The following is a 144,179-nucleotide window of genomic DNA, read 5'->3' as shown; positions in this document are numbered from 1 at the left end:
CTTGAATATTACAATGGAACTAGTGTAAGATTTGGTAATGATGCATCCTATCTAATAAAAGGTAAAGGATCAAGAAGTTTGACAGAAAAGATCATGTGTGACAATGCTTACAATGTAGAAGGACTCAACTATAACTTGTTGAGTGTGTCACAATTGAATAGTTCAGGATGCAAAGTTGAATTTGTGAAGAAGAAAGAAAAGATCTATGACAGTGATGGAAAACTAATTGGAAATGGAGATCAAACTAGAGGTAATCTATTTTATCTTGACATAAATGATGCTACTTGTTGTGATGATGTGTGGCTATGACACTAGAGGTTATGTCATGTTAACTTTGATAACTTAGTCAGTGTCAGTAACATGAAAAGAGTCAGAGGTTTTTCTAAACTGAACAAACCTAATAATGTGATTTGAAAAAAATGTTAGTTAGGAAATATGACAAAATATAATTTTAAAAGTAAGACTCACTTCTCTAAAGAAATTCTAAAATTAGTTCATACTAATTTGTGTAGACCAATTGACGTGCAAAGCTACAAAGATGACAAGTAAATTATCCTATTTTTTGATGATTATTCTAGGATGATTATAGTTATGTTTCTAAAACAAAAATCTTATGCCTTTTAAATGATTAAGTGATACTTGGGAAGAGTTGAAAAGGAGACTGGAAAAAGCTTGAAATGTCTAAGATCTCACAAAGGTGGAGAATTTACATCTAACGAGTTTGAGATATTTTGTAATGATAGAGGAATCAAAAGACAAAATTTTTCACATAGGACCCCTCCACAAAATGGGATTGTTGAAAGGAGGAACATATTTGTAATGGATTGTGCTATAACTCTGATGATGGAGAAGAATACAACTTTGAAATACTAGAGAGAATCTGTAAGTACAATTGTCTATACATTGAACCAAGTACAATAGATCTTTAATGGACTTTGCTAGAACACTAATGATGGAGAAGAATGTTTCTTTGAAATATTGAATAGAATTTGTAAGTATAGCTATCTGTACCTTGAACTGAGTACAAAATCAAGAAAGGTACTAATTCAACACCTTTTGAACTATGGTATGGATACTCACCCAATGTAAAATATTTTAAGGTATTTGGAAGCAAGTGTTACATTCTTAAGGACAAAAGGAATGGTAAATTTGATGCTAAAAGTGAAGAAGGTATATTCCTAGGTTATTCCACCAGAAATAAAGCTTAGAAGTGTTTAAATACTAACACTAACAAAGTTGTGGAAAGTGCAAATGTGAAGTTTGATGAATATACATAGGTACATGAAGCTGAACCTATGAAGGAACCTAAAGAGTACAAATCTTTTTTATAATTTTATGAAGACATGTCTTCTAATGAAGGTGTTGTAAACCAAGTTGTTAAGAAACAACAAGTATCAGTGAGTGTCGAGTCACATACAATGGATGCCAAATTTCATTCTAGAACCGAGTTGTAGATAGAAGCCAAGGTACATTCTAATTATGAGATTAGTGTATATGAAAGGAATGCCAATTTACCTAATAGATAAGTACACAGTGATTCTAGAGTTGGCAGACCCATTGAAGAAAGAAGATCAAAACCAAGATTGTCAAAGTATGTTAGAAGACATCATCCTGCTGAACAAATTATTAAAAATAAAGAAGCTAGACCAATTAAAAGGAATAGGTTGAGAAGTGATACATGTTTTTTAATCATGAATGATTTTAAGTTAATCAAAGATGCATTAGAGAATGAAGAGTAGAGTAAAGCCATGAAAGAAGAGATTGATCATATTGAGAAAAACAAAACATGGACTCTAGTACCTAGACTAGAGAACAAGAATGTGATTGGAACCAAGTGGGTGTACAAAATCAAGTTAGATGAGAATGGTGAAGTCACAAGGAATAAGGAAAGATTAGTTTGCAAGGGGTATGCATAGGAAGAGGGAATTGACTATGGAGAGACATTTGTCCCAGTTGCAAGATTGAAGGAGTAAGAACTCTATTTTCTTACTTTGCATACAAGGTTTCAAAGTTTATTAGATGGATGTGAAGTCAACATTTCTAAATGGTATACTATAAGAGGAGGTTTACATAGAAAAATCTGAAGGATTTTTCGATCCAAACAAAAAGAACATGGTATGTAGACTACACAAAGCTTTATATGGTTTAAAGAAATCCCCAAGAGCATGGTATGAAAGGCTTCACAATTATCTTGTGAAGATTGGTTTTGAGAAGAATGATGATAATAACAATCTATATTTGACTAGCTGAAATTTTTGTTGATGATATCATATTTAGAGATCAAAATGCATTATGTAAGAGATTTCAAATGAAATGAAGAAATAATTTGAGATGTCTATGTTTGGAGAAATCAAGTTATTTTTTGGTTTGCAAGTATACCAGATGAAATATGTTATTTATATCACTTAGTCTAAGTATGTAAAGAAAATATTGAAAACTTTTTGTATGCACGATTCAAAACTAGTTAGCACTCCTATTGTGACAGGACACAAACTTTCAAAGACTGATGATTCTGCTGAAGTGAATCAAACATTGCATAGGACTATGATTGTAAAGTTGCAATATGTAGTACATAATAGACCTAACATTGCATTACTTGTTGAGATTTTTGCAAGATTTTTTGCAAATCCTAATGAGAATCATTTGATGGTTGTTAAGAGCATTATGAGATATCTAAAAGGAATAGAAGATTATGGTCTTTACTACAGATAAATTAATAAATTTGAGTTAAGAGCCTATACAAATGTTGATTGGGTTCGAAATATTGATGATAGAAAGAGTAAAAGTGGTGGAGAATTTTCTTAGGAAAGAGATTGGTCATATGGACTAGTAAGAAACAAAATTGTATATCTCAATCTACTACTGAAGCTGAATATGTGGCTACTGCAGTAAATTGTACAAATGTGGTATGGATCAAACAGCTAATCAAAGGCATGAAGGAAGAAATTACTACACCTGTGGTACTTTATTGTGATAATACAAGTGCTATAAACATATCAAAGAACTATGTGATGCACACAAAGAAAAAGCACATTACAATCAAGAATCATTTCTTGAGAGAGTTAGTTCAAGACAAAGAAGTGAGAATGAAATATGTGAATACAAAAGAATAGATAGCTGATATATTCACAAAAGATTTACTTAAGGATGCACATGAATATCTTAGAGGTAAACTAGGGGTGATAACCTTATCCAAAGCTACTTAAGAAGCATGAGTAGTGCCTTGCTTTAACTGAGTTGAATGTCATATTTTAAAAATTTGGTGTAGTGGATCTTACTTTAGGAGCTGGCTAAAGTAATGAAGGAGTTGAATCCAAAGATTTACAGTCACATTAAGGTGATAGAGGGAGAACCTGAATTGATTATATCTGCATGAAAAGATGACATGTTTTTGGCATTGTTGTCAAAGAGGGAGATATAAGAAAGAAAGAGAGAGAGAAACTCTAAAGAGAAAGTTATAAGGTTAAGAGAGATATAGAAAGGATGATATAAGTCGAAGGGAGAAGATACATTGAAGGAGATTAACAAAGCTTACATTACCCTATACAAAGGAAGAACATATACTGATAGAAGGATATTGAAAAAGCTTACATTACCCTATACAGAGGAAGGCCATATATTGATAGAAGGAGAAATTTCAAAGATATTAATTGTCTTTTTGGTATTGGTTTGCCATCAATGCCAAAGAGGGAGATTGTTGGAAAGAGATTGTTTGAAGTGTAGAACTTATCATGGAACAATCATTATTTTGTCAATGATGTCAAATTTGATACTTGCCGGTGAGACAATTTCATTTTGGTCTGAATGTTATCATTTGGTTGATTGATGAAGAGGATTTGAATATAGAAGATAACAAGAGAGCCTAGAGAAAGGTTGAGTCATTTTTTGTATAAAAGGAGCACTAAGACCAAGTAAGACATTGATACTATAGTGTATTGTTTACCTACTTAAAGTTTGTAATGAAAGATAACTCAAGAAAAGACTAGAAGAAGACCAAGTAAAGAAAAGTGCCTACCAAGCCTTGCCAAGCAAACAATGCAAGCTGAGTAGAAAATAGTAGAAGCTGAGTGAAAATCAATAGGTATCAAGAAAAGAAGACAAATAGTGGAAGCCAAGTGAAAGTTAGTATATATCGAGTAAAGTTTAGTTGGTGTTGAGCATCAATAAACTTTAGTGTTTATTGAGTGAACTAGTGTTGGCTAAGTAATAGAATACTATAAGTGTTGAGTGACAACAAAAAGTGTTAAATCAAAGATTTGATGAATCTAAGCTGACTAAATTGATTTCTTGAATTATGTGAAGCATGTGGAGGATGACTATGATGAACTGGTGGCACATAATTCAAGGTAAAACATTTCGAGGTGAATTCAAGGAAGATTGTAGAGAAAGTTTCTAGAGGAGCAAAAATGAAAAAGTGGGTAGATTCATTAAATCTTACCTAACCCTAAAATGGATGATTTTGGTTAAGCAGAAAAAGATCTAAATTATCTTTTTATAGAGATAGTTGGCTAGAAGCAAAGGTTGTCATGTGTGAGACCCTAAGGAAGACAAGAAGTCTAGGGTATTACTTCATTTAGTGGCAGAATATAAGAGATTACAGTTGGCATACAAAGCAAGAAGGCTTAAGAGGATGAATACTTGAAGGGTGAACAAGCTATCAGAGTTGAAGAGTATGAATACCAAGTAGAATGGAGGACTAAACTAGAGATCTATAATTTGCAAGTGAGTTGTAAGTTTTTATTATCTAGATCAAGTCCTGTTGTTACTTTCTAACAAGTATACCAGTGTGGATAAATCCTTTGGATTAAGGTTTACCTAACAGTCATTTGTAAATCGTTTAACTGGGTGACATTTTAATAGAATGTTCTAAAGTCCTCTAACAAGGCTCACTCCTAACAGGGTGATTGAAATCCTCTAACCAGGTCAGATTTAATAGTGTGTATTGTAGCCTTTGACATGGTTGGCCTTTCATAGGGCATCACTTTAGAAGAGTGAAATTGGGTAGCATGTTACTGGTGGTTTTTCCCAAATTGGGTTTCCATGTAAAATCCTTGTGTCAAAGTGTGTGAATGTGCTAATGGTATTTCATGCTTACATTTTTGCAAAGTTATTTTGATCTAGGATAGTGACCTACTAAGCTAAAATATTGTATTATCTAATGGATGCATGCATGTTATGGTTTTATGGATATGGATCTGTTAAGCACTGAAAATTTTTATTTGTATATTTGGACCTTGGATAACTAATTCACCCCCCTCTCATTTATTTTAAAGAATTCCAACACATCATGCCTTGTGCTAATCAGAGGGTTATTTTAAGCTTAAAAAGGGGTGACATAGTGTGACAAAAAGGACATAGTCTAAAACAACCCTATCTAAGCTTTGCATATGTTGTAGAGAAGACACATGGGTATCCAAATATATAATTTATTTTCCTGATGTTTTAGGAAATTTGGGAGAAAAATGCGAGAGGATGACCATCTATATCCATACAAGTTGAAGATAATTAAATATTTTTTAAGGATATCATCTAACCCAAAAAAGAGAGTTCAAGAGATAAATTTATAGAAAATTTATAACAATAATGTTCAACATTTACATCTCTTATCAGTTTTATATACAAAATCTGGCATCTACATATGCACATGTGACATCTCTTATCAGATTTTTGTACAAAATATTGCATATAAATATGCACATGTTACATGTCTTCTCTTTTTTATATACAAAATTTGGCATCTAAATATGCACATGTGACATCTCTTATTGGATTTTAATACAAAATATGGCATATAAATATGCACATGTTACATGTTTTCTCTTTTTTATATACAAAATTTGACATCTAAATATGTGCATGTGACATCTCTTATCAGATTTTTATACAATTACATGTCTTATCTTTTTTATATAAAAAATTTGGCATCTACATATGCACATCATTGTGAAGTTCCAATATTTTGCATAACACATGTACAAAATTTTCAAAATTATTTTACCATATGTAGAATGATTTAGCTATATAGCACACAATCAATCAAGGGAACCTTTTAGATCATCTCTAACCCTTGTTCTATCAAGTATTTCCTTGTGATCAGATTCATGTACTTTCCACAAATTCTTGTTAAGAGGCCTACCACGATACGGTATCAATTGAATATTTGTTGCAACAATAAGGTTAGAGTAATGAATAATATGATTGTGTCTCAAAATCCTCAAATAACCATGTGGTAGAATTCTTGATAGGGTACCTACATTTAATTGTAAAGATAATTTAAAGTCAAAATTGATACATTATACATGATAAATTGACTTAAAGAGATATTCATTAATATGGTAGGGGACAAAAACATACTACCTTCTAAGCCATGTGCCTGTCACAAAAATAGATCCTATTGGGTACTTAATATCCTCACCATCAATGATTGTAGCTATTAGTTTCTTTTTGGGCTGAATACACTGACATAGAAAGTAATGTGTTCTTTCATCATTATTATCATATACAATAACTGCATATACATGATCTACATTATATAGAATGATAAGTTAAGGGAAGAATTGAAAGTAATCCATTTTAACCAAGTATTAAATTGATAACTTAGTGCCTAGTTCAACCAGGTCAGATACATGCTCAAAATTTGTTGATGCTTCAACCTGGCTAAGTTGTACTATTGTAGGAAGTTGATATGAATCAATTGGATGCAAAGGTCTACAAGACCATTGGTCAACCCACTCTTTTGATTCACATTCATCCCATAAATGATGCATATATGAAGAGTAAAAGTATGCAAGATTTATAGTATGAATAGCTAGTGACGCTGCATTTGAACTTCAAAATGAATGCATCTCACTTGATCCTGCAAGTGTACAAAAATCCTACAAACTTTCAATACTATGTTCACATATCAACCAAAAATATCTAGAAACTATAGAGTTACTTGTATTACTTGGTCTCATCATAGAATTGCACCATTAGATAATTGTTTCAGCATTTTCTAATATTGTGCCACCTTTGTACTTTGATTTCTCTCTACTAAGGGCTACACACACATCACTTTTCACTAATTTGCAACTCTTTAATTATTTTCCATCTTTAACACCATATATAACTAACTTGTACTTTCCAAGAGAAACTAGTGTCTTACGAATTTCATGTGTGCTACCTAGATGTAGGCATCTATGCAACTTTTGCAAACCACCACATTGAGGGAAAAAACCTTTTAAGCACATGGCCTTATAATAAATGCACCCATCATCTTGTTTAAATAGTACACTTGCAATAAATTCTCTTGATGACTTAGGAGATAATTGTAGACCATATTCCTACAATATTTTGTTAGTATGCAAAGTACAACATATATAATGATAAGCATTGTAATGCATAGTAAACTCAACATGAATCCTACAACAACATGTAGTGCGTGTATGATTTATCTTAACATAGAACGGTTTTGTCATCTCAAAACACCTTTGGCTGATTTTAATTTGTGGAATTATTTGAAGAAACATTTAATAAAATTGTGTTTGAGTCATATCCAAAAAATGTTTTGCATGTGGCTCACGATTTGTTTTTCCAAATCAACTTTTGAAAACATCTTTTTGGTTTGGTGAAGCCATTGTGTTATCACACCAAAAGCTTTCTATTAATTTTCATAGTGCATCAACAATAATTTTATCCTTACATAGGAGTCTACCTTGGAATGACCAAAAAGAAGTCTCATTAGAATTCTCAATTTTTTGTTGCCTCACAAAGGCTTTGAGTAACTTTGTTCTACTTAGCCTTAATGATTTAATTATTTTTCTTACCATACAAGTTTTTTCAATTTTCTTTCCCATTATGGTTGATGTGAGGACCTGTCGACTTGTATTAGCATCTTTAGTATGTTCTTTTGAACTAGTGAATTGTTATGCATCAAAGATATTTCTAACAATGCTTCTTTCACTACTATTTTTAGATGTTCTTAACCCCAAAATTTTCATTTTCTCTCTAAGTTTCATATTTTTAACCATTTTTAATGAAAAATTGAGATCTTCCACTTTGATTTAAATTTTCAAAATAGTTATTCCAAATCTTTTGAAAAATTCTCCTACAATTTATTTTTGACATTTTATCATGCATTGGCTTCAAAATATTTTCATCAATGTTAATTAGAAACTTTGGTTTTCTACGAATTATTCTAGGAGATGTTGATGTACATGCATGCTATATATATTTTCATTACATTCATCATGTGCATTCATCATTTCAACTTAAGATGTCACATTAGGGGAATTAGGTGACGTAAGTGTATTTGTCATAATCATTTCAATTGGGATATGTTGAATATTTTCAATTATCAAACTAGGTGCATCTGTGACATCAATATCAATAGGTATATTTTCTTCACTTACATTGGAGACATTTGATGATGTACCTTCACATAATCTCCTCATACTCTCTCTTATTTTTTTCTTTTCCTGCCTCTTATTTTTCAATCACTCCTCTCTTGTTCTTTCCCATGATTGTAGATGCAAATTATCCTACAAACAATAAAATGAATAAAATAAATAATAAAATACAAAACTAAACAAATTTTCATGATTATTTTATGCTCAATCATAATATACTAACATAAAATAAGATGTTGGCACATGAAAAATATAAAATTTAGCATTTCCAAGCACAAAAAACCTTACACTTGCATACTTGGTATAGAAATACATGTAAAACAATAGTAGAATCTGGTGGACTGCATTGAAACAACATAATAACCATTGGCATGCTATTTTATTTATAGTTTTCAATAACCCAATTGAGTTATTGAGTTCTAACTTCATTATCCATATGGACTAATAACTTGATCAGGTTTTGTATAACCTGGTCGGGTTTTGTATTACTACCACACAAAGGTAGATTGAAGGAGGGAGGGAGTGATGGAGATAATGAGAGAGAGGGTGGGGATAGGATAAAGAGAGAGAAGGGAATACAAAGAGGGAGAGGGAATGTGTGTGTGTGTGTGTGAGAGAGAGAGAGAGAGAGAGAGAGAGAGAGAGAGAGAGAGAGAGAGAGAGAGAGAGAGAGAGAGAGAGAGAGAGAGAGAGAGGGAGTGGGGGTGAGAGAGAGAGAAGAGGATAGGAGAAAGAGAGAGAGAGAGAGATATTAGGGGATAGGATAAGAAATAATTAGAGAGAGAGAGAGAGAGGCAATGGAATGGAGAGATGATTAGGGGATGTGTGTGTGTGTGTGTGTGTGTGTGTGAGAGAGAGAGAGAGAGAGAGAGAGAGAGAGAGAGAGAGAGAGAGAGAGAGAGAGAGAGAGAGAGAGAGAGATTAGGGGATAGGATAAAGAGAAAGAATTAGAGAGAGAGAGATGATGGGATGGAGAAGGGATTAGGGGATGTGTGTGTGTGTGTTGTTGGAATATTCAAATATGGAAAGAGTACTTATGAGAGGGGGGGTGAATCATAACTATCATACTTTAGCCAATTGCATGCATGTAAGTATATCAAATAATCATGAAACCAGACACATGCATCAATAACACTTAACACTGGAATTTGGTAACCTAGAAACCTTCCAGGAATAAGAAGGTAAAACTGGGGTGGGGATGATACCCACAAAAAATTACTGCAGCAATATTGTTCAACCACTTCTGATGGTTTGCCCTGTTAAAGGCTTTACACTGTGTCAATAGTGACCTGGTTAGAGGCTTTCAAACACTTAACATGAAGTGTTACCCTGTTAAAGGATTTTAATCACCTAATAAAAAAGGTTCTTACAAAATAGCTGTAAAGCTAACCTATCACCATAGGATTTTTATTCTAATACAATTGCTAGAAAGTATTAGGTACAATAAACCTGACTTATTACAATCCTTGATTGCTGATTGCAGGCACTTGTTCTGCTTTCTCTAAACTGGATCCTTTTTGTGATCTGATAATCCTCACTTCTGAAAATAGACTTCCTTGCGAACCCTTGTATATCTTCTCATACCTCTTATCTCTCTTACATTTTACTAACTTATGTCTTCTTATATAGAAGTCTGATTTGCCTTTACCGCTCAATTCTCCCTCTTCAATTTTAGGGTTTCAAAATTGATTAGGTAGGATACAATGTATCTACCTCATATCTTGTTTTCTTCTTGAAACTTTGCCAGTTGTATCTTAAAAATGTTCTACATGGTGTTCTGTGCCACCAACTCATCATTCTTATCTTCCTTTTAATTCACAGATTTCTAGATAACAACCTTGTCGGCTTAGATCTGGCGAATATTCAATTTCCTAAATAATGCAACAACTCGGCATTATTGAGTTACTGGTGCTCGGCACCTCTGTGTTACTCGACACCTATACCAGCTCAGCACTTGAACTTACTCGGCACTTGAACTTACTCAACATCTGAACTTCACTCGGCATTTGAACTTCACTCGGCATCTGATGTGGAATATGATTAATTGTGTTGGCACTCAAGTGTCAAAAACATTATGATGTTAACAATCTCCCCCTTTGACATGAGTGACAAAAACACTTAACTGACCTTATAAGTGCATTTACTAATCTGATTGGTATGTACATATTGAAAACTTTGATCAAAATTTATGTCTTACAATCTTACAATATATACCTCAAAAATTTTGTAACTCCCCCTGAGTTGATTGTGCCTTATCTATATATTATTTTTATATCAATGCTCCTCCTTTGTATCTGTTCTCCCCTTATTAATCCATATAACTCCCCCCTTTACAATCTATATCTTCCCCTTTTTGACACTTATGTCAAAGAGTGTTTAAGGGTTAAGACCATATTTGGCCAAGAATGTGCTATTTACCTCCATAATAATTCTAAGAGCTGCATCCCAATTATTCAAAGCAATTTCTAGTGACTTATGCTGGATGGCAGTCTCGGCAGCAAGATGAACAAGTTCATCTAATGTAGAAAGATTTGGATCTTTCTCGAGTACATTTTCAGCATATACTTGCTCTTTATGGAGTATTTCTAAATGTGAGGTAATGGAGGATTGGAGTTGTATTACTTTGGCCTTGATATTGGCCTCATCTACTTTTAATACAACTATTTCTTTGTGAGTGTGAAGCAATTGAGCAAAATGCTTCTCACTTTGAGCTGGATCACTCGGTAGTTGCATGCTTGAAATGTTTAAATTTCTTTCCAAGCTCGGTATCTTTTGGCTAGTTTCTTGTGTGAAATATGAAAAATCACACAACTTTTTATATAGTGAGAATATATTCTCAAGTACCTTCTTCACCTTATCTATGAGCTTTGCCAATTCTACTTGTGAAAGTGCGATTTGTCTTGATATTTTTTCATTCACTTTCCCTTGAAATTTCTTTTCTGACCATTCCATAAGTTTTGCACTGGTTTCTAGGTCTTCATTTGTCACCTGGTCAACAATATTTGTTAATTGCTCTGTGATATGCTTTGACTCATCCAATGATTGCAAACTGAAGGCATCAATAAAGATGTCCTTGATCTCATAAAGTGTTTGCTTATTTTTATACTCTTTCTTGATTATTTCCTGCCTTTTCCTTCTATTTAGTGCATCCTGCACTTCATTGATTTGATCAATGGTTATTGATTTTGAGTCATAACTTGGTATGACTATCTCTTCATCTAATTCAGGATCTCCATAATGAAGTACCCTTGCAATTCTGGTAGTGCTGGATGATGGTACTAAAATTTGTAATGGCTTGTGTGAAGGAGTCCCGAGGTAGGCAAATTTATTGGTGTTTGTATTGCCTCCTGTTCTTTAGGGGTTTTTGCTATTTCCTCCTCTTTCTGTTTACCATGATCAATTATTGTTATCTGTGGAAGTCCACCTTGTATTTGTGTTGTAGGATCAGATGTAATGGTCTGTCCTGTTTGTTCCTTTCCTTGTTCTACAGCTGCACTTTGCTTTTGTCTTGCAGCATCAATTATACTAGTTGGTATATCAAATTGACTACTAGTAGTTGTGATAGAAGGTGGTTCTTGTGTATTCACCTTATCTTTAACTGTACTTTCTACTAGTTTCTATAACTCATCTGTACTGACCAATTCTGGTTCTATACATAATATTGCTTGTTGTGTTGATTGGTCAAGAATTCTTTTTAGATCTTCTGCAGTTAATGGATTGACATTCTGACCAGAAGTATCAGGAACATCAGTAATTGTTATTGTATCTGCAGGTGGAATGGATGCTTGTGGAGGGTTAGGGGGTGGCAATTGTTTGTCTTGCACACTCTGATCTAGTTGCTTCTCTTGTTCAGCTGTTGCCATTGTATCCTGTTTTTGTGTCTTTTCCTCCTTTCCATCTATCTTTTCTTCTTCTCTCTTCTCTTCTTCTCTCCTCTTTCCTTCTTCTTCTTTTCTCTTTTTCCTCTCTTCTATTGGTATGGCTACTTCTTCCTTGTATTCTTCCTCAAGAAAATCTTCAATCTTTTTATACAAATTCTTCCACGATTTTATTGTTCTTTGAACAATCTCTTCCATTCTGTTTTGAAGTATAAAGAATGCCCTGTATTTGGGTGTGAACCTGTTATTATGCCTTTTGACTGCTTTGCTAATTTGTTCTCTAGTCAAATATGGAAATACATTGGCTAGGGTTGATTCCCTCATCTCCTTTTCCATATTTAAGCAAAAATGCCATCTGTCTTCTATAATTTTTGACAGCTCCTTTGGCAATTGACCATCTAGTTCAAGTGGGGTGTACTTGAACTGCGCCATCATTCCATACACTGTTTCTTCTATCTTATTTTGTTCTTATTTATTAAATTTACTAAAATCAACTTTATTTAAATTATTCAAGTCACCACTTGCAATCCTTTTACATAGGATATCAACTGATGAATTTCTTACCTCTTTTGGTTGTTCTTCGTCATCAGTGTCAGGTTGAGCCACATACTTTCTTCTTTTCCTCGGCTCTTCTTGAGATTCCTTGACTTGTTTCTTCTTGGAAACTTCCTCTTTAGCCTTTTGAGTAGAGGCTCTTGTTGATGCTCGTGTTGTTGGCTTCTGAGGTGATGAAGTGGCAGCTTTCTTCGTTCTAGGCTTGGCTGAAGTCTGTTTTGTTGCCTTTCTCTTCTTTAGCTTGGCTTCAGTTGGTGCTTCCTTGGCTTCTTCTTCCTCTGCACCTTCCTCCTTGTCTTCTCCAAGACCTTGGGTTAGTTCTATTGGCCCTTGTTCCTGCTCATCTTCATCATCACTGTCATCTTCTTCTTCTTTTGCCTTAGCCTCAATTTCTTTGCCAAACTTCTTCTTGATCTTCTTGACTAATTTATCTTTCTTCTTCAATGTAGAAGCAGTTTTTAATTCCATGTTTATTTTTGATCTTACCACATCATAAGTGCCAAAATGTGGTGCATTTTATCAGCTTCTTCTGCAAGTAGAGCTATTATTGCTGCAGAGGCTTGATCAACATCAAGTTCATATCCTACTGGCCTAAGCCATCTTATTCTAGGTATAACTGCTTGTATGTAAGTATAATCTATATCAACTAAGAAACATATGTCATTTGTATGCTTTTCTACTAATGAAGCTGGTATCCTTGACCTTTGCTTCATGGATTTCTTGAAATCATCAAAATAACCTGTCATTTGGGCATCAAAATTTTCACCCATTTGTTCAATGTATCCATTAATTTTTTCAACAATTGTTTTATCTGGATTCCATTTTACTTTCCCTATAGAAGGAAATTCTTTCATTAGATAGAAGAACATACACATCAAAACTGATCCAAATTTGCATTGAGTTCCCTTGCTTTTCCTTATAGCTCCCAGATTTTCATTAATCTGTTGAAACATGAGCTCTGCTAGATCATAAGTGTGATCTCTTTTGATTATCTTGTATGCAACATCAACTGCTATACAAGGTACACTATTCAACCTGCTTGATTGATAGAATTTGTGTGAAATAATTCTCACAGCAAAATCTAGTAGGGGATCTGTGACTGTGTCGATAGTCATTCCTCTATTATTCCATTTGGCACCTGTATTTTTCTCTATTATTTCCCTTTTGTCACTTCGCAGGGTCTTTGGCCGATCTAGGGTTGGAATACCAATAACCCTATGAACAGTTTTCTTGGTAAATTTTACTGGCCCTGACTCTAACCAAAAAGCTCCATCGTGTATTCGGCTCAAAATTATCCGTACCCATTCTGTTTTAAAAACAGTCGAAAATGCTAGGGTTTTGGTCAATCCTTTTCTTTCTACTATTGAAAACTCATTTTTCAGTACTTTGTTTTCACACAGTTTATCATATGTATTATGAATTTCTAAGTCTCCTATGGCACCAATTTTGCAATTGTAACATCTGTGAACATCTTGTACCATAACAACCTTATCCGGAATAACTGATAATGCTCCTGGAGGATCATTCTTGTATGCTACTTATGCAATGGGCTTAAATTCAGGTTGTTTTACTTCGTTACTGACCAACTGAACTTCATGACTCTTTAAACCCTTGGTGGTTCCTGACCCAGATGCCATTGTTTGCCAAACTAGGGTTTATAATTTAAACAAGTTTATAAGTCCTACGTAGCTTGGCACTTAAGTAAAATACCTTAAATTGACGAAATTTGTCTTGAATCATTGTTGAATTCTTTTACGAATGGCTTCCGAGCTGTTCTTGATCTTCTTCGCTCCTTTTTCGGCTTTGCTTCTTGTTCGAATGGTGAGAAAATAATCAAAAATCAGATTTATGTACCCTTCAAAATAGAGTAATAAATGCTTAGTACGCTGCCAACTGTCTACTCGACTTATAAAGAAATTTTGACCTAACTCAGCTTCCATTATTTCCATTTTACTCGGCTTCTATTGGAGTTATCCAACTCAGCATCAATTTTCAGCTCGGTCGCTGTTGGGAGCTCGGCATCCAAAGGCAGTTCGACATCAACATTTAGTTTTATCTTAACATCTTGTTTCATGTGGATTTATACTTTGCTTAACTTCCTTTTCTTGGGACTGATGTATGATATAGCTTTGTATATCAGTCCTGTGTACTTCTTGTGCTTAGTTTGATGAAGTATGATCACTTAACCCATTGGGTGAGGTGATCCCTCCACTTGATGTGTTGCACCCTTCCTTCTTTTTCTAAGTCTTATTCATTTGCTCTCTTATCTTTTCAACATCAATTATTTGTTTTCCTTTGTTATCTTCAGTCTTGGGTGCCTTTGATCTTGTAGGACAGTTTCTGCTGATATGACCAGTTTTCAAACAACTGAAACATGTGGTTTGAATCAACCATCTTTTGTAGTTCCCTCTAAAATGTGTTCTTATGCAATTCTGTGGGATATGTCCATATTCTTGACAATAGTGATAGCTGTTTCTGGTGTTGTAATCCCAAAATTCATGGTTTGATGTCTTTGCTGGTTGATTTACTGTCCACATAGGTTTTGACCTGAATTCAAATGCCCTATGTCCATACTTTTTGCAATTATAATAGTGTTCATCAAATCTTTGAGTCCTTGTGACATTGGATCTGCAATTTTGTGTCATATGTCCTTGCATGTTGCACTTGTGACAGAAACTTTTGGGTATGTTTGATTGATTAAATCTTCTAGTCCTACACACATTAGCTGTATGTCCCTTCTTATTACAAAAATGACAAGTGGGTTTTGAATTCTTACCTTTATCACTTCTTTGTTTAGCACTCTTTGATGATTCTCCAACTTCAGTGCTGTTGTATCCTAGTCCTGATGTATCATGGGCAGATTTGGAGATTTCAGCAAATGTTCAAAATACTTGATTGCTTCACTTGATTTGTTGAGATTCTCTGCTACCTCTTTTTCTCTGTTCAATTCATTCTGCATTTGTTCATTTTGCATCTTCAAGGTAGAGATCTCAATATCCTTTACATTGAGTTCATGATGAAGATTCATCATTTGGGCAAGTGTATCCATCTGCATGTTTGAGATCCTTGTTAGTTCAGTACATTTTTCTTCGAGTCTGTTTGCAAGATTCCTTTTGTCATTTTCCATCATGACCTTATCATCAACTGCTCTTTTCTTTTGTTCAGTAATTTCAAATATCATTATAGCCTGTGATTCATGTTCCATCTTGAGAGTTCTTATCTCTTCTACTTGAATTTTAATTTTCTCCATCAGTTCTGCTATTGCTGCATCAAACTCTTTAGTGTCTCCACTGGAAAATATGTTGGTGGTATCAATCTCCTTGTAGTGTATATCATTTTTAGCTATGGCTAGATCCTTCCTCTTTTTTAATGAGTTTCTCAACTTGTTTATGAATTCCTCCAAGCTATGCAAAGCAAGTTGGACATCTATCACCTGATTTTCAATGATCTTTCCAAGTTTGAAAGCTTCCATCTTTAGATCTTTTCCTCCAAGCTGTTAGGCTTTTCCTAAAGAGAACCTGGAGTATGCTCTGATACCAATTGTTGGAATATTCAAATATGGAAAGAGTACTTATGAGTGGGGGGGGGGGGTGTGAATCATAAGTATCATACTTTAGCCAATTGCATGCATGTAAGTATATCAAATAATCATGAAACCAGACACATGCATCAATAACACTTAACACTGGAATTTGGTAACCCAGAAACCTTTTAGGAATAAGAAGGTAAAACTAGGGTGGGGATGATACCCACAAAAAATTACTGCAGCAATATTGTTCAACCATTTCTGATGGTTTGCGCTCTTAAAGGCCTGCCTTATTAAAGGCTTTACACTGTGTCAATAGTGACCTGGTTAGAGGCTTTCAAACACTTAACATGAAGTGTTACCCTGTTAAAGGATTTTAATCACCTAATAAAAAAGGTTCTTACAAAATAGCTGTAAAGCTAACCTATCACCATAGGATTTTTATTCTAATACAATTTCTAGAAAGTATTAGGTACAATAAACCTGACTGATTACAATCCTTGATTGCTGATTGCAGGCACTTGTTCTGCTTTCTTTGAACTGGATCCTTTTTGTGATCTGATAATCCTCACTTCTGAAAATAGACTTCCTTGCGAACCCTTGTATATCTTCTCATACCTCTTATCTCTCTTAAATTTTACTAACTTATGTCTTCTTATATAGAAGTCTGATTTGCCTTTACCGCTCAATTCTCCCTCTTCAATTTTAGGGTTTCAAAATTGATTAGGTAGGATACAGTGTATCTACCTCATATCTTATTTTCTTCTTGAAACTTCACCAGTTGTATCTTAAAAATGTTCTACATGGTGTTCTATGCCACCAACTCATCATTCTTATCTTCCTTTTAATTCACAGATTTCTAGATAACAACCTTGTTGGCTTAGATCTGGCGAATCTTTGATTTCCTAAATAATGCAGCAACTCGGCATTATTGAGTTACTGGTGCTCAGCACCTCTATGCTACTCGACAACTATACCATCTCACCACTTGAACTTACTCAGAACTTGAACTTACTCGGCATCTAAACTTCACTCGGCATCTGAACTTCACTCGGCATTTGAACTTCACTCGACATCTGATGTGGAATATGATTAAGTGTGTTGGCACTCAAGTGTCAAAAACATTATGATGTTAACATGTGTGTGTGTGTGTGTGTGTGTGTGTGTGTGTGTGTGTGTGTGTGTGTGTGTGTGTGTGTGAGAGAGAGAGAGAGAGAGAGAGAGAGAGAGAGAGAGAGAGAGAGAGAGAGAGAGAGAGAGCCCGATCTCTCTCTCTCTCTCTCAATCTAACCTTGTGTAGTAGTAATACAAAACTCGATTGAGTTTTGAATGCAATTTTTATTTTTATAACCCAATCGAGTTATTTGAATCCAAAAAAATCAATTGGGTTATGGCTTGGTGATAGCCTAGGGAAATGACCCAAAGGCTTAGGAGACTATTTTCCCTCCATTTTTTTTCCTTTAGACATTTTTTCATCTTCTAAGATAAATTCTCGTCTTTGTCTTCATCAGGTATGCTAATGGTGAAGTTGGTATCTCTAATTTAATCAACACCATAATATTACATGTCTTATTAGCTTTCTAACCATATAATTTCTTCATTTTTTTGGACAACATTAACATTGTAATTTAATTACTTTTACCAATGCCTTGACATTCCTCATAGACATATGTCTACCATTTTTTTAATAACTTTATATATACTTAACCAAATTAAAAAATAAATTACATATTACTATTCTAAACTTGATTATATACACATTTAAAAAATAAAAGTTTCCATTTTCAATTACTTTGATACAAGTTATGCTCAGCACATGAACAGGTACCAAAATTTCAGGATGTAGTCTATTCAATAATTCATAACAAAAAAAATACTCATCACAAAATTACAAAAAAATACACAACTTCTAGATATGATTCTTAACTATCATCCTACCCAAGGGATATGAAAAATACTAAATATAACTATCTCTTTTGTGTTGCACACAAAAATAGCTATGTTATGTTTTCTAAAAAAATCAGGAACTATTTTTTGTGTGCCCAGGGTTTGACCCACCTAATCTTATTCATTTTGTAAAAACTATAGTAGTTTAGAAAAAAGATTTAGAGTATTACAATTTATATGTTTTACACATCTTCTCATTTTTAGTGGATGACCCTCAAATGTCTCATCCAAGTTTAGGTTTACCTGATTTTAGAAAAAAAGGTGTCCACTTATACCCCCCTTTTTGTAGACCATCTTGGTGCACTCACTCAACTAGCCTAAACAAGAAGAATGAGCACCTGGAGGAAAAATTTGATAGAGTTTCTCACTTTTCCTGTGAGGGTTATGCATTCTGTTGCGACCACTCTTCAGTTGTTATAGACAAGAAAGGAGGGCACTACAGATGAAAAGGACATGGAGACTACTTGATCACTATATGGATTTCTGGTGGACGATTGGTTGCGCCTACTACTAGAGAACCCAAGGAAACAAAGAAAAGAGAGTTAGCTCCTACCACTGTGCTACTTTTTTGGTTTTTAATTATGATAGTTAGTTTTTGTTTAGCCCATGGGGCTTTTTATGTTGATACATAAAAAATACAAGTGATAATTGCATCCCACTATAAAACTTCATATAAATAAATTTCTTGTAAAAAATATATTCTTAACATTGACATAAATTAATTTTGATTTATTATTTACATAAATAATTACCATATCACCAAATAAGAATATTTCTCAAATATTAATATAATAATAATTAACCTGATAGGCTTATTCCTATGAGGATTGTGGTCAGATTGTTCTAATTTTTTGGCATTGTCAGACGCTTGAAAATGGATTTAACAAACTGTTAGATTTAGCCTTTGTCATGGAAAGTGCAGGCCATGTGGAGTTGACTGAGATCATTTCACTTATCTTTGATACATAGTGTACTATGACAGTTGTGGCAACACCGAAGAGTATAGAGAAATGGTTGATGCATGTTGGCTTCATGAAATCAAAGGTCTTCAATACATCTATCCTTTTAATTTCTTTTATTTCAGAAAAATTTCTAGGAAAATTAATTATTTAATGTTTACCAGTATGTAGAAATCCAAGTTTTGAGTAGCTTACCTATTAACAAATTATTGTTGAAAGAAAAGAATTACCATGGATTCATTTTCAACCAATAGGGCAAATGAATTGATAAAATCATATGCAAATGTTTTTTCTTGACTCGAGGAAATGTATTCTATTAAGAAAATTAAGCACATTTGAAACATAAAGAATTGCTAATCACACATTAGTATACCTATTTCAATTTCTCAAGTAGTTTAGACATAAATTTGTCCATTTTTATAACTTATGGTCAAATTAGTAAATTATTTTATTTTATATTTGAGATGGACTTAAATGAGATTAGATAACATATTAAAAAAGTGTCACGTAGTGGCATGTATTTCTTGTTATAGTTTAAAAATAATTTATAATATAATTTTAGTTTTGTTTGATCCAATAAAATTTGAGATATTAAAAATGATTAAAGAAAATTATTAAAAATATTAGACTAGTTAATTCATATAGTTGATAATAATAATTAAATTAAATTAAATTAAATTAGAAATCTTATTGTATATATCTGAATTAATTTTAATTATGATGTGTCAATTGAATTATAAAAAGTGAGAATGACTATTGGTAATTAACGAATTGACTAATATATTTCCTTTTAGAAATAGTATAGATATATTCATGTCTCACAAATATTATTATTAGATAGAAGTTAAAATATAGTGAACAATTCTAAGAAATTAGTGAATGTTGAGATAAAAAAAGTCATAATTTGTTTAATGATATTGTTAAAAAGTGACTATACATATCAAAATTTTGTATCGAAATATAGAATTATACATAGAATTATTTTCTAAACTTTAATTTAATGAAAAAAGACTTTGCGAACTTTTCTAGCGAACTGCGAATTTCCTCTGTGTTTGGCATTATCCTTTCCCGGCGACATCCAGTAGTGTCAGTCCACTTGGTGGACACATGGCATCATTCGTGTATCCCATCAATCCGGGTGATCCCCCTCCCACAAATGGAGTTAAAGACTGTAATATGACAGAGGCAGAGAGTAATGGCCAGAGCGCCAAGTCTGTACCAGGTAAGTTTTCCTCGATTGCTGATAAAATTAACCAGAATGATATTCCCTCCCCCAACGCCCGCAGCAGTGATCGACCTAGGTCATTCTCTAAGGTCGTGGCTCGATCTCTAGGTATGAACGTGAGGGCTAGGTTTGATTGTGCGAGTGTTCATGATGTTGGGATGACCGAAGCAAGTAAGATCCCCACTGCTCCCTTGAATACCTTTACTATTGCTCCCAATCAGGAAATGTTAGAGGAAATTGTGCAAGAGAAAGATAGGCTTAGAGACACTGCGATTTTTTTCTCTGCCGTTGATTTAGAAAAATGTCCTCCATGAAAGTTTATGGATGATTGGTTTCATAATTACTGGAATATTAAATTAGGGTTGCATATTTCCTTTTGTAGGCAATTGCAAAAAGGCTTATATGTTATTTTTTCCGTCAATCATGAGGCACAACAAGAGGTTGTTAAGAAGCAATACTGGAATGTTGGGTCGACATCTTTTAGGGCCATTGTCTGGTCACCTGAGGCAGCCCATGAAGAAGTTCTCGCTCTCTCAGCGCCTAGATGGGTGCTGGTTAAAAATGTTCTTCCCTTTCTGTGGCATTTTTTGTCACACTTGCTTGCTCCTATTGGGAAAATCATCCGTATGGATGAAACTGTGAGGCTCGTCCCACATATGGACGTTAGAGTTCTTATTTCCTTATCTCCTGGTAAGGACATCCCTGCTAATATTTCTATTAAAATTCATAGCGAAGTTTATTGTTGCCCTGTCGAGGTGTTAGGGGGATTGAATTCTTGTTTTCTTTGTCGTAAGGAAGGGCATCTACGTAGAGATTGTCCTTTAATTAATAAGAAGCCCAACCTTTCCAATGTTTCCCCCATGGTTGCTAACAATCTCCTTGTTGCTAATAACAAGATGCAGACCAATGCTTCTGAAATCTCTACTCCTCTGGCCTCCTCTTCAGAGCCTCCCCCCGAAAATCCCCCCAAAGTTGTGAACCATTCCGTTTCAAAACCCCCCTCAGCTATTATTGTGCAGCCTTCTGATAATGTTGGTCTTCAATCCTTCCTGGCTATTGATGCTGCTATAGACCTTAATAGTGATGATGGCTTCACGGTCGTTCCCCACAAAAAGAAGAGGAAGAAAGGTTTTAATAACTCTGTGCCTAAACCTTTCCGCCCTGTTATCAGTAAGAACCCAATTTGTGTGGCCTCTAACCCGGTGTTGATCGTTTCACATAGATTAACCAACAAAGGAGATAGCAGGAATAATCCCCCTGTTGCTGATTAGGTTCAGAAACTCCCCACAATTTTTTTTTAGGAAATTGGTGAGGAGTTTAAATTTGAGATCATTTAACCACCCCTATTCCTTCCCGCTCTCAAATTGGTCCTTCCATGAATATGGATTCCTTTGTGGAGGATGAGGAGGATTTGAGTTATGGTGTTTCTTCTGGCAGGAGGAGAGGTAGACCACCTAGCTCTAAAAATAAACCGCTAGTTACTAAATAGGGGGAGACCTCCAATAGCTTCTTAGCCTTAGTTGATCATGAGTTTTTGGCAGATTCTTCCCTTAACACTGTTTTCCAATGAATTTCCTTTCTTGGAATGTTAGGGGTTTAGAGTCTCCCAATAGGAAAATTGTTATTAAGCGTTTTGTGAATTCTCTGCATTCTCTAGATTTTTTCATGATGTAGGAAATTAAGGTTGTGGGATTCACTTTGGATTCTAATCTTAACTATATTTGGAAAGATGCTATTAAAATTTACACTAATCATGTGAGAGGTAGAGGCGGAACTACCCTGCTGATTAACAATAAATGGAAAAAATGCATTACCAATAGTGGTTGTTCTCCTTGTCATAGGGTTGTTTGGGTTACTATGCATCATGATAACAATACCTTTGGAGTCTGTGCTATTTATGACTCTAATGACCCTAAAGAAAGGATTGAGCTTTGGAAATGGATTACCGATCTTCCTAACATCCCCTAGTTGATCGATGGTGACTTCAACATGGTTGAGTCCCATATGGACAAGTCGGGAGGTAATCCCTTTCATTGGAAGGACAATGAACGATCATTCTGGAATAAGCTATTAAGCTCTAAACATCCTTTTGATCCTATTGCTAGAAGCAAGGAAGTTAATCCTGGTCTGTGGCACACTTGGTGCAATTTTCAACAGGGCAATGCTAGGATATACTCTAGGCTTGACCAGTTTTATGCTAACAAGCTTTTCTTTTCTTTTCCTCCTGACAATGTTGGCAATATTGTTCATGTCATTGCTACTACTTTATCTGACCATCATCCTATTTAGACTAAGGTCAACTTCATTAGTAGTCCTATTCAGCATAAGCCTAAAGGCATTAAGTTCATTCTTAATTCCAGCCTCCTTTTGGATGAGGATGTCCTTGTTGCTATTCAGATTATTAGAGGCTTAAATAATATCAATCTTTAGCACTTATACCATACTGATAGATGGATTACTAACCTCTTGACTTGGAGGACCTTTCTTCAAACTATTGGGCAGAAAAAAGCTAAAGACTATAGGTTTGTCGAGAAGCAGCTTTCTCCTAATTTGTGAGTTGCTGAGGAGAACATCCAATGTGACTCCTCTAGCATGGCGCTTCTGTCCAGGGTTATGGCTGCCAAGGAGGCTCTTAGAAAACATCAATAGTTTAAAATTTGGGGAGCCAGGCTCAGGTCTAGATCCCACTGGCTCCAATATGGGAATAGAGGCTCAAAATTCTTTTTTAACCTGCTTAAGCATAAGTGCATCAAAGAGTCTATTGATAGACTTTCTATTGATAACCAGGACATCTCGGATCCTAAGACTATTACTCAGGCCTTTGCTAAATACTATGAGACTCTCTTTACCTTAGAGGACTCTCCTAAGGCAAAGCTGACTAGAACCAGATGTAATAATCTTATCCCTAAGATATTAGGTCCAGATGATATTGCTGGTCTTGCTAAGAATATTTCTGTGGAGGAAATTGCAGGTGCTATAAAGGCTCTCAATAATGAGAAAGCCCCGGGTCTTGATGGCTTCTCGGTTGAATTCTATAAGGCCAACATTGGTTGGATATGCAATGACCTCTTTAACCTTTATTCTGAGGCCTTTACCAATGGTTCCTTGGGGTAGGATATTAATAGAGGGATTATTAAGCTTCTCCCCAAAGAGGGGGATAAGAATTTTATTAGGAATTGGAGGCCTATTACCCTTTTGAATGTCTCATACAAAATTCTGGCTAAAGTTATGGCTCTTAGATTGGTCAATCTCCTTCCTAAATTTATTAACTCTACCCAAATTGGGTTCATTAAGGGTAGATATATCCTTGAGAATCTCATAACTAGCTGGGAGGCTATGGATTGGTTTAGATATTCTCATCAGAACTCTGCCATGCTTCTCTTGGATTTTGAGAAGGCTTATGACAAGATTGAATGGAATTTTATTCTTATGATGTTGGAAGCTTTTGGTTTTCCTTCTTTCTTTAGAAATATTGTGGCTATGCTTCTTAAAGAAGCCTCTGCTCAGGTAGAGGTCAATGGTATGCTCTCTGCTCCCTTCTCTCTTGGGAGATCCATCAGGCAAGGGTGCCCTCTGGCTCTCACTCTCTTTGTTATTGCTTCAGAGGCTCTGTATTATATCCTTAGAGATAACTCCATATCTCAGGAAGTTAGAGGCATTTATTTTCCCAATAATGAGGAGCTCGCCAATTGTCAATTTGTGGATGATACCGCTTTATTCTTAGAGCTCTTAGAGATTAACTTTAAGAACATGCAAGCGAAGCTCAATCTGTTTTGTTTTATATCTGGTGCTAGGATATCCCAAACCAAATCTATTTGTTTGGGATGGGATGAGCGGCCGCCAGACTGGTTTCTTCATTATAATTTTCAATGGAGAGGACCTAACAAGATTACTAGGTATCTTGGTATACCTTTCTCTGTTGAGCTCGACCTGAAAGACATGTGGTCATGGGTCAAAGAGAAGATTGTCAATAAGTTGAATAAATGGCATAGCAGGGCGCTGTCCTTGGCTGGCATAATTCAAGTGTGCCAAAAAATCTTGTCTTCATACACCATATACTATTCTTCTGCTTGGTGTTTTAATAATTATTAGATTGCTGAAATTTAGAAGGCCATCAGAGATTTTCTTTGGTCTGATGGCAAGGGAAATGGTAAGATTCAATCTGTCAAGTGGGCCTGGTGCCATACTAACAAAACCCTTGGGGGACTTGGGCTTAAGGATTTAAAAACTCAAGGTATAGCCTTGTCTGCCAAATGGATTTTTCAGGCCATGGAGGGTGATGCTCCTTGGAAAGTGCTTGTTAGAAGTAATATTGAGAGGGTTGTTCCGAGGAATGCTAAATCTTGGATTGGCCTCCCCTTTTGTGATCTCATTCTTGCTAACTTCAGTGTTTTGGTTCAAGGCTCTGTGGTCTTTAAATCTATTTGGAAGGCCTGGGACCATGTTAGAACATTTATGAAAGATCCATTTGGTGGAATCTTCACCTACATGGTAAACCTTTGGCCCTTACCCAAGGGTGCTCTGCCAGACTATGGGCCAAGAATGGCATTAAAATTTTTATGGACTTATTTGATTGTGATAAAATTATGACATGGGAGGAGCTGAAGGTTAAATTTGACATCCCTGACTCTCATAAAAGAACCTATAACATGATTGTGCAAGCTATTAGTGGTATTCCTACTGTTTGTCATGCTGATTCTCACAGGTACCTTAAGTGTAAATGGCCTAATGGTATCATTACTACTCTTCTTAAGGCCAAGAATATTTATAAAATCATTGACAATAATACTGATATTTTAGATCATATCAATGCTGTTTGGTATTCCTCTTTTGATGTTGATGTTCTAAAGAAGTATTTTGATATCTTATGGAAGAACCCTGTGGAACCCAAGATTAGATGCTTTAAATGGTTACTTCTATTAGATAAGCTGCCTATGAAAAAAGATTTTGCGAATTCTGATACTTGTAATTAGATGCTTTAAATGGTTACTTCTGTTAGATAAGCTGCCTATGAAAAAAGATTTTGCGAATTCTGATACTTGTAATTTATGTAAAGTCCCTGAAACTAAAAGACATATTTTTCTAGACTGTACTTTTGCTAAAGAGATATGGAACATGTTTGGCATTGTTTATCCTATTAATGTCAATTTTTTAATATTATTTTTGGTTATATTAATGGTCTTCCTAAAGACACCAATCTTTTTTGGAATATTTTGTCGTCTAACATTCTTTGGTAGCTTTGGAAGTGTAGGAACGAGGAAAGGTATCAAGGTAAGCATAGGGATCTTACTAAGTTTTTTCGAAAACTCACTTATTTTAAAATATCCCTGCAGGTGCAGGCTACTATGGTGATTGAGCGGGATAAGATGCGGAGGTTCCTCCATGATGGACATGCTACCTTTTACTTCTATGAACTCAAACATGGATACCAGTGGCAAAGAACGTTGGATGACTTTTGTATCTTTGAGCTTGTGTGTAACTAGTTGAACAAAGAAATCAGAGAAAAGGGGAATGCTAGGAAACAGGAGCTTGCTATGTTGATGTAGATACAAGAGCACAAAAGTATTGTTTGGATGGAAGGTCCATTAGGCTGGACGGCTTGGGTCGACATTCACCATGATGTTCTCAGTTAGATAGTTCCGTCCTGTCTTTCTTTTTTTGCTGTTTAGTTGTTTCGGCTCCTTCATTGTGAGGTTGGGCCTCTATGTATGCTCTCATGATGCTCTCATGATGTAACTCTAGTAACCTTTGGTCTTTTTTTTTAATTCTCTTATATCTAATAGAAAATAAAATAAAATTTGTATCAATGTTCATTTTGAAATTATTATCATTTATAATATAAAATAGTTAGTGTTAAAATTTTAATTATTATTTATAAAATAAATATTTCATCGTCCAAATAAGATTGAGGAGAAATGAGATTGTAAAATTGAAATATTTTTAAATGTAATTAATATGGTTAAAATCCATCACACACAAGTAAAAATTAAGTTTTGATATTTAAACATTCAAAACTTAAAAATGATAATTAAAAATTAAAATATTTTAAATAAAAATATATTAAGTACAAATTAAATATATGACTATTTCACATTTGATTGGGAGTGGAGATCAACTCTCTATTCTCTATCAATATTGCTAACCTTAAAATATTTTTAAAAAAATTAACTAATATTTGTTTTAAAAGTTAAAAAGTATTTATTTTAATGCATTTCAAAAATTTTGGCTAAAAGAAATGTAATATGGAGATGGGCTTGCAAAAAGAGGTCCTATAACACTAAAGTAATTCAACTAATAATGTTTGAAGTAATATTTTTTAATAAAATACAAATTACACAAATAAATTAAAAAACTATAGAATAAGTGAATTAGAAAATAATAATAACTTGTGATTGGTGGAAACTAATTCAATTTTGAGTGATACTAAATATGAATACAATAGTATATTGCCTAATACAAAAACAAAATACAATAACAAAAGATTTACAGTCTAATGAAAATAGATGAAAGTGGTTGCAAATTTTTAGTTTTGTTTAGATTTAAGTTTTTTAATGTATTAGAATAATAATATATTTCATTTAAAAAATGTTTAAATATTAGATTTTTAAAATTATTTTTAGTTAACTTAGATTGTAATTTTTTAAAAGTAATTTGTATAATTCATTATTAAATATATTCTTTCTTATTTGTTAAGTTTTGACTCTAAAATAAAAATAATAAAATAATATAATAGATGTAGTTTTAGCACTCTTAACAATAATTAAATTCTTTTTATTTGAACTATATGCTAAAATTTAATAATATTAAAAACAAAAGAAAATATTATTGTGAATTTATTCATTAAGATGAAAAATTCTATCTTTAATTAAGGTTCCTTCATCTACTCATTTTTGGACTATAAGGTTGAACTATTTTTGAAAAAATATTTAAAGTCCACATAAGATAAATAAAGATAAAATAGACATGCACTCATAGATCTTGAAAGTCAATATCGAGAGCATTGACCAAACAAATAGTTGTAATCGGTAAAAATCTAAAAAATAATTCTATAGAAGATAAAAATTTAACCACAAGATCCATTTATTATGTCATTTATTTATGTAATGCAAATATTTCAATAAATAAAAATACTTTTAAATTTAGTTTAAATAAATACAAATTGAATTTAACATTTAACATAAAAATACATATATTAATTTAATAGAGAGTGTCATCTTTCCTCAAATCTATCATTTAATTTTTTATAAAGAAACTTGAACTAAATTAAAGAATGTTTATTTTAAAATTCTACCTATGTAATTAACATTACTAATATCACTTATACTTTCTAATATAATTTTTAATTACATATTTTTATCACTATCTAATTAGTCCAACTTTTTCAAAATGAATTTAAAGCCCAATCAAATAAATTATTTTAATTAACTCATTGATAAAAGGATAAAACATATTTTTTATTGAAAATTTATTCTATAATATCACATACTTTCTAAAAATAATTTAAAGTTTCAATAGCACAATGATTTGGAATATCCAATACCTTACCAATGTTCCTCCACTTTTCTTTATACTATTATTTCATTATACGGTAAGAATTTCTACTTATACTAAGAAAGTTCATTTATAGCTCTTAATTGAAGAACTGCATACATATATCGAAGAGGTAATAATAAGGATAAATAGAGATAGAGATGCAAATAGCTATCCACATATATTATATTGTTTGAGCATATTATAAAAAAACTTCTTTTAGTTCTTTATTTTGAAAATTTATGGATTCAAAAAGGAAAAGGGCCAAAAACCATTTGGGCTAGAAATGCAAAAACTTATTTTAAAGTCTATAAAAAACTAAAGCCATAAGATTTCCCTACAAAAAATTTAACAAAGATGAAAAATATACATTTATTCAAAATTCCTCTATGTAAACTTTATTTAATATCCACTATTTAAACATTCATATCATCTCACCTCATTTAAAGAACCACTCATTCAAATAATCTTACCTCATTTATTGAAAACAAAATAAAATAAAAGTTTAGTTTTGTTTGATTTCAAATTTTTGTGAGATTATTTGTTGTTAAGGAATGAAGGTTTAGAGTTTTTTTTTCCTTTAATAATTTTGTTTTCACTATTTATTAAAATAATTTAAAATGGTTATATGGAGCATCATAAAGGTAAATGAAGGATGCAAGGGTTGAGCCAATAGTCTTACCTACTTTTGATGATATTTAATCATAAACTCTTCTTGTTTACTTCCATATCTCCATCTTTATATCTCACTTGTTCACAAACATAGCCACTTCTTTCTCCCTCTTTATCTCTATTCTTACCCCTCTTTACGGTTCATTCCAATATATTTAAAGCATATTTCCTCTATTTCTCTTTGATTTATTCTTTTTATGTGTTGTATCTATTTATTTATCCAATATCTATCATTATTGTGCTCTCTTTTTTGTCTCCCTCCTCCTGTCTTTGTTAGGACTGCCCCTGCAAAACCAATGCCACATCAGCCATCTCCATAAATTTTGGAAAAATCAATGAGAGTCGAAGTCTTTTGAATATTGACTAGTTAGCATTAGTTGATTAACTATCATCAAGTTTAATTAAATTGATACATATACATATATATACTCAAATTAAAAAGAACTGTAAATTCATTACTAGATTACCAAATACCAGACACCAGGTGGTCTAACCATGAAAACCAAGTTGAAAAGAGCTCCAGAACTTGTCTAAGAACACAAGGGCGAGAATATTGTAGGAGTGCTTTTCCACCCTACCACGAAGCTGTCAAGCTTCCCCGAAATCTTTCCTGACATGAAAGATACCCATCCTGGCAACGAGATAGTCTAAACAAGTAAAACTTAGAAGAGTAATGGAATCGTGCAATACATAGTCTACATTTAATTATATAGGAAAATTTATAAAGCTCGATAGGTGTCTTCTCATAATTCCATCAGGAAGACATATCACACCTTGTAAGAAAAACTCTTTCCAAAAATAAAGGACTTCATCTCTAAATATTTCCATATCAACACTTAACTTATCTCTATGTTCAATATCACCAGATATCTAATCCAATGTAGGCAATGCTCTTAATCCAATTATTTATTTCACATGAAACAAGTCAACTAACTAAACATAGAATTACTGGAATGATGAACATTGGAATCCACAAGTTTTAATTGTCAGATAGTTCAATTGATCATAGCAATATTGTTCTTGTAGCAAGGTTTAGTTACTTAAGATATCAAAAGCTCCATAATTTACTTTTCTTAATATATTTATGTATAAAGCCCATTTTGTACTTAGAGCTCTGGAAGGAGCAACTCAACTCTTTAAGTTTTCATGTTCAATCATGCTATACAAGAAAAAACTAGTACAACAACCCTTAATTAAACTCCCATCAAGTAATTGTGGATCACATTATTACTGCAGTTTATATAAAATAGATTGCCTAATCCTATCACTACTGCAGGTATAATAGATTGAGTTTAAATAAGATTGGCAAAAACAACATTTTCATGTAATTCTCAACAACACAATTACATCAAGTCTTAGGAAGTTTTCTTGCAATAAGGTCCTGTTTCAAAAGTTATAGCTCAATATCAACATATCACAATACTACTGAAATGAATTATAGAAAATTACACTTTCGATTTCTATGTTATAGATCAACCCAACTAACCAAAAGTCCAGGATTTATCATCTATAAGTAAGATTCAGCCATGGTTTAGTTGCTGAATCTATATATTCAGAAAATAACCATTATGGTTGCCTTAAGCTTAATATATTTATTTGTGTTACATAGCTTGACATGCTGGTAACAGACAAGATAACTTGCAACACCTTAAGGAAAAATAGGGGGTACCAATAGAATTCAAAATCATAAAGTGGTTTTGAGGTACAGTGAAGTAACATTTTATTCTAAGTAGAGTGAATAGTACAAAACTCTGTGTCCAAATCTCCTATCTCATAACAATTTAATGCCATCCAGTTTATGGTAACAATGTTATAGTAATAGCAATGTACTTTTAGAACCCATTTTATAATTATATCTACAATGAAATGTCAGTGTGGGTTCTCCACAGGTAAAGAAAAAAATCATTTTTAAGATACATCATCAACAGGATTCATTATCTACCATGACGTTTTAATGTTTACCAAGTGGCAGCAAAAAAAAGTTTGAATGTTAAATAACTTGTGACAACTGTTCAACATCAAAAACAACATAAAGCCTCCAATGTTAAAAGGAAAAGTATCACCATACCATTTTAAAGAACATCAATTTAATATGAACTGAACGAAATAAGGGTAACAACGTTGATGTATACAGTAGTTATAGTTCTAGCATAACGTTTCAAGATTAACAGCATTAAGGTTTTCAATAGTACAGCAATAAGATTTCCAATGTAGTAGCATTAATGTTTTTAAGCAGGAACATAGTAGTGACATTCATTGAAAGGTACTGTCTTGTCTTCCTAAGCCTTGACAGTCTCGACACCTTGTTTAAAGCAATGCCAACAATGGAGGCATACACCATGTTCAAAAGCATCATCATGTACTGTGACAGCGTAAGGGTTTAAAAACAATGCAAGAATGGTAGTAACGTTCCAAGTTAATATTGTTATTTTTAAAAAATATTTCCCATTGTTCCATACTCGAGCCCTAGCAAAAATTGGGGTTTCTTCTAAATTTCAAGCCAGATGTTAAATATGTGAAAATTTCCAAAAACAATTTAGGAGAACAAGGCATATAAGTTAAGAAATTGCATTCACTAAGCAATTCTTTCTCAAGAGATTCACAAGCAAATGCAGATATAGACAAAGGAAGACATTAACTAGAAAGAACCTGGAATCTGAGGACTCCTGATTGCTATTGTTTCCTCCTACTGTCCTCTTTCGTTGAATGCCACCCTTGTCACTGTGTTTCCCGAACTGCCAATCCCCTTACTTTCACCTTCTTTCCGTTCTCCTTCCTTTGCTCGGCTATGTATATGTGCGTTTCATTATTCCCAAACCCTATTTTAACACCACTCTTCCAACAATATGGATGGAACTGACCTATTCTGTTTTGTTAACGGTTCTTTATGGTTAATCTTAGGTGTTATTAACATTATCTTAATTTTTTAATTTAGGAAGTCGATTCATTCTCCCTCCGCGTGGAGTGGGGTACTAATTTATTCGAGTAAGGGGAGAGTGGGTTGTGACAGTCTTCCTATTTATATTCCTATGATTCATTATGTTTCCCTGTCTATATCTATTACTATCAATCTTTTTATCTATCTACCCTTTTTTTTTCTTTATAATATTCATCTTCCTCACTCTCCCCTGCCTCCCTCAATCTCTCCTTATCTCTCATTACAATTATATATCCCTCTAATTCTTATCAATCTCTTCCTCTCTACCTTACTCTATATTTGTATATCTCTATTTTAATATGCATGCATCTCTCTCTAATTCACATATTCTTGCTATCTACCTCCCTATCCTTTCCCTTATTTCTATCTGTATCTTGTCTTACCCTTCTCTTTTCCATTCACCTTTCACTATCTAGATATTATATTTTCTCGAATTCCCTTTGATCTTCTATATGTATCTATCACCTCAAATATCTTTATTCTATCTCTTTGTCTCCCCACTATCATCTTCCTATGCCTATCCCTCCCACTTCCATTTTCTGTCTTTCCCTTCATATTTATCTCCCTCACACACACATTGTTCCACTATTTTTCTCTCCCTAGGTTTTATGAGTTCTAAACTTTTCACCTCTTTATCTCTCTTCTCTCTTCATTTTATTCTCTAACCATAATAAGGGTTGAGTTGTTTGAATTTAATTGACATGTACCCTAACTTTAACTATTAGTAAAACTACAACAACCTTAATTTTAATCAAGCATTACTCATAAATCTTTTTTCTTAATTTTATTCTGAATCTATCAAAATAAAATTAAAATATATGAATAAATATTTTGTAGGGCTTTACTACAAGGGGTATATAAAATAATATATTAATAATATAATATTATTTAAAATATAACAATATTGTAATTTCAATATAGTTAGGCAAGAGCCTAAAACACAATGGTAAATTGTGAGCCTCTTATCTGAGAGGTCTTGGGTTCAACTCTACACAAACTTAATTAAAAATAATAATTAATCACATCACATAATAATAATAATGCATCTTTGCTTCGGCCTCTTAGTGATTAAAAAAAAAAATAGTAATAATGAGAATATAAAATTTTAAAATATTATGTGTTATATACAAATAATATATTTATAATTAATTCTAGAGTGGTCACACATTTAATTCAAAGTCTCACTAGTAGTTTTACCAAATGGAAGAGTTTTTTAAAACTTTGTTTTCCCATCTCATATAGTGTTTTTAGAGTAATCAATATTAAAATTATATATTTACAAATCTTAGTCATACATATTGTAAATATAATAATTTTAAATTCAAACCAACCAACCATTAATATGGTTAGAGAATAAGATGAAATATTTTTCAAAATTAAATATTAAATGCATTTGTAAACTAACCTATCTTGTATTGATCAATTGATTCATAAATTTTTATTTTATTTAATTGTATGAAAATATGATATATTGTGTGCATTTCATAAGTCTAGGTTGTCCATTTCATATAAGAAATGATAATTAAAGGGGTAGAGAGATATATGGAGGGATAAGGGAGAGAGGTTAGAGGGAGTGAATAATATTAATAATATGAAGAGAGAAGAGAGATCGAGAGGTAAAATTTTGGTATTGATGTGTTTGTGTGTGCGTGTGCGAGCACGCGAGCATGTGTGTGTGTGAGAGAGAGAGAGGGAGAGAGGAGCGTATGTGTGTATAGGAAGCCCATTTGGTTGTTGGAGTATGAATAGAAATTTTGGAATATGTTTTCTATTCTCCATTTGGTTCATCAAATGGAATAGGGAATAGGAATAGATATTCCCATTTTACCTCTAAAATGAGCTTATAACCATTCCAAAAAATAGCTCTTATTGGAATAACCATTCCTATTCCCAATATTGCATTTTTATTCTTCATTCCTATGCCTGCAACCAAACGGGCCCCAAAGGAAATGGTAGGGGGTAAATATGGAGAGTTTGTGAATTAGAGAGAGATGTATAGATACAAAAGAGAGATGTAAAAATATAGAGTAAGATGGAGAGTAAGAGATAGAGATGAAGAGATAAAGACAATTTTAAAGTATTGATAATAAATAGATAAGTTGTCCATTTTGTATAGAAAATGAGAGTTAGAGGGAAAGATAATTATAATGAAAGGTAAAGAGAGAGTAAGGGGGCAGGGGAGAGAGTGCATAAGGTGAAAATACGAAGAAGGAAGAGGGCTAAAGAGGTAAATAGATTGATAGTGATAAAAATAGACAGGGAAACATAGGGAAAGATAGTGGATAGATGGATGACACATAATCAAATATCAAAGTGGATGATAGTTATGAAGGGAGAGACAAGAAAGAGAGCAATGACAACAAGAATAAGAGAGAATGATAAAGATACATACCAAACTAATAACAAATAATAACTTCAAAACAGACAAATAGAAGAATATTTGTGGTTCGTCAGGGTTATGTTAATCTTCTATATAATGCTCTCCTTTGAGTTAGTTGATTCAAACTGAAATAGATCAGCTTCTAGCTTTATTTTGCTGCTTTATATTCTTTCACATCTACCATGATTTCCCTTGCCAGTGGAAGTTTAAGCGGCAGAGCGCCCTTTGCTAAGCTGAATGGCAGCTTTGGCAGCATGCAGAGGTTCAATATTAAACCACCAATTAATTTTGTTGGAGTGCGTAGTAAGCAGGCAGGTGGCAAGATCGTTGCTTGCTCTGCACAAGGGACTGTAACTGCTATTCCTACTGGTAAGAAATAGTATGAGTTCTGATTCCAATTATGTACATTTGTACAATCAATTTGAGAGTGATTAATTTCCTTTTCCAGTTCACTCTCGGCTTTTGATGTCAGATTACTGTCTGTGATTCGAAATGTTAGTTATTGTAAAATAATGCAAAAACTAATCATATCATATATACTTTGATATGAATAGTTTTTATACTAACTTCAGATCACAGTCAGTTCTATTCTTCTTGATCTTAGATTCATGAACATCACATGATTCTAAAAATACACAAAATCGAAATTAGAACCACTCATACCCATGGAATAGTTATACCCACCGAAAAAATGCTACTGCTGATGTTTTGAGTTTTGGGTTTGCAGATTTGAATCGAGAAGTCCTTCCAACCTTTTGGACAGAAGAGATGATCAGCTCTTTAATATTTTCTTATGATAAGGTATATCTTGAATGTAGTTTTGTTATTGCTATCAGAATTCAATTGTTTATTTTTTTAGTCAAATTTATTTATTCATGTTTCAGGAATAGTGATTCACAAGAACTCATCTCTAACAAGAATGAATAAGCACAAATTGCTTTTAGAATGAATGAGCACCAAGAGTTCGTCGAAGGTTATTTATGTCAGTATTACGCCAACTCAAGCACACTTGAGTTTTTCTCATTGGTTAAGCCCACTTTGCTTTCAACTCCATTTGCTTGAGCTGAAGTGATATTGGAAAAGGTAACCTCACAAGAAGTCCAGTATCCTCTAGATGTAATGATCATTAAGTATTCCATTCATTCTCATGAAAGATGGTTTCTTGTGCATTACTATTAATGAAATATGAATCAATGAATTTGACTGAAAACTACACACTCAGATTCTTAGAACAATATCACATATCAATTGACTTTACTTGTTAATGAGGTTTGACTGGATACCCTAGAAATTGATGTGTTGTGCTCCATGAAACATGATTTAGAATGAAGCTGAGATAGAGAAACGAATAGAAACCTTGATAGTGGAGATAAAGGCAATATTTGAATCAATGGGGGATGGTGAAACGAATCCTTCTGCCTATGATACTGCTTGGGTTGCAAGAATACCTTCTGTAGATGGCTCTAATGGCCCACAATTTCCTCAAACACTTCAATGGATTCTGCAAAACCAGTTGAGCGATGGTTCTTGGGGTGAAGAATTTTACTTCTTGACATATGACCGTGTTCTCTCCACTCTAGCCTGTGCTATCACCCTCACTGTCTGGCATACAGGAAAGGCTCAAGTGAAGAAAGGTTTGTTTCTTAGTAATAAAATGGATTATTTCCATCGTCTGAAATTTTCATCTCATCGGTAAATATCATGCACTAATATTGATTCTTGTTAAAAATGTTAAGTAGTAAAAAATGACATATTTTATCTACACTTATTTATTTTATTTTCGCAGGTATTGAATTTATTATAAAGCATGCTGAGCGAATGGAGGGAGAAGCAGACAATCACAGGACTAGTGGATTCGAAATAGTATTCGTTTCAATGCTCAATGAAGCTAAAATTCTAGGATTGAATCTCCCTTATGATCTCCCTTTCTTTAAACTGATTGAAGAGAAGAGGGAGTCTAAGCTGAAAAAGTAAGCAAATACAACAGATTAAACATCACACACTAAAGCTTGATTCTTATACTAAAAATGTTAAATAGCAATAATGTTTAAAGATGACCCTCTTAGTTGAAATTATTTTAGTTGATCTCTAATATCTTATAGATTCATTGATTGTGGGTATTATTAGGATTCCCCTGGATGTTGTTTACACAATTCCAACAACAATTCTCTACTCGTTGGAGGGGTTGCAGGAAATAATAGATTGGAATAAAATAATTAAACTTCAGTCCAAAAATGGGTCCTTCATGGGCTCCCCTGCATCCACAGCTGTCGTGTTCATGCGCACGGGAGACCAAAAATGTCTACACTTTTTAGACTTTGTTCTTACCAAGTTTGGTGATCATGGTAATGTTATTTCTTTTCAAATTATTTGAATTTTATGGGATGGCTTAAACATAATATATTAAGACTTCATGCTTAAGTAAAAGTGTTAAATAGTCTAAATTGACTTATTTTTCGAAACTTAATTTCTTGTTAGTATATAATGTTTAAAGATGACGAAGTTTCATATATTTGTATTATTAAAAATACCTATCCATCCGGTATATAATAGAATCTTGTTTGACATGTGTGGAAATGATTAATAAAATTCAGCTCCTTGCAACTATCCCTTTGATCTATTCCAACGTCTATGGGCTGTGGATACTCTCGAACGACTGGGCATCGATCGCCATTTCAAGAAAGAGATCAAAGAAACACTGGATTATGTTTACAAGTATGTATTTAACATCAGTCGGTCAGGTTTGAACAACATATTTTAAATACTTGATTCATTTATGTGGTTCATATGAAATTAGGCACGAAAATAAGCAGCGGTCTTTAAAAGTTAGTGTACTTTTGAAATCATTGCTTACATAATAGAACTGAATTGCTTTCTTATAATATGAATAATGTTGAAGAAAATTCTATGGTTAAATGTATTTGGGTTGGTGTAAGATTAAGATGGGTGACTTTTTAAGAAGGTTCAACAATTCACTTGTATGAAATCATCTAGATACAAATAGTATATATCATTCTTTTTTATCAAAGATAAGTTCTTTTGAACCACCATCCATAAACTATAGGCTAATGAGTTTGATTCAAAAATTGCAAAGTTCAATGCTAATAATAATCATTAACACTATGATATCAATTCACAGATATTGGAATGATAAGGGCATTGGATGGGCAAGAGACAATATTGTGGGCGACATTGATGATACAGCAATGGGCCTACGAATCCTTAGACTCCATGGATATAAAGTATCCTCAGGTAACATCTAGTAGGTTGACTTTTATTTCAAGTATTTAAATTAAATTTGGTTAAAATGACACTATGTAAACTTCGAATCATGTTAGTGACTAATATAAAATAACATTAATAGGTGGGTCTTATTTGAAAATTTAGTATGATTTCAAATCAGCCATTTAAATAAATCAAATCATAGAATATGTTGTTAAATTGTACTTTTCAAATTAGGTCACCCTTAAACATCACACATTAATGAAAAAATTAAGCTTAAAAAAATGGTTCAAATTGACTTCCATGTTGATTGAGGTTTAAAACCCTTTTCTTTCACTAAGTTTACTCTCTTGTGTTTTTATAGACGCCCTGAAAACATTCAAGGACAAAAATGGAGAGTTCTTTTGCTTCATGGGTGAGACACAGAGGGGAGTTACAGATATGCTAAATGTGCATCGTTGCTCCCAAGTTGCATTCCCTGGAGAAAAGATAATGGAAGAAGCAAACCTTTGTACAAAGAGATATTTAACAAATGCTTTGGAAACTGCAGGGACTTTTGACAAGTGGGCTCTCAAGAAAGACATTAGGGGAGAGGTAAAAAAAAACCATATTACTATCCTAAATATCATTTTTCTCTTTCTAATGAAAATTTGAAATTACATCCTTTTCTAAATTTATAGGTAGAATATGTGCTCAAGTATCCATGGCATAAAAGTCTACCAAGGCTAGAGGCAAGAAACTACATAGAGCAATATGGACCAAACGATGTGTGGCTTGGAAAGTCTATGTACTTGTAAGGATGAAGATTCATCATATTTTCATATGTTTTTTTACCATTGCTATGTATTTTCAGCATGAGATTATCAATTATTTTTTATGTTTCTTGTTAGGTTGCCATGCGTTAGCAACCTCAAGTATTCGGAACTGGCCAAACATGACTTTAATAGAGTTCAACATATACAACAACAAGAAATCCTTGAGCTCCAAAGGTACCCAATTGATTAACAAAATTTAATAGTATTATTTATTTAATGAATGTTGTTTTTGAAAAATATCTTTTATCAATGTTCTCAATCACATTTATATTCTATAATTCATGAGATTATTTATTTGAATGCTATTTACATTTTCAATCACAGTCCCTAATTTATAAAATCATTTTAATATTTATCATAGATTGTATAATATAGATTGTAAAAATCTACAAGCACTACACAATGTTGTTTTCATAGATTGATGATGACTAATTTATCTCCGGTTATGGAAAGGTGGTGGAAATCATGTGGTTTGGCAAGGGTGAGTTTTATTCCCGATCGCTTGGTTGAAATATATTTTGCAGTGGCAACGAGCATGTTCGAGCCAGAATTCGCTTTGTGTAGAGAGGTTTACACAAAAACTTCAATAGTTGTGTTAATTTTGAAGTACAGTTTTGAAGCATACGTCTCATCAGCTCACGATGTCGCATTATTTTCTGAGGCAGTTATCAGGTAAGAATAGAAAATTGAGATTATTTAATGTCATCTAAATGTAATAGGTAATGAAAAAAAACTTTTTTGTATTGGATATGACTGTCATCTAAATTATGTAATAGGTGGAAATGGGTTCTTATTAATTACTATTCTCGATATAGGTCAATATATCCAACTCTAAGATTGATAGATTTAAAATTCAATACAAAATATCAAAATCAATTTAATTGACAAAACTATTTTATTTATTCAACATCTAACAACATTACAATCCACCTTATTATAGAACTTACATTTTGATCGACATATACATTATCAGAAAACCATAAGTAACATTTGTTCCTTGTGCAACTCTTGCCTATCGTACACACTGACCTAGAGGGTCCTCACCCTCCTCCCCCTCCTGACCTGACACAGGCATGTTTGAACTTGTTCCTAGTCTTATATGCTAGATCGTAGGCCACTCCCATGGATGGGATGACTGCTAATGTATGGGAATCATCTGAGAAGCTTGTCATTTCTAATGATCTAGCCTTCTTGGGTCCTCCCAACCCAATGTGTCTCCTAATCCTGAGGGTTTGAAGGAAGTTGCAATCCCGAAGACGGATTGGAAAGTTTGTATTAGGATCCAAGGTAGTACTCATGTCACTTGGGGACCAACCAAAAGTGGCTTTAGGAAAGGAGGCCCTTGAGATATCTCTCTTGGACTCAGTAGTTGACTTCATCTCCTTTGGGCTTTTGTTGTCTCTTATTGGAATATTTTTGTCTTTTAGGCCAACTATGGATATGGTAAGGAAGTGGTGCAACTCAAAATGGAAGCTCATGGGATTAGTGACAGTCTTGGCGATGTCAGGTGCACTCTTTCTTTTCAGCTTCACAGTTGAAGTGAATAGGAACACCATATTGGCAGGCTCCTAGAACTATGGTAAGCACTATTTGACACTTTCTAAATGGAAACCAAGTTTTAATCCTATCCAGAATCTGCATAGATTAGCTCCTGTCTGGGTTCATCTCCCTAGGCTCCCTTTGGAATTTTGGGATGAAAATATTTTCAAATGGATAGGGGACTATTTTGGGCATTTTATTAAATCTAACAATACCACTATCAATGAATCTTGGTTGGGATATGCTAGATTTTGTGTGAATGTTGCTGTGAACAAAACTCTTCCAACTTGTGTTTCCCTGAAATCAAAATGGTCAATATGGAATCAACCCATCCATTATGAGAATGTTGCCCCCTTTTTCCAGAAGTGTAAAGAATTTGGGCACTTGGTTTCAAACTACAAAACCTCCCTTAAAAATGAGAAGTAGAAGAAAAAAGTCTCTTCCCCAGGAGTGGTTAAAGATGGCGGCTCTACAATGGCTAAGACTAAAAGTCTAGAGAAAGTCAAGAAACTCAGTGTACAAGAGGGCATGATTGTTGAGGAGTCAAAGTCACTTGGGTCCCCAATAAGTCAAGGGAGTAATCAACACGAGGAGGATGGGTTGGAAAAGGAGACTATATTGTCAATGCCTCCTGAATCCTAGGAAAATAACCATCACGAAGATGAGGGTTTTCCCTTTGAGGATACCATTCTAAGGATAGTCACTTCCTTGAAGAAGGGGGAAACACCTCTTGAGGAAGGGGAGATTCCTTCAATGGAGGCAACAAATGGAACCACCCAAGTGAGGGTTTCAACAAATAGCTTCATGGGACTTTTGGAAGAGGTTGAGAAGGCTCAAATCAATTTTGTACCCTCACTCTAGAACCCTTGAAGTATGGAAAGGAGATCCCCCCATATGAGTAGGACCCTAACTGTGTACATCCTGAGCATAGTTGAGGTCCACTCATCGACCCTTTCATCCTTGGTCTTGCAACCATTGTTCGATACCATTGACAAAAATACAAGTTGTCTTGTTCCCAAGAAAAAAATGGGAGGTGTTGGAAATGTGGATGTTGGTTCAATTGCTAAAATTGGGAGACCCTAAGCCAAGGCCACCTGTAGCAAGGAGGTAGCTTCTTAGTAAAATGATTCAACTAGAAACTAAGGTTTATGCATATGGATTGTACATCCAACATAGAATCCAAAACTATCCATTAGACCCATTTACTTAACTGACTAGGAATGTAAACTTGAAATGATGTCTGCAAAGTATATGCTTTAAAACCTTTTGATTGTCATTTTTCTATCCTATGGAACTAAGAACAGAAACACATAATCTATATCAAATGTAAGAAATCTTTAGCTAGATGATAGAAATGAAATACAAATAGGACTCTATACTATTTTCCTTTATTGCAAGAACAACTATTGATTATGTTATCAATGGTTATAGGAACAACATATATCTTAATTAATCTCATCACAAGAAAAACTAATTCTACCAACTAGGTTTACTCACCAAGTAGGCCCCCTTGGATAAGTTAACAACTACAGATATAAATTTCAACTAGTAAAACACAATAGTAACAACTTTTATTGATATTAACTCATAGAAAAGTATAAACTAGAAATGATAGTTTATATCTAAAAGAAATGTTATTGCAATTACAAACTCCATTGAACTATATTCAAGGTTTGATTCAACAACTTATTTAAAGCAACAAAAAAAACTAACTTCCTAAGATCTAGCTTCAACAATGAGAACTTAGCAATGCAATGAGTTATTACATCATGGTACACATCTCAACAGAATGAGTCTTAAACACATGGCATAATAGCTTCGAGATTTGTGTAGCAGTTGGAAGTTAGGTTGACCCAATCTTCAACAACTCATAAATATCAAATAATCGCATAATTGTGCTATTAATACCTTCACATGCACTCCTTCCTTTGACTTATTCCTGTAATAGATTAGTACACATGCAATAATTTGTAGCACAAATTTACTTCATTAATTCATGACAGACATTAATGTGTATATCAATCCTTAATCATAATGCATAGTTGTAGGAACCTACCCATTCAAAGTAAGAAATAAAAAAGGTATGACATCTATAAATCATACATATATATAATCCCATTCTTCTATATAAGTTATAATCATAGTACAATATATCCAAGAAATCATATAGTGTCATGAAACTTATAGAAAAGCGAGGCAGTTATAGGTTTATACAGAACATTAAAGTAAAAAGTCTTTCAACTTAAACATGAAATGTCTCATAAAAATCATAAAAACCCATAGACTTATGTCATTCCTTCAACCCATCATTCCCCCGAACTTAAAAGTTGGTTGGTCCTCCAGCAAAAATGTAATTTTCAACCTTGGCCTTTAGCTTGAAATCTTCTATAATACTAGATTTAGTTCCTCCATTCTACCAAATCTAGTAATAACCCTTAGAATCTTTAAGTTTCTCCTAGGCATGTTCCTTAGCAACCATGTTGTGTGTATTGACATCCGCATTCATTACTAACAGTGGTTGCATTAATAGAGGAGGTTGGAACCTAAGTGGAATCCAAAAACCACCTCTAGTTTATCCCAGCATAACATACCATGGTGCATGCCTACTTTCCATAAGAAAATTATGGGGAGAGTGTAATTCCTTAACTTGCAAGTCACGAGGAAGTCTTATTAATCTTTGAATGATTGATCTCTCTGCTTCTTGTAACTCATTGTCTTGTGTTTCACTAAATTCTGAATAAGCAACTGCCCTTAGAGGTTTTATGTGTTTCTCCACTTTCTTAGAATTTGCAACTTTCAAAAGGTCATAATAATAAGTTTGTGGATCCTTTTCCTTAGGTTTCAAATACAATGGTTCTGATTCTTCTACTTCTCTATATGGTTTATCCTAATTTTCTCTTGTGATTTCATTATGAATCCAAGACATAAATGCTCTCAATTGGATATCCCTACATACATCAAAGAATTCTATTCCCTTTCATTGGGAACAACTATTTTGTGCATGTATAGCACAAAAAAAATTCTTAATGGTTGCAAGAGATTGCTGGAAGGAATGATAGAATTCATGAAGAGTATTGAGGGAAGAATTAAGACCTTGAACAATCTGAGTCATTTGATATTTCAACATTTGCTCCCTTAGGAATAGAGTGTAGACTTGAGTCGGTGGTCTAAATTGGATAAGCTCAAGAATCAAACTAGTCAACTGAGTGACTTTCCTCTAAAACCATAATCTTTTCTTCTTGATCCAATAACTCTCTCCATTGATTATTAATAACTCATTGCATCCCCTTCTTTTCCTCTATCCACATAGATTTCTCTATTAAAAACTACTGGCATAAACTCATTCTTGTTGCTAATGGTGTAGAGAGGTTAGGTGGGGGCATAGATCCTTGATCATTAACATCTAGCCACTCAAAATTGTTATTACCATTAGCTCATTCAATAAGAGTTCTAATAGTAGATTTTCCCTTCCATACCACAATGCTTCTTTCAAGGTTTTCAGGAGGTAGTTGTTGTGAAGAAGAAAATTCTTCTATTTTTTTCAGCCTAAACTAAAGTTTCTAATCCTTCACTAGCTATTTCCTTAAGAACTTGCTGAACAATATTTATACTGACTATACGAAATTTTTCATCTAGGTCTTGAGGATCATTAATTACAGGTTCTGCAAGTTCATCTCTAGATATAAAAACATCATCATTCTTTGATTCACATACAACCTAAGAGTGCTTCCCTTTCTTTCGAACCATAAAATCACCATGCCTTGAGTCTCTATCACTTCTATCATCCCCTACATAAACAACATCCTCTTGGTACTTGTTAGGATTCTGAGGAAGACTCCGTGCATCTTTCCTTAACTCCTCTAATTGTTTAGATTCAAGAATTCCTTCATTATTTTTAGGGGTATTGGTTTGAGAAATTTTATCTACATGGATGTCTATGGAAACATAATTCTTAGAAATCCTCTCACTCCTCCTCATAGGTGTTTCAACAATGGTTTTAGACACCTTCTTCTATTTTTTTGAAGATCCTCCTTCAACATGAGCTGTAAGAGTCTCCTTTTGAACTCTCTTGTTCTTGAGAGAAGGTGAGGGAGGAACAACATTATCATGGTCATTCCCTAACTCTTTTGTGTGACCTAGTTTGAGTTCTTCTTATTCATAGACTAGTTCACGTTCAAAACCTATGTGTAGAAGACCTAGTTTGTACACTAGCCTTAAATTGTGGTGAAGAGGGATTTTCTTGAACATATTTCTCCTTCCCCTTTTCCTTTTTAGAGATAGATGTTTATTTTTCTACTATTTTCTTCTTTTTTTTCCTAAGTGAGGGTTCATCAGACACATTACGCTCTACAATTGTTATAGTGTTGGTTGTTGTAGCAACCCTTCTTCCTACTCTTGAACCCCTAGGTCCACCAAGTGTTGGAAAGAATTCATCCATCAACAAAAAATCATCCCAAGGGATAGTAGAAATTTGTCATAATGCCCTCTTTATTATCAATTTAATCAAACAATGATGGGAAAGTGAGTTATGCTTACCTTTTTGCACATATACAACTCGTTCCTTCAGTAAACTAAACAAAAAATGTGGAAGGTTGACAAGTCTATTGCCATGGATTAAGAAACTAACAAACACCATGAAACCACTTAAACCTTCCTTCACATGTAATTTACTTCATGATATAATAGGCACACTGATCTTAGGTTTCTTGTATAGAAAGCCTTATTGTCCCTTGCTTCCTATACACTTCCAACAATCTATCCATGTGCAAGGTGAATTGGGTCCTCACCATTCATGGGTCCATATCTTCTTCAAACATTTATCCTTCCAATGGCAACCATGAGACTTCTAAGATTATCTCCTGACTACATTTGACCTTGAGCCCTTCTACCATAGCTATTCCATTACTCAATGAATTCATAAACTGGAAAGCAAATTCATCATCCCAAGTAGTCAACTTTTGAAAATACTTGAGCCAACCATGAGTTTCAAATATTTGATGGAAAAAATTATCTTGGAGGATGATGCCATGAATTGTGGGTTCATGCCATATCAAACTAGCCCCCATGGTTATACTAGTAAAATGTCAAAATGCAAACTTCCACACACTTCAGAAAATAAATGTAAGATAAAGAGACAATTTCAAGATTTGTAGAGTATATGCATGCAGAGACAATGGAGAACAAAAGGTTGTAAATCTTTTGGGAAAATAACATGTCATATAATAATCTCATGTCATCATTAAAATTTTACCTTTTCACTCAAACTCCCATAAATGCAAGTAATGTGTGTACTTTCATCTAGATGACAAGTGTCACATCGGCTTGATAAATGTAAAGGGAATGATATGGCATATCTTCACATAATTACTCAAAGTATGATATACTGGTTATCGAATAATTATGAGATTTATATGAAAAATAAAAATGAATGTACACACACAATCCCCCAACTTAAAATAGAGCATGAGTCCCACCATGCAAAATGAGAAAAGAATGTAACGACATGGAAATATAAATTCATGAATTTAAGGAAATAAATAAGGATGGAAAAATAAAATGCATGGTATGAACCTGTGCGATGCGTTCAAAAATTGCATTGTAGTATACTTTCTTGTAGAAGTGGAAAAGTGAGATGGATGTGTGAGAAAGAAAGAAGATGAGATGAAATTATTATGGAGAAAGTGAAAATTTATTATGAACTTTTATCAAAGTCAAAGTAATGGTGAACGCTGAGTGGAAGACTCAGGTTCAATTTCTATAGGAGAATCTACAAAAGCAAACTATTGCAGGAAGTCCTCTTGACACTATCATTTATTGTAAATTTTTAGCCGATGGCAGTTAACTAGAAGTTTCAATCGAACAAGGTCAATTGCAACTAGTTGTACTACTTCATCATCATATATTACTTCAATTTCATATGGTCCTAACCATTTGGTCTGAAATTTTCCCAAATTGTGTTGATACCTTGAATCATAGAGGAGTGTTGAGTCACCCACACTGAATTGCTTCGATTTAATAAATTTATCATGCCCTTTCTTGTGCTACATTTGAATCAATTTTGTATTGTGCAATGCAGATTTCTAAAATTCGTCAAGTCCATTTAGTTTTAGGATTCATTCTTGTTGAGCATCATGCATATTTATATTGAGTTCCAAGAAAGTGTAGAGTATTTTGTGTTCAAACTCAATGGGCATCATGGGTTGTTTTACCATAGACTAGTTCAAAAGGAGTAAATCCTGTTGTTGTCTTCCATGTTGTTCTATATGACCATAATGCCTCTAGGAGCTTGGTTGCCCAATATTTCTTATGGATTTGAACAACTTTTGTTTAAATGGCTTCCAATTCCCTGTCGGTTATCTCAGCCTATTCATTAGCTTGTGGATGGTAAGGAGAGGATTTACCATGCAGAATGGTGTATTGAGTCATTAGTGCAAAAATAAGATTGGAGGTAAATTGGGCTCCTTGATTAGTCACCAATTCTCTAGTGACTCCAAATCTTGTAAAGATGTCTTCATATAAAAATTCTGCAACATTACTATCCCTTGCATGGTTCATAGGTTTCGCCTCTTCCCATTTGGTGACATAAATTGGTCCAACAAAATTTATTCCCCATTTATCAAATGGTGTAACAACTACTTGTGGTTGTAGGGGCATTTAATTTAATTTTGTTGTCATCCCATACATTGGCATTTATCACACTTCTTTGTGTATTTTTTTGTATCCTTGTGTAGATTTAGCTAGTAGTATCCTAGTTCTCAGGGTCTCAAATGTTGTTCTTTTAGCTACAAAATCTCCTCCACATGGTTCATCATGAAAGAATCATAAGATATCATAAATTTCATGTTCTCTTAGGCATCTGTGCATAACTTGATTAGGTCTAGTGTAAAAAATACAACTAGCTATCCAAGAAAAATTGAAACATTTTTCAGCTAGGAGTCATTTATCCTTAGGAGAGAAATGAGATGGAGTTCTCCCTCGAGTAGGATAATTGGAAATATTAGCATACCATGGATTATGTATTATTAGAGAGAACACGTGTTCATCTAGAAAACTATCATCAATAACTATAGGATCATCAAGGACCTGCAACCTTGAAAGGAAATCTACCACAACATTAGCTTTTCCTGTTTTGTCTATTACTCTAATATCAAATTCCTGCATAACCAATAACCAATATGCTAATCTTCCTAAATTTTTTAGCTTATTGATGAGGTAATTGATTGCAACATGGAAAGTGTGCACGAAGATTTCATATCCAGTGATATAATGCATGAACTTGTTGAGAGCATAAATCACAACTAACAACTCCTTTTGTGTGACAGTGTAGTTGAGTTTTGCTCATAAATTTTTACTGATGTAATAAATAAAATGTTCAACAATCCCTTCTTTTTGGCCTAAGAAAACTCCTATAGCATAATTTGAAGCATCAGTATTGTAAGAATTTGGCTTAGGCCAGAATTCACCCAAGAACTAAAGAACCCAACACAAGCACACAGTAGACCAAAATAGACAAAGTATGATCAGAATGATGATATTCATTCAATATGACAGCTTAGCCAACTTGAGAGTACACTAGGAGTGCCTGTATATAAAGGCCTCATGAGAGCTTCTAGAATGCATAGAAGTTAGCAACATGATAAGTCATACAACCAGACAAATGTCCACTAGATATGGGTTATCCTCCATTGAGCACGGGATTAAGTGCGATGATGTGAGGATAAGACTACAATGGTGTAGCATGAAAATCAGTGGTATAGACAACATGTGCTAAATGAGGAGTGTGGATAACTATGTTGTCAACATGACAACTCAGTGAATGATATGTAGGAGTTGATGAAATCCAACTCCACAGTCACCAAGATCACCTACATGCAAATACCTTGCTGAAGAGAAACTGAAGGAGCAAGAGCTTGAAGCAAACAATGCAAGAGAAAATATTTCACAATAGAAAAAATGAAATTGCTATGTGAATGGATGAATTTATAATGAGAGAGAGACTGCTTATAAAGGCCTCAAGGAAGCTTGTAGAACAAGCTGGAAGGAGGTAGAAGATAAGGTTGACAACCAAGCATCCACAAAAAAGTGGAACATGCTAGAAGGGAACAAACTCCCGTGTTGTCAACAACTAACCACTACAACTATTAAATACTAAATATTAAATAAATGCATTAACCTAAGTAAGCTTAAGTAAATAGAATAAATAATTAATAATTAATAAATTATTTACTCTAACACCCCCCCTTAAGTGCAACTTAGGGAAATGCCTTAAGCTCACAAAACTAAGATGAAATGCAGAATGGGTCCTAGCAACAAGGCCATGTTAGGTACCCATGTACAATGCAAGAAGATGCAACCTCTATAAATGGGGAAAGAGAGAAAACCACATGGGAAAAACCCTCCCCCAAAAAGAGGTAAGAACAAACATGCTGAAAAAGGAAGGAAGGAAGGAAGGCCTCAACAAGACCCCCCAAGGACAACTTCCATCGGAAATGTTTCAAGAGACTCTCTCAAAACCATAAGCAAAACCAGCCCCCACATGAGAATAGACACCAAAGCCCCCCCAGAGTGATGGAGCTCCTATAGAAATGATTGAACCAATGCAACTCCAATGTGGAAGAAACAAGGGTACATAACAAGGGAATCCCTGAATGAGAGGCAAAATTGGAAAGCCTAGTTGATGCCCAGAGGAGAATGTATGAGGAACTAGAAAGGGAATCCCCAAGGTAGGTGTGATGGCACTATCATGAATGTCCACTGTAGTATCTGCAACAAGTGTACTTGGAGTCTCAATGAATGAAGCTGGAGGATTAGGTAGAGTAGAAGAATAATCCTGTAGAGGAGAAAAGCCCTCAACTGGATGTGGTGTAGCAGCCAAAATAGGGATCTCAGGAGCAATACAAAGGTTCAAGTATCCTGACTGCACCATATGATGCTCCTGCGAAAGAGAAGTAGTGTGCTCCAACAATGGAGATGGTGGACCAAAGTGCGAGAAGGTGTAGAGGAGAGTGGAAGGATCAACTGCCCCTATAGCAATAAGATCTCCTATAGCACGATCTTGAATGAAGATTGAATCAATAGTGAACTCAATTGTCTTCCCTAATCCACTGCGTGTAATCTCAGAAATTGAGAGAAGGTTGGTAGACAAAGATGGAACATACAATACATCATTGAATATACCATCCTAGATGTGAAATGAACCTTTCCCGCAGACTGGTAGTGCAATGTTATTCCCCGTGAGAATATGAGGAATAGGAGAAGCCTCAAGAGTAGAGAAGACAGCTTGAGAAGATGTCATATGGTGAGAAGCACCTAAATCTAGTATCCAAGGAACTTGTGAAGGAGATGTAATGGTAGCCTATAATGCATGACCCTTTCCAAGATCTGATGTAGATGGCGAAGATGTGGAAGAAGATTGAAAGGCAGATCCCTGTGAGGTAGAAGAGGATGGAGAAGAAATGGTGTTCTTCTAAATAAGAGCTTGCAAATCTACAATTTGTTACTCATAGCCATCAAATCTCTTCTGAAAACAATGTACCTCATCATGAGATCATTTCCCACAATAGGAACAGGTAGGAGTCTTAGTCTTCTTTTTCTCCTTCTTCTTAGAATATGATGAACCAATAGAAGAGGGATCTGATATCTGCTTCGTCTTCTACTCCTGTGTAAGCAATGCCTGTGACTGTGAACTTGAAAGTGAATCCATTTGAGTAATCTTAGACTCTTCACAGGTTAAATGATCACAAAATGTCTCAAAAGAAGGCATCCTAATCTATCACCCAAGGCATCCATAGTGGAGTAGAAAGTGGAAGAGAAGATCTGATACTTTCCTCTCAACTTTGAGAGTATAAAAAAGATACACTCATTATCTATCTTGGTTTTCCCACATCCCTGCAAAAGTGTACGTAGAGATTTGAACTTCATCAATAAGTCCTCAATGGTGGGAAAGTTGTCAAGTGTCAAAGAAGTCAACTCTACATCTAGCTGAAGTGCCCGAAACTCATTCACTTGGCCAAACAAAGTCTGAAATTTGAGCCAATAAGCTCGTGGAGTAGTCAAGCCATCCAAGTGAAATAGTAGATTGTCTAAAATTTTAAGTGCAATCAATCCCATGGCCTCATCCATTTTGTTTCTATGCTAAAGAACCTCAAAAGCTCATGTAATAATAGGTTGATTCTCACCCAAACATGACCATAAGCCCCTTGACATGACAAGTCGTGTCATTTGTGCCTTCTAGGTGTGATAGTGGTGTGGTGTGAGATGGGTCATAGATGGATCCGCCATTGAGAGAAAGAAGAAGATAGAAGTAGAAGGGTCTTATTATAGAAAATAAAATGCTTCCCCCCCCCCCCCCCCCAACAATGTATAAATTGGGCACTCTTTACTTAGTGTGATTATAATAGCCAATTTAGGGCCTATTCTGAAAGTAATATTTCTATCCACATAACCTATAATCTAATTGCAGATCTGGAAAGTAGACAAAAAAAAAATACTTTCAAAAAAAATAGAACCTGATTATGTGTCCAAATGAGCCCGTACTAAGCATTTGAAGTGGAAAAAATTGAGAATTGTGAGTTGCAAAAAAATTTAGGAACAAAGATCTCAAACCACCTACACCAATGTGTAGATCACGAAATCCTACCCCAAAACAAAAAAAAAAAAATGCTTGAAAAAATGAGTTCGTATGAGGGAGATATTGCTGTTTGAAAATCACTGCTGCAATTATTTTTTCTGAATCACCGCCGTCGCACCTCCAAAAAATAAAGAAAAAAGCCCAAAAAATATTAGATCTATTATGTCAAATCCTCTTTCTCCTTTTTCTCCATATACTGAAAAAAATGCTCTTCCTCCCAATTGAAGAAAAAATCACAAACAAACTATGATTTGTGTCTCTGAATCGCGGCTTCAAAAAAATCCTTCGAAACAAGAAGCAGTAGGGAGGCTCTAATACCATGTAGGAGTTGATGAAATCCAACTCCACAGTCACCAAGATCACCTACATGCAAATACCTTGCTGAAGAGAAACCGAAGGAGCAAGAGCTTGAAGCAAACAATGCAAGAGAAAATATTTCACAATAGGAAAAATGAAATTGCTATGCGAATGGATGAATTTACAATGAGAGAGAGAGACTTCTTATAAAGGCCTCAAGGAAGCTTGTAGAACAAGCTGGAAGGAGGTAGAAGATAAGGTTGACAACCAAGCATCCACAAAAAAGTGGAACATGCTAGAAGGGAACAAACTCCTGTGTTGTCAACAACTAACCACTACAACTATTAAATACTAAATATTAAATAAATGCATTAACCTAAGTAAGCTTAAGTAAATAGAATAAATAATTAATAATTAATTAAGTATTTACTCTAACAACATACTCATGTGTTGTAGACACCATGTGCATAATTAGAGTTGCATAACTCAATGAGAGTACACAAACTCCTAAGTGTCTCACCTAAAATAATGCAAAATAATTAAGTAATGCATTAACCTAAGTAAACTAAAGTAAGTGTAATTAGTAAATACTTATTTACACCAACAAGTATGAATATGAAATGCAATGTTCCGATTAGGACCTTTGAGTACAAGTGCTTTAATTAATACATCTTTAAGGCATTGAAAGGATTTGTCACATGTTGAATTCTTCAAAATATTTCTTTAACAAATCATATAGTGGAGCTTCTATTTGATTGAAATCTTTGATGAATCTCTTGTAGTAACTAGCATGACCTAGGAAGCTTCTAACATCCTTTTTCTTTGCTGGTGTGGGTAGAGTGCTAATTAGTTCAATTTTCTATGGATCAACTTGAATGCCATTTGAAGAGATATAGTGACCTAATACTACTCCTTCCTCTATCATCATATAACACTTTACACCATTTTATGAAAGCTTTTGTTCTCGACATGTTTTCAAGACTCTATCCAAATTAGATTTAGCTTCATCAAAGGTAGATCCATAAATAATGAAATCATCCATAGAGATTTCCATAAAGTTGATAGACATATTAGAGAAAATACTAATTATTGCTCATTGAAAGGTAGTAGGAGCATTACACAATCCAAAGTGTAACATTGAATAAGAAAATGTTCACTAGGGACAAGTGAAAGTTGTCTTGTCCTGATCTTCTGGTGCTATTTGTATCTGTTTATACCCACTGAATCCATCCAAGAAAGAAAAATACTTTTTCCCAGCAAAGTTATCAAGAATTTGATCAATGAAAGGTAATGGAAAATGATCATTTTTAGTTGTTGTATTAAGTTCTCTATAATCCACACATACTCACCATTTACACCCCTTCTGAGGGACAATTATCAAAGGTAAGACCCACTGACTATCATAAATAGGATAGATGAATCCAAAATTCAGAAGCTACTATAATTCAATTTTTACCTTATCATGTAATGCACGATTGACTCTTAGTTGAGGCTATCTAATAGGCTTACATTTTCGTGTAATGTAAATTCTATGAGTGCAAATTTTTGGGTCTAATCCTTTCATATATGTGTAATCCAATACAAATTATTTCTTATTTTCCTCTAGCAGCTTAAATTTTTACTTTTCAAATTGTCAATAGTAAGATTCTTATTGATATTGAGCTCCTTTCCTTGACTAACTTCAACTCTAGTGACTTTATCACCATAGATAACTCTATGAAGCTAGAAGACTTAATTTCATGAGGTAACAAGGTATGAAGGTAACTAGTAGCTACACAAAAATTGGGTGTATCCTTAGAAGGAAGAATTGTCTACAATGAACAATTCTAGTCAATACACAGAGTGATATCTTCACCATATTCATTGAATAGGATGGTTGTGAGAATATCATCATCATTCTAAGGAATCATAAAGAGATTTACTTCAATCATCATGAGATGACTTAATGAATTTACCTCTAGTTCATCATCTCCTAAATTAGGCTAGATGGCTTGGTCATCTTGCAAGAGTGGTTTAGTAGGAGAGAATAAATCCAATTTCTTAATAGTGGATCCATTGGATATGGTTATTTTTCCTAATAAACAAGCAAGACAAGAATTTTTTGTAGCTAACCAAGGTCATCTTAGGATAATAGGATAACCTCCTAAAGTTTCTTTTGGTGATAAAATGAAAAAATCCATTGGATAGACCCAAGAATCCCATGTAACTATTACATATTCTATCATGCCATCAGGCTTAACTGTGGAACTATCAGCAAGCTAAAGTATGGTAGGGGTTTCCTGAATACCAATGATATTAAGGTGAAGAAGTACCTCCCTAGTTATAATATTAATAGATGCACCTAATTATACCAAATCATTTTGCACCTGTACTCCATTAATATGGACTGGGACAACTAGACTTCTTGGATCAGAATATTTTGGAACTATTAATCTGTTCAGCATAAGGTCAGATAGTTGTCCCATGACATGGATAGTTTAATTTTCTACTAGGTTGTTCTATATAGGCTTCTTAATAGCTTTGGTATATGCTAGGATTTCCTTGAAGGAATATAGCAATGGTATTTTGATTGTCATTTGTTTCAATTAAGTGAGTAATTCTCATACAACAAGATTTTTAGAAGGACTTGATGTTTGATCAAGTCTTTGTGGAAATGGTTGTGACTTACTTGTAGGAGGTTGTGATGGAATAGGAAGGGATTCCTCATTCAAGACATCCTTACAGGTAACATTTGTTATTAATAGTCCTTTAGGACTTGGAAGAGTGGTTCCATACCTAAGGTGTATATCATTGATTAAATAGGTTTATTGCTAAGTATCATTGGAGGAATATACTTGATTTTGAGTAGTCACATTATTCAGATTTTATGTTGGCTGAGAAGGTAACTGATTTGGTTTGGGTGGATGATTATTGGTTGTAGGTGTAGGTTGCATTAAATCTTGTTTCAAGACATTATATTGTTGATTAGGCCACCACTGAGATGATTTTTGCCAGTTATTTTGTGGGGCTTTCCACTGATTGGATTGCTGCTATAAATTCTAATTAGGCTACTGCCAAGGTTGATGTTATGGAGGGCTTGCAATTTTGGTTCTTTCCATTAGTTAGGTAGAGGTTTTTTTTTAGGATTGGTTATTCCACATGTTAGGTTGAGACTGAGGGGGCAAGAAGGATCCCAATGGCTTGGGTTTGAAAAATTAGGATTTTGTCATTGATTATTAATTTTCCCAAGATTTTGGAGAGGGCCTTGAGGCATACCTTGTCTCTAAGCCCGTGGTATCCTTTGAGCGATGTACAATATCTCTCCATTGTCATCAATTGGTTTGAACTCCACTTGCATCTACTATGATTGAGTCTCCATATCAACAAACATCTTACACTTGTAATTCCTTTTCTTCTCCCAACAATGAGAGCAAAGCTTAGCTAACATAGCATCAACTTCTTGATGTTTCCTTCTAACTTGCATTGTATCCAACTAGGTTGCAACATTATCAATAATGTCTTTCTTGAAATCAGATACTAAATTTGAAAGATCCATTTTTGATGTACCAACTCCATCGGTCTTCAAGGAATTAGAATGAATTCCTCTTCCTTTTTTTTTTACATTGGCCCATGAATAATTTTAGTAGTATCTCTTGATATCCTCCCATGTACTTTTTGTGACATCTCTCCAACCATGAGGTCTAGGGCTTGTACACAAGTATCCTCTACACTCCTTAAGAAAAGGTGCTTCTGATATGACTCATTCAATTGATGTTCAATATTCATTTGAAAATTATAAAGGATTCTTGAAATATAACCTTCAAGAGCTTCATCTTCCTTCTAATCATTCTTGAAGATATCATCACCTCCCATACTCCCTCTACAATAATATTTCTATTTGGCAAGAAAAAATTTCTTCATTCCATCCTAGTCCACTATAACATTAGTGCCTAAACCCATGAACTATCTTAGGGTTGCCTCTTTTACATGAGAGGGAAATAATTTCAACTGATGAGCATATGTTGTGTAGTCACACCCTCTACATAGAGTGTCAAATTCAAAGAGAAAGATTTTGAGTCTTTAGTAATTAAGCCATAGCACTTGGGAAGTGTAGAAGCAAGGATGTTTTAAGATTATTGTTATCCTGGAGGCCAGGTATGGGAAATGGAAATGTAGGCTGATCCATTCTAGGTGGGGTGGTGAATGTCCTTGCTAATAAATGAAAATGGCTAAAGGATTATCCTAATATATAGAGGTAGAAGAAATATTATTCAAACCTAATGATTCATGAGAGGATGATAAAGGAAGGTTTACATGATAGGCTGGAAATATATTTTCAAATGGTTGATCTTCTATATTAGCTAGATTTTCTTTAAGGGGATGTTCTTATTTAGGGTATTGATCTTCTTTCTTAGGATACACAATTTCTTCTATTTGAAATGGGTCATTTTGAGGAATAAATCTCCCAATATGGTCTCTTCACCTATGTATTCAGATAAAGTAATACTAAGTTGAACTTGGAATAAAACTTGAACAAATAATTATGCATACAAACTCCTAAAAATTATCCTCATAAAAGATTTAAATTGACATCATCCCTAGAAATGGCACCAAAAATGCTTTGTAAAATGATTATACTACAAACTAAGGTTTGTGCATATTGATTGTACATCCAACATAGAATCCTAAACTATCCATTATATCCATTTACTTACTCGACCAGAGACATAAGCTTGAAGTGATGTCTGCAAAGTATATGCTTTAAACACCTTTAACTATCATTTTTCTATCCTATGGAACTAAGAACAGAAACACTTAATCTATATGTGAATGTAAGAAACCTTTAGCTAGATGACAGAAATGAAATACAAACAACTCTACACTATTTTCCTTTTGCTACAAGAATAACTATTAGTTTTGTTACCAATGGCTACAGGAACAATATAGATCTTACTTAATCCTATCACAAGAAAAACTAATTCTACCAACTAGGTTCACTCACCAAGTGAGACCCCTTGGATAAGTGAATATATATATATATATATATATATATATATATATATATATATATATATATAATTCAACTACTAAAACACAATATTAACAAGTTGTATTGACATTAATTCATGAAAAAATATAAACTGGAAATGATAGTTTATATCTAAAAGAAATGCTATTGCAATTACAAACTTTGTTGAACTATATTTAGGGTCTGATTCAAAAACTTATTTAAAGAAACTACAAAAACTAAATTCCTAAGATCTAGCTTCAAATATGAGAACTTAGAAATGCAATGAATTATTATGTCATGGTACACATCTCAATGGAATGAGTCTTAAACACATGACATAATGGCTTTTGGATTTTCCTAGTAGATGGAAGTTAGGCTAACCTGATCTTCAACAACCCATAAATATCAAATAATCACATAACTAAACTATTAATTCCTTAATATGCACTCTTTCCTTTGAATTATTCCTGAAATAAATTAGTAGAAATGCAATAATTTGCAGCACAAATTTACTTCATTAATTCATGATAGACATTTAATGCATATATCAATCCTTGCTCACAATGAATATCTGTAGGAACCTACCCATTAAAATTAAGAAAAGAAAAAGTTATGCACGTCTATAAATCATACATATATAATCCCATTCTTCTATATGAGTTATAATCATAGAATTATATCTAGGAAACCCTATAGTGGCATGAAACTTATAGAAAAGCAAGGCAGTTATAGATTTATATAGAACATTATAGTAAAAATTATTTAAACATTAAATATCTCATAAAAACAATAAAAACCCACACACTTATGTCATTCCTTCAGCCCATCAGCAGTGAAAGATATAGCACAATGCAAACAAAAAAACCTTGGAGGAGATTCAAAAGTAGCGCAAAAGAAATTTATATCTTGGAATTTTAGGGGACTTAATGGCCCCAAAGAGAAGTATGACGTTAAAAAATATATTTTTGAGTTAAAAGTTGATATTACCCTCATACAAGAAGTGAAGATGACAACAAAAACCTTCTCTAAAGATGTTGAGTTTGTTTGGTTGGGAGCCAAGTTCTCCTATAGTGAAGCTATTAGGGCCTCTGGAGGAATCATTACCCTTTGGAACCTAGACAATGTTATAGGTGAGGAGATTAACCTTAATTCCCACTTTTTTGTTGTTAGATTTAACTCTAAAACTTAGAAATATAGTTTTTTAAATTTATAGGCCCCTAATTCTAGAAATTGGAGACACCAAGTTTGGGAGGAGGCATTTGATATTGCTCATTTGATGAAGAATGAAAATATCTTATGCATGGGGGATTTCAATTCCCCTATTTATCCCTCAGAGAAGATGGGAGGATTAGAGGACTTCTCTGAAAGCATGTATGAATTGGTAAAATTCCTGGGGAGAAATGACCTATTTGATATTGACCTCTAAAGAGTTCTCTTTACTTGGTCAAATAATAGGCTCAGGAGTAACCTTATTCAAGTTAGGCTAGACTATTCTCTCTCAGCTGCTTGGGACATTCTCCTCACCACCTCTGTTAAAGCCTTCCCCAGGATAATCTTTGATCATTCCATGCTTCTTTTTTCCTAGAACACGAATAAAAGGACTATAAGGAAACCTTTCAAATATGAAATTATGTGACACCCACATCTAGAATTCAAGATCTGTATTACTTGATGGTGGAATCTCCCAATACAAAGGTCAAAACTATTCCATATTGCTAGGAAATTAGAAAGGATAAGAAAGGAGGTTATGAGATGGAGCAAATCATCCTTTGGAAATATATTTAAAGATAAGAAGGAGATCGAAAGGAGATTGGAAATCATTTAAAATGATATGACTAATGGTACCCCCTTGAATGAAACACAATAGGAGGAACAAAACTGTAGTGCTCAATGGAAAAATGATTATAGGAAAAGAGGGAGTTTTCTAGAAACAACGGTCGAGGATTCAATGGCTTGAAGAGGGGGATAAAAACATGTCATTTTTTCATAGGATGACCTCAAAAAGGAAGAAGAGAAATACTATAAGTAAGCTATTAGATAAAAATAGCCAGGAATTAATAGAGGAGGAAGATATCGAAGCCTAGATGTCAAACTACTTTTAGGAAATCTATAATCCACCTCTTTACAATCCTTGCAATAATGTGAAGGAAACACTCTTAAGGATTATGGACCCTTTCATTGATGAGTAGATGGACAAGAACCTTCTTGTGAAGGTTATGAAGAGGAAGTTAGTAAAATTGTATTTTCTATAAGGCCATTTAAAGCATCAGGACATGATGGGTTACCCCTAGCGTTCTTCTAGGAGTTTTGTGAGGTTGTCAAATATGATCTAACCATATTTTTGGAATATGCCAAAACAAGGAGGCTGGCCCTTACAAAATAGTCTTACTACCTAATTACCAGTAGATAACCATCAAAGCACAAATAAAAAAAGTAACCCCTAACCAAGCTTAACACACCAAAAATAGATCCCAGAAAAACTAGAATCCCCACAGGGGTATCCAACAAAAACTTTTTAAAATGACATATTAGTAGAGTACCATAACTAGAACCAGTTCAAACATTAAAAGTTTTTAAACAAAGGCATAATTTCCTTAAACCTAACCAAGTCGATGACCCACCAATGAGACCATAAACACATAAAGAAACTAGAGGAGGGGACAAGGCACTAGTTATCCTTCTCATTTCCTTTCCCCTTGAGGAGGACATTAGCCTAGTCTTTTGCCAGGAACCCGAATAGTAATTTGGAGTCCTCCTAGTCTTGACCCTCCTCTTGATTACCTTGAAGCAATTGTAGAGTGCTAGCCACCACATGAATCACTTTAATGGAAAACTTAGATAGAAGGCCAAACCTTTCCTCCATATCCCTCATTTTATCTTTGAGCCCCTTGACCTCCACATTCATAACTACCATCAAATCCACTAGAGAGCAGAACAACTTGCACTTATCCACCTCCATGATGTTGAACTACAAAACTATGGGGTTGGAAATTATCTTCTCTTTAGTGTTCACCCAAGCAGGGGAGCAGGTCATCATGGGAGAGGGAATCTTATCATCAATAGTATTTGGGAATTGATCTAGATTAACATTGACTATATTCATTGTGAGGGTCACTGAGACATGAGTCAACTCTTTCCTCCTATTACCATCATCCCCCAAACTTGACTCGGAGGAATCTGAAATATCATACTCCATCTCCACATCCTCCTCCTCCTCACCTCTGCATCTTGTCACCATTTCTTCATCCTTTTCATGAAGGGGATCACATCTTCAAAATCCAAATCATCTTAGCCATGCACGATATTAGTTCTCAATCTCCGCTTAGCTTTTGATTTTGAAAGTTTCCAAGACCTTCTTCTACCACCTCTCACCTCCTCCTTAGAATCAATTGGGTCCTCCTCCAACCATTTCTCAATTTTTACCCTCTTCCCTATTGACAATAGGGGGAATTTTAATCTTTTTAGGATCAACAAGGGAAATGCCAAGAGAGGGTTGGGGGGTGTTTCTTCTCTAGTGATTCTGAGAGGAATGTGGTGGGGGGTCATGAAAAGAGGGGATATTACCAGCATCCACAATTTTAGGGGTAATAGGGCCAAATGAAATTGGTAGAGACAAAACATTAAACCATAGTACAACATTGTGAAGTTAGTGCCCTTCTTCTTCTTTTCCTTCATATCTGCAACTGTATCCACCAACTCATGCAACAAAAGAAAGGGATGGAAAGGATATCATGGTTCCTAAAATTTTTAAGGAGGGGAAAATGATAAAAATAACAAAAAACCACATACCTCCCTTTGAGAATTAGATATTTCATCATCACTAAATAGACCTTGTTCCATGGCTCTGAAAGCTTTTCCCTCATAAACCCACCACGATGATGAACAAGTTACTCTTTTTCCCAAAAGAAATGGTTCATACTTACTTCGTCCAAGATTTTGGTCACTTTCTATCATTTCATACATGTCATTGAAAGGCTCGTAGCCATAGCAATGGCTTCCTTAGTCACCTGAAAAGTGATACCATTCACCATCACTTTCATTTTGTCCCAAGAATTCACAAACTAGAGAAAACAACTCTTGTCATAGCCATTCATCACCTCCATAAAAGGGACCAGACCCTCTTCTTTTAACATGAACCAAGTAAGAGGTTTTCTAGCACTATTTTCAATTGTCGAGGGCTCAATATAGATCAGGTCATCCCTCATAGAAACTTCTTGCCCAATATTGTTCACTCTCTTTTGAAACCTAGACCAGACACTTAGATTGAGCCTATAGTAACACTTAGGTGCAAAATGAAACCCCACAAAGTAAGGAACAATCTCATAAATGCCTTTAAAGTCATCAAACCCCATTTCTTTACTCATCCTTGTTGTCACATTTCATTTACCACATCCTTGTTCCCACTCTGCCTTTTCATCATCCTGAACCGAATGCCTTTTGAAATTTAAATCATTACTCAAAAGAAGGTAAAACTCATTAATAAAATAATCATAAAATATACACCAAAATCATAGGTCAATTTTATTTCCCTCTTGGCCCTCGCATCTTTATTATTGGGAGTGATCTTTTCATAATTTCTCACCACCTGTCTGAGGTGACATGACCCCTTATGCCAACTCAACACCATTGAATTGTCACCATACACTACAATTCTACACCACATAAACCCAATTGTGAGGGGTTGTCTTTAGTCATTAGATATATTACCAAATTCAGTAATGCCTCAACATCTCTCCAACATCGTAAGCCATGAATATTTAGACCCCTCACAACCATCACGTCAGCCACCACATTTCCCTCCTAGTAAATATGCTGCAAGTCATACTACTCAAGGGATATTAACATATTCCACACTTATTCAATCACCCCCTAAAATCCCATCCCACCTTTGTTAGACCCTTTTCAGTATCTAGGACCATCGAGTCCCCTTCAATTTTCACATTCTTCCACCCAACACCAATGACCAACTTTAGGCCCCAAAGGAGAGCCATACCCTTAGTCACATTATTAGAAGCCTTACCTAGATTACCAAAAAATTCTAACAACATTTTACCAGCACAATCTCTCACCATACCTCCACCCATAGAAACATCCCCCCTTGGCACTCTATCAAAGTTTAGTTTAACCTAGTTCTCTTTGGGAGGGCATCATTTAGTCATTTCTCTAGCGAGCTATTTAAAATTGGTCAACCTCTACAAATCTATCCATGAGTTTCCAATTCTTGGAAATCCTCTATGACTTAGCATAGGGGGAGATGATAGTTTCCTCCACTTACTATTCTACATGTTCTCTAATAACAAAATTAGAATCAATCTTACCACAACCTCCCCATTCCTTTCTTCATTCCTAAAGGCACTATTATTTATTTCCTTTCAAATACCCTAGTAAACATGAGGGGGTACCATTCCACAGTTGGATAAGGATGGGGTAGTGGAAAGGGTCCAACCAATTAACAACAAATTGCTCCATCTCTTCATGGAAGACCCATTCCACCTCCAACATCTAGAGAATCCTTCCCCATATATTTCTTGTAAAGATACAATCTAAGAAGAGGCAGGGGATAATTTCTTCCTCCACTTTACATAGATAGCATCTATTGGTAATTTGGAAGCCTCTTTTTCTAAGGTTGTCAATCATAAGAATCTTTCCATGCATGATAATCCACCAGAAGATGTTGACTTTCAGAATCAATTGATTAATCTAGATCTTCTGCCAACATTTTGGAGACACTTTCTTCTCAAAAACCATCTTATAAGTAGAGTCAACTAAGAAATCACCAAACGAGGTGTACCTCCATATGAATGTGTCCTCCTTGGCCACCGCTAGGATTCTATATGCTTCAACAACTCACCAAGGTACCCCACTAGGCTCCCTAAATTTGTATTATCCTATCTTCTAGCCACAACATAGCCTATCACTTTACTTCCCACAATCAGCTAAAAATAATCCTTGAGAACCCCAAACTTCATACAAACCAAAGGTTTCCCGTCTAGCCAAGAATCTTCCCAGAACTTGATTTTTCTTCCCAAACCCACCATCCACATCAAATATTTTTGAAGTAGACCTCCATTCTTAATAATATTAATCGACACCCTAGAACCTAAGGGAGGGTCATTATCCTAAATAAAATACACAAACTTCATATTCCCTAGGTACTTAGCTTTTAGGATCCTACACCAGCTAGCTTCATCTTCTGCCAACCTCCAACCCAACTTAGTAAGGAGAGCTTTATTCAAATCAATGATCTTTATAATACCAAGCTCTCCCTTTTAGGTTTACACATAATATCCTAACTAAATAGGTTCAATGGTTCTTCTCCTCCCCCCAGTCATAGGATGTTCCTTTATATTCTTTCTAATTTCTCTGTCATAGCCTAAGAGATTTTGAAGAGGGAAAGAAAGTAAACATGAATACCTTGGAGGGAGGCTACAAGCAATTGAAGCTTCCCCTCACTACTCAAGAGTTTACCTTTCCACCCAATTAAATTTTCTACATTTTCTCAAGGATAGTATTCCAAAAGTGGTTTGGCACCTCTTTAACATTAAGCAAGAGACCCAGATAGGTATTTGGAAGGAGGGCCATATTATAGCCCAAGATGTTTAGCAACCTTCTCTAGATATCAATTATTGTATTGAAGAAAAATACCTTGTGTTTATCCAAGTTTATTTTCTAGCCAACATTAACCATGTAGGTCTCCAAAATATGTTCCTAGGCTCTCTAATCTAACACTGACGAGTCCCCACTCAGCAAGGTATCATCTATGAATCATTGTATAACCTCCATTGGGAGGGAAGTAGCCAATTTGATACCTTTGATCTCCCCCATGTTCACCTTTCTCAAGAAGGTTCTACCCAACACTTAAACAACAATGATGAGCAGGTATAGTGAAACAAGATCCCCTTGTCCAAGACCCCTCTCCACATCAAAGTTTCCCCAGGGTGAACCATTCACTAGCATCGACTAGTTCATAGTCTCAACCATAGTCCTAATGATTCTAATAACTCCTTGGTTGAAACCAATTCTTTCCAACACTTCATAGAGGAAAGACCAGCTAACCCTATCATAGTATTTCAAAATATCTAGCTTCAAAGCCATTCCTAGATTATCACTCTTATCCATCGAGTGTAACACCTCATGAGTAGTAATAGTAGCATCTAGAATTTTGTGATGAGGGATAAACCCATTCTAAATTTTGCCAATGAATTTGGGTAATAACAACTTAAAGTGGTTCACTAAAATCTTAGAGAAGATCTTGTAGGTTTTATTGCACAAACTAATATGTTTGAAGTTGGTGAGGGCCACCAGGTCCCTAAATTTTGTGGCTAAGGTAATAAAAATCCTATTATGTCTTCAAAGCATCTTACTAGTTCTAAGGAAATCTCTAATAGCTCTATCCACTTTCACTTTAATCACTTCTCAGAAGTCTTGGAATAAGGTTGGGGGAAATCCATTAGGTCCTAGTGTTTTATAAGCTTTCATGGAAAAAATAGCTTTACAAACCTCCTCCTCCATTACTAGTTGAAGAAGGCCAACATTCTCTCCCATCAATATCACATTAGGCATGGAATAGATTAGCCACTTCCTATTCTCCCAATTGGAATCATGGTGCTACTCCTTATAGGAATTTTGAAATAAATTACTCGCCCAACCACCAATATCCTCAACATAGTAATCTTTTAGTTCTAGTCATCTACCAAAGAGTCAATATTATTTCTCCTTTTATGATTAGAGGTTGACCTATTGAAGAGCATAGTATTCTTGTCCTCTAGCTTCTACCAAAGGACTCTTGACCACTATTTCTAGTAAATTTCCTCCTTGGCCAGGGTATTCTTCCACAATCCCCTATAGTTTTCCTCTTCTAATATCATATCACCTGAGGCTGACCCATCCCCCATCATCATTTGGAGGTTCTCTAGTTTACCTTCAACCTCCTCTTTGATTTTAAAGATATCTCCAAAGGTCTCCTTACACTAAGAGTGAACATTCCTTCTAACATTATCTAGATTTGCAGTAAGTCTAAACATATCTATACCCTCAATCTTTATATTCCACCACTCCTCCAAACATTTTAAAAGTCCAGGTGGGTCTGCCACATTAATTCATATCTAAAATGCTTTGGACCCCCCCAAAGACTCCTCCTTCCAATTGGATAGGATCAAAGTGTGATTTGGGACAGTCCTAGGAAGACTCGTGAGACTAGAAGAAGTCAGACCCTTCTAACCAACTGAGACAAGGAGTCTATCCAACCCTCCCCTTTCCTATTATTTGACCATGTTAGCTTGACTCCAAATACATCAAGTCGTTGTTATTTATAAAATCCAACAAGTTGTTCATACTATATATAAAATTAATTGCACCTCTAAACTTCTTTGAGGGGTACAAGAGAGTATTGAAGTAACCCATACAAAAGGAGTTCCTAGTAAGCTTTAAGAAGTCTAAAAACTCTTCCTAGAGCTGACATCTTCTATTTTATGAGTTTGGAGTGTAAACATTAATGCCATTCCACACTTCCTCTTCCACCTTATGCTCTATAATGAGGTAGCACTTAGATTTATGAATAAATATGCCTTTAATAGCATTAGGGTTCCAAAAGGTGTCCACCCCTCCTGAAGCACCTTCCACTTCACTATAATAAAAAATGGCCTTTGACCAAATGTAACCAGCAATCTTGTCCATATTATCTGAGGACATTTTAACTTCCTAAATTAGTAGGATATCTACCCTAGTATTAGACAACACCTATTTAAGTGCAAATTTCTTTTGAGAGCTATTTAACCCCCTCATATTCTAAGAGAGAACTATAATTTCTTACCTTTGGTCATATCCTCCAAGGCTAGTTTCTGACCACTAGCCACCTCCCTTTCTATCTACTTTGTCCTCCTATTATGCTTCATCACCTTCCCCACATTTGGTTTCTTTGACACTCAGGTCTATCTTCTTTGTGTCTTCCATATCCCTTTATCCATGCCCAGGGTGGAGGTAGAAGCTAAGGTTGATGCTCTATCAACCCCGACCAACTAGGAACTCAAGGGGGAACCAACACCAAAACCCTATTTAATCTTTTGCACCGCCTCCTTATCCACCATATCCATCCCACACTATTATGTACACATGATGGCCCTAGGCCAACGAAAAGTTTCAGAACTCTTTACCTCTGTCATACACTTGATTTTCATTTACATTATCCTAAGGTAAATTGACATTCTCATTTCCATTTGTTTCACCCAACACATCAACATTTGCAATCAGCCCATTAGGCAAAAAAAAACTATCATCTTCATAGTGCATATAAAAATCAGACATACTTTCTTCATCTTGCTCACTATGAAAGTATGAATCCACATGATCATAGCAACTGACAACAAACTGAAACTAATTATCACTAACTGAACCATGGATTCCTTCAACTGGAAACAAAAAAGCTTGGTATTCTACATCATTCAATGAGTTACATGGATCAAATTGTAACTCACCTTGTGCATCTGGATATGAAGAAAATGTAAAATCTGATTTCTCCTCATTTGCAATATCAGTACTCCATAAATTAGATTGAACATACATTGTATTGTCTTCGTATTCTAACAAATGATTAGATACTAAATCACAAGAGCCATCATGAAATTTCCTTCTAACAATATGCTGATCCGTATAAATTTTTTCATCAAACAACTCACTAGGATAAACCATTTCATTAGTATTACTTTCCTTGTCATAAGAGCTATCTAAATGTATCTCATCTTCATGAAAATGTGAATAACATGAATCAGAAACAAACCTTATCTCTACATCTTTATTCTCAACATATAAGTCATCATGTATATTAATGTATGAACTACCATTACATACACCTTCCAAACTTGATAAGGCGTATTCTGAAACTATATCTCCTTCAACATCAAATTTAGGGGAAATGACTTCAGCACATGAATTTTCATAATGTGTCACAACACAAGCATACTTAGATTGGTTATCACACCTTTCAAAATCATGAGCCAACAAGTCAGAAATCTCATCAATGCTTAACAAGATTTCACTACTAGTTTCTTCTCCTTGGTTGAGATCATTATCTGGATGGCTTGGCACATTTGTAACAACAAACTCATTAGTAATATATTTAAAAAAATCAGAATTCTGATTATCCCATAGATCTTCTTCTTTAGACAATACCTCAACAACCGGCATCATAACACAGTCACATTCATCACTAGAAGAAAGACTATTACTGCTATTATACTTTTCCTCTTCTTGACAATCATCATCTTAAAAAGATGAATCCACATTATGCCTATTACCAAATTGCTAATTACTATCCTCTGATTCATAAAATTGAGACTCTTCATATTCATTATCATTTTCAATAGATTCATTACATTTGTTAACATTAGACTCATTGGCCTCTAAAGCACTTTCAACCTCCATGATAAAATCTTGGATTTCATAAATCTTATCTAATCTTATATTGGCTGGCCAATCAACTGAACGTGGCATAAAAACTTCTAAGAGTACCACTAGCCATGAAGACTCCTTAGGTCTAAAAAACTCATCAAGATTCATAACTACTGACTTGAACTTCATATAAATTTGAAATCCTTTAAGACCCTTAATATCAGCAATTGTACTTCTTAACATTAAGACAATCTTATCATGAATCTTTGTTTTCAATCTAGCAATATTTGCACGAACACTTTCAAGATTCAATACATCATTTATAGACCTAGACTCAGAATTCATCTTAAAAACTTTTAAAACTCTACCTCTATTTTCTTAGTGCTGAAACCATAAGATGGAGGCAACCATTTCATTTATTCAATTTTCATGAGAGACAAATATATGAAAATTGAAATACCTTTATGTGTTGCTATCTGAAACCTCAGATTTTTTGATTGGCATAGGTGCAAGCATGAAATCCATCACATTGTAGATAGAATCCTTTGTAGAGCTGCCACCTCCTTGAAGAGGAAAATGGAATCACAATAGTGATTCACCTTTTGAAATTAATTATATCAGTAGATACAAACAATCACATAAACTGTTAATCAGGAAACTTTACTTCCTATTTCCAAAAACACTAGATCTACCCATGAATACTAAAAGCCTTTGATATTTCAAACAAACCATATAGTGGCACAAAGATTTTGACCAGAGTCACCACTCACATTTAGTGAGAAATATTTTGAAACTATTTATCACTTGTAAATTCTAAACCAGACTTTCAATATGGAAAATCTTGCACATTCACAATTCGCAACAGATCTATACAACCTTTCTACTAAATAACTTTCTTCAAATACACTTCACAAACTTAAATACAAAAGCTGAAACTCAATCCAATGAAGTTTATGAAACCTATCAACTATTCTCCTCCTCTTAGTGCTAAGAATCACCTGATGGAGAACACGCTTCTTAACAATCAATTTTCATGAAAAGAAAATACATCAAAATGAGAATACCTTAAGATCTGGATCACTAAAAGTTCTCTATCCACTAATTACAAAAAAAGACCCAAAATCTTACCAAATCCTTACTTAACCTTTTGAACTAGCACATCACAAATCTTACCCAACTTTTGAATGTTTCAACCTCTTCAAATTTGCTCTTCTCATACAACAACTAATCACAATTAATGCATAGAACTACATTGGTACAAAGACTAACTTTGAGTCCCCACTCACATTAAGAGAGACATGAATTGCACTATTCCTAAAGATACCACAAACTGATTTGAAACAATAGTAGATAGAAGAGCACTCTTCAGATTTATCTTGACTTTGAAACTTCTACACAAAGCTAAAACATAACTTTCTTGACTCTGAAATTACAATAGCAACTCACAAATCTGAACTGATTGAAGGTATATTCATTTCTCAACACAAATTATAACCAATTTAGAAATTATTGCTCTAAGAGAATAAAGCATACTATAGAAAATGAAAATTTAGTAAGGAAATGGACTGAACACATCAACTTACTACTGTACAAACTTTCTCCATGTAGTTCCTTCTGTTGTCTTGAATTCTTTTAAATTCTCAAGGTTTGTCTATTATGAATCTCAACACAACTTCCCAGCAGAGTCACCATCTTGTTGGTGTTTGAAAATGCTGGAGGATTTTCAATTATCCCAATGAGAATATGACATATCTAGGGGCAACTAACTCCAATTTTCAACATGCCATTTCAGACATCGGGCCAGCTATAAGGGTTGACCCTTCTACTTTAGGCTTTGCAAAACCTAGGTGGTTGGACCTGAGATTCAATCGATACCGTACCAGTGCAAAAACATATCCATGAATCTATTAAGTAGATTATACCCTTATTTCTCCTACTGACTCATGAAATGACAGAGATTTTTAGTAGCTAAATGCAAAGCTATGAATCTCATAAGCTGAGTGAGGGTTAAACATTTAGGTCCTTCAACATGAAAGGGAAAAAATGTTTGATTGATAATGTTGAATTCAACAAACGCTCAGATATGCAGCAATAAGACTTTAATGATCCTATAGCTGACCAATGCCTAATCCATTGGGAAAATCCATGAATCAAATGCATACATATGGATATCTAATACTTATGTATATATTCAGATAAATGATCTATCTATTTACCTTGTAAATAAACATCAGTGCTCAATCCAAACCTCATTCTTACATGATATCCTTCTCAATGAACCTGCAACCCTGTTGATTCCCTGAAGCATTTACATAACTCCTTGAGTCATAAGCATAAAAAAAAAAACATACAACCTTAAGGGACTGCAACTATGACCTAAGCTCTTTGTTTAAAGATCATAAAACATTGACAATTCACTAAGACTAGAGACGAGAATCAGAATGAAACTAACAAAATTCTTCTTCTCTTTGTATTAATTTTCTTGAAACAATACAACCAAATGCATCAAATGAAAACATGAAGACACCTAATAGATCTGAACTATATGTATATTCCTTCCTACTTCTATTCACATGAGAGAATTATGCTAAAAAATATGATGTCACAGTCATGGGAACACATCAAATACTAGAACCAAAACCTGGTATCACAGTAGTGAGTGGTTTTTCTCCAAAAATTGGAACCAACTGGTTTCTCAATCACAAAAAAAAATTGGAACCCCTCTAATGAGAAAGAATGAGAAAGATATAGGTTGAAGGAATTCTTGGATTGAATCTGCAATCGACATGTGTCCCTTCAGAATTTTCCCTCAAGAAGTTGAAAATAATCTTTCTACCTTCTCTCCTTAACTGCCAGAATCAAATCTCCATCATTTGGTTTCCAAAAGAAAGAAATATCTGAAATATCTGATTCACTATTATAACTAATTTTGATGCAAAGTTGAATTCACGGTAAAAAGTGAAAAACCAGTTGAATATGGCATTTAGAATGCAATATAATCTTTCCCAGCTTATTTTTACCACATTCAGGGTCCAAAAGGTCACCAAATCCATCCTCTAACAAACTTTGATGATTAATGATCAAATGTGCCTGTTCTATTGCCAATGCCCCAGATTTTACAAATTGACCTATAGAATGAACTAGTGAATACCTGTGCACAATCTGACTTCAGAAATGAAAAATTTGGATTCTCTAGGTTCTGATGGTATATAACATTGCATATTTTGTCTTCCAAAAACTCCTTAAAAGCCAATTTGAAAAATGCCCCCTAGATATTGATCCTTGGTCTGCAATTTTGAATTTTTTTTTTTTCTAAATTATCAACTTTTAGAAAACAACCCCTTTGAATTTAAAAATTCACATGCATCCCCTTTTTTTAAAAGAAAAAGATTAAAAGATTATTTTATTTTTTACTCAATCCTTTGCACTCTTCCTCAACAGGCCCACTGGTTGCCACATGGTAGCCCTTGATTGGTTGGTATAAGTCACATACTATCTAGCCTAAACCCAACAGACACATCACTCAACATGTGGCACCCTCTCATTTGTTTAGCACCTACCACCCTATCCACCTCATCATCCTAGTCTACACCTACATGTCATCGCCACATCATCACCCGACCCAAGCCTGCTACCACTTGTCAAATTTTTGCATGCCTGTATTTTTTAACTTCCTTGCATGTATGTTTTGTGGGCATGCGCCCACCATTGATCTAGGCCACGTGGCATAATCTTGTGCATCCACCTGAACCTACATGTCTCTACCATGTCACTGAGAACGAGGACCTACTTGCCACATGTCCTAATCTCGCAATCTCGCATTGCTTATGACATGTGCATCTTGGTATTGCGGGCTTGTGACCATCGTAGATTTTTGCCATGTGTTGTCATCTCCTTGCATCTGGGTTTTGGGCGGTACATCAACATTTCTGTGGATTCATTCAAAATTTAGCTTACCTCACCCGAGGTGGGTCCTAGTGCAAGGCTTTATGTCCACAAAAGAACAAAATCTTTAAGGCATTTGTTGATGGTGTGGGATTGTATTTAAAAATGAAAATATTCCTTGGTAGCATGGATGTGGGATAATTGTGCTACACTATTTCCCTACTCCTCCTTCCAACAGCTTCTTGTTTGATGCCTACTAAATGGTGATTCATGTGCTATGCAAAAGCTGTCACTACAGGCAGAGATTTTATGCACTCAACTCTCCAGTACAAAATTTATAGAGGTACTTTAGTGAATGCGTAATGCAAACTAAAGGAAAAATCACATGGAAGGCAATTTCCTCCTTCTACACTATCATGTATGCTGACCCTCACATAGACAACATGCAGCGTTTCCTTTAACTCCAACGGGCGTCTCAATTTGCATGTCTCCTCTTTGACTACATGGAGCTTCTTTGTGGTCTATCCCTCTTTATTGATGCCTTTGTCTTTTTCATGTGCAGGTTTGCTGCTATGATGGAAAATTCCTTTTTTTTTAAACTTTGGAATTCTTCCTTTCTCAATGGTGACTCCTTTTTATGTGCGGATTTGCTTTTTATCTGTATGGTTGCACTAATTGGGGCTCTCCTTTATTTTGATGCAAAGTTCAAAATTACATAACAAAGAACTTTTGTAGAGGAGATCTGATTGTGCATTGGCTAATGTTTGATGATTCACTACTGAGCAAATAATGCCATAAGTGCCATGACCAATGGGTCATATTGGCAGGACATACTTAGTAGAAACCTCAATCTGGTTGCCAAAGATATTATGCATTACATAGTGCCCACCATGGTTTAAAATCCCCTGTATTTGACCATCTATTGCTATAGTTCCCCCATCCATGGTGCTCTCTCCTTACACATCAACTACTCCAAAACCTGATATCCTCGCAAGCAAACTCCTATATCTTCCCTCTCAGACCAAAATCTTGATTGCAAAATGATAAACAAAAATTCTCAGACTCTTCCTGCTCTGTTTATGTGGATCTCGGGTAATACTACTGAGCATGGTATCCAACGACTTTAACTGCTAGCCGATTGCTCTCATTTTTTGCTCACGGCTATTGTCTGGTGATTTTTTGCTCTTGATGCGTGAGGCTCTTCCTTGTCTTATCCATGCACTGAACATGGAGGTCTTCTTTTTTAATTGCACTACATCAGCTTGAGGCATGGAGTTCTAAAATGTTTCCTCTTATTCCCTCTATCGTGGGCTTCCTTTCAGCTCCACTGTGTTTTTTGATCATAATGTGGATGCCCCTATTTTTCCTAAGTTTCTCTAGCTAGTTGCTTTCTTTTTTTGAGCAGGGTCTCTATTGTTTCATGCCACTTTAAAAATGCACATGGGGAAGCTCTTTGATGTCTACTCTCATTCTCAAATGTGCAGGTTCTTGTCTTTTTCTATGTGGCTTCCTTTCCAGGTGTGAATTGCTTCATTTTTTATCGCTGGTTGCTTTGCTTTACATTTTTCCTTTCTTTTCCTTCATGCTACTTCGAGATGGTGTGAGCTACTCTATTTTTTATTGAGTGGGAGCTCATTTTAAAAGGTTTGGTTTTCACTATCTTTAGCTAGCAAATTACCTCTTCTAATACCTGCCTCCTTTGGCTATTGAAGAGGTCAAAATAGTCGAGTAATCACCTAAGTCTATTGCATACTCATCTTCCCTTTGATCTTCTAGAATGTTGTAGTCAACATAAACTTTTCTAGTGAATGCTTTTCAAAGCTACTTGAGAAAAGTTTCCTGTAGGTGTAGTTGGAGGTGTATTTACCCCATTGGGGACTCCTGTAGCTTCCTTTCCTTGCACCTATGTTGCTACTTTTATAATTTCTCTAGATCCACTTCTTGTTTTAGCAATAGAATTCAAGCATTTATTTTCATTTTCCCCCATTGATGAATCAACATCATGATTGTGCTTAGTTGGTGATAAATCAAGCAATGAAATCCACTCTCAAAAAAGCATTGTTCCCTATGTAGGACTATCTCCGTAGAGTCTGTCTTTGCAAGTGTGCAAGTTCCTCCTTGAGCTTTTGCAACAAACAAGGCCAATTTGACACCATTACTCAAATCTGTCACTTCTTCATATCTTCCTTGAATGAAATGAACGACTTGATTGTCCCCAATATAGATACCATCTTTATTTGAAAACTCCTCATGCATTTACTTGCTCCTTCCATGGCACCTATGGACATGTTCTCCCTTTTCATTCATATGTTTTTGCTTCGAACTTGTGGCTTTCTCCAACCACATGTGTTCCTTTGTTTGTTATCTCATGCCCCTTAATGTAGGTAAGGACAAGGATGTGCTCCCATTCATTGGAAAGGATTGCAATTCCACATCTACTTGTGAAGAAGCTTGCAACTAGCTATTTGATGACATGGGCACTTCATCTATTTTATCCCTCATATCCATTTCAAAATGAACAGGTAACATTGATGCTTAGAAGCATTCTTCATCATACTCCCTACCATTCCTTCCTACATCTCAAATCTAGTTCTCAAAGGTACATCTTATTCAAGGTTTTTGCAAACAACCTCTATATTTGTTTCCTTGCAAAGCCTCTTTGTTGTCCATTTCTAGCATCTTAAAATCTCATGATACTCGGGACATGGATGTTTTATATTTCTTCTCTGGCTACATGCACTTTCCTCTTATCTAACTGTGAATAACTTTTTATTTTTAAAACATCCTCTATTTGCCTCAAAACTTGTCAATTTGGGCTAAATTAGTTGGGCCCCAAAGTGGGCTTGGCTAAAAAAAAATTTGTTTCTGAACAACTAAACCTTCAAACTAGCCCATTGATTATCTGGCACTGATTTGAATCAAAATGCATCACTGAAACATCATTTTAACTCTCTTTTGCAAACTGTCAATTTAGTGCTGGAGGTCCTTTGACTGGCCTTAAAAATTGATTTACACACTTGACTAGACTCTAAAAATTGCCACACTGACTCTTTGTTCCACATACTTGCACCTTGTCAAATCTCGTCTCATGACGAATTCAGGGTCAAAATATATTCTTTGTGAAAGTTGACCTCTTGAAATTACTTGCAGGTAAACACGTTAGAAAACACTAAATTGGGTTCAGATTTGGCTTTGAGAATTGTGTAAACTGACACTTGGGGAGATGAAAACTAGGGCATTGGTTCTCTATCACGAGGAGATTATGGATCTGTGATTTGGGCTCACGATGAATAACTGGGCGGAAGCGTTCAAAGTAGGCTACTTGGATTTGCCGACTAAAAAGAATGACAAGAAATTGATTTTTGCAAATGGATTTGACCCGGGAAGGTGTGTAAACGGATTCGTCATGACTTGAAAATTGACACAATTAAAGTATTTTTAGAAGAAAACATAGTGGTACAATCCATTCGATCTTACCTATCATGGACTTCAAGATATGACATCACGAATAGGGGTTCCAACAAATCTGCAAATGCTAACACTAGTAAAAAGCTATAAATTGCGTTTGGAATCACGTTTGAAAACTAATAAAAAAAATTTGTCATAAGCTAAAACTTGAAACATAACAAGTCTCTAATATCTAAAACATAAAAAAAAAAAAGGAATTTCAACATTTTGATCCATTGGGTCAAAGTTATAGCTCGTCAAATAGGGCTTCCCAGAATTCTAAACATTTCATATTAGCATGACATTAATAACTGACCAACGTTGAGGGATTCAAAACCTAGTCAAATGGACTCAAAACAACTCAAAATATGAAACATAGGTTCTTAGGTATAGAAACTATACACTCCCAAAGCGACAAGTCACAAAACATTTTTGGGTGCGAGATATTCGATTGCAAACATAGCCTCTTGTTGCTATTTGACACTTAGGTGAAAATGAAAATTTGGAACTAGCTCAAAAAAAGACTTTATGAAATGGCTCAGAATGATAATTTAACTTCATGGAACACATAGAAAGGTTGAATGCATGGTGTTAGAAACATTAAACACATTATGGGGCTCAAATGAATAGCCGAGTATAGATGCATTTATGGGGCTTTACTTGACTCAAAATTTGAAATAGACGCTCAAAATGAGAATGCACTTTTGAGCGCCAACAGTGGATCTGTATGGGGATGCATGAAATGTACCTTTTCTGATTTTACATGATATTTCAAGCCTCAAATCAGATCTTTGAAATCAAACAACTAATATCCCAAAGATCCACCAAATTTCTTAAGAAACCCCAAATCGGGTATGCCGAAAATTGTGCCAAAAGCTTCACAGCTTCACCTATTATTAATAAATCTGAAAGTGGAAATTTTTACAGAAATTTCAGCAGCATAACAGCCTACAAAATGAAATTTCCAGATCTATATAACCTTTACACAAAAGTTCTCAAATGTAGGACAAAAACTATGCTCATCGGGCTCCCGAAATTAACACAAAAATGCCCGAAAACACCACAAAACACTAATAATCTATCTCAGAAGTTTAATCACGTCCCAATACATATATTCAGCTCTATTTTAACACCTTAAAGTCTGAAATACAGCAGCAACCCAAACTGATATGAAATACTCAACTGAAAACACCAAACTCATACAAAAAACTCACCCAAAAACTCATGAATCTGCACTGTTCAACACAAAGGCAAACTCTGTATGAACATGCACATGGAATGGCTTCAAACTCCCATCCTTAGCCTTCCTGGAAACCTGAAAACTCCCATTCTTGGGTCTCCCTAGAAACCTGTAAACTCCCATTCTTGAGTCTCCTACTCTACAGGTTTGGTAGCCTCTGAAGAATAACAAAGAAAATTAGCAAAAATCAAGTTCTGGAATCCACCCAAAATGCCTCCAAACCCCTTAAAAGAGGGCATAATCATAACTCACGTCCAAGAGAGGTTAATGAAACATATTTTAATAATAATTTTCATTTATTAGTCCAACGATTTCTAAAGATTAAACCCCTTTTTCCGAAACTTCACTTTCTTGGGCCTGCCTGCCTTAGCAAAGATTATTATTTTTTAATTATTTGAAAAGGGGACATGACAAGTCCTCCCCTCCCAAAAATTTCTTGTCCTCAAGAAATGGCTGAACAATAAGCCAATAAATCCACCTAGATCCCAAATGTAGTCATGAACTATACTACTACCAATTAACATAGGCTCCTGCAATATCCTCTGCAATATGACCAAGAGGAATCCATAATCAAACTAACAATTACAGCTCAACCAAACTCTAAAATCACAACTTCCACAGTCAGAAACCCACGAGACACGAACTCTTAGAACATCAAAACCCAAGTAAAGTGGACTACCAACACAATAAATACCATCAATGCATTCCACTGGCCTACACAGAATGTACAATCCAACTCTACAACAATGGTGAATGCTCCCAAATGAAACTGTACCAAGTATGGAGAATCCACACACTATACAATGCCTACAATTAACACAACTCTGTAGATCACTGACCACTGTCTCATAACCATAACTACCATGCACCCTTGATGGTGAAAAGCCATCACAAGATAAAAAAAAAGAATTGGAACCCAAACCAAATTTACCTGCCATCAACTTCTCAACACAATGATCAAATGCTAACTGATGTACATACTCTGCAATATAATGTTGATAAAGAAAACCAACCTCAGTCAACAGATCACCATGAACAAGTGATTCAACCCACTGTGACTGATCACCAACTAAGTCAGGAGATGTCATAGCCAAAGGAGTAGAATCAATAACAACACCCGTTGAAGCATCACTCCAAAACTCCTACTCTAAGTCATGTATTATCAAGTTGTAAACTGTAGAACCTATCACCATGTCATGCCCATCATGACTCTCATCCCAAGGTGTCAAACTATCCCATAACTGATGATAAGCACTAGGAACCAAAGTACATCTCTGTATCATCATCTCATCAACATGGTCATCAAAGGTAAATTGATGAGCGTACCTCACAGTGTAATGCCGATAGAATTCGCCAATCTCAGTTAGTGGCTCAGACTTTAATCTAGATGAAACTAACTACAATTGATCATTAACCATGTTGGAACTGACTACTACCTCTGAAGATATCACCAAGGGAGTAGTATTACTAGCAGGAACCATGCCAACTGCCGACTCACCAACATCACACATGATCTTTGATACATCTCTAGTCTTCGTGCCATCAATACTAGAGGCCACCACCATGTCAGGCATACAACAATCTACTACAACACCCAACTCTAGTGGGAATGAACCTAATATGGCAATGTTAGTATCGAGGATGGATGCATCCCCATCTCCACTATCTCTGACAATCTTGGCCATGGTCATCCTCGGATCACCAAACACCACAGCTTGTGACTGTATAGAATCAGGTAAAGACTGTAGTCACTCTAACTCCATGGTCACCTTAGCCAAATGAAACTATGACTCCTTGAAAGCCAACTATGTACTCTCAAGAATCTCAGAAGTCACCTCAAGCTGCTCAATAAGCTCACTCACCTCATCTTCCTTGGCCAACAATGCATCATATGCTGTACTGCCCCACTCCATAAGATAATCTCTGTCGGCTACCAACTGCATATAATTCTGTCTCAAAATCCAAATAGCCTCCCATAAAGAGTGGATCTCTATCAAGGAAAGATAACTGCCTTCCCGCTCATCACTAGTAGGAGAACCCCATCCATAAACTACTAACAACTGATGAGCAGCATCGAAATGCTGGCAAGTGATAGCAATGTCTCGGTCACTAACTCTCAACTGATTAGACACATGATGGCACTGGCTTGACTATCTCCTACAAACCTCCTCTGATGCACTGTCTAAAGGAGCATCCTCAAAGTTACTAGTCTCTAGAGTATTACCATCCATATCCTGTGAATCAAATCTAAAGCTCATATCAACATATAGAGTATCAAAAACATTAGTATTGCTATCCAACTCTTCTATACCCAAGGAAACTAAGTCTTCAAAATTGCCCACTGCATCCTCCTGGATGTCATCAATGCCAATATGATCCTGGGACTCATCTATACACACTACCAAATATGAAAGATCATCAACACATTCCAGCAAGTATGGTCGACTGGATATATGAACAAAGCCCAACACCGGTGTATAAAAACTAATACCAACATCAGACAAGATACTGGCACAAGAAAAGACAACACCGTGTAATCTGCTAATCAAATCCATGATAGCACCCAAACAAACACTGCTACCAAAAAGTGTTAAAGATCTCCAATCAACTAAATCCCAAACGCCAATATAACAATCTCGAGTCCATATCTATAAACTAGAATCAGCTGGTAACTCAAGCAAAATCCTGACTTGAGTAATATGACCAATACCAACTAACTCCACGTACCTGTCATGATGAGATAATGAAGTCACAATACTATCTTTGTTCACTTTCAGCTGGCGGGATAAATCATGTGAAGTACTACTAGCCTCAACCTCATGTGACAAAGCATCTAACTGTGCTTGGTACTCTCTCTCAAAAAATTCATGAATGCTCAATGTCTTCTCATCTCTACCAGGTATCTCACCATCATGCACAACAACATCCTCATAATCATCATCCTTGAGGTCAAATCTATCTATCACTCTTTGACTAAAATCATCAAATGTAGTTACCTGATCATGACCTTGAGTAGTCATTCCATGATACCACCAATCATAGGCTGCATCTTCCAAGTGTAGACTTGCAATTTGAACAGCATCACTCTCCTTCATGGGGTTAAGTGTGAAGAAGGTCTGTAATTTTTGTAGCCATGCTCTAGCTGAAATTTTATTTGTTCCATCAAAAGTAGGTGCTATAAACTTGCTTATTTTATTTTTGAGCTCTCTTCCACTTATGTCATGCTCCCTTCTGTACTCTTTCTTAGGCATCAAAATGTTCATCATATCCACATATTCTCTAAAAGGAACCAAACTATGAAAGTCATCATCTAAGCCATTGTAAGTAGCTCTTAATGTAATCAAGTTACTTGTAACCTCTTCCACAGGATTAATGGCTGGATTTGGTACTGGTGGCTCATTTGCAGGAAAGAAAATAGTTTTGGTTGATTTAGATGGTGTGGATTTCAGATTTCTTGGCTCCTCTGAAGTGTTCCCTTTCTCATTAATAGATGCAACTCGTAGTTTTTCTTTCAATATTCGCAAAGCCTCTCTAGTTTCTACCAAAATATCCATTGTTTGCTTTTGAGTATTTTGGATGTCTTGGAAGAATTTCTTTGCCATCTCATCTGGATCATCTATACTTTTCCCTTCCTTGGATTTTGTACTTTTACTTTCAACTGGAGGTTTGATCAAAATTTCTTTATTCTTTTCTCGCTGCAAATATCTGCAAACTTCTACAAACCCTCAGGCTGGCAAGATCATGGCTCTGATACCATTTAAATGTCCCTTTTCTGATTTTACATGATAATTCAAGCCTCAAATCAGATCTTTCAAATCAAAAAACTAATATCCCAAAGATCCACCAAATTTCTTAAGAAACCCCAAATCGGGTATGCCGAAAATTGTGCCAAAAGCTTCACAGCTTCACCTATTATTAATAAATATGAAAGTGGAAATTTTTACAAAAATATTAGCAGCATAATAGCCTACAAAATGAGATTTCCAAATCCGTATAGCCTTTACACAATAGTTCTCAAATTTAGGACAAAAACTATGCTCATCGGACTCCCGAAATTAACACAAAAATGCCCGAAAACACCACAAAACACTAATAATCTATCTCATAAGTTTAATCACATCCCAATACATATATTCAGCTCTATTTTAACACCTTAAAGTCTGAAATACAGAAGCAACCCAAACTGATATGAAATACTCAACTGAAAACACCAAACTCATACAAAAAACACACCCAAAAACTCACAAATCTGCACTGTTCAGCACAAAGGCAAACTCTGTATGAGCGTGCACATCGAATGGCTTCAAACTCCCATCCTTAGCCTTCTTGGGAACCTGCAAACTCTCATTCTTGAGTCTCCCTGGAAACCTGTAAACTCCCATTCTTGGGTCTCCTTCTCCACAGGTTTGGCAACCTCTGAAGAATAACAAAGAAAATTAGCAAAAATCAAGTTCTGGAATCCGCCCAAAATGCCCCCAAACCCCTTAAAAGAGGGTATAACCATAACTCATGTCTAGGAGAGGTTAATGAAACATATTTTAATAATAATTTTCATTTATTAGTCCAACGGTTTCCAAAGATTAACCCCCTTTTTCTGAAACTTCACTTTCTTGGGCCTGCCCGCCTTAGCAAAGATTATTATTTTTTAATTATTTGAAAAGGGGACATGAAAATGCATGCCCCTTGTGGGCATGGCAAGATTTCAGATCTCTGGGAGAAGCAGACCACACACCTAACTTCAAAAATTCTCTCAAACAACTTTATTGAAAGCAAGGAAACAATTACACTATTATGTACACATGATGGCCTCGGGCCACCGAAAAGTTTCAGAACTCTTTACCTCTGTCATACACTTGATTTTCATTTACATTATCTTGAGGTAAACTAACATTCTCATTTCCATTTGTTTCACTCAACACATTAACATTTGCAATCAGCCCATTAGGAAAAACAAAACTATCATCATCTTCATAGTGCATATAAAAATCAGACATACTTTCTTCGTCTTGCTCATTATGAAAATATGAATCAGTGTGATCATAGCAACTGAAAACAAACTAAAACTGATCATCACTGATTGAACGATGGATTCCTTCAACTAGAAATAGAAAAGCTTGGTATTCTACTTCATTCAACGAGTTACATTGATCAAATTGTAACTAACCTTGTGCATCTGGATATGTAGAAAATGTAAAATCTGATTTCTCCTCATTTGCAATATAAGTACTCCATAAATAATATTGAACATACTATGTATTGTCTTCATATTCTAACAAATTATTAGATACTAAATCACAAGAGTCATCATGAAATTTCCTTCTAACAATATGCTTATCTGTATAAAAATTTTCCTCAAACAACTCACTAGGATAAACCATTTCATTAGTAGTACTTTCCTTGTCATAAGAGCTATCTAAATGTATCTCATCTTCATGAAAATGTGAATAACATGAATCAGCAACAAACCTTATCTCTACGTCTTCATTCTCAACATAGAAGTCATCATGTGTATTAATGTATGAACTACCATTACATACACCTCCCATACTTGACAGAGCGTATTCTAAAAATGTATCTCCTTCAACATCAAATTTAGGGGAAATGACTTCACCACATGAATTTGCATAACTTGTCAAAAAAAAAGCATCCTTAGATTGGTTAGCATACCTTTCAAAATCATGAGCCAACAAGTCAGAAATCTCATCAATGCTTAACAAGATTTTACTACTAGTTTCTTCTCCTTGGCTGAGATCATTATCTGGATGGCTTGGCACATTTGTAACAGTAGACTCATTAGTAATATATTTTGAAAAAATATAAGTTTGATTATCCCATAGATCTTCTTTAGACAATACCTCAACAACTAGCATTGTAACATAGTCACATTCATCACTAGAAGAAAGACTATTACTGGTATTATACTTTTCCTCTTCTTGACAATCATCATCATAAAAAGATGAATCCACATTATGCCTATTATCAAATTGCTGATTACTGTCATCTAATTCATAAAATTGAGACTCCTCATATTCATTATCATTTTCAATAGATTTATTACATTTGTTAAAATTAGACTCATTGGCCTTTAAAGCACTTTCAACCTCCATGATAAAATCTTGGATTTCATAAATCTTATCTAATCTTATATTGGCTGGCCAATCAACCGAACATGGCATAAAAACTTCTAAGAGTACCATTGGCCATGAAGACTCCTCAGGTTTGAAAAATTTGTCAAGATTCATAACTACTAATTTGAACTTCATATAAATTTGAAATCCACTAAGACCCTTAATATCATCAATTGTACTTCTTAACATTAAGATAGTCTTATCATGAATCTTTCTTTTCAATCTAGCAATATTTTCATGAACACTTTCAAGAGTCGACACATCACTTTCAGACCTAGACTTAGAATCCATCTTACAAACTTGTAAAACTCTACCTCTATTTTCTTAGTGCTGAAACCATAAGATGGAGGCAACCATTTCGTTTATTCAATTTTCATGAGAGACAAATATATGAAAATTGAAATACCTTTATGTGTTGCTATCTAAAACCTTAGATCTATTGATTGGCACAGGTGCAAGCATGAAACCTGTCACATTGTAGATAGAATCCTTTTAGAGCTGCCACCTCCTTGAAGAGGAAAATGGAATCAAAATAATGATTCACCTTTTGAAATCAATTATATTAGCAGATACAAACAATCACATAAACTGTTAATCAGGAAACTTTACTTCCTCTTTCCAAAAACTCTAGATCTGCCCATGAATACTGAAAGCCTTTGATATTTTGAAAAAACCATGCACTGGCATAGAGATTTTGACTGGAGTTGCCACTCACATTTAGTGAGAAAGATTTTGAAACTATTTATCACTTATAAAATGTGAACTAGACTTTCAATATGGAAAATTTTGCATATTCACAATTCACAGCAGATCTATACAAGCTTTCTACTAAATAACTTTCTTCAAATACACTTCACAAACTTAAATACAATAGCTAAAACTCAATCCAATGAATTTTATGAAACCTATCAACTATTCTCCTCCTCTTAGTGCTAAGAATCACCTGATGGAGAACACGCTTCTTAACAATCAATTTTCATGAAAATAAAATACATGAAAAGGAGAATACCTTAAGATCCGGATAACTGAAAGTTCTCTGTCCACTAATTACAACAACAGGCCCAAAATCTTACCAAATCCTTACTTAACCTTTTGAACTAGCACATCACAAATCTTACCCAGCTTCTAAATGTTTCAACCTCTTCGAATTTTCTCTTCTCATGCAACAACTAATCATAATTCATGCATAGAACTACACTGGTACAGAGATTAACTTTGAGTCCCCACTCACATTAAGTGAGACATGAATTGGATTAGTCTTAAAGATACCACAAACTAATTTGCAACAACAACAGATAGAAGACCACTCTTCAGATTTATCTTGACTTTGAAACTTCTACAGAGAGCTAAAACATAACTTTCTTGACTTTGAAATTACAATAGCAACTCACAAATCTGAACTGATTGAAGGTATATTCATTTCTCAACACAAACTATAACCGATTTAGAAACTACTACTGTAAGAGAATAAAGCATACTGGGAAACATGAAAATTTAGTAAGGAAATGGACTGAAGACATCAACTTACTACTGTACAAAAATTTCTCCATGTAGTTCCTTTTGTTGTGTAGAATTCCTTTAAATTCTCAAGGTTTGTCTATCATGAATCTCAACACAACTCCCCAACAGAGTCGCCATCTTGTTGGTGTTTGAAAATGCTGGAGGGTTTTCAATTATCACAATGAGAATATGACATATCTAGGGGCAGCTAACTCCAATTTCAACATGCCATTTCAGACACCAGGCCAGCTATAAGGGTTGACCCTTCTTCTACTTCAGGCTCTGCAAAACCTAAGTGGGTGGACCTGAGATTCAATTGATATCGTACCAGTGCAAAAACATATCCCTGAATCTATTAAGAAGATTATACCCTTATTTCTTCTAATGAATCATGAAATGACATAGATTTACAGTAGCTAAATGCAAAGCTATGAATCTCATAAGCTGAGTGAGGGTTAAAAATTTAGGTCCTTCAACATGAAAGGGAAAAAATGTTTGATTGATAATGTTGAATTCAACAAACCCTCAGATATGTAGTAGTAAGACTTTAATGATCTTGTAGTTGACTAGTGCCTAATCCATTGGGAAAATCCATGAATCAAATGCATACATATGGATATCTAATACTTATGTATATATTTAGATAAATGATCTATCTATTTACCTTGTAAATAAACATTGGTGCTCAATCCAAACCTCATTCCTACATGATATCCTTCTCAATGAACCTGCAACCCTGTTGATTCCCTGAAGCATTTACATAACTCCTTGAGTCATAAGCATAAAAAAAACAACATACAACCTTAAGGGACTGCAACTATGACCTAAGCTCTTTGTTCAAAGATCATAAAACATTGAAAATTCACTAAGACTGGAGATGAGAATCAGAATTAAACTAATGAAATTCTTCTGCTCTTTGTATTAATTTCCTTGAAATAATACAACCAAATGCATGAAATCAAAACATGAAGACACCTAATAGATCTGAACTATCTATATATTCCTTCCTACTGCTGTTCACATGAGAGAATTATGCTAAAAAATATGGTTTCACAGTCATGGGAACACATCAAAAACTAGAACCAAACCCTAGTATCACAATAGTGAGTGGTTTTTCTCCAAAAACTAGAAACAACTGGTTTCTCAGTCACAAAAAAAAAAAATTGGAACCCCTCTAATGAGAAAGAATGAGAAAGATATAGGTTGAAGGAATTCCTTGATTGAATCAGCAATTGACATGTGTCCCTTTAGAATTCTCCCACAAGAAGTTGAAAATAATCTTTCTACCTTCTCTTGTTAACTGTCGGAATCAAATCTCCATCATTTGGTTTCCAAAAGAAAGAAATATCTGAGATATCTAATTCACTATTATAACTAATTTTGATGCCAAGTTGAATTCATGGTAAAAAGTGAAAAACTAGTTGAATATGGCCTTCAGAATGCAATATAATCTTTCCTATCTTATTTTTACCACATTCAGGCTCCAACAAGTCACCAAATTTGCCCTCTAACAAACTTTGATGATTAATGATCAAAATTTCCTTTCTATTGCCAATGCCCCAAATTTTACAAATTGAGTTGTAGCATGAACTGGTGAATACATATGCACAATCTGACTTCAAAAATGAAAGATTTGAATTCTTCCAGTTTCGATGGTGTATAACATTGCATATTTCGTCTTCCAGAAACCCCTTAAAAGCCAATTTGAAAAATGCCCCCTAGATATTGATCCTTGGTCTACAATTTTGAATTAATTATTTTTTTTTTCTAAAGTATCAACTTTTAGAAAATAACCCCTTTGAATTTAAAAATTCACATGCATCCCCTTTTTTTAAAAGAAAAAGATTTAAAAATTATTTTATTTTTTACTCAATCCTTTGCCCTCTTCCTCAATAGGCCCACTGGCTGCCATCGAAGCTACCATGTGGCGGCCCCTAATTGGTTGGTATAAGTCACATACTATCTAGCCTGTACCCACCTGACACATCACTCAACATGTGGCGCCCTCTCATTCATTTAGCACCTACCACCCTTTCCACCTCATCATCCCAGTCTGCACTTGCATGTCATTGCCACATCATCACCCAGCCCGGGCTTGCTGCCACTTGTCAAATTTCCACATGCCCACATTTTTTAACTTCCTTGCATCTATGTTTTTCGGGCATGCACCAATCATTGATCTAGGCCATGTGGTACGATCTTGTGGGTCTGCCTGAACTTGCATGTCTCTACCACGTCACTGACAACTAGGACCCACCTGCCACATGTCCTAATCCTGCAATCTCACATTACTTATCCTATGTGCATCTTGGTATTGTGGGCTTGTGCCCACCATAGATTTTGGCCACATGTCGTCATCTCCTTGCATCTTGGTTTTGGTCACCACATCAGTGTTTCTGTGGATTTGTTCAAAATTTAGCTTACGTCACCTGAGGTGGGTCCCTGCGCAAAGCTTTATGTCCACAAAAGACCACAATCTTTAAGACATTTATTTATGGTATGGGATTGTATTTAAAAATGAAAATATCCTTTGGTAGCATGGATGTGGGGTAATTGTGCTACACTATTTCCCTGCTCCTCCTTCCAACAGCTTCCTGTTTGGTGCCTGCTAAATGGTGATTCGTGTCCTATGCAAAAGTCATTACTAAAGGCAGAGATTTTATGCACTCAACTCTCTAGCACAAAATTTATAGAGGTACTTCAATGAATGCATAACGCAAATTGAAGGAAAAATCACATGGAAGGCAATTTCCTCCATCTACACTATCGTGCATGCTGACCCTCACATAGACAACATGCAACCTACCCTTTACCTCCAGCGGGTGTCTCAATTTGCATGTCTCCTCTCTGACTACATGGAGCTTCTTTTTGGTCTATCCCTCTTTATTGCCGCCTTTGTCTTTTTCATGTGCAGGTCTGCCGCTATGATAGTGAATTCCTTTTTTTAGAAAACTTTGGAATTCTTCCTTTTTCAACGGTGACTCCTTTGTATGTGTGGATTTGCTTTTTATCTGTATGGTTGCGTTGATTGGGGCTATCCTTTGTTTTGATGTAGAGTTCAAAATTACATAACAAAGAACTTTTGCAGAGGAGATCTGATTGTGCATTGGCTAATGTTTGATGATTCACTGCTAAGCAAACTATACCATAAGTGCCGTGAGCAATGGGTCGTATTGGCGGGACATACTTAGTAGAAACCTCAATTTGGTTTCCAAAGATATTATGCATTACATAGTGCCCACCATGGGTTAAAATCCCTTTTATTTGACCATCTATTGCTACAGTGCTCCCATCCATGGCGCTCTCTCCTTACACATCAACTACTCCAAAACTTGATATCCTCACAAGCAAACTCCTATATCTTCTCTCTTAGACCAAAACCTTGATTGCAGAATGGTAAACAAAAATTATCAAACTCTTCCTAGCTTTGTATATGTGGATCTTGGGTAATACTACTAAGCATGGTATCCCGCGACTTCAACTGCTAACCAACTGCTCTCATTTTTTGCTCACGACTATTCTTTGGTGATTTGTTGTTGTTGAAGCATGAGGCTCTTCCTTGTCTTATCCCTGCACTAAACATGGAGGTCTTCTTTTTCAATTGTGCTACATCAGCTTAAGGCATGGAGTTCTGCAATGTTTTCCTCTTATTCCTCTATCATGGGCTTCATTTTAGTTTCCTTGCATTTTTTGATCATTATGTGGATGCCCCTGTTTTATCTAAATTTCTCTAGCCGGCTGCTTTCTTTGTTTAAGCAGGGTCTCTATTGTTTCATGCCACTTTCAAAATGTGCATGGGGAAGCTCTTTGATGTCCGCTCTCATTCTCAAATGTGCGGGTTCTTGTCTTTTTCTGCATGGCTTCCTTTCTAGGTGTGAATTGCTTCATTTTTTTTCACTGGCTGCTTTGCTTTAGATTTTTCCTTTTTGTTGCTTCATGCTGCCTAGAGATGGTGTGAGCTACTCTTTTTTTTATTGCATGGGAGCTCATTTTAAGAGGTGTGGTTTTCACTATCTTTAGCTGGCAAATTACCTCTTCTAATGCCTGCCTCCTTTGGCTACTGAAGAGGTCAAAATAGCTAAGTCATCATCTAAGTCTATTGCATACTCATCTTCCCTTTGATCTTCTAGAATGTTGTAGTCAACATAAACTTTTCCAATGAATGCTTTTCAAAGCTACTTGAGCAAAGTTGCCTGTAGGTGTAGTTGGAGGTGTATTTACCCCATTGGGGACTACCATAGCTTCCTTTCCTTGCACCTATGTTGCTACGTCTATAATTTCTCTAGATCCACTTCTTGTTTTAGCGATAGCATTCAAGAATTTATTTTCATTGTCCACCATTGATGAATCAACATCATGATTGTGCTTAGCAAGTGATAAATCAAGCAATCAAATCCACTCTCAAACAAGCATTTTTCCTTGTGTAGGACTATCTCCATAGAGTCTGTCTCTACAAGTGTGCAAGTTCCTCCTTGAGATTTTGCAACAAACAGGGCCAATTTGACACCATTACTCAAATCCATCACTTCTTCATATCTTCCTTGAATGAAATGAATGACTTGATTGTGCCCAATATAGATACCATCTTCATTTGAAAACTACTCATGCATTTACTCGCTCCTTCCATGGTGCCTATGGACATGTTCTCCCTTTTCATTCATATGTTTTTGCTTCAAACTTGTGGCTTTCTCCAACCACGTGTGTTCCTTTATTTTTTATCTCATGCCCCTCAATGTAGGTATGGACAGGGATGCACTCCCATTCATTGGAAAGTATTGCAGTTCCACATCTACTTGTGAAGAATCTTGCAACTAGTTATCTGATGACATGGGCACTTCATCTATTTTATCCCTCATATCCATTTCAAAATGAACAAGTAACATTGATGATTAGAAGAATTCTTCATCATACTCCCTACCATTCCTTCCTACATCTCAAATCCAGTTCTCAAAGGTACATCTTATTCAAGGTTTTTGCAAACAACGTCTATATTTGTTTCCTTGCAAAGCCTCTTTGTTGTAAACTTCTAGCATCTTAAAATCTCATGATACTCGGGACATGGATGTTTTATATTGCTTCTCTAGTTGCATACACTTTCCTCTTATCTAATTGTGAATAACTTTTTATTTTTAAAACATCCTCTATTTGCCTCAAAACCTATCAATCCGGGCTGAATTAGGTGGGCCCCAAAGTCGGCCCAGCTAAATTTTTTTTTTTGTTTCTGAATAAATGAACCTTCAAACTAGCCTGTTGAGTATTTGGCACTGATTTGAATCAAAATCCATCACTAAAACATCATTTTAACTCTCCATTGCAAACTATCAATTTAGTGCCTGGAGGTCCTTTGACTGGCCTTAAAAACTGAGTTACACACTTGACTGGGCTTTGAAAATTGGCACACTGACTCTTTGTTCTGCACACTTGCACCCTGTCGAATCTCATCTCATGATGAATTTAGGGTCAAAATATATTCATTGTCAAAGTTGACCTCTTAAAATTACTTGCAAGTAAACACATTAGAAAACACTAAATTGGGTTCAGATTTGGCTTTGAAAATTGGGCAAACTGATACTTGGGGATACGAAAACTGGGGCATTGGTTCTCTGTCATGAGGAGATTATGGATCTGTGATTTGGATTCATGATGAATAACTGGGCACAAATGGCAAGCATTCAAAGTAGGCTACTTGGATTTGCCGACTAAAAAGAATGATAAGAAATTGATTTTTGCAAATGGATTTGACTTAGAAAAGTGTGCAAACACATTTCTCATGACTTGCAAACTGACACACTTAAAGTATTTTCAAAAGAAAACATAGTGGTAAAATCCATTTAATCTCACCTATCATGGATTTCAAGATATGACATCACAAATAGGGGTTCCAACAAATATGCAAATGCTGACACCAGTAAAAAGTTATAAATTACGTTTGGAATCGAATTTGAAAATTGATCAAACGAATTTTTAATAAGCTGAAACTTGAAACGTAACAAGTCTCTGATGTCTAAAATGTAATGCAAAATGAATTTCAACATTTTGATCCATTGGGTCAAAGTTATAGCTCATCAAACAGGGCTTCCCAGAATTCTAAACATTTCATATCAGCATGACATTAATAATTGACCAACTTTGAGGGATTCAAAACCTCATCAAACAGACTTTAAATGACTCAAAATTTGAAACATAGGTTCTCAGGTATGGACACTAGGCACTCCCAAAGAGGCAAGTGACAAAACATTTCTGGGTGCGAGATATTCCATTTCAAACATAGCCTCCTGTCGCTGTTTGACACAGGTGAAAATGCAAATTTTGAACTAGCTCAAAACAAGACTTCACAAAATAGCTCAAATTGGTAATTTAACTTAATGGAACACTTAGACAAGTTGAATGCATGGTGTTAGAAACATTAAACACCTTATGGGGCTCAAATGAACAGCTGAGTACACATGCATTTATGGGGCTTGACTTGACTCAAAATTTGAAATAGACGCTCAAAATGAGAATGCACTTTTGAGTGCCAACAAAAGGTTGTCATTGTATCATTATGAAAAGAAGCAAGGTTGTTAGATATAACAACATAATGATAGAGAACCACATGGCTCAGTGGGCTATAAGTCATAGTCTCTTCATTGCATCATCACAAGGGCTAGTTTTGAAGGAGTTATGAATTGAATGAAAGTAGATAAGTTGGATCAATTTAATTCCATCGATGAGATTCAAAATTTTAAGTTGTGACCATGCAAAAGTCAATAGCCAAGTAAAATCCAATTATTTGCATCATCATAGATGAGTCAAGAAAACCGTGGTCAAGGCAGTGAAGTGGCAATTCCCCTTTGATCACTTGTTTGCGGGGTTAACATTTCAAGTGGTGGTGTTGTGATCTTCCTCTTTTCACATAGTCATAGATGGTTTGATACAAACCATGGTCAGAGTGGTGATGCTACGAAATACTTTTGAGCACATGGTCGCAGGGTTAAATGCTAAACCTCAGGTTTAGGCTACAAATGAGTGACAAGTCAACACCTATCTAGTGGGCCCTCTTTGGTTTTTGATCAATGTAAAGACATGTGTTTCCTCTATCATTGGATCTAGTTAGATTGATGGTTGGTGTAGCCATGCTTTCCAAAAGTGCTCAAGCTTTAACCAAAGTGGGCAAGCCACAAGCTACCACATGGACATGTGGGGCTAGATTTAGTATGTGGGCAACACAATGAAGGATATGTTAGAGAAAGTGACAGAGTGGTGGTGTTTGATTGGTCAACAATGCTAACTATGCCAAGGGTTCTCTAGTTTTATAGCTACCATCAGATGTAAAGAAGATGTACGTCTGTCATTATGTCACTAGCAAGAGCTACTTGAGCTTTAATTATGGTGACATAACAATGTGAAGCCATGTGTCTTGGTGGGCCATAGTTCATAAAAGTGTCAAGCAGATCATAGAGTCATTGAGGGTTAGCATTAACCTAGGGTTAGAATGGAAAAGACATGAACATCCTTCATTCGCATTGTCATAGGTGGTTAAGCTTGAATCAAGGTTAAGGTGGTGACACGATGAACATCTTTCAGTCACATTGTCGCAAGGGTAAGAAATATGTCATCAAATAAAGGTAGATCTATTGAATCAATATGGCTATTTCAAAAAAGCTTCAAGGCTTCAAGTTGTGACTATAAAACTTAACCATAGTAGTCAATCTCTAGTGTTTTGCATGGGTGCAAAAGGTTAAGGCTAACCCAAGGGTATGATGGCAATGTAGTGATTGCTTTGATTGCTCATTCATAGGGTTAGACACTAGAGTTAATTTTTAAGTTGTGACAATGTGATGGTGGTTAACATGCAATGAAGTTTACAATGATCATGGAGTTGTAGACATTTTATGCTAACCAGGAAACATGCTACGAAGGAGCAACCTAGGGAAGGATAACTATTTTAATACTGTCACATGGTTAGAAAACTATTAAGTCTAAACTATGGTGATAGTGTGAAAGGGACAATCTCTTATCAATTCTAGGGTCATGACAGTTTGTTGGCTAAAGTGAGAATAACTTGAAAAGTAGCAATCAAGCATGAAATGAGATATCATGGTTTCACAAGACCAAACAGTTAAGGAGGATAATGGGTTGCAAAGTTGCGAACATAGGTAGTCATTAAGTCAACAAATAGATAGATGCTAGTGAGGTGGTAAAATACTTCAACAATATTTGGCCACATGGTGATTTTTGATGGCTAAATGTAGTTGACTCAGAGACATATCCAACCTGGCATAGTTGCGAGCATGAAAATAATAGTTCAATGATGGTAATCAGATCTTTTGATTGGTTGCAACCACTTTTGATTATTCTCCATGCCTAGTAAATGTGAAGGGCATTCCATCACTACCTTGGATTATCCATCCACCCAACCATATGGTTATGGTCATTGCCTCTACCTTGACAAATAAGATTTTTCATGCAAAGATCAAATCTTCTGTATGAGGATGTGCATCTGATCATGATTTTTTTGTTCAATACTTATTTCTCTCCTCTATAATCTCAACTCTAACTAGTTAGAGTATGAACTCAATGTAACATCAAAGTTATGCCTAAGCTCTATAAAAGGTAGTTGTAAATATGTTTTAGGGGTTCTTCCTTGTTTTGATAATGTCTACTTGCAATAGCCTCATGCTTAGTAATTGTATCATTTACCTTCCATTAATGAGATAGCTAGTTTCTTACCCTTTCTTGCCATTCATTAGTTTGTGCAAGTTTCTTGCCTCCTTTGAATGTTTCTCTTCTACTACCTTAGATTTATATGAAGTGTTTGATTTGTTGATAACTGTTGTATTGTAAAACATCTTCTCCTTCACCATTTGATCAATCTCAAACCTGCATGTGGTTTCTTAGAAGGTAGAATATAACCAAGACCTGTGTATTTGGCTTTCCATTAATATGTTGTGCATGTAAGGGAAAACTCGTGGCCATTTCAATCAAGTGTATCACCCCTTTCCCCTTTCAACAATTTACTTTCCTGCATCTCATTCTCCCTTTTCCTTCAAAGAGTAGTTAGGTGCAACCTAATTGTAAGGAAGTCGGCCTTGTTTAGAGATTCAATCTCACAGTTCAAGTCCCATAGCTTGGAGATTATTTCCATGTTACACAAGGTTACCTTTAGGTCAAACTCTAGGAAAGGGTGAATACTTTGGTGATAACACTTATGTGACACTATCTATAAGATCCTTTCTAAGGTGATTGTTAACCATATAAAACCTCTTTTGGACAAGTTTGTTGGCCCCTCTTAGGGTTTGTGCCTGGGAGATAAATTCTGGATGTGGTGATTACTACTCACGAGGTAATTCACTCCATGGAGAAATGTGGGAATCCAGACGTGGTCATGAAAATTGATATTTCTAAAGCTTATGATAAGGTAAGGAGGGAGTTTTTGTTTGAAATTTTAATCAAGTTGGGATTTGAGGAAAAAATTATGAGATTAATCCAGGAATTTGTTAATAATATCCAATTTTTGTTCTTGTGAATGACACCCTTGGGAGATTCTTCTACTCTCCCTAGGGACTTCGACAAAGGGACCCCCTATCACCTTACTTATTCATCATTTTTGCTGAGGTTTTGGGGAGAAATTTTGTGGATTTGTTGTGACATGATAAAATCAAAGCTATCAAACTTACCGCCTCCCTTCCACTGGAGGTCTTGCTGAAATTTTTTGATGATACTTTTCTTTATGGAATCTCCTTGATTCATGAAGCCAAGGCTTGGAAAAAACTTTTAAATTAGTATGAGGAGGTGTTAGGAAAACAAATAAATTACCAAAAAATCAAGGTTTACTTCTTCAATATGGATAGAGACCTAAGGAGGAGAGTGGTTAAAGAACTAAGTTTTCAGGAGGTCGAATTACTAGACACCTACCATGGTCTCTCGCTATCTGTCATGGAAAAATTCTTAGTAATGCAAACAAACTCTAGCTCCTCTATGTTTCCCTATGGGGAATTTTGGTGTATTTCCTATCTCTCTTTAAAATATTGGCTAGATATAAGGACATTATTGAGACAATATAGCAAAATTTTCTTTAGTCAAACACATAGGAGAATTCAAGATCAAATCTTATGAACTAGAAAAAGTTATGAAATCCCACATTTCTAAGGTGGGGCAGAGACTAGCCAATAATTTAGCTAATTGGTGCAAAATTGTTAGAGCCAAGTACCTAGGGGGAGACGCATTCTAGACTAACGTCTTTATATTAATAATCTTCCCCTGGGTTCAAAATTTTGGAAGAATATATTACACACTAGGAAAGTCCTAAAGTCTGAAAACACAGCAAAGCAAGGTCTCCCTGAGCTAGACCCAACAAAATCTATCTCGTTAAGATCCCACACTTGTAGCTCTCACAACAAATAGAAACGCAATCCTCTAGAAGAGGATTTTAGAAAAAGCTCTCAAATTTCCAATTTGAAAAAGTGAGAAGTTAGGAATTAATTTCCTCTTTCAATACTTATTCACTTTTCAAGTGAATGATCGATTAGGGTGAATAACCAGTTAAACTAGTTAGACCATGAATCAACCCCAATGAAAATAGGCTATTCCAAGTAATTGGAACTCATCTATGGAAAAGCTACTAGAAATTAAAAATCAATTAAATAAAGCCTGAAAACCCTTAAACCAAAATCACAGAAAACCTTAACAACTTTGTGATAACGTGGAACTCTAAATGCACAGACACATTCACTGGTCTAATCACATAATGTAAATGAGTCCAGATTTATCAAATCACTAGAAGGTTTAATTTATCATTTAAATAAGATATGTTGACCATACAGGGATGACATTGGTAGAATATGAACAATTGAATCCCTAACTTCATGTGCCACTACTAGGGATATAAATCCTGCACACTAAAACACATGATCAAGTGCTATTGCATTTAATAACATAGCCAAAGAAATAAATGCATTAAATAACCTAATTTAACCATTTATTCAAATATGCTGAAATAATCCATTTACAACACTCACTTTTGCATAAAGCATAATGAAACAAGAATGAAGTAAATTAACCATAACATTAAATCCATCATAAACATACTATCATCTCAAAATGACATCAACATGCAAATATGATCAACTGAAAGACATAGTAGTCTAACATTTATGATACTAAAATCAAACTATAACATCTAACCCTTAGGTCATCTCAAATGTAAACAAAACATGAATATCAAATATCTCTCGGATCAAAATAAACAAGGTACAAACTGCAAACATGAGAGGCACTACATGATTTATGTGTTGGGTGATGCTTCATAACCAAAATTGTGTTGAAAAACTTTAAATCTATTTTGTATTGACCTAATTCAATCATCTGATCCATCTAGGAAGTCTTGGAGTCATTTGAGTACTATTTTTCCTTATACTGGGTTTGGGAAATATTAGTTAAGCTTCACATCTTAGCAAGTTTATAACTAGAGAATTCATCCACCACCCTTACCTTTGCATCAGTTTGGAGGGTAGTTGAAGAATTGCATCACTCCCAAATGTCACCATAATAGATTATGCATTGACCATAGTCCAATAGAGACCAGACTTCTTAGAGAATGACATGAAACTATCGATAAGGTTCCCACCCCCACAACCCTGATGGAGGATTTGTTAGTTTGGTGCCTAGTCCCCTTGGGGGCTTTTACTACTAGATTTTCTTATACTTTCTAAATTGATGGAAGAGAAAAACATGTGTGGCACACATGGATTCTTCCAAAAATAAATTTTTTCTAGTGGGCAGCTTTGCATGGGACTATCCTCAACATTGACAATCTTTAAAAAGAGAGGTTTCCAACTAGCAAATCAATGTGCTCTTTGCAACAATACAAAGGAATCCATACCCCACCTCCTTATACATTGTCCCTATGCTAGTTCCTTTTGGAATGAGATTCTCTCCAAGTGGGAGGTGTAGTGGTGCTTTAACTATGATCTCCATTAGTTTGTGGATTGGAAAGGTCCCTCCTCCCACCCATTTTTAAGATCCTTTTGGAAAATTGCCCTCATTTTGTGTGTTGGTAGATTTGGAAGGAATGCAACAATCATATCTTCTGGGACAAGTTATCTCCCCCCTTGGTGGTGGCATTTTGGCATGGGAATATGTTGAAGGAATGCAATGTTGTTTTGCATTGGAAACCTACACCTGCCTCCCCTCCTCCCCAAGAATATGATATTAAGTGTGCAAATTGATGGCACTTCAATAACATCATGCAAAAGTGTGATAATTCCAAAATCATAGCTAGACACAACACTTTATGGAAACCACCACCCTCTTTATGGTTGAAACTCAACTTTGATGGCTCAACAAAAGATAGAAAGACAAGAGCTGGTGGAGTGATATATGATGAAAAGGGAAGGTTCATTGTGGCTTTTTCTAGAAGCTATGGATTCAGATCAAACAATGATGATTAAGCCATGACTCTACTATGGGGCATGAATTTTGTGAGTACAAGTAAGATTGAGAGACTGGCTATTGAATGTGACTCCCTATTAATCATCAATGCCATGAAAGGTGATGAGAGTATTAATTGGAAGATTAATTTGATTATTCAAGATATTCATGCCTTGATGTGTAGACCACAAGAGGTGACAATGAACCGCATCTATCATGAGGAAAACAACATGGCTGATGACTTGGTGAAAATAGGGCATAATTTCAATGTGATGTAAAGCTAGAATGATGTCAGCCAACTCATACTATCTACCCAAGCCTATGTGGATAGTGATAAAAATTATATATCTTAGCAATATGAATAGGCATAACGTGTGGCACCTTATCATTGCTCCTAGTGGGCAGATCAATTTATGGTTTAAAAACCATAACTAAATTAGTCACAGTGGTGACACTTACATTATTATTCTCTATGGAATGTTTATTAGTTGGATTTATGATATCTATTTAAGGATGATCCATAGGGATCTTGTCAGGATGAAGTGACTGTGAAAGATGGGTATACCAACTAATCATAATTAAAACTTTCCTATTCATTGCAAAATTAGATGGTGGTGTACATTGACCTATTTTAGCATGACAAGAAACATGCCCTACATCCATGTTAAGATAGGATGGCGATGGGAAAATGTGCTACTTTGTAATCATAAATCGGTGAGTGAACTTACCAAAAAGACTTTTTACAGCAGTAGTGCCTCTAAAATTTCTTTCATTCAAGTTCTTATCTCCAACAAGGGCATGTCAATGGGTGAGGAGGGTTCTGTGATTGATCTTGGTTAAAAAGAAATGGGTGTTATCTCTAATCACAATGAGCCACATGAAATTAAAGAAGATATCAAGAATAGTAAAGAGGTGTGGGTCTATTTGAGGGAAGGAGTCCTTTTTCAATTTATGGAGTTCATTGAAGGGATTGATAAATATGTTGCCATGCAATTTGTAGATTCTTGGGATAAGAGAAGGGTCACTATTAATGGGATCCCCTTTGGAATCACAAAAGAGGTCATAGAGAAAGTGGGTAGTCTAGCTTTGGAAGGTATGAGTTGGAGAAAAAAACCCAAAGTCATGGATAAGATGATCCTACAAAAATTCTTCCAGCCTAAGGAAGAACTAGTGCATATGTACAATGGCTTCTCTATGGAAAATATTCCCGACCCTTGGGATATGGTATGCTACACTATAATGCACTACATTATGCTTGAAGACATCTTCAAGGTGCTATACTATTACCACTTCCCTATATTAAATCATTTTAGGAACCATGATTTAATTTCTCTCTTGCATATTATTCTACATTCCATGGAAAATAATATTTTTAATGTTAGAAAAAAGAGGGAGGAATGGAAATCTTACTATATCCTTCACCAATCCTTCATGTTTAAACTTTAAAAATTACACCAAGCCCTCTAGCCATTTCTGACTTATAACCCTCAAGCCATTACCACCCCTCGTATTTCCACTAAATCAAGCCCTAAATCAATCTTGAAGAAAAATAAGCTTGCTAAGAATTCCCCTAGAGACTTGAAGGATATTAGTGTAATTGATTCGAACATTGATACTAGTAGGAGTAAGAAAAGCACTAAGAGATCCAATAAGAGATTAAAAATGGAGAAGTTTTGATCCCAACCCAAAAAGGACACTATTGTGAGTTCAAATTCCACTAAGACAAAGACTAAACCTACCAAGAGGAGGAAAATAAAAATGGTGTATACTATCTATAGCTCTGAGAGAAAGGATAATTCCATCCCCTCCCATGTTTATATGATACCCTTAATAGTGGTAACCCAACCCCAAAAATTTTGATTTTGGTGGTGATATCACATCTCTTATGAGGGATGTTGAGAATTTTGGGGGGAGAATGGAGTGGACCCCCCAAGACAATGATAAACATACCAATAACATTGTTGACAAGTTTAGCAAGTTGGAAGCCTCCTTTAATGACTTGGCAAAAAACAAGGAGACCATGTACAATAAATTTAACTCCATTACAGAATACACCACCAAGGTGATGCATTTGGTGACCATAACTCTTTATCTTTGGAGGTTGACAAAGATTATGGGGAGGCAGGAAAGGAGAGTGAGACCACACACTAATACAACTAGAACTACACATGGGATGATGTTTTTCCTAATCAAGCCTTGATCTAGTAATTCTTGAACTTGTCTAGTAATCTCCTTGTGTTGTTCAGATGTCATTTTGTGAAATGTCCCTTCCTCTGAGTTTATATGATATTTCAAGCCTCTAATCAGATTTTTAAAAATCAAACAACCAATATTTCAAATATCCACCAATTTCTCAATAAACCCCAAATTGAGTATGCTTGAAATAGTGCCAAAAACTTCACAACTTCACATATTATTAATAGATCTGACAGTAGAAATTTTTACAAAAATTTCAGCAGCATAACAGCCTATAAAATGAAATTTCTAGATCTATATAACATTTACACAATAGCTCCCAAATGGAGGGCAAAAACAATGCTCATCAGGCTCCCGAAAATAAAACAAAATAGCCCGAAAACACCACAAAACACTAATAATCTATCACAGAAGTTTAACCACAACCCAATACATATATTTAGCTCTATTTTAACATCTAAAAGTATAAAATATAGCAGAAACCCAAACTAATATGAAATAATCAACTGGAAACACCAAACTCTTACAAAAAAACACACTCGAAAACCCACAAATTTGCACTGTTCAACACAAGGGCAAACTCTACATGAGCTTGCACATGGAATGGCTTTAAAATCTCATCCTTAGCCTTCCTATAAACTTGCAAACTCCCATCCTTGGGTCTCCTTCTCCACAGGTTTGGCAGCGTCTGAAGAACAACAAAGCAATAAGCGAAAATCAAGTTCTAGAATAAGCCTAGAATGCCTCCAAATCCCTTAAAAAAGGGCATAACCCTAACTCATGTCCAAGAGGGGTTAATAAAACATATTTTAATAATAATTTTTATTTATTAGTCCATTGGTTTACAAAGATTAGCCCCTTTTGCTAAAACTTCACCTTTTTGAGCTTGCCTGCCTTAGCAAAGATTATTATTTTTAATTATTTGAAAGGGGACATGACAAGTCCTCCCCTCCCAAATATTGCTTGTCCTCAAGCAATGAAGGTTGGAATTCTCAAGAATATGTGCTCCTTCCCAAGTTGCATCCTCTAGTGGTAATCCTTTCCATTTGACCAAATGCTCTATGATGCTCCTATTTCTCAATCTTTTCTCTCTTGTATCCAAAATCTCTTCTGGTATCAAAACTAATTTCCCTTCATCATCAAGAGGTGGTAATTCTATGGATACTATGGTTTTCTTGCCTAGAACCTTCTTTAGGAAAGATACATGGAAAATATTATGTATTTTGTTGTTTGGTGGGAGCTCCAATTCATAAGCTACCTCTCCTACCTTCTTGATGATCTTATAAGGCCCATAGAACCTTGGCTTGATTTTCTCTGCCCCACTCCTCTTCAAGTTGTTTTTCTTATATGGATGCAACCTAACAAATACCAAATCTCCCACCTCAAAATATCTTTCAGTTCTTTTCCTATCAGCATACAACTTTTGTTGGTTCTGTGCATGTTGTAGGGGTAAAAGCACAAACCTATGTCACCTTTTATAAAGAAATGTGATATCAGAATGTGACAGTTCAACATTAATGACAAAAAAAATGGTATTTGTGTTTAAAATATGAAGATTATGTAAACTAATGAAATGTGTAGAATTGTATGAATTTTATTCCTATAATTTTTATTATTTTTTTGACTAAGAATTTATTCATTTTATTTTATTTTGAAGTCCCTTTTTTAACTGTAAAAAATATAGGATGTAGTTCCTGTCAAACAAGTATGTGCAAATCACCTTTCTTTGTTCTAATTTGAAAATATTTTATAGATGACATGTATAGCTAGTGCACAAAAAAAGAAATAATTATTTTTGATGTATATTTTCTTTGTTATAAGTACTCAAGTTCGACCTTGTCAGAATCCAACAATTTTTTCCTCCCGTCAAAACTTCCCTATCAAATCTATACCTTCTTGAAAATAAATTACATATTCATGAAGAGGATTCTCTACTCTAGTGATAAATATATATTTTTTATTTTTTTGATATGATTTACTATTTTTTATCATTTTTTTAGAGAGAATCATCTAAAATGTTGAAATATTGACTTATAATATTTTGAGATTATAACATATTATAACTAATCAAAACACTCAAAAATTTATATAATGATGATATTGAATCTGAAATCTATAAAAGGGTATTTTTAGTTTTTTTTTTAAAATTGAGTTTTGATAGAGAAATGAGATTTGACCAAAACAGGTTTTTGTATCACAAACAGTGACACAAATCTATGCTTTTACCCGTAGATTATCCTTGAGGGACCTTATTAGGTCTTGGCTTTGCTTGACAAAATCATTTGCTGCAAGTACTCTGCTATTTGAAAGTACTAGATCAACAAAGAAAAGGGCATCATAACCATAAAGAGCACAAAAAGGAGGCATACCAATAGACATGTGATGAGATGTATTGTAACAATACTCCCCTAGGTGCAACCATTTCAACCAAGCATGTTGTTGATTTGAAACATATTTCCTCAAATATCCCTCTATCCATTTATTAACTATCTCTATTTGTCCATCTGTTTGAGGGTGATAGCTAGTATTGGGAGTGAGTTTAGTTCTTGCCAAATGAAAGAGCTCCTTCCAAAAAGAGCTAAGGAATCTACTGTCTCGATCACTGAAAATGTTTCTAGGCAAACCATGCAATCTAAAAATTTCCTTGAAGAACAATTCGACCACTTGTGATGCCTTGAAATTATATGTGATAGGAAAGAAATGTGCATGCTTAGTTAATCTATCTACCACCACATATATGCAATCCTTACCTTGAACCTTGGGAAACCCAGTGATGAAGTTCATGGAAATACTTTCCCATTTTTGTTCAAGAATAGGAAGCGGCTGCAACAACCCTGTAGGAAAATTTTGCTCACTCTTTCTTTGTTGGCATACCATACATTCCTTAATGTGTTTAAGGACACCCTCCTTTATACCCTTCCATGAAAACCACTCTTGAATTTTCCTGTATGTCTTGAAGTATCCTTGATGACCAGCCAAAGGTGTGTCATGAAAGGCCCTCAATATCCTCTCCTTAGTTTTTGATCCTGGCACTAAGAAGATCCTATTCTTGTAATAAATCAATTCATCAACAACCTTGTACTTTTTATCATCCACTAAATTATCCAAAATCTTGGTGGCAAAGGAATCTTTAGCATACTCTAAAATTATGGAGACTTTCCAATTAGTAGAGATAGATGTTAAGGAACACAAAGTGGCCTTTCTTGAGAGAGCATCAGCAACCACATTATTCTTTCATTTCATGTATTCAATATCAAAATCATAAGCTTGCAATTTTCTTACCCATTTTTGTTGATGATCATTCAAATCCCTTTGGTTCAAGAAGAATCTGAGGCTATTATGGTCTGTCTTTACAATGAATCTCCCACATACCAAATATTGTCTAAACTTATGAAGTGCATGCATGATTGCCAACATTTCCTTATCATAGATGGTGTAACCTTTCTCTGATTGATTTAATTTTCTACTCTCAAATGCTATTGGATGTCCCCTTTGAGTTAGGACAGCCCCTATACCTTCTCTAGAAGCATCACATTCAACAACAAAAGGTAAAGAGAAATATGGAACTGCAAGCACAGGGCATGAACTCATTACCTCCTTAAGCTTATCAAATGTTTTTTGTGCCTCTTCTATCCAAAAAAAAGCTCCTTTCTTTGTCAAATCAGTCAAGGGGGCAGCAAGCTGAGAAAATCCCTTGGAAAATCTCCTATAGTAGCTACACAACCTAAAGAAACCTCTCAACTGTGTAAGATTAGTGGGTGGAGGCCAATCCAAAATTGCCTGGATTTTTTGTTGATCAACCTGTACTCCTTTAGAACTTATAATATGTCCCAAATATAGGATCTCTGTCAAACCAAACTAACATTTAGATAGCTTAGCATAGAAGGATTGCTGCTCCAAGATTCCCAAAACAGTGTCTCTGTGCTTTAGATGCTCTTCCCATGTTTTACTATAAATCAAGATATCATCAAAAAATACCAAAAGAAATTTTTGAAGATGCTGGCTGAATACCTTATTCATACAAGATTGGAATGTTGCAAGTGCATTAGTGAGGCCAAATGGCATAACAAGAAATTCAAAGTGCCCATAGTGACATCTGAAAGTAGTCTTTTCCACATCTTCACTCCTCATTCGAATTTGATGGTACTCTGATCTTAAGTCAATTTTTGAGAAGTATACAACACCATGTAACTCATCAATGAGTTCATCTATGCATGGTATGGGATACCTATTTTTTATGGTCTTCTTGTTTAGAGCCTTGTAGTCTATACACATTCTCATTGTACCATCCTTTTTCTTGACAAGTACCACAAATGATGCAAATGGACTAGAGCTAGGCCTTATGAATCCCATGTCCAGGAGTTCTTTAATAGTTTTTTCAATTTCTTCCTTATAACCTCTTGGATGGTGGTATGTGGTTGTTGTAACTAGTTTGGCACCCTATTCTAACTCTATAACATGCTCAAAATCTCTATCTGGTGGTAATCCTGGAGGCAAGTCATTGAAAACTATACTATGCTTATCAAGAATATTTTGAATTTCAAAATGGAAATTACCTTGATTCTTTGGAGAGTTTGTTGGATGGATTATGACTCCTATTGCCCATGCTACTTGTCCCCTTTGAAAAGTCCTCTCCATCCTCTTTGCAGAGACTGCCTTAGGTGCTCCATTCGATAAGCCTCTCAATATGACTTCTTTCCCATTGGAATGAAATATAAACTCCATAGTTTGATGGTTCATGTAATACCCTCCAATAGAGTGCAACTATTGAACACCCAATACAAGATCTATCTCCCCAATGCTAACCACATAGAAGTCATCACATAACTCATAATCTGCTAAGGTCATCTTGAGTTGTTTGACCACCTATGTGCAAGGCATAGTGAATTCATTAGCTATAGTAACATTGAATCCCTCAAAATCTTCTACTTTAAGCTCTCTTTTCATGACAAATCCCTCATCAATAAAATTGTGAGTTGCCCCACTATCAAGAAGAATTGTCAACCTTTGCCTTGCTAGTACCCCTCAAATTCGAAAGGGATGGTATCTTGGGACACCTGATAATGCTGCTAAAGTGCCATCCTTGCTGATTTCTTTTTCTTTCTCTTCTTCTTCCTCCTCCTTAGTGTCATGAAATTCCTCATGCTCATCTGAATTAGATTCTGAAGCAACTTCAATATAGTGCACTTGACCTTTCCCCAAACATCTGTGTCCCGGAACCCATGGTTCTCTACAAGTGAAACAAAGCTTTTTCCTTTGTAATTCACTCCTAGTCTCGTCTTCTACCTTCTTTTTGCCACATTTATCACATATTTTGGTGGTAGTGTTGGAAAATTCTTTTTTTGAAAATTCCTCTTATGTTGCCCAAGATTTGGGGGGTTTTTGATTAGTGAATGGTTTCATAGGCATGCAAGTTTCAAGTTGCAAGCTTCTTTTGATAGCTTCTTGTAAGGTTGAGGGTGAGAAAGCCTTAACCAAACCCTTAACAGAATCTTCCAAACCATCAAGAAAAAGATAAACAATCCTCTTTTCACTCATATCAGGTACCATAATAGCCACTTTTTGAAACTCTTTTATATACTCATGAACTAATTTGGTTTGCTTCAACTTTGACAATTCTTTAAAGTACTCTTCATCATCCTTGAGGTCAAATCTATCTATCACTCTTTGACTAAAATCATCAAATGTAGCTACCTGATCATGACCTTGAGTAGTCATTCAATGATACCTCCAATAATAGGCTACATCTTCCAAGTATAGACTTGCAAATTGAATAGCATCACTCTCCTTCATGGGGTTAAGTGTGAAGAAGGTCTGTAATTTTTGTAGCCATGCTCTAGCTGAAATTTTATTTGTTCCATCAAAATTAGGTGCTATAAACTTGCTTATTTTATTTTTGAGCTCTCTTAAACTTATGTCATGCTCCCTCCTATACTCTTTCTTGGGCATCAAAGTGTTCATCATATCCACATATTCTCTAAAAGGAACTGAACTACGAAAGTCATCATCTAAGCCATTGTAAGTAGCTCTTAATGCAATCAAGTTACCTATAACCTCTTCCACGGGATTAAGGGCTGAATTTGGTACTAGTGGCTCATTTGTAGGTAGGAAAATAGTTTTTGTTGATTTAGAGGGTGTGGGTTTCAGATTTCTTGGCTCCTCTGAAGTGCTCCCTTTCTCATTAATAGATGCAACTCCTTGCAGTTTTTCTGTCAATATCCGCAAAGCCTCTCTAGTTTTTGTCAAACTATCCACTGTTTGCTTCTGAGTATTTTGGATGTCTTGGAAAAATTTCTTTTCCATCTCATCTTGATCGGCCATACTTTTTCCTTCCTTGGATTTTGTACTTTTACTTTTAACTAGAGGTTTGATCAAAATTTCTTTATTCTTTTCTCGCTGCAAATATCTCTTTTCTCTTTTACTTGGTTGCATACAAACTTCTAGAAACTCTCAGGCTGGCAAGATCATAGCTCTGATACCACTAAAATGTCCCTTCCTCTAATTTTATATGATATTTCAAGCCTCTGATCAGATTTTTAAAAATCAAACAACCAATATTTCAAAGATCCACCAATTTCTCAATAAACCCCAAATCGGGTATGCCCGAAATAGTGCCAAAAACTTCACAGCTTCACATATTATTAATAGATCTGAAAGTGGAAATTTTTACAAAAATTTCAGCAGCATAAAATCCTAAAAAATGAAATTTCCAAACCTGTATAACATTTACACAACAGCTCCCAAATGGAGGGCAAAAACAATGCTCATCAGGCTCCCGAAAATAAAACAAAATAGTCTGAAAACACCACAAAACACTAATAATATATCACAGAAGTTTAACCATGACCCAATACATATATTTAGCTCTATTTTAACATCTAAAATTCTAAAATATAGCAGCAACCCAAACTGATATGAAATACTCAATCGGAAACACCAAACTCTTACAAAAAAACACACTCGAAAACCCACAAATTTGCACTGTTCAGCACAAGGGAAAACTTTGCGTGAGCTTGAACATGGGATGAATTTAAAATACCATCCTTAGCCTTCCTAGAAACCTTCAAATTCCCATCCTTGGGTCTCCTTCTCTACAAGATTGGCAGCCTCTGAAGAACAACAAAGCAATAAGTGAAAATCAAGTTCTGGAATAAGCCCAAAATGCTTCCAAATCCCTTCAAAAAGGGCATAACCCTAACTCATGTCCAAGAGGGGTTAATAAAACATATTTTAATAATAATTTTTATTTATTAGTCCATTGGTTTCCAAAGATTAGCCCCTTTTTCTGAAACTTCACCTTTTTGAGCCTGCTTGCCTTAGCAAAGATTATTATTTTTAATTATTTGAAAAGGGGACATGACATTTTGTATGCAACTTTAAGTGGGTAAAGATTCCCCTAGTATGAATTCTATTTGGTGGCTCACTACTCTTTGAGGTGGTAGTGTATTTGGTGTCCCATCACAAAGGATGTCCTTGTACTTCTCCAATAGTTTCTTGACTTCTCTTAGCATGGGTGCTTGCTTATAAACTTGTTCCTCCTTAGGCTTCACCATTGGCACTAGATCACACAATATTTTATATTGGTATTCACCTATTATGAAATCTACCCATACGTGTTCATTCACTAACACATTTTGAACTTTTTTTTAACCAGGTGACCCTATAAGGATGAGTGTTAGGTAACTTGTTGAGTTTTATCTTCTGTATTGCCTCCACTGAGATGATGTTATCAATTGACCCTGAGGCTATGATGACTTTGAACACTTTCCCAAGTATCTTGCATTTGACTCTAAAAAATTCACTTCTCTACTTTGGCTCCTCTTTTCTAGGTTCCCTAATCAATGACCTCTTGAACATTAGATTCTCTCCACTTTCAAAGCCAGGACTGACCTCAGGTGACTTGACACTACTAGTTTCTTCTTGTGCATAGCCTATCTTCTTTTCACCTTTTGATGTTTAAGCCTCATCAAGACATCTATAAGAAGGATGACCCAATGGCCACAATTGTAATATTTCATGTTAGAAAAGAGTGAACCTCTTCCAAAGTTGCCAAACCTACATCTTCCACCATTGTTGGAACCTCTACCTCCGTTGTAGTTTCCCCTTCCACCTAATTCACTACCTTGTTTAGTTATTTTGGGGTCCCCCTGAGTTTTTTTCTTAGTAATCCTACCACCATATCCACCCCTACATCCTCCTCTTGAATCCTTTCCTCTACCTCTTCCCCTTGAGGTTGAATCTTGCATTTTCTTGTTCTTTTCCTCTACCTTGAGTGCGAGCTGATAACACTTGTTCTTTTGGGGTGTCCCTAAGTTTTTTTCCTCATATTCCTACCACCATATCCACCCCTATGTCCTCCTCTTGAGTCCTTTCCTCTACCTCTTACCCTTGAGGTTGGATCTTTCTTTTTCTTATTCTTTTCCTCTACCTTGAGTGCCAGCTGAAAACACTTGTGAATGGTGGTAGGTGTCCACAATCTGATTTCTTCTTGGATGCCCCATCTTAAACCTCCTAAATACCTTGCTACCCTGATGCTTTATTCTTCTTGTACCTTTGACCTTAAACATCATCTTTGAAACTCCTTTGTATAGGATGCTACATCCATGTCTTTATGCCTTAAGATTTTCCTTTTCTTGTGCAACTAGATTTTATAGTCTTATGGTAGGTAATTATCTTTAATTTTTTCCACCATATCTTTCCAATTAGCTACTGGCCTCTTACCCTCTCTTTCCCTTTCTTCTTGGAGAAATTTCCACCAAGTTAGGGCTAGTCCTCTTAATCTTTCCTTTTCCATATTTACCTTTTAAACCTCTGTGACTCGTTCACACTCAAAATGGTTATCCATGCCTTATATCCACTACATCACTAACACTGAATCCATTTTACTAGTGAACAAGAGCATTCCTTCTAGTGCCTTTCCACCTAATACCTTGATGGCTTTGAGGAAGGGTTATTCTTGTAGTGGAGGCTATAGTTTGGGTATCACATCATCCTAATCCACTTCTTTCCCCTTGTCCTCATCTTCTTCCAACTTCTCTTTCACCTTATTAGCCATCTCTACAACTTCATGCAATAATGTACTTATAGCCTGGTGCAGGAGCACCTAGGAAATATGCCAAGTTTCCTAAATCGTTTTTGGCTTGTAGTGGTCTTGGATAGAACACATGAATAAGGGCTATGGGATAAAGCCCCAAGTGTGTGAGTTGTGTTTGTAAATAGGTTTTTGTTGTGTTTGAGTTTCCAAGTTGCTTCTATGTTGGCAAAATTGCTTAAATTGCTTGTTAGAGCCTAGAATGGTCAAACACTGACCAAGACCCCAGGAGGATGGGAAACATGGAAAATATGTTAAAAGTTGTAATTAAATGGAAATAGGTTCATTTAACCATGTTTGAGGTCATGGAGCCATTAAATGCACAATAGTGCAAAAGTTGCACTTGGCAACTTTGCAACTTTGCAAAGTTGCTTGACAACATTGACAAAAAGTGCTAAAACTTTATAAGGGCTTCAAGAATCAGTTGGAAACCTATGGTATCTATTGATTCACGTGGGTAAGAGGTATTTAATACCAATCCAAGTTAGTTTGAGGGGGGGCATATGCCTTTGTACGAATTTTGGCATTGGAATGAAGAGCAAACTGAGCATTTTGATGACAGTTTTCTGATTTCACCCTTCATCCACACCTTTAATGGATTGATAGGGTTGCTTTTTTCATGTGATTTTATAGTGTATGGAATGTAGATGCTTTGGTAAAGATTAGGAGTTTTTTTGATCAGTTTCATTACTAGTTTGAAAAATCTTTTTAAAGTTGCCAGTTCGCTGGTCTGTACACAGCAATCAGCAAAGAAATCTCTATAACTTGAATTCCAAGGGTGGAACCATGATGGCCTTTTGGAATCAAGTACTAGACTGTATAAAAAATGTAAATATGTATTTTTGTCTTGTTTTTCAGAGGTTTGTTGTTTTTTCCAAGAGGCCCTAGGCGAGTTTGCATACCCGGCTAGGCAATGAAATCAGCAAATAAGTGTTTGAAAGGGGCATAGAATGGGGTGTTGGGTGCAATACAAATTCATGGAAGGAAAGAGTGGTGAGTGAAGGAAGTTAATTCTAGGATTGCAGTCATTTAGAGTCCATTTGAGTGGTGGAAGGAGGAACTCTCTATATTCCTGTTCATACAAACAAGAAACCCTTGTAAATAGACATATTTTTGGAAATCCCTTGTACGGATGACCTGGGTGTTGCAGACCTGAAAAATCTTCAAGGGGAGCCAAAAGGGTATCCAAATCATAAATTTTTTTGAGTACTTCTTAAGGGTTTGAGGAGATATAAGCCAAAAATCAGTTTTGGAGGCCAAATTTTGTTATTAGTCTTGGTAGCCCTCTTAACTATGCAATCTTCAAATCGATTGGAAACCCAATACTCCAATTCACTTAGTGATCCTAAAAACTATTGAATGAGACCTAATACAAGCCTTGGAATTCAATATAGCCAAGAATGTACTCCTGGAAGCCAGTTGTCAAGAACGGTGCAATGAGAGCACTAGGGAGACCCCATGGTGAAATAGAGTTTTGAGTTGATTGGTGAGGATTAGTGTAATAAGGGAATATAGAGAAGATTCCCTTGGAGTAGGGTATAGGATAAATACCCTAAGAGGCTAGGAGAAAGCCTAAAGTGAGTTCTAGTAGTTGAGGCTAGAACCTTGTTCAAGATCCTCCCCATCAAATTGGTATCAGAGCCTTGAAAGGTTTGGGACAAGACATTGTGTATGTCTTATTTTGGAAGTGAGTTAGTGGGAGAAACCACCATGGTAACAAATGCTGAGTTGGCAAAGGAAGTGACAGAACAAAGGGAGAAAAATAGGCTCCTTGAGGAAGCCTTAGAAGCTATGAAAGATAAGCTTGATGAAGTGGTAGAGACAGCTGGAAAAATGAAAGAGAAGTTGGAAATTAATGAAGAAAAGGGAAAGGAAGAGAATGAAGAGGACTATGTACCTAAACCTGATCCTCCATTACAAGAGGAACCTTTCCTTAAAGCCATCAAGGCATTGGGTGGCAAATCTCTTGAGGGGATACCCCTATTTACTGGTAAGATGAATTCAGAGTTGGTCATGAAATGGATTGAAGGGATGGAGAACCATTTTGAATGTGAAGGCGTATCAGAGGCACAAAAGGTGAAGGTTGCCAAAGCAAGATTAAGGGGACCAGCCCTAACATGGTGGAAGTTCATTCAAGAAGAGAGGGAAAGAGAAGGCAAGAAACCTATCTCTAATTGGAAAGCTATGGTGGCAAAAATCAGAGATAACTATTTGCCTGAAGACTATGAAATCCAGCTACACAAGAAGAGACAAAGCTGGAAGCAAAAAGATTTGGATGTGGCCTCCTATACTGAAGAGTTTCAAAAACTTTGCTTGAGATCCAAGGTCCAAGAGGAGGAGAGCATCAAGGTGGCTAGATATTTAGGTGGTTTGAAATGGAGTATTCAAGAGGAGATCAGCCTTTGGACTCCTACTACTGTTCATAAGTGTTTTCAATTGGCACTCAAAGTGGAAGATAAGAATAGAAGGAAACAAGACTCTAACTCTAGGGGTAGAGGAAGAGGGAGGGACTCTAGAGGACATAGAGGTGGTTATGGGGGAAGAAGCAATGAACCCAAGGCCACAGGAGACTCCAAGTTGATTGAGCAAAGTGGGGAAACAAGTGGAAGAGGTAATTTCACTAGAGGAAGAGGATTTGGTGGTGGAGCTAGAGGCAGATCAAACAATTTCAGCAGGGGTTCACATTTTGCAAACATGAAATGTTACCATTGTGGACAACTTGGTCATCCAGCCTATAGATGTCCTGAGAAGGCATCATCTTCCCAAGGGGATAAGAAGATAACATATGTTCAAGAAGAATGCAGCAACAATATAACTTCAGAAGTGAATCTTGATTCTGAGAAGGGAGAAAATCTGATGTTTAGAAGAGTTTTGATCAAGGAGCCTAGCAAAGAAGAGCCTAAACAAAGAAGGGCACTTTTTAGAATAAAATGCAAGATACTTGGTAAGGTTTGCAAAGTTATTGTTGACTCAGGATCAACTGATAATATCATCTCTGAAGAGGCTGTCCAAAATCTCAAGCTAACAAAGATTCCTCATGATCATCCATATAGAGTCACATGGCTGAATAAAGGGCAGAATGTGTTGGTAAATGAACAAGTTTGGGTGGATTTTTCAATTGGAGGATATCAAGACAAAATTATTTGTGATGTGTTGCCCATGAATGCTTGTCATCTACTCTTGGGTAGACCATGGCAATATGATAGGGATGATGTCTATCATGGGAAGAAGAACTTGTATACATTCAAGAAAGGAGGAGTGACATACAAAATCCAATCACTTGTTGAGGAAGGCATAGATGCAGCAATAGATCAGCGTGTTCTACTCATGAGTGGAAAAGAATTCTTACATGATTTCAAGGAGAACAATGAAGTTGGGTTTGCCATAGTTGTGAAACCAAAGGAGAAAGATGCTGTCAAACAAACACCATTGCCAAGAGAGGTAAAAGAACTATTGGATCAGTTCAAAGACATCATAAGTGATGCAGAACTTGCCACACTCCCTCCAAAAAGATCTATTAGTCACCAAATAGACTTTGTTCCTGGATCCTCATTGCCCAACAAGGCTGCTTACAAGATGACTCCAGATCAAAATAAAGAAATTGCAAGACAAGTACAAGAGCTACTTGACCAAGGTCTCATTCGGAAGAGTATTAGCCCATGTGCTGTACCGGTTGTTTTGGCACCAAAGAAAGGAGGTAAGTGGAGAATGTGCACTGATTCTAGAGCCATAAATAGGATAACAATTAGATATAGGTTTCCTATTCCTACAATAGAAGATCTAATGGATTGTTTGGGGGGTGCTAAGTATTTCTCCAAGATAGATCTCAAGAGTGGCTACCATCAAATCAGAATGAAGGAGGGTGATGAATGGAAAACAGCCTTCAAAACTACGGAAGGACTTTATGAATGGCTATTAATGCCATTTGGCCTCTCTAATGCACCTAGTACATTCATGAGGCTAATGAATGAAGTGTTGAAGGACTACATAGGCATTTTTGTAGTGGTTTATCTTGATGATATTCTCATTTTCAGCAAGACTAAAGAAGAACACATGAAGCATTTGGAAATTGTTTTAAAGAAGTTACAAGAAGAAAAATTGACCATTAATCTTGAGAAAAGTGAGTTCTTGAAACAAGAGTTGGTTTACCTTGGTTTTGTAGTTTCACAAGGTAACTTGAAGATGGATGAAAGTAAAATAGAAACCATTCTAAACTGGCCTACACCTAAAACAGGGGCTACAGTAAGAAGTTTCCATGGTTTGGCACAATTCTACAGGAAGTTTATAAGGGGTTTTAGTGAGATATGTGCACCAGTATTAGACACCATCAAGGGAGGACTAAAAACTAAGTTCTTGTGGACCAAAGAAGCCAATGAAGGGTTTGAAAGATTGAAGAAAGAGGTAGCTACTAAACCCATTTTGGTTTTACTTAGTTTTGACAAGTTGTTTATTGTAGAATGTGATGCAAGTAATATTGTTGTTGGGGCTGTATTAAGCCAAGAAGGAAGGCCAGTAGCATTCTTTAGTGAAAGGCTAAATGAATCCAAATCTAGGTACTCATCCTATGACTTAGAATTGTATGCATTGGTGCAAGCACTTAGGAAGTGGAGGCACTATCTTTTACCTAAAGAGTTTGTTGTATACACTAATAACCAAGCATTGAGTTACATCAACACTCAAGAGAAGTTGAGCCTAAGACACATCAAATGGATGGAGTTCCTACAATCCTACACATTCACCATCAAGCACAAGAAAGGGCAGATAAATAAAGTAGCTGATGCATTAAGTAGAAGGCTGCTTACTATCCAAGAAATACAATTAGAGAGTATTGGAGTTGAAGGTTTCAAAGACCTATATGCTGATGATGAAGACTTCTCAGAGGCCTACGAGGTATGTGTAGAGTTTAACAATCATTTTCATAGCAAGTTTGCTGATTACACTTTGCAAAATGGGTTGTTGTTTAGGGGAAATCAATTATGTGTGCCTAGAGGATCAATGAGAGAAAATCTGATCCAAGAGAAGCATAATGGAAGCCTTAGTGGACACTTTGGTTTGAACAAAACATTGGAGTTGGTGGAAAGATTCTACTATTGGCCTAGGATGCAAAGAGATATCCGGAAGTATGTTGAACAATGCATGATTTGTCAAAAGGCCAAGGGAACTTCTACAAATGCAGGATTGTACCAGCCCTTACCCATTCCAAATAGGCCATGGGAATGCATCAGCATGGACTTCATAGTGGGCTTACCAAGAACAACATCAGGTTTGGATAGTGTGTTTGTAGTTGTGGACAGATTTAGCAAAATGAGTCACTTTATTCCTTGTAAGACTACTCATGATGCTAGCTATATTGCTCACTTATTTTTCAAAGAATTTGTAAGGATTCATGGCTTACCAATCAGTATAGTTTCAGATAGAGATGTTAAATTCATGGGGCACTTTTGGAAGACCTTGTGGAGAAGGCTAGGTACTAACTTGGCACATAGTTCAGCTTACCATCCCCAAACTGATGGTCAAACTGAGGTAATTAATAGGGTGCTTGGAAACCTTCTAAGGTGTTTAACAAAGGAGTATGGCCAAGTGTGGGATCAAGTCCTACCACAAGTTGAGTTTGCCTACAATGATAGCACAAATAGAACTACCGGTAAGAGCCCTTTTCAAGTTGTTTATGGTTATCACCCAAGAGGAGTTTGTGAGCTACAAGAATTAAAGAATCAAGAAGAGATTAGTGGACATGCAGATGATTTTGCCCAGTCCATGAGAGAGGTACATGAGCAGGTCAAGAAGTCCTTGATAGAGGCTACTCAAAGGTTAAAGACTAAAGTAGATGAAAGGAGGAGAGATTTACAATTTGAAGTAGGAGATTTGGTGATGGTACACTTGAACAAGGCTAGACTTCCAAAAGGTGTTCCAAGCAAGCTTCAAATGAGGAGGATAGGGCCTTGTAAGGTTCTAGCTAAGTATGGCCCAAATGCCTACAAGATTGAGTTGCCAAACAATCTAGCCATCTCTCCCATCTTCAACATTCAAGATTTGGTTAAATACAAGGGTCCTAATGTCATGGAAGAGGACCACATCATAGAGGTAGATAAGAATATTCCAGAAATCAGTATTCCTCTCCAAACCAAGCCTCAAGCTGAAAAAGTTCTAGATTCAAGAGTAAAGAAGAAGACTAGGCATGGAATTTATATGGAGCATTTAGTAAAATGAAAGAACCAGCCTGAATCTGAAGCGACATGGGTAGCTGAACATGAATTCAAAAATAGAGGTATCAGTCAAGATCTCTTGAATACTGACCCACCTTAAGTTTTTTTTTGTCATAGGGGGAGAATGGTGCAGGAGCACCTAGGAAATATGCCAAGTTTCCTAAATCATTTTTGGCTTGTAGTGGTCTTGGATAGACCACATGAATAAGGGCTATGGGATAAAGCCCCAAGTGTGTGAGTTGTGTTTGTAAATAGGTTTTTGTTCTGTTTGAGTTTCCAAGTTGCTTCTATGTTGGCAAAATTGCTTAAATTGCTTGTTAGAGCCTAGAATGGTCAAACACTGACCAAGACCCCAGGAGGATGGGAAACATGGAAAATATGTTAAAAGTTGTAATTACATGGAAATATGTTCATTTAACCATGTTTGAGGTCATGGAGCCATTAAATGCACAATAGTGCAAAAGTTGCACTTGGCAACTTTGCAACTTTGTAAAGTTGCTTGACAACATTGACAAAAAGTGCTAAAACTTTATAAGGGCTTCAAGAATCAGTTGGAAACCTATGGGATCTATTGATTCACGTGGGTAAGAGGTATTTAATACCAATCCAAGTTAGTTTGAGGGGGGGCATATGCTTTTGTACGAATTTTGGCATTGGAATGAAGAGCAAACTGAGCATTTTGATGACAGTTTTCTGATTTCACCCTTCATCCACACCTTTAATGGATTGATAGGGTTGCTGTTTTCATGTGATTTTATAGTGTATGGAATTTAGATGCTTTGGTAAAGATTAGGAGTTTTTTTGATCAGTTTCATTACTAGTTTGAAAAATCTTTTTAAAGTTGCCAGTTCGCTGGTCTGTACACAGCAATCAGCAAAGAAATCTCTATAACTTGAATTCCAAGGGTGGAACCATGATGGCCTTTTGGAATCAAGTACTAGACTGTATAAAAAATGTAAATATGTATTTTTGTCTTGTTTTTCAGAGGTTTGTTGTTTTTTCCAAGAGGCCCTAGGCGAGTTTGCATACCCGGCTAGGCAATGAAATCAGCAAATAAGTGTTTGAAAGGGGCATAGAATGGGGTGTTGGGTGCAATACAAATTCATGGAAGGAAAGAGTGGTGAGTGAAGGAAGTTAATTCTAGGAGTTCAGTCATTTAGAGTCCATTTGAGTGGTGGAAGGAAGAACTCTCTATATTCCTGTTCATACAAACAAGAAACCCTTGTAGATAGACATATTTTTGGAAATCCCTTGTACGGATGACCTGGGTGTTGCAGACCTGAAAAATATTCAAGGGGAGCCAAAAGGGTATCCAAATCATAAATTTTTTTGAGTACTTCTTAAGGGTTTGAGGAGATATAAGCCAAAAATCAGTTTTGGAGGCCAAATTTTGTTATTAGTCTTGGTAGCCCTCTTAACTATGCAATCTTCAAATCGATTGGAAACCCAATACTCCAATTCACTTAGTGATCCTAAAAACTATTGAATGAGACCTAATACAAGCCTTGGAATTCAATATAGCCAAGAATGCACTCCTGGAAGCCAGTTGTCAAGAACGGTGCAATGAGAGCACTAGGGAGACCCCATGGTGAAATAGAGTTTTGAGTTGATTGGTGAGGATTAGTGTAATAAGGGAATAGAGAGAAGATTCCCTTGGAGTAGGGTATAGGATAAATACCCTAAGAGGCTAGGAGAAAGCCTAAAGTGAGTTCTAGTAGTTGAGGCTAGAACCTTGTTCAAGATCCTCCCCATCATAGCCTCTAGGGCTTCCTCTAGGAGTCTATTTCTCTCCTTATGTCTTGTGACCTCCTTAGCTAACTCAACATTAGTCACCATGATGGATTATCCCACTGACTCAAACATATACAATGCTTATCCCAAATATTTTAGGGCTTTGATACCATTTTGATAGGGAAAGACCTCAGGTTCTTGTCCTGACCCACTCCTAGGGCCTCACAAGGAACTCTCTTTGGCCTTACTAGGGATCTCTCTAACCCTTCACTAAATGGTGTTCTTGACTTACCTCACCACCTTCCAAACTTGGTCCTCTCTATCAACTATCAATTCCCACTCACTATCACACCAAGTTGCCTTTGTTATAATATTGGTTCAATCCAATCCAACTCCACCATGTCTTTCAAGAACTCTTAGGCTTTTAGAGTATGTTGTAGAGATTCCAAATCAATCCATTAGATATGTTTTGGGGTCCTTAAGGTCACAAAATTCCACATGTTCCTATCGATCTCTTCAAACCTTGCTAATTAGGCTTAGTAGCCTTTTGTACCAATTAGCCCTCATAATAGGATTTTTGGAGCATAACTTGTAAAGTCTCTTAAAAAGTGCCAAAAAATAATCTCACTTCTTGATAACCTTTTCAGTGTTCTACAAGATTTATTAGGTCTTGAACCATCAAGATGTTTGTGCATCACTTTCCTAGAAATAGGCCTATCACATCCAAGTTCACATCCTTTTTCTCTCTACAATCACTAAGACACTGATGCAATGGATGGTGGTGGGATGAAGATCCAAACAAAAAGAGTAAGGAAAATACCCAAATTTAATGCAATGTAATGACCTTTAGTTCCTCTAACACTTAAATGTCTGTCCAAGACCTATACTATGACCCAAGGTGGTTTGAATAACCTCAAGACATCAATATATGACGATTCAACTAGTTTTACCCTTCCTCAAACTCACTTTGGTCATAAACTAGGAAATGTACATTCTAGGCCTAGTAGCCATGTTGATTAGGTCTCTAGCAAGCTTCAAAAATGCATAACTCTCAAGACTCCCAAAATACTAAGAAAACCAATTACCTTTTCAGTTACCCTTTATTGATTACTTCAACATATCAAAAGGACAAGTAGGGATTCTTTGGATAATATTCCCTATTTCAATGATTGATCAGAAATTTAAGTTTGCAAAAAGGTGGCTTTTGAAAGAAACTATCTTAAACTTGATCCTAGGCTCTAGAACTCTCAACAATCTCATAAAATGGATTCAATTAGAGGACTCTACAACCAATTTCAATTTATAGTTTCTACAAACACAAAAACCCCAAATTATGCCTTCAAACCCTCAAAATCTAGAGCTTTGTCAATCTCGACTCTCCCAAAGCTTTCTTCAAGATATAAAGGTTGGAACACCTTGTAATTAGCATGTGTAGATTGAATCCAACATAAAAATTCTCTCTCCTTAAGGCCAAACTGCTACTATTGTAGCATACTTAGCAATTCAATGTAAAATCCTTCCAAACAACATGGTGATCACCAAGAACTCATCTCCTTTCTTCACAACTACATGTTACTGGGTTAGTAGGTTATGATACAAGTAGAATTAATACCATTCCATGAAAACCATCCCATACATTCATGGAATGACCATTCCTTTAAGAACTTTGTCAAAGTTACTTGAGAAAATATGAAAATACTTGTTACAGTCTACACAAATGAATGGAGATACTATTGGAATCATTCAAACCAAGTGTGAAATGAAATATAAAACCATAAAACAATGTCCTTGATTCATCTAGGGCCCAATGGATCTTCAAAAAATACACAAAGAAAAGAATGAGCTCATGAAAATTGCAAAAATGGAGACATTCCTTCTTAATTATATGTGCAGTCTGTACAACCACTTCTTTGTCTGTACAAATGAATTCTCCAGACTATATAACCTTCCATATAACTTACCTAACCACCCTTGGCTGGTATAGGGATGACTAAAAGCCTAAAACACTACTAAAACACTTTTCCCTCCCAAAACCTACTGGCCGTTGTAATTCAAAAATTTGAATTTACAACATTATAAAATTTGGCTTTTAAAAGCATTTAGACTAATCCAACCTTGTCAAATGACTTAGATAGTCTTATTAAGCATTCCTAAATACTAACCTATCCCAATATGATCCCTTTTACATCCTTATGACCATTTAGTCTCTTTTTGAGCCTCTAGGACCTAGGATTTACATATTTTGCATTTTTATGCTATGAAAGGCTTTAAAACTTCCCAGTTGATTCCACCATGCTATGAGTGATTTGTCTTCATGCTTGGAGTCCTTTGGTTGTCCCTATTTCCCTAAAGTGCCTTTGCACCAGACACCTTGTTGGGAACACCAAGGCTTGTGTGGGGCTTGGTGGGAAAAATAGAAAACTATGATATAATGAGACAAAATTACATATGTATAATGTATATACATTACTCTAATAGAATCCTAAGGGCCATGAAGGTTCACCTAGTAGAATCCATGCTAGAGGAGATTTTGTGCCAACTACTCTAACTAGACCAGTGAACAAGGTACTTGAGGAAAGATTTTCTAACTCCTATAAATATTGAAGAGCCTATAAAAAAAATTGCACATCCTATAACTAGAAATTAAAATCTAACTATCCATGCCAACAAGATGACCATGTCAATCCATTAACTTATGGGTGTTGGACATGCAAGATCACTGTAAACAGATTACTATGAATTCCTTATTACTTCAAATTTCTATCTACGTTCAAAAATGTCTCCCAAAACCTCAAGTGGATTTGAAAGGGTATTATCTCCCTAAGATGCACATGCCTCAACTGTTTAAACCAACTTCTAACTCATTCTTGGTTCATTGGGAAAAAGCTGCTAATTATTGTCAATGCAACTTTGCAAAGTTGCAAAGTTATCATTGACAACTTTTACAATTTTTGCAATCTAAGTGTTCCACCCCTTTTTATGACCACTAATGGATCCAACTTGGTCCCTTAAGACCATCTAAATTCTATTCACACCATTACAACCTTTTCGGGGTCAAATTCAACTATTTTACCAAGTTTGACTCTTTGACAACTATTGCCTATTCTAACCTAATTAAGCCAAATGCTAAGCTAATTCCTACCAATTTATGAAGTCAACATCATAATCAATCTCTAGGGACTCCAACCAATTCTTTATTCTCTAGTGGTTTGGCTAGAACCATTTACAAACAAAAAATGCATAAGATTAAGTCACAATTCCTAGGTGCTCCTACACCAACAACACATAGATTCACTCTATAGAGTAGATATCAAAGGGGTTTTGAGGCCCACAAACCATAAGACATAGAATACATGGAACCCAAAATCCAACTGAGTCCCTCAAAAACATATCTTGTTAGAAGACCTAGACCCAAGGGATTGTGAAAACCCATAACTTATCAACTAAAATAATTAGCCACCAAGAAAGGCCCATAAAAATTAGCATCATCCTTCTTAAAGAAAGAAAAAAAAAACAAAGAGCACAAAACCATCTGAAGCAGATCATCAAAAAAAGAGCCACAATAGTGCTCCCAACTTAAACCAGGATGGTTGGGGCATAGAGAACCCAACCCAACCAATCCTTAGAAAATGACCACAAAATCCATATAGCCTCTAGAAAAATAAATTTCAACCAACATGCTAGCCCACCCAAAAAAAAAGGGTTTATAGTTAGGGATCAAATGATGATATAACATTAACCACTAATTAAAATGTTTAGCAAGGAGAAAAGGACATGATGTATTATGATTCTAAGTTAATTGAATTCCAATATATATGTAAATAAACAAGTTTATAAAATATATGTTTGTAATCACACACACACACACACACACACACACACACACACACACACACACACACAAAGATTCTATCTTTCTATCAAATAATTTTATTTCTTAATATTTGAGAAAAAAATCTTTGACTAAATTTTTTCTTATTGAAATATTTTTAGGTGGGATATCTCTCTAGTGGATTCCATGCCTGAAGAAATGAAAATTTGTTTCAGAACTATATATAATACAGTAATGAAAGTCACAAAAGAAGGAAGCACGAGACATGGGCATGATGTATTTCCTTATATAAGAGATTTGGTATGTATCATAATATTTAGCATTCTATCACACTCTCTTACATCTTTTATTTCTCAATCTATATAAATAGTACAGAAATGTAATTTATAATGTTTAAATGGAATAGATGGAGGCCCAAGTAGCATCACTGGATATAGAAGAAAAATGGATGCAAGATAGATATGTACCTTCACTAGATGAATATATAGACAATGCTAAAAGCTCTATGGGATTAGGTACAATAGTTTTAGCCACAATGCTTTTCACAGGAGACTTATTCTCTAGTAATGTGCTCTCAAAAATTAGTTGCGGATCACAATTTCTCCATCTTATGTCTCTGATAGGATGCTTAATCTATGATACAAAAACTTATGAGGTATGATTATATTCAATAATTATTTCATCATTCCTAATATGGATAGATATCTAGTTATTTAGGGCCCATTCATCTAATGCAACATAGTAGAATATAGTCCATTAACCATAGCAATTTTTTTTCTTAATGATTTAGGAGAAGAAAGTTGAAGGAAAGACTTCATCTGTACAATGTTGCATTAAAGATTATCCAAAAAAATCAGAAGATGAAGCATTGAACCATATTTATGCTCTCATGCAAAGTGCACAATTGAAGCTTAATTGGGAATTGGTAAACAACAATGACATGCAAGAGAGTTGTAAAAAGCTTATCTTTAACACAGCACGAGCAATGCAGTTGTTTTTCACGGAGAATGATGCTTTTATGCAAGAGAATATTATCAAATGCCTAATTCAACCAATTTTATAGATGGAGGATACAACATTATATATTCTTTTGTTGGAAATATAAGATTATTCCCATGGGTAGGTGTGTATTTTTAGTATGAGTTGTAAAAACAACTAATCTATGTAAAGGAGTGGTTATTGAAGGCATAATCTATGATTTAGGAGATGAAAATATTATAAATTTATTATATAAACTTAAATGAAGTAATTGAAAAATATTTTATTATTTGTGTAATAATTTTCTCTCTAATCATTGAAGAAAGTGCCTTTATTATTATGGTTCAATGTATTGAATATATTTTTTGGAGAATGAGATTTGGAATCTTTATAAAGTCATTATCTTATATACATAGGTATTGTATAAATCTTAGTTTTTTTAACGTGGGAACTTTCTAAGAATAAATGCTATTGTGCTATAATTTTCTCTTGTTTGAGTTCAAATTTATTTGTAATATCTTTCAAAAGATTAATCTAAGCTTGAATAAATTCATTAAGGAAGTGGGATAATTTGTAGTCAAAGAAAAAATTGAGTAACAATGAGTAGTAAAAAGAAGTAATTGGCACATTAGAAGTTTGAATCCTTGATTGAGATTTTATGTTTAGACTAATCCTTGATCTTATAAAGATAAACATTGATGAAGTTATTTGACGAACCTTATTTAAAGTTATAAGTGTTATAGAAAGATAACTAAACATGTCTATGATAATGATTACTTTGATGTCCATATTTCTATTATTTTATTGGTTACCTATGTCTATTATTTATAATATTTGTTTTTTTTTAAAATATTGTCATATTTTCTCACTCTAGTCAATTAAATATTTTTATTCCAAAATTTATCATGTGATCTTGTTCACAAAAATGAAGATGGATAAGTAGGCAATCCATAAGGTTTCAAGTTTTATCAATAGTGTAAAATAGAGGAACTACAAGTAAAAATAACTATAGAAGTTGTTCAAACTTTTATTTTTCTCATTTTTTTGAGACATGTGAGATTATTGAATTGCAAATTTTTTTTTTTTAAATGGAACTATATGGTGGTGGTCACAAATTTAAAATATAACATAAGGCCTTATCCTCACCAATTAGGCTAGGTTGTCTTAACTAGTATGGTATGGGACCACCATGTTACCTACCTATCTTATGGGGCCATTAGATACCTATAATCGATCTCAAAACTAGTCCATCGTGATTTTGTAAATAGTCAAAGTCATTAGCATTATACTCTATGTTGTCTTTGATGTCAACCTTTATATGGGGTTCTTCTTGAAGATGGATTCATGGATGGTGATTCTAAGGAAGAATTTGGTGGGGAATGGAGAGATGTTTCAAGCCCAAAGGGTTGGTTTAGGGTGTTTTGGTGGGTTCCCCTTCTTCTAATGGCCTCATCCAAAACTTCTAAGTGGTGCTACATGGACCTTCTATCTCTAGTCTGGAGATAGTTATGAACTTTGTAGAGTCCAAGATTTGACAATCAAAGATATTTGACTCAACTGACATCCTTTCTGAAATCCCAAATACTTTTTTATTTCTCAAGGGCCAGGGGTCATAACTATCGATTAAGCTAAACTCTTTGCTTTCATCTTTTGAGAAACCTTGGTAGTTTGTGATTATTAGGAGAAAATTTCAGCCGAAAATGTTTTCTTTTGTCAATAAAGTGACCAAGAACATTATCAAACCAGATGTGGGAGGAAAGAAATCAGGTCTTGGAAAAATGATTAAAAAGGAGGCTTAGGAATCAATTGGTAAACAAGATATTGTAGATGGAAAATAGAGAACCATCGAGGAGATCTTCTCCCCTAATTCTAAATGAAGATTATATCCTAGAATATTAGGGGATTGAATGCCCATCATAAGCAAGATGTACTAAGGAATGTGACTCAGGATCATAAAATGGATGTTTTGCTAATCCAAGAAACTAAGATGATTTAAGACAAAGTTGAGGTCCAACCTCTCATTAAGAATGGGAGACTTGTTTGGTATGATTCTAAAGGAGCCTCAGGAGGTATGGATGTGTTTTGGAATAATTTTATTATTCAAGGCGAGGTCCTTTTGGCTGAGAACAATATCATTTATGTATTAAGTTTTCTCATATTAGAGACAATTTCTCATGGATTCTCTCTCATGTCATTGAAATCCCATGGCTAGTTATGGGTGATTTTAACTCTCCTCTAAATGATAATGATAAATTGGGGCAAATTTCTACCCAAGCTCATCTAGATGGAAGGTTGGATTTTATGGACTTCATCAATCTACTTGATACTTAACTATTTGTTTGGCTTCTCCTCTTTGGTTTGGCACATCTTCACTCTCTTTATGGGCCCTTGGGTGGCCTATTGTGTAAGCCTAGAAAAATGATATGTTTTGACTTGTGTATATTATTATTTTGTAACTTATGTTTTGTAGACTATGTGTGTACCCTAGTTGGTATCTAGTTCTCCTAGCTTAGGGGTGGCCTTGTAAAGGCTTGGGTTGGGAGGTGAGCTCTCCATTACATTATCTTTATCTCTTATATTGTAATATTTACTTGAAGAGTACTTTAAAAGATTGGGAGTGAAGATTTGGGTAGTTATTGTTTCCTTTTTGCTGTAATAAATTTCCTTGTTGTAGCAAGTGTGGGAGAGTCTCCAAACCTAAAGTAGCCTCTTGTCTATGTGTTACCTATTGAAGGAAAGTTCAAATTTCATGAATGCTTGTTAAAGAGAAAAGTGAAACATCAGTTTTAGTTCTATGTTGTAAACAAGAATGAAAAGAAATAAGAGGAAGTGGTAAAAAGGAACTCACTATATTTTTGTAACATTTATCATGAGATTATAATAATAAAAGATTAGTTAAAATGATTGCAATGAGTTTATTTTAAATTGATTTTTATGATGTCATTTAAAATGTGTTGTTATATTCTCTTTAGCTCTTTAAAAAAAAAGTTTAGTTTGTATACTTTTGTTTTATTTTTGCAATAAAATTTTGTTTAAATACTATTTTTTTTTTTAGGAACAAGGTGTCTCAACCTTGGATAATTCCTATTCTTATTATTTTTTTTCTAAATGTATTTTTTGCAAATAATGTAATTAAGTGTGAGTGTACATGTCTAGTTGGCATGTTGATGTGTCGCTACACTTGCATGTGTCAGCATCTTGAATTATGAAAAATTCCTATGACACATAAGAGCTATATTTGGAATATTTAATTGTGTGTAAGGAGATCATGACTAAAAATGGTTATGAAAAATTCCTATGATGCATAAGAACTATCTTTCAAAGATTTAATTGTGTGTAAGGAAATCATGACTGAATAGGTTATGATGGATTCCTATGATATGTAAGAGCTATCTTTAGAAGATGCCCTAAAAATGGAAAGTACATTATATAAGTACTTTGATAGCTGTAGATAGTGGAGGGAGTGTGAGTAGTGTAGTTGGTTGCTATTGGATAAGTCTTTCATGTTCTAAAAGAGCTTGCATTGTAAGTGTGTTGTAACCTTTGAGTTGAAGATAATACATTGTGAAGGTTTTGGAGGGGTAGGGTTATTTTACCAAAATATTTTTCCCCACTAGCATATCTTTGTGTTTATGTGTTATTATTTCTCTATCTTTTTTCCATATTCATGGTTGATTGCAATACTGTTGTTCTACCAAAAGTGAATCTGAAATTGTAAGGATTTAAAAGAATTTGCACAATACTTTCCTTAAGAGATTAGTGTATGAAGCTATTTCTACACCTGAGTTTCCTAACAAGTGGTATCAAAGCTTGGTCAAATTTTGATCTTATTTGTTGGGTAAGGTTTTTTGAGCTAATCTCAAGTTGAGTGGGAGTTTCATGCAGAGCATTCTGAATCTTATTAGTAGATTGTGATGGCTAGTTCATCATATGGAAAAATGGAGGTGGAGAAATTTAATGGCTATAATTTTGAGTTGTGGAAACTCAAGATGGAAAACTTTCTTTAGGATCATGATCTATGGGAGGTGACTTCACTTGATGTGATACCTACAACAATATCTCAAGTAGATTGGGATTTCAAGGATTATAAAGCTAAGGGTCTCATTAGACTCTGTCAAGCTAATTCAGTTCTCTTGAATGTTCTTGATGAGAAGATCACAAATAGTTTATGGACATGGCTTGGGTCTATGTATCAAGCCAAATCTTTGGTGAACAAGTTGTTCCTGAGGAAGAAATTTTATTCTCTAAAAATGGAGGAAGGAGGATCTATTATATTGATTTCACAATTGACATCATGTGGTGCCAAGATAGTGGAGGAGGATCAATGTATGACCCTATTATGTTCCTTGTTAGTTTCATGGGACCATCTTCTGATGGATTTTGGAAGTACTTTAGTCACTTTCAAAATGGATGATGTGGTGTCTTCACTATTATCTAAGGAGACGAGGAGAAAGTCATCAAATTTGGCTAAGGAAGCTCTCATTGTTCATTGTAGATCCAACAACAAAGGGAAGCAAAATGAAAACAAGTCTGGAAAGGGCAGATCCAAATCCTTTGGAAAATTAAAGACTCTTGGAAAGTTGAAGGAAAAATGTTGGAACTATGATAAGACTGGGCACTTATGTAAAGACTGTAAAGAGCCAAAGAAGAAGATGAAGGCCTCTAATTTAGGTTCAAATAAATCTCAAGAAGATGGTAACACTTTCATTGTGGCCTTGGTAGTGCATGCATCTAATGATGTGTGGTTCATAGACTCGGGTGCTTCTTTCCACAAGACCTCTCATTAAAGATGGGTCTTAAAGTATGAAGTTTTGAAGGTGGAAAGGTGTACTTGGGTGATGATTCTCACCTAAAAATAGTTTTATAAGGATAGGTCACTATTAGATTCCCTGATGGACGAGTAAAGGGGATCAATGGGGTAATGCACATCCCTAGTTTGGCACAAAACCTATTATCTATAAGTATGTTGAATAATATAGGTGTGCAAGTTGTTTTTCCTAAAGATGGATGTAAGATGATGAGAGGAGCTAGGGTGCTTGCTAAGGGTACTAGGAGATGTTGGAAATATTCAAGACTATGCTAAATTATTGAGAGGGGAGGGTTGAATCAGTAACTACTAAAAATTTAACAATTTCAATTCTTAATCTAATAAACCAATTAGCATTTAATTCATCACATCTGATCTAATTGCATGCATGAGAAACTGAAAACATGAAAGAATCCACAACACTTGAACACAAAGATTTGGTGACCCAGAAACCTTTCAAAACAAAGTAAAACTGGAGTGGGGATGATACCCACAAACTTTAGTACTGCAACATAAATTTGGCATGTTAAGGCTTACATTGATCACTTCTGATGATCTATCCTATTAGGAGCGAATGGGACTCCTAGGTCCACCTTGTGAGAGGATTTACAAACATACAATGAAGTATGCACTTGGTAAAGAGATTTAGAAAAGACTTTTGGGTCACCTTGTTAGAAGATTTTGACTGGTTCACCTATTAGGATGAAGTAGTAGATCTCTGATATGCAACTAAGTTTGCTGATAGAAATTCCTTAGTGTACTAATCACCTTTCTGTGATAGATTTTTCACTGTTGCTCCTTGTACTGAAATGGCCTTTACAATTCTTTTTCTTGCTGCATTTGAAATAAATATGCTTTCATATTCACATTCTTATTCTTACTTTCATATATATTACATTGGATATGATACAATACATCACATATATATATACCAATCCAATTTACAAAATGACAAAGTTAGCCCTGACACAAGTTAACACAAATATTACAAAGTTAGCCCACATGAAGATACTTGGGTTCTAAAGACTGGCTTGGTGAGGTTTTGATACTTGGCATCCACTGTCACTTCTTGACATCGTCATGCTCTTGTTAGACATAGAAGCTCAGTCCATACTGATCGCTTTCAAGTAGTCTTGAACTGGGTCTGCACTGGTGATTCAATAGATATTGTGCAACTTGGCAAACATTGAATCACTTGGTTACCATGAAGTAGCTCGATTAACACTAGCTTCACATCACCTGAACTGCTAGCTTGGTAGATATTGTAATGCTCAGTAAACATAGGCTTCACATCACATGAACTGTGAACTAGATAACTATTGATAAACTTGGTATACACTAAACTACTTGGTTTGAACTACTGAACTTCACAATAATTGAATCTTCTTGGTAACCACTAGAATTAGTCCAAAGGACTTGGTAGCAACTATAGAAGCTTGATGGCTACTAAATTACATGAAAAAAACTATAAACTATTCAATGAGCTCGATAGCTATACAAAATTAGAATAAATGTGTGTCACTAATAACAAAATTTATTGATATGTCAACAATCTCCCCCTTTGGGATTAGTGACAAAAAAACTTATTGGCCCAAAACTGAATAGCTTGTATTCATCACCATGTGATATTGGCTTGGTCTATTTTTGAGATTTTTCAAAATTGATCTTTGTAAGATATATACAAAGTATATCTACACCATAGCATGTATCTCCCCCATACTATGTGATCTATTATGTACATGTAACTTTTCTCTTATATACATATCTCCCTATAAATCTTCTCTTCTCATATCTCATCTCTTTTCTATAACTCTTCTCTTCTCCCCATTTTTGATAGTAATACCAAAGATTCATTCAACATATTTATATGGAGACACCAAAATGAGATAAGAATTCAGAGTGTACCTTGAGAGTAATTGCTAAGGTTTTATCCTAGTTTTCTTGTAGTACCTTACATGTATGAATGGCAATTTGTACTTCAGCTGATAATTCAATCATGTGGTCAGCAATGGAGAAGTTGTTATCTTGAATAAGGGTCTTTGAATATGCAATGTATTTCTACATAGAATCCATGACAGGAAGGATCATATTTTATATATCAACTAGTGTTGAGTAGATCCCTGCTTCTTCTCTTAACAACTCTACTTGCAAGTCTAACAAAAATCTGATCTTCTTAAAATGTGAAGAGCTTGAACTAGGGTCAAGTTGTAATTGCTGAGCACTTGCCTTAAGATCAATATCAATTTTGGACAATTTTTCCTTAACTTCCCTAGTATACTCAGTGACATCACATAGCTTTGCAAAAAGTGATGATACACTAGAACAAGATCCTCAAGATTGACCAAAATTATTGAAATATCAACTTGATGAATAGCTATTTACTGAGCAATGTGTTCCAACACCTTATTATTGAACTTTTTTTCAACCTTTTCAACTAGTTTCTCCTATCCTTCAATGTCCTCTTTGAACTTTTGGACTACCTCTTCCAAGCTAAAACAAAATAAGTTGAGAAGAATTAACCTCAATTCCAATAGCCTTAGTCAAAATATTATTGGCATCGTCTATGATTTTGTATTCTTTGTCCCTTTCCTCTATAATCTTTGCTGCTTGGCCTTTTTCTCGAGGAGTTCACCAAGTATGCGCATTTGGTGTGTAGAAAGATTGTAGACATCCCATTTGGGAATTTGTATTTCCTCATCCAAATCTATATCTTCTTCTATCTCTTTTCCTTTCAAAAATTTTGTACTTGGTTGAGCCTTAGGTTCAACCATCTTTGTACTTATTTCTTTAGTACCTAGAATGGAAACAATAATGGACATGCTTGGACTTGTAGTGAAAATTGATATAGCACCGACTGATGGAATACTTATAGAGATGCTAGAAGAATCCAAAATTGAAGTAGACAAAACTAGAGAGCTTACCATGGATGCACTCAAAACTAAAGAAGTCAAAATTGGAGAGGTGATAACTAAAGAACTTAACTTGCTAGATGAAGAGGGAGTCTGTAGCTTAGTTGATGAAGAGTGATTGGATATTTGATGTATCTGTAGTAGTCACAACCAAACTTGCTGAAGTTGTCTCCATACATGATGTAGTCAAAGGTTTTCTTAGGGAGTGAGGAAGTGAGGCAATGAATGCAACAACTATCTTTACTAGGTTAGTCTCCTCATCATCTTGCTTATCTTCCTCGGTAGCTTCCTCACCTTGATCCTCTTCATCTTCTTCATTGTCAAAATGAGTCACTTCTTCAACATTTTCTTCCTCATCTTTCTCCTTATCCTCTTCTTCATCACCATCCTTTACTTCAATTGGATATTCACTTGGTTTATGAAGATGATAAATGTTCTTCCAAGTGTTTGTAGCATTCTTAACTACATGCTCTATATCCTTAATCAAAACTAAACAAGTATTAAACCTTAGAGTAATTTTATCTTCATTTTTATTTAAAGACTCTTTAACCTCAATATCTAATATGCTCGATAGAAGCTACCTCAGGGTTTGTGCATATAAGTATTTTACTATTTGCATGGCAAAATCCCATCTTGGCTTTATTTTCTCCAGCAATTCATTAGAGATTTGAGAGGCGATCTAGTTTGGTGAGTATTTCAATTTACCCATTTTACTCAGCACCAGTTCTTCAACTTTTTTTTGCTCTACCTTTGTCCTTATCTCATATTTCAAATATTTGAAATTTATTATCCTAGCTCCTTCTTCCATTTGCTTCAACTTTTCTTGAAAGTTGGGTGGAAGTCTGGTGAGTACAATGTCACTTCCATTCTTCTGAGACCTCCTTGTGAAGACTGTAGTGGATGCCTTTGTAGGCTTGGTGATGATCAGCTTGCCCTTTTTCTTCAAAGGTTCTTCTTCTTCTTCTAATTCTTCTTCATCCTCTACCTATTCTTCATCTTCACCTTTACACTTGGTTAACATGAGAGGTGCACTAGATTTTAGTTTGGCTATCCTCCTCTTCCCTTTGTTAACTGCTTGAGGGAGCTTAATTTCTAGCTCTATTCTTGTCTTTGCCTCATCATAAGTATGAAAATAAGGGGCCTTGGGATCTACAAGTTCATTGACAAGGGCTTCAATGATATCCTTAGTCTCATCAATGTTTACCTCATAGCCAAGAGGCTTGACCCACACAACTCTAGGTTTAACTGCTTGGATGTATACCTTGTCACAATCAACCATGAAGCACACATCATCCTTGTAGTCCTTAACTAACTTCTTAGGCATCCTAAACCTATTGTTCATTTTTTCTTTAAACACATCAAAGTAGTTGTCCATAATGCTGCCATAGTTCTCTCCCATTTCTACAATATATTCATTTTTTTTGGTATAATACAGGCACATCTTTTCTCTAGACTACAGTGCCTTTTGAAGGGAAGAAATTTTGAACATAGAAGAATAAACATGTTAACAAAGAACCAAATTTTCATGGGTTATTCTTGGATGTTCTAATACTTTCCATATTCTTATTGAATTACCTCAATAATAACTTGGTAATGTCATGAGATAAATGATTCTTCACCACTTTATATGCCAAGTCCATAGCTTCATAACATACGTTGTTAAGATGGCTTGAACTATATATCTTATGAGCTATAACATGAATACCAAACATCAACTCTACATCTGTGACACTACTTATTTCCATGCCTCTTCTATCCCACTTGGCTAGGGTTTTCTTTTCCAATTCTGCTTGACCTAGGGTTTTGGTTGTTTTGGCTTTGGTGAGCATGGGAAGGCCAGTGATTCAATGAATCATTTTCTTGGTTATCAATATTTGCTGCTCTAACCATAGTTGTCTGTTACGCACCTAGCTAAGGATATACCTAATCCATTTTATTTGAAACTCTCGAGGCATATGGTGGATGTGAGTTAATCCTTTCACTTCCAAATATTGATGCTTAAGTTCAAGGTTCCATCAAAACACAAATGACCTAGGGCATCATCCATCTTAAGAGTACCAATTTCTTGAATTACACATTTAAAATGAGATCGTATGTCATTAACAAGAAGTACCTTGGGAGAGATTTGAGATTGAGCTCCACTTGGGTCTAGGGTTTCAGCAACCGCGGGCATGAGCGTGAAATCTGATGCCTTCCATTCAACACCTTGAACCAACATGTCAAAACCTTTCTTCACCTTGCTGCAGTTGGATGTCATTTTCACTCGGTGGCTTGAGAGAACTTCAAAAGCTTTTTAAGGAAATTTTCTCAATTTTCTTGATCACATTGAAAATAGCTTTTCACAATAGCACTCAAAAAATTCATAGTGAAAAATGAATTTTCTTCCATGTCTTTTGTTTAAATTTCACCATTAATGCTCACTATAGTGATAGATGAGTTGACAAAATGCTTGACAGACTATCATCCACTACTCTATATTGATCACTTGGCATAGTCTTCATGACTCGGTAACCATAAGTACATTCATTATTCCCAACCTTGCTCGGTAGAGTCTATGACCCGACCTTACTTGGTAGAGAAGTTAACTTGGTAATAGCTAATGCAAATCTTACTTAGTGATCCCTTTGTATATTGCATATGGATTTGGATCTTTGTCACCTTTCAAATAGAACTAATTCTAATGTCTTCTTTGATAGCTTGGTTCCAATTCTTCCTTAAGAACTTAATTGGAAATGGTAGAGTCACCCAATTCTTGAGTGAATTGACCATCATTACCTAGACCAGTATCCTCAGTAGACTTAGGAATCCATTACTATCTCATCTGCTTTTGAATTTTATCAACCTTTTCCTTCTTCTCATCTTCAATCTTACCAATATTAATACAATTTTTGGAAATATCACCAACTTTTGTACAAATGAAACATCTTATAGTGGTATCTCTTTTCCTCATATGATGTTTAACAAAATTCATACCAATGTGTCCAAATTCTCCATAGTAATGACATCTACACCAGGTGTTGTAATCCCAACCAAATATTGCCTTCACAATTTGTTCTATAGGATTCAATGTATTTCTTTTGCATTATGATGCCTTGTGTCCATGTTTCTTACATTTATGATAGTTTCCTTCAAATTTAGGTTTCCCTTTGCATTCATTAGCCTTGTGACCATGTTGATTGCAATTGCAGCATTTTTCATTAATCCAACATTTGTTTGATGTATGACCTATCTTACCATAGTGATTGCAAGTAGATCTTTGATTCCTTTGAGCACCTTGTTTGGAGGATTCACCGTCTTCTTTGTATCCAATTCCTACTTTTCCTTTTTGTCTATAGAGGTTTTTCTCATTCAGTTGATCCATGTCTGCTTGAGATTTCATAATTCTTTCATTGATTTGCTTTTTAGTGTTTAGGTCATTTCACAATCTTTCACTAATTTTTTTTCGGATCTTAGCTCATTTTTTATTCTTTCATTGATTTGTCTTTCAAAATTTAGATAATTCCTTATTCTTTCATTTATTTGTCTTAGGCTCATGATTTCCTCATTTGCATTGGAGAGTTGATCAATAAGGTCTACATGCTAAAGGGATTGATTCTGGATCGCATTGTTCCTTCCATCCATTTCCTCTTTTATCTTGTTTCTCTATTCCAAGACTTCACATAACCTTAATAACTAAATTTCTTGTTCTCTTTTCAACTTTCTTACTTCTTATTGCAAGGAACCATTCTTCTCTAGGAGTTCTTTGATTGCATCATTTGCTTCATTTGAACTACTTGAAGGGTGAAAGTCTTCAATTCTTTCTTCAATGTAGAGATGATCTTTCATTTGATTTACAAGTTCCTTTCTTCTTTTCAGGGATTGGGAAAGTTGCACCTTAGCTTTCTTGAGTTGGGCAATGGCCATTTCTAGATCCAACTTTTCATTGTCAATAGCTTTGTCAAGTCTAAAAATCTCTAGATCTTAGATCTTTGCTCAAGTTATTAAAATTTCTCCTTGAGAACCACAAAGCTTTGATACTAATTGTTGGAAATATTTAAGACTATGCTAGGTTACTAAGAGGGGAGGGGTGAATTAGTAACTACTCAAACTTTAAAAAATTCAATTCTTAATCCAACAAACCAATTAGCATTTAATGCATCATATCTGATCTAATTGCATGCATGAGAAATTGAAAACATTTAAGCATCCCCAAAACTTGAACACAAAGATTTGGTGACCTAGAAACCTTCCAAATGGAAAGTAAAACTAAGGTGGGGATGATACCCACAAACTTTAGTACTGTAGCATAAAGTTGGCTTATTAAGGCTTACATTGATCACCTTTGATGATCTACCTTGTTAGGAGCAAATAGGACTGCTAGGTCCACCTTGTGAGAGGATTTACAAACATACAATGAAGTATGCACTCAGTAAAGAGATTTAGAAAAGACTGTTATGTCTATCTTGTTAGAGGATTTTGACTAGTTCACCTATTAGGATTAAGTAGTAGATCTCTGATATGTAATTGAGTTTGCTGATAAAGATTCCTTAGTGTACTGATCACCTTTCTGTGATGGATTTGTCACTACTACTCCTTGTAATTATATGGCATTTACAATTCTTTATCTTGTTGCATTCACAATACATATGCTTTCACATTCACATTCTTATTCTTACTTTCATATATATTACATTGGATATGATACAATACATCACATATATATAACAATCCAATTTACAAAATGACAAAGTTTGCCATGACACAAGTTAACACAAATATTACAAAGTCAACCCACATGAAGATACTCAAGTTCTAAAGACTTACTTAGTGAGGTTCTGATACTCGGCATCCACTATCACTGCTTGGCATCATCATGCTCTTGGTAGACATAGAAGCTTGGTCCATACTGATTACTTTCAAGTAGTCTTGAACTCGATCTACATTGGTGACTCGAAAGATATTGTACAACTTGGCAAACACTAAATCACTTGGTTATCATGAAGTAGCTTGCTTAACACTGGCTTCACATCACCTAAACTGCTATCTTGGTAGATACTACAATGTTTGATAAGCATAGGCTTCACATCACATGAACTAAAAACTTGGTAATCATTGATAAAGTTGGTATACACTGAACTACTTGGTTTGAACTGGTGAACTTCACACTAATTGAATATGCTCGATAACCACTGGAATTAGTCCAAAGGACTTAGTAGCAACTGTAGAAGCTTGATGGCTACTAAATTACATGAAAAACACTATAAACTATTCAATGAACTCGGCTGTATAGAATCTAAATAAGTGCGTGTCACTAATAACAAACTTGACTGATATGTCAATAGGAGAGGTACTCTACTTCAGCTTGATGCATTCATTTCTCAATGCAATAGTTCTACTATTTCAAAGAAGAGAGTAGATATGGCTTCATCCCACCATTTGAACAAGTAGTAGAGAAGACTTTGGTTATTAGTTTTGATGGTAGTACAACATGTGTACCTAAAGGTGCAAACACATTGGAAGAAAAGCTTCTTGCAGAAAAGACAATGTTGTGGCATGTGAGATTTGGCCACATTGTTGAGAAGGGTATCAAAACCCTAAAGAAAGAACCTTGTTAAGGGGTTAAATTATTGTAATATTGAGTTCAACTTCTTTGAACATTGTGTCTATGGTAAAAAAAATTGTGTTCAATTCTACTCTAGTTCTCACAGATCTTTTGATGTTTTGGATCTTATTCATTCTGATGTATTTGGTCCTATAAAAGTTCCTTCAATCTCCAAGTCTATATTTTTTGTATCTTTCATAGACGATTATAGTAGAAGGACATGGATTTATTTCCTAAAAAGTAAGACACAATTCTTTAGTCAATTCAAGGAATTTAAAGCCCTTGCAGAGAATTAGACTAGTAAGAAGATTAAGTGTGTGAGAACTGACAATGGTGGTGTGTTTTACTCAACATATTTTGAATAGTTCTATAAAGAATGAGGTATCAAGAGGCATAAGACAACTCCTTATACCCCACAAAAAAATGGTGTTGCAAAAAGAATGAACAGGACACTAATGGAGAATGCTAGGAGTATGCTTAGTAGAGCTGGTCTTGAACAAAAGTTTTGGGCTGAAGCTATGGCCACTTCTTACTATTTGGTTAACAAATCTCCTACATCATCTCTTGTTGGTAAGACACCCATGGAGGTGTGGTCTGGTAAGAAGCCTTCAATTAAACATCTTCATTTTTTTGGTTGTGAAGCTCATGCACATGTTCCAAAGGAGAAAAGATCTAAGTTGGAAAACAAAGCTATCCAATATATTTTGATCGGATATGGTGTTGGTGTGAAAGGATACAAGCTTAGGGAGCCCGTGACTAGTAAGGTTTTGTATAGTAGAAATGTTATTTTTAGAGAGCTAACATCTTCTTCTATTGTGCTACAACCAAATGAAAAAGAAAAGAAGGAAGATATTGTTCAGTTGCCTCCTACCCTTGAGAAGACTGAAGAGAAAGACCATGTTGGGTCTAATGATGAGGAGAGCTCTAGTAGCTCTAATAGTTCAAAAGAAGAGGAAGAAAAACCTCAACCTCAACTCTTGAGGAGATCCATGAGAGTAAGAAAGTAGCTAGAAAGGTTTGGTTATTCTATGTTAGATTCTAGTTGTGCCTTTGCTTTGATTACTAACACTGATGAGCCTAGATCTATAAAAGAGGCTTTGGATATGGAAGATGTAGGTTCCTAGATTGAGGCCATGAATGATGAGATGGCTTCATTGGATAAAAAGAAAACTTGGAACCTTGTACCTTTTCCTAAAGGACAAAAACCTATTCGTAGCAAATAGGTTTTCAAGAAGAAATTCTATGCATATGGCATTGTTGAAAGGTACAAAGCTAGATTGGTTGCGAAGGGGTATTCACAAGTAGAGGGAATAGATTATGGTGAAATATTCTCTCCTATTGCAAATTTGGCATCCATTAGATTTTTGTTACCTCTTGTTGCATCATATGATTTAGAGATAGAATAGATGGATGTGAAGATAACTTTCCATCATGGTGATTTGGAGGAAGAGATTTATATGTCACAGCCTAAGTACTACATTGTTAAAGGTAAAGAATCTTTGGTTTGTAGATTAAAGAAGTCTCTATATGGTTTGAAATAATCTCCTAGGATGTGATACCTTAAGTTTGATGTCTTTGTGTTGTCAATTGGATTTATAAGATTGAAATCAGATCATTGTGTTTACTTTAGAGTTGAAAATGATTGTCTTCTTATTGTTGCATTATATGTTGATAATATGTTGTTGTTTGGGAAGGGTAAGGGTATGATTTCTGATTTTAAATCTTAGTTGTCAACATAGTTTGAGATGAAAGATCTTGGGGCAGCAAGGTACATCTTGGGTATGGAAATTGATAGAGATAGGTCTAATAGAAAACTTTCATTGAGTCAAAGTAAGTATGTGAAGTCAATGTTGGAAAGGTTCAACATGACAAACTATTGACCATTGTGTGTTACTCTTTCTATGGGAATAAAGTTATCTGTAGATGATTGTCCAAAATCTCCTAGTGAGGTGGAGGACATGAGTAGAGTACCTTATGCTAGTGTAGTTGGTAGTCTTATATATACTATGGTCTATACTAGACTAGACATTGCCCAAGAAGTGGGAGTTCTAAGCTATTTTATGGCTAATCCTAGATGGGTACATTGGGATGCAATTAAGTGAGTATTCAGATATTTGAGGGGTAAATCAAATTACTCCATTTTTTATCATGTTAACTCTTCTGGAGCTCTACATTGAGTTTGTATTCATGGGTATGTGGATTTAGATTAGGCAGGTGATATTGATAGTAGGAGATCCACAAGTGCTTATGTGTTCACTATGTTTGGTAGTGCCATCAGTTGGATTAGTAAGTGATGACCTGTGGTTGCTTTGTCCACTATAGAAGCTGAGTACATGGCTGCTACTCATGCTTGTAAGGAAGCTATTTGGATTAGGAGATTGTGTTTTGATATTGGTGTTGATGCAGGACAAATTACTATTTTTTGTGATAGTCAAAGTGATAATTTCCTTGAAAAGAATCCAACTTTCCATGCCAGAACGAAGCACATTGATGTGCAATTTCACTTTGTGAGAGATATAGTGGAAGATGGAAAGGTAAATTTGGAGAAGGTAGATACAATAAAGAATGTTGCAAATGCATTAATGAAACTAGTGGGCACAGAGAAGTTCAGATGGTGTTCAGAGTCTATGGGCCTTTTGACCTATAGCAATTAGTTCTTGTTATGTTCCTGTTGCTCTTATAAGGTGTTTGACAAGTGGGAGAATGTTAAGAATAAGGTGTCTCAACCTTGGATAATTCCTATTTTTTTTTTTTTTTTGTAAATGTATTTTTTGCAAATAATGTAATTAAGTGTGAGTGTACATGTCTAGTTGGCATGTTGATGTGTCACTCCACTTGCATGTGTCGACATCTTGAATTATGACAGTTTCCTATGACAAATTCCTATGATGGATTCCTATGTCACATAAGAGCTATCTTTGGAATATTTAATTGTGTGTAAGGAGATCATGACTAAAAATGGTTATGAAGGATTCCTATGACTTGTAAGTACTCTCTTTGGAATATTTAATTGTGTGTAGGGAAATCATGATTAAAATGGTTATGATGGATTCATATGACATGTAAGAGCTATCTTTGGAATATGCCCTAAAAATGGAAAGCACATTATATAAGCACTTTGAGGGCTATAGATAGTGGAGGGAGTGTGAGTAGTGTAGTTGGTTGCTATTGGATAAGTCTTTCATGTCCTAAAAGAGCTTGCAATGTAAGTGTGTTGTAACCTTTGAGTTGAAGATAATACATTGTATAGGTTTTGGAGGGGTGGAGTTGTTTAGCGAAAGGTTTTTCTCCACCGACATGTCTTAGTGTTTATGTGTTATTATTTCTCTATATTTTTTCTATATACATGGTTGATTGCAATATTGTTGTTCTACCGAAAGTGAATCTAAAATTGTAAGGATTTAAAATAATTTGCACAATACTTTCTTTAAGAGATTAGAGTAGAAAGTTGTTTCCGCACCTAAGTTTCCTTACAATTTTTATGTTTATAGTTTAATACTAGGTCATTTTTGTTTATTGTATTTAAAGCTATTAGAAAAAAATTTAAAGGGAGAGATTAGGAGTGTATTTGGTATAAAAATCTGGGCATGACATTGTTGTATCAAAGCTAGTTTATAAACACTTGGGCACTATTGGGCCCATAATAAGTATTAAAAAAATTAAAAGAAAATAACAGAATAACATTTGATAAGTAGGAGATAATTTCCACAGCAAGTCAAATTGTGATATTACTATCAAAATTTAACTGTGCAATTTTTGAGTCAAACTCATTGACTCATATTTCATGAGTAGTGATTCAACATGAATCCATATCTCATGAAAATTAATGGAACACTTAGCACTCAAAGAGTTTGACTAAAAAACTACACAATTAAATCCTGATAGCAATATCTCAAAATAACATTTAGCTAAAAGTAATAAATAAGTCATTAGTATGGTTTAAAAACAAAAATTCAAAGTGTAGTCTTTTAGAATAGAATTTAAAGTGGCTTACTTTTTGATGATCTAGCTTTACTAACTAAAGTGAACATTGACATATTGGATTATTGCAATTTTGAATGCTATCACTATTTTTATTAAATATTATTTCATACAAAAATGTATAAATATAACTTATTAATGTATATGTAAGTATATCTATAAATACTATATATAAAAAAATTATATTGACATATAAAAGAAAGTTTTCAATTATAGTTTTCAAATGGACTTATGTTTATATTGTAATTTGTAAAATAAAGCCATATTAAAAAATAATAATAGAAAAAAAGGAAACACTAATATTAAATCACATTTGCTATAATAGATTTAGTCAAATATTATTAGTTAGTTATTTTAATATTTGTTTTTACTTTGCTAATATATCATATTTATCAAAAAATTAAACTTTACTTGTTCAAAACATATACCATTTAAAAATAAAACTTCATTAGAAATTATTTTTAACACAACATAAAATATGGAATATATATCTGACATGAATGTCTATTTCAAAAAGAGAAAAAGAAAAGAATACTACATATATTAACCAAGGATTCTATTGTATTGGCCAAATCATTAACTAAAATGTAAAATAGACAAATGAAGTGTCAAGATGTTTGAAAACAAAAAAGTGTCCCTCTTGGTAGCATTTACATTTTAAATTAGGCTTTAGATTGGATTCTATCCCTAAATAAATCTTACATAGGGCATTTAAAAAAAAACAAATCTAGCCCTCTTTCTTCAAATCTAGGGGCACGACCTACCAAAACCCATAGCTCACACTTGTCAAACAAAAATGGTAATAAATAATGAAAAAAATAAATTAATAACTATCACAGCTTGGGAAATGCTAGTAATTTTTTTTTTGATGGAGGGTTCAAACCTACAAGGCAGCCTAGCAAGGCATAAGGCCTACGAGCTACCAACTAGCAAAGACCACCACTAGAAGATTTAGGCGAGGCATGAGGCCTGCGAGCTACCAACCAATGAAGACCACCACTTGAAGATTTAGGAACTTGATATACCACCTAAGAGAAACAAAACCCCCCATATAACATTGACCATTAATTTGGAAATAGAAGAGCCCACACACTAAGAATAAAAGTAGGTTTCACATCCTCAACAAAAAAGGTTGTCACTATTTCAAACATTTCCCATTTGTAGATTGTGCACAACCCACATACGATCCATTACCAATATCACAAGAGATATATGGCTGAAGATAACAATAAGACTCCATGGAGAGTGAAGAAACACACACTTGCTGCCTCTTCCATAGGCCTACGAGCATGAAAAATATTATTAATAGTCAAAATAAATCAAACCCCCTAACAGATTAATAACTACTAGTTTTGTGTATGTAAAAACTCCCTCTATGGGAACTTTCAATACCAACATTGCCCATGAGTACAAGTCTGTAACAAACAAGAAGAAAATAGAATAAGAGTAGAAAACTCAAAGAAATATCAACATAGTAATGAAAAAAAAGAGAAAGGATTCAAATAACAAGAGGGTTTTACCTTTAGATTTATATCAAGATGATCCTTTTGTCTCAAGGAAGATGCTTATTTATATCATCCACAATATGGTTGTTTTGTATTTCTTTTAATAAGGATGTGGGGTGTGAAGTTTAGATACAACATGAATAGTTGTAGTTATATATACTTGTCATCTATTTAGAAATTTCTCATTCTCACTTGGCTCATGTCTTCCTAATTGTTTGTATGTCACAGGGCTTTAGTTAGGTCATTTCACATAGTATATATTGTGGTTCCATCATTGGCACATTTTATAAGTAATCTTGTTGATTGAATCTTCATCAGATTTATGTTTCTTATTCTCATCTAAGAAGTTATTTTATTTCTGGTGATACAAGATTGTAACATTTATAAGAATTTGAATATATAAAGGCATCATTTTTGAGTGGCTGGGTTGCTTCCTCAAGAAGGAGGTTTTTCCCAAGATAATTGTTTTTATTATTATCTATTTAATTCTGGTTCAAATTTAACATGATATCAGAGCCTAGTTGCTAAAGATTTGTCTTGAACCAAAATTCTTGTTTCCCTACCTTCAATTTTTTTAAAATATTCAAGATGGTGAACGGTCTTAAAGTTGAGGATAGATTGGAAAGTTGCTCTAATTATTCTTTGTAGAAACCCATAATTCTTATAGTCTTTAAAGAAAATTATTTACTAGAGTATGTTACTACTAATGTCTTTGAACCTTCTGATGATACTACTAAGTCTTAGTGGAGGAAATGTTGATCTCAGATTGGTTTTGACAATTGAGTGTCAACACACTTAAGACATTTACTAAGTTCATGTTGAGCTAGTAACATATGCCGAGTATAACATCTATAGATGTCAAATTGTAATGAGTGTCGAGTCACTCATGTGCCAAGTCGATCAAGTGTCAAGAAAATAGATAAAGCTAAGAAAGTTCAAGTGCCGAGCAAGATAGAATTATAGTAAGTGTTGAGCATTAGTATTATCAAGTGTCGAGTAACACAGAATGGACCTAGTTGTTTGTGATGGCACAAACAACTATGTAAACCATTTTTGAGCCAACTTATGGATATATCTCAAAGCTTTGAAGATAAGATCAAATTAATTGGATTCCTTATGCAATCAACAGTCAACCAATTAGAAAAATTGAAGGAATTGAGCAGGTAAAATGGATGAATCTCAATCATAGATTCATACCTAACCCTAAGCCACCAAAGTCTTTTTAAAGGGAGATGAAGTGCCATAATTTAGTATGAGAGAGTACATGAGTAAGTATGTATGCAAGGAGGTGATGCTAGCAAAGATTTAAAATCCCCACCCCAGTTTTACCTTCTCATTGGAGGGCTTCTAGGTAATCATATCTAGTGTCAAGTATTTATGTGGCATTTACTTTACATGTTATTTCAATATGTTAATGCATGCATAATTTAAAAGTTAAAAGTTTTATTGGTTAGAGATTAGTACTTCTAATTCACCCACCCACCCCCCCCTCTCAGAAGTATACATTTCCCATTTGTATTTCCAACAATTGGTATCAGAGTTGAGTTCTCATTAGGAGAAGCCTTACAACTTGGAGATAAGATCTTGAGATGAAAGTTTACAAGTTGGGAAAGACCATTGAAAATTAGGATATTGAGATACATCTCTTACTACAAAAACTAAATGAAGCTAGAGATGCATTAAGAAGTTTGCTAAAGAGAAGGAAAGAAATTTCTATGGCAGAAAATGACACACAATACAAAGAAATTGACACCACAAATTTATTTGCAGATGGTAACTCTTGTGAATTTGATGCAACAATTGTAGATCTCATGGACAAGAATAAAGCACAAGCTAAGGAGAATATAAATCTCAAGTTGGAACAAGAATCACAAGCTATATTGCTATGTGAAGTGACTAAACAAAATAAGAAATCTATAGAAGACAAGGCCATGATTGAAGAAGACAAAAGAATTTTGGCAAAAAGATTGGAAGAAAAATTAGCAGAGCCATCTAGGATCTCAAACATGTAATTGGAAACCCTAAGCCAAATGATCAATGCCCATCATGAGTTGAATGTCAAGGACATTGAGATAACTACATTGAAGTTGTAGAATGAACAAATATAGAATGACCTAAAAAGAGAAAAGGAATTTGCTAAAAGTTTCAACAAGTCAAATGAAGCCATCAAGTACTTTGAGAAATTAGTGAAATCCCCTAGATCTAGTAAAGACACATTAGGATTTGGCTACACAAGCACTAAAGAAGGACAATCATCCAAAGCTACTAAAGAAGGAAATAGTAAAGGTAAGAATTCTAAACCTACTTGCCATCATTGTGGAAAGAAAGTACATATAGCTAATGTTTGTAGGAGCAGGAATACTAGTCAAAATGCTAAGCCTAAGAACATGACTCTGTTAGAAGTTGTAATCTTTCCTTGGTGTATCTATAAACCAAGGTTAGAACTCCTTTCTTTATTGTTGTAATATATTAGGATATAAGCCAAGGTATCCTAATATATTTCCTTTTTGTCCTTTTTCCACTACATCTTATTTTGTCATCTAGTGGAATATGTGAGGAAAAATATATATTGTAATTTCTAATTTTAGATTATTCCTCCTTAAGAGGAATCTCACACTTGGCCTCACACACTTATGAATGGTGGCATTCATAGACATGGGAATTACATTCTAACTCCTCTCTCTCATCTCTATTTAAGAGATGACCCTCCTCTCTCATTAACAATGAGGTTTTTTCCTCTTCTCAATTATTGTATGAGCATTGCTCTCTATCTCTCTCTCTCTTCCTTCTTAGGCTTTTCATGCCTCATTCATAATGTCACAAGGGGTTTTCTTTGCTTTCCCCTTTCCAAATATCTTGTCTCATGGTGTTGGAGCTTGAAGCTTTCTCTCTCCTATTTTATGGTAATATCTTTTCATGCATTTACTCACTTAGATTATTTCCTGGTATTGCTTATTTATAGATTTCTTTTTCCATTTCTAACATGGTATCAGAGTAGTTTAATCTTTGTTTTGAGTGTTTGCATGAAGGTACGATTCGAAGGAGACTCTTCAAAGAGATTTCACTAATTTCTTCTTTAATCTTCTTAAGTTGGAAGAAATTGAAGTTTTTTTTTTGGATTTGGCTGGTTTACCACCAAACCCGTTTAAATTTTGTTTGCTCTAATTTGTGCAGTTTACTTCTTATTTTCTATTATTTTTCATCTAACCCCTTTTGGAAGGCTTGCCGCCAAAAGAGTTTTCCTATCTAAATATCATTTTATTTATATTGTTGATAAAGAATATTTTTTTTCCAATTTTTCTTATGCCTAAAATGTTGGCTGTGCTTGCAAAGCTCGCAGGCTTACTTAAGACAATTATTGCTGGATCGTTGTATATTTCGAGACTTTGTATGTACTTTAGAAATGTTTGCCTCGCTTACAAAGGAATCCTCTGAACGCATTGGTCTTCCTCCTGCTAAAGCAAGTTGCTTAAGCAGAGGATCTGATGTTATACCAGAGACGAGGTTTTATTCCAGTATATCAACAGTGCTCATTCCATGTTTATCACAAACATTCATATTTAACCCCGTTGCTGACATGAGTAATTTCTCGAGCCCTTAATGTATCACCTTTCCAAGGACAGCAAGATGCATTGTAGTTCTTCCTTCTTTGTTCTTGCAATTGATAATGCTTGGCAAATCCATGATTTTATCTGAGACTAAGTGTCTCACAAGATCCATTTGCTTGTTAAGACTCCTATAACAATAACTGATGCGTGCGAGCTCAAAATCGGGTTCTGCTTGTTTAGCTCTATCCGCATTCAGAGATTTGTGCCTCCACGCCATTTTCGGGCCAGTATTTTGAGCATTTGATCTATTTTTTTTATGATTGTAGCAGTGGCGGGGAAATCATGTTGTGTTTGCTACTCTCTATTCAATGACATTAATCTTTTGCTTTTTCGCCATTTTCTTGTAGATATTATTCCAATAAGAGAATAGTCAGATTTCTAATCGTAGCCCTCTGTCTAATGAAACTATATTTGTGCCCCTTTGGCATTTCTATGGTCAGTTCATTCAGCATTTGTAGAGCTTACATCGGCGATCCTCAAATCCTATATTGCATCCTATCATGCATTGAATGATACAAATATTGCGCCTTTTTTGCTGTTCATAGGCTGATATTGTTGCGTTTCCCCCCTTATACTTTCTATCCTCTGGTAATGCTCCCAAGTCTAAGAAACATTCCCTTACAACATCATCTAACAGGAAAACACTACTCTCCAAGCATTTCAGAAGCCCTTCTTTGTGATAATTCGATATGGCCTCTCCTTTTGAAAGCTTGTTCTTTGCAATCTCCTATACTACGGGAAGTTCTCCATGCAACGAGCTTCCTACCACCTTAAGAGATTATGGCAGGCCTTTACATTTTGCTTCCACCTCTTTCACTAGACTTGCATCAGCAGTGCATGGAATTGATGTTTGTACGAATTCCCAGAAGCAGAAAAGGGACAAAGCATTTTCGTGCCCCAACAATGGTAATTGGTACAATTGGGTAGAAGGGTTTTTCCGTATAGCGGAACCATCTCTAGTTGTGATTAGAATCTTGAATCCTGGCCCTTCAAAAAGTAATGTTTCTAGCCTTGCTCTGCAAGCTTTTCTTCTTCCCATCAAGCTTTTCCCTCATGTTCTCTAATATGCCCTTCAGATTTGGGAACTGTGAAACGATGAAGAAAAATACATTGTTCCTAAAATGACCTTTAATAGTAGGATCATCATAGAGAGCCAGAGCTAATGTGGTTTTACCGCCACCACCCATACAGTGGACTCCAATGACGAAAACCTCGGGGTTGAACAAAAGCTCCTTAACATGTCCAATGGGTTTCTCCAAACCCACAAAATTTGAGAAGTTCTAGAACCATTACTATGATAAGAGCTTGAAGAATCCTCTATCATTTCAGTACAGTCCATCAATTCATCTAAAACAGGTTGTTGCAGCATCTTAGCATTTTGGCAAGGGTCACCTGTGAGCATTGAAGCTTGTTTGAAGATGGAATTGTCGAGTTCCTTGCTTATAGCTGCAGCCTCTGACGGGTAATTTCTTTTCAGATCTACCAATTGGTCTCCAAAAATTGGAAATGAGAAAATTCTAGTTTGTATATGTAGAAATATTTTACATATTGAATATTCTTTGAATTTTTCTGGTTGTCATGTCTGTTGCCTAGCATTTTCTTCTTCCGTAAGTTATTTTCTACGGTCGGGAATGACGTTGTTTTAATGACGCATTTCTGGCACTTGACAGAATTTTGCAAATTTGCTGGATATTTTTGAAAAAAATTTATTTTTTCTCCTTGAAACCCTAAGATGATGACATATGCGAATGAAGAGCAAATCAAATATTATCTCTTCAAAATCGTGTTAATAGGCGACTCTGCAGTTGGAAAGTCGAACCTGCTGGCAAGATATGCACAAAATTTATGTTTTATAGAAACTTCTGCCCTGGATTCTACAAACGTCCCATTAGCTTTCCAAACTCTTGTGAAAGAGATTTACAATGTTCTCAACAGAAAAGTGTTCTTCTACCAGGAACAGAGATTGGATGCAAAATTAATTAATGGGAAAATAGTTGTTTTGCAGAAAAAAAGATGTTGAACCTGAAGAAAAACCAACAAGAAAAGCCTCGCGTTGTTCTGGATAGGTGCATTCATACTTCCTATAGGCAAAAGTTTTCTGCATTATGTGACTGCCCCTTGTTCCACTGTTAGGAATTTCATTGTATTTAAAGCTTTATATATTCTTGCTCTTACGCTTGCTTTACAGCTAGATGAGAGTCTTATATTTGTCTGGCCTAAAAGTGTCAGACATGCCAAATCAGTGGTAACGTTGGTATCTAGCCATTTTTTGTCTTCTTTTGAACAATTTGATTTCCATTTTGTTTTTCATCAATTTGAACCCCTATATGCTGCTATATGTAGCAGTGTGTTTCCTTATTTATCTGTCAAGCTATTATGTCTGGAGATGCCAGAAGTAACTCCTCTGTCACCTCAGATTGGCCTTTACTCGCAGTGGAATGCAGAGCAGTTGAGCCTCAGTTATCTCTATACGAATTGACATCCAAGCAATGCTGATTTCACTTCGCTGCTGTAACCCTCAATCTCGTATTTCTGCCCTCCATTGTTTCTTTGCCACTTTGACAGATTCATTTATTCTTTGTGCACTAATTTTGGACGACGGCTTTAAATATTGGATGCAGATTATGCTTGGCACCCACAGGTCCTAAATGAGTGTGAAAATTAGCATATAGAGAATAATTTTCTGCCACATTTAGGATATTGTTTCAACCTAGGATTAGCCATGACTTCTTGGTATAGCAAAAATAAATCTTGTGTGGCTTAAAGCACTACTGAAGCAGAGTATGTAGCAGCATGTATGGCTGCAAAAGAAACTATGTGGCTTTGTAAATTACTTTATGATCTATTTGGTTGTATAACTGAATCCACTATGATTATGTGTGATAATAAAAGTTGTGTACATCTTTTAGCTAATCCTATTTTTCATGATAAATCCAAACATATAGAAATCAAATATCATTACCTTTAACACATGGTTCAAAGAAAGGTTATTGAACTCAAGTAAATTTCTATTGAAGAACAAGTTGCTAATATTTTTTCGGAAACCTCTTCCTAGAATAAAGTTCAATTACTTTCAAGAGTAGCTTGGTCTAATGAAGAATGATATTCTTACTAAGAAAGAGCCTCAGCTTCAATAATTGGTTCATGGCGAGTTCTTCCCTAAAAGAGAAGTCATATTTTTGTTCATCCTCTGTAAGTAGGCATGATGGAAAATACTCAACACCCTCTGTGTGTAGGCATGGTATAAATAAAGTCTTCTTAGGGATG

The 144,179-nt window shown here is 35.1% G+C and overlaps 1 protein-coding gene across 2 annotated transcripts; it reads left to right on the top strand.

Annotated features, from left to right (window-relative positions):
* The first annotated feature begins 34,119 nt into the window (after positions 1–34,119).
* LOC149534007 (bifunctional isopimaradiene synthase, chloroplastic-like) lies at positions 34,120–118,822 on the top strand. Of its 2 annotated transcripts, XM_089804868.1 has the most exons (14): positions 34,120–34,366; positions 34,725–34,798; positions 35,322–35,631; positions 35,784–35,967; positions 36,125–36,342; positions 36,592–36,712; positions 37,137–37,249; positions 37,584–37,813; positions 37,900–38,012; positions 38,110–38,208; positions 38,488–38,706; positions 117,705–117,843; positions 117,950–118,198; positions 118,334–118,822. In XM_089804868.1, the coding sequence occupies exons 1-14, from the start codon at positions 34,180–34,182 to the stop codon at positions 118,604–118,606; spliced, it is 2,529 nt and encodes an 842-aa protein (XP_089660994.1). In that variant the 5' UTR covers positions 34,120–34,179; the 3' UTR covers positions 118,607–118,822. The 2 variants fall into 2 exon arrangements, with proteins under 2 accessions (XP_089660994.1, XP_089660995.1); XM_089804869.1 differs by lacking the exon at positions 117,950–118,198.
* Positions 118,823–144,179: the final 25,357 nt, after the last annotated feature.

Source organism: Cupressus sempervirens, chromosome 10 (genome assembly GCF_028749045.1).
Source record: "Cupressus sempervirens isolate cs-2001-9-10 chromosome 10, ASM2874904v1, whole genome shotgun sequence".
NCBI lineage: Eukaryota > Viridiplantae > Streptophyta > Pinopsida > Cupressales > Cupressaceae > Cupressus > Cupressus sempervirens.
Note: the sequence above shows the minus strand (reverse complement) of the source record. Positions and strands in the feature narration are given on the sequence as shown.

Bases quoted from the DNA above. Each gene is read 5' to 3' on its own strand.
- LOC149534007 (XM_089804868.1), top strand. From the start codon at position 34,180: ATGATTTCCCTTGCCAGTGGAAGTTTAAGCGGCAGAGCGCCCTTTGCT. The intron at 34,367-34,724 runs GTAAGAAATAGT...TTGGGTTTGCAG, and splicing joins TGTAACTGCTATTCCTACTG to ATTTGAATCGAGAAGTCCTT. The intron at 37,250-37,583 runs GTAACATCTAGT...GTGTTTTTATAG, and splicing joins TGGATATAAAGTATCCTCAG to ACGCCCTGAAAACATTCAAG.